Raw genomic sequence first — 124,200 nt, forward strand, 5'->3', positions numbered from 1 at the left:
ATACGTAAAGAATTTCGCAAAAACCATTCGGGACATAACGAAAAAAATATATTTCATTGTTTGTTTATTATTAAATTACTGTAAACTTATCTAAAATATATTTAGTTGGATAAGATTAAATTAAATTGCGCTTGTTATAATAAGGTTAGGTAAGTTTCCTAAGGTTCTTTTGGTACAAAATTATTAATTTTTACATTAACATAAAGGAAAAAATACAGATCTTTAAACATACAGGAGAAAATTTTAGAAAGAACTAATTTCAAATGAGTTCTTGCTAAATGACCAGTTTTACCTATTCGGCACGCGCGCGCGTACACACATTATATATATATAATATATATAAATATATAAATATATATAAATATAAATATATATATATATATATATATAAATATATATAAATATAAATATATATATATATATATAATGTCTATTCAAATTTGATGAATCGATAGTCTGGCCTGGCAGTGATCGTCTCGCAATCCGTCCTTGTAACTAGGTCACATCTTTACATAGGGTTTGCAGCCCATTTCTAAATTAGGCTCGGTTAGATTGGGTTGGGTTAGGTTACAACGAAAAAACTATAAATATAAAATAAAAAAAGACAAAATAGTCTGCCGCGCGAACATAAAACGAGAAATCACTGCGCACGGCTCAGTAACTATGTCACATTTCAACTGTTCAAGGTTCTGTCAACAGTCACCCGTCCGACTATTTTTACAACAGTGCCATGTTGTCTTTGGTTAAGAGGGTTGGTTGCGCATTGAGGTTCTGGGTGTCTCCTTGTAGTATCCATGTGTGAGTCACTGGTATCTTGCGAGCGAGGTTTCCCACACTTGACAACAATTGCCAGGAACCCAACTACGGTTTAATGGAAAACATTTTGCTATATTCTAACTCGGACCATCGCTGTTGCCAGCAACTTTAGAGTTGCTGAGAGAGAACTGGAAAGGGATCAAGTGGTTGAGTTAGCATTTCTATTGCCCTCAGCATCGGTGTGTCTAGGGACGAAGGAAAAAAAAGTCTTCCTTATGTTTGCTAAAAATGCAACAGAACCATTGTTCTATACGAAATACAATGGGATGTGTGGAGTAGAATTTCTGGGAGCCCGAAACAACGAACACAGAGGTAGACAAAGAGTATTTGTGATATGATGAGAAAGACATGTTAAACAGTTGGGTATTTTTATTATTGAAAAGTTTCTCCTATACAGTACGTTTCTTCAGTCAAATACAGAGGCAGCAGGTGTAGTAGCGAAGTAAAAATGATGTAATCTGTCCATCAACCTTGGAGAAATAGTATTTGAGGTGGTCATTCCCTCACTCTGGCGAAGAATTCAGCTCCATGGTCTGGAACGATATAAAGCTGAAGCATCAGGTTCAGGTCCATGTAGGTTTGCCAGGACGGGTCCTGGCCCGGGTTTTCTCCATGTGGTGACCCGGCAGTGGCTCCCGAAGGAGTGTCGGAGTTTGTACAAGTGATGTACCGTTTACAGCCCTATGGCAGGGGCACGGTGAGCATTCGTGTTAAGTGAAGTACCACTTACAGCCCTATGACAAGGGCACGGTGAGTCTTCTTCAGCACAAGTGATACAGCAGTTAGCTACAATCGTTCTCAAGTATTGTCAGGGCCGGTGTTCTTGCTGGTATGAGGCTTTCAACTCTCAGAAGCTCTGCTCAATTTGAGCCATTCATGGCACTCAGGCCGCAGCCCGAGTGTCAGAGCGACTCAGGAGATTCTCTGGAGGTGTGTTGAACACCTGACGTCTGAGAGAAGCGTGAGAATGGTGTTTCAAATACTGTCGAAGGTGAGATGGACGGGACAGGATTCACTAGTAGAACCAAGAAAGTAAAATTTTTGGAGCACTGCAGCAAGCCTACTGCCCCATGCTAATCAAGTCCCTCCGGAATCAAACTCTTTTCACTTTTAACTAGTAGTTAAGCGATGAAGTTGTGAAAGATGTCCTCTGTACCAATATACTGTTACCGCTTCCCCCGCCCCAGTGGTTGCTGCTTCTGCTGCCGTTGTTGCTGCTTACACTGCTGTTCCCGTTTCTTCTGCCTCTCTTATTGATGCTGCAGCTCCTGCCCCTGCCGCTACTGTTGTTATTGCTGCCACTCCAGCCGCTGCTCCTGCTGCCGCTGCCACCACTGCTCCAGCTGTTGTCACTTATGCTGTCTCTGACACTGACAATACTGCAGTTTTTGCTGCACCCGCTGCTGCTACCACTCCTGCTGTTGCTGCTGCTACTGCTGCTGCAACTTCTGCTGTCGTTGCTGCTGTTGTCTGTACAGCTGCTGCTGCTCCCGACGCCACTGCCACAGCTGCTGCTGCTCCCGACGCCACTGCACAGCTGCCGCTGCTGCTTTTGTTGCCAACACACCACCGCTGCTACTGTTGCCGCTATTACCAGTACTGCTGTCACTGTTGCTGCAATTATTGTTGCTGCCGCAGGTGTTGCTGTCACTACTAGTGTTGGTGCTAGCACGGGGTGCAGCCACGGGGTGCTAGCACGGGGTGCAGCCACGGGGTGCAGCCACGGGGTGCAGCCACGGGGTGCAGCCACGGGGTGCAGCCACGGGGTGCAGCCACGGGGTGCAGCCACGGGGTCTCTAGCTAGGTTCAAGTCTTTCCCAGACACAAATATGTTTTATTATTAATCTTTTCACTTAATAACTAATTTTCAGCACTTTATCATTATGAAACCTTCCCTTCTGAAAGCCTGGCTTAAGCCCGAAGACCGAAGTCTTGTCTTAAGCCCCAAGGCTGAAATCCTGCTACTGTCACTGTTGCTGCTGTTCTGTCGCTGCTGCCATTGCTGCTGTTGCTGCTGCTTCCGCTGCTTGTGTTGTTCCTGCTGCTTGTGCTATTTCTGTTGCTGCAACTGCTTGTTCTGCTGCTCCTGCTCCAGTTGTTGCTACCACTATTGCTGCTGCTCCTGCTGTCCTTCAGGCTATTACCAGTACATTTCTTGCTGCTGCTGTATGGGGTGGGCAGTGAGGGCGAGGTGGGTTATAAGGAAGATTGGCTGGGCTATAGGAAGGTAGGGTGGGCTGTAAGGAAGGTTGGGTGGGTTGTAAGAAAGGCAGGGTGGATTGTAAGGCAGGTAAAGTGGGTTGTAAGGCAGGTAGGGTGAGCTGTAAGGAAGGTTGGGTGGGTTGTAAGGAAGGCAGGGTGGGTTGTAAGGAAGGCAGGGTGGGTTGTAAGGAAGGCAGGGTGGGTCGTAAGGCAGGCAGGGTGGGTTGTAAGGCAGGTAGGGTGGGTTGTAAGGTAGGTAGGGTGGGTTGTAAGGAAGGTTGGGTGGGCTGTAAGGAAGGTTGGGTAGGTTGTAAGGAAGGCAGGTAGGGTGGGTTGTAAGGAAGGTTGCGTGGGTTGTAAGGAATGTAGGGTGGGTTGTAAGGTAGGGTGGGTTGTAAGGAGGGTTGGGTGGGTTGTAAGGAAGGTAGGGTGGGCTGTAAGGAAGGTTGGGTGGGTTGTAAGAAAGGGAGGGTGGGTTATAAGGCAGGTAGGGTGGGCTGTAAGGAAGGTAGGGTGGGCTGTAAGGAAAATTGGGTGGGCTGTAAGGAAGGTTGTGTGGGTTGTAAGAAAGGCAGGGTGGGTTGTAAGGCAGGTAGGGTCGGTTGTAAGGAAGGTAGGGTGGGTTGTAAGGAAGGTTGGGTGGGTTGTAAGGAAGGCAGGGTGGGTTGTAAGGAAGGCAGGGTGGGTTGTAAGGAAGGTAGGGTGGGTTGTAAGGAAGGTTGGGTGGGCTGTAAGGAAGGTTGGGTAGGTTGTAAGGAAGGCAGGTAGGGTGGGTTGTAAGGAAGGTTGGGTGGGTTGTAAGGAAGGTAGGGTGGGTTGTAAGGCACGTAGGGTGGGTTGTAAGGAAGGTAGGGTGGGCTGTAAGGAAGGTTGGGTAGGTTGTAAGGAAAGAAGGGTGGGCTGTAAGGAGGGTATCTGCAGACATGGGAAATCTGGAAAAACAGACGGGACGTGCAACTATGACCACCCTAGAAAATGCCATGCCCATATGACAACAGGAAAATGCAAACTCCCTTCCTGTAAGCTTTTTCACCCTGAACTGTGTACCTCATCAGTACAGGAAAGACTGTGCTATAACTTAAATTGCCAGGCACACCATCTAAAGGGGACAAAAAGATACAAAACATCCAGGCCATGGGAAAACCTGGGTAGCCACAGCCACTCAAGAGGGAGAGGTTTTTTTAGTGCCAGGAAGGAAAAAAAACTGGCAGGAAATGGCAGAAATCGTACACCAAATCCAGTCATTTCTGGAGTGGAACCACAGTCGATGGCCTCCACTCCAAACCAACAGATACAGATACTAATGCCGGAAAAAAATCCCCCCCCCAGTACCAACAATACCACCAGTCCGATGACATTCTTCTTTGCAAATATACAGGGTCTAAAGCCAGCAACAAACAACAAAATACCTTTCATCCGTGGACTGCTTGCAGAGGCAAAGGCAATGTTCGCGGCTTTCACTGAGACCCACATAAAGGATCACTTGGACAACGAAATATGGATCCCAGGTTACAACCTATACAGATGTGACAGAGTGAACAGGCAAAAGGGGGGGGGGGTTGGCCTGTACATTGCAGCGTCACTTGTTTGCACAGAACTGCTTAATGCCTCAAATGATGTAGTGGAAGTTTTAGCAGTAAAGGTCGAGAACCAAAACCTAGTCATTGTGGTAGTCTACAAGCCTCCGCATGCAACATCCCAGCAATTCCAGGAACAGCTGTTAAAAATTGACCACTGTCTGGAAAATCTTCCAGCTCCTGCACTCAACATCTTGCTCCTGGGGGATTTCAACTTAAGGCACCTAAAATGGAGGAATATAGCAAATAATATTGTTGCAGTAATAGCACCAGGAGGCAGCTCTGATGAAAGCTCACACTCACACGAGCTTTTAAATCTCTGCACAAAATTCAATTTAAACCAGCAAATAATAGAGCCTACTAGACTGGAGAATACACTAGACCTCATCTTCACTAACAATGATGATCTGATAAGAAATGTCACCATATCAAAAACAATATACTCAGATCACAACATAATTAAGGTTCAGACATGTATGCGTGGAGCCCCAGACCGACATAATGAGACTAGTCACGAGGGAGCATTCACCAAATTCAACTTCAATAACAAAAACATAAAGTGGGACCAAGTAAACCAAGTCCTAACCGATATAAGCTGGGAAGATATACTAAGCAACACAGACCCCAACTTATGCCTAGAACAGATTAACTTGGTTGCACTCGATGTATGCACAAGGCTTATTCCTCTAAGAAAAAGGAGTAGATGTAAAATAGAAAGAGACAGGCGCTCCCTTTACAGGCGACGGAAAAGAATAACAGAGTGGCTAAAAGAGGTCAATATATCTGAAATGCGTAGGGAGACACTGGTCAGAGAAATAGCAAGCATCGAACTTAAGCTAAAGGAATCTTATAGGAGTCAGGAATCGCGGGAAGAACTAAAAGCCATAAATGAAATCGAAAGAAACCCAAAGTATTTCTTCTCCTATGCCAAATCAAAATCGAGAACAACGTCCAGTATTGGGCCCCTACTTAAACAAGATGGGTCCTACACAGATGACAGCAAGGAAATGAGTGAGCTACTCAAGTCCCAATATGACTCAGTTTTTAGCAAGCCGCTAACCAGACTGAGAGTCGAAGATCAAAATGAATTTTTTATGAGAGAGCCACAAAATTTGGTTAACACAAGCCTATCCGATGTTATCCTGACGCCAAATGACTTCGAACAGGCGATAAATGACATGCCCATGCACTCTGCCTCAGGGCCAGACTCATGGAACTCCGTGTTCATCAAGAACTGCAAGAAGCCCCTATCACGAGCCTTTTCCATCCTATGGAGAGGGAGCATGGACACGGGGGTCGTCCCACAGTTAATAAAAACAACAGACATAGCCCCACTCCACAAAGGGGGCAGTAAAGCAACAGCAAAGAACTACAGACCGATAGCACTAACATCCCATATCATAAAAATCTTTGAAAGGGCCCTAAGAAGCAAGATCACCACCCATCTAGAAACCCATAAGTTACACAACCCAGGGCAACATGGGTTTAGAACAGGTCGCTCCTGTCTGTCTCAACTATTGGATCACTACGACAAGGTCCTAAATGCACTAGAAGACAAAAAGAATGCAGATGTATTATATACAGACTTTGCAAAAGCCTTCGACAAGTGTGACCATGGCGTAATAGCGCACAAAATGCGTGCTAAAGGAATAACAGGAAAAGTCGGTCGATGGATCTATAATTTCCTCACTAACAGAACACAGAGTAGTCGTCAACAGAGTAAAGTCCGAGGCAGCTACGGTGAAAAGCTGTTCCACAAGGCACAGTACTCGCTCCCATCTTGTTCCTCATCCTCATATCCGACATAGACAACGATGTCAGCCACAGCACCGTGTCTTCCTTTGCAGATGACACCCGAATCTGCATGACAGTGTCTTCCATTGCAGACACTTCAAGGCTCCAGGCGGACATCAACCAAATCTTTCAGTGGGCTGCAGAAAACAATATGAAGTTCAACGATGAGAAATTTCAATTACTCAGATATGGTAAACACGAGGAAATTAAATCTTCATCAGAGTACAAAACAAATTCTGGCCACAAAATAGAGCGAAACACCAACGTCAAAGACCTGGGAGTGATCATATCGGAGGATCTCACCTTCAAGGACCATAACATTGTATCAATCGCATCTGCTAGAAAAATGACAGGATGGATAATGAGAACCTTCAAAACTAGGGAGGCCAAGCCCATGATGACACTCTTCAGGTCACTTGTTCTATCTAGGCTGGAATATTGCTGCACACTAACAGCACCTTTCAAGGCAGGTGAAATTGCTGACCTAGAAAATGTACAGAGAACCTTCACGGCGCGCATAACGGAGATAAAACGCTTCAATTACTGGGAGCGCTTGAGGTTCCTGAACCTGTATTCCCTGGAACGCAGGCGGGAGAGATACATGATTATATACACCTGGAAAATCCTAGAGGGACTAGTACCGAACTTGCACACGAAAATCACTCACTACGAAAGCAAAAGACTTGGCAGACGATGCAACATCCCTCCAATGAAAAGCAGGGGTGTCACTAGCACGTTAAGAGACCATACAATAAGTGTCAGGGGCCCCGAGACTGTTCAACTGCCTCCCAGCATACATAAGGTGGATTACCAACAGACCCCTGGCAGTCTTCAAGCTGGCACTGGACAAGCACCTAAAGCCGGTTCCTGACCAGCCGGCTGTGGCTCGTACGTTGGTTTGCGTGCAGCCAGCAGCAACAGCCTGGTTGATCAGGCTCTGATCCACCAGGAGGCCTGGTCACAGACCGGGCCGCGGGGGCGTTGACCCCCGGAACTCTCTCCAGATAAACTTCAGGGTTGGGGTAAGGGGTAGGGTGGGTTGTAAGGAAGGTAGGGTGGGCTGTAAGGAGGGTTGGGTGGGTTGTAAGGAAGGTAGGGTGGGCTATAAGGAAGGTAGGGTGGGCTGTAAGGAAGGTAGAGTGGGCTGTAAGGAAGGTTGAGTGGGTTGTAAGGAAGGCAGGGTGGGCTGTACGGAAGGTAGGGTGGGCTGTAAGGATGGTTGGGTGGGCTATAAGGAAGGTTAGGTGGGTTGTAAGGAAGGTAGGGTGGGTTGTAAGGAAGGTTGGGTGGGCCGTAAGGAAGGTTGGGTGGGTTGTAAGGAAGGTTGGGTGGGCTGTAAGGAAGGTTGGGTGGGTTGTAAGAAAGGTTGGGTGGGCTGTAAGGAAGGTAGGGTGGATTGTAAGGAAAGTGGGGTATGATATGAAAAAGGGTGGAGTGGGCGGTGATTAATAGACAGGAGTGTGGGGTGGGCTATGAGGAGAATGGGGTGGGCTGTGAACAGAGCGGGATGGGCTGAAGATAGAGTGGTGGGCTGTGAAGAAAGCGGGGTGGGCTATGAGAAGGGCAGGGTGGGCTGTAATTCATGGAGAGGGCTTGGTGGGTTGTCATTGGTGGAGAGGTGAGCGGAGTGGGCTGAGATGTCAGGAAACCTGTTATAAAGGGAGAGGGGGATTTGCCCCCCCTCTTCGTGGGGGAGGTGAGGAGGGAGGGAGGCAGGCCAACTGTTTTGTCTTCCAAAACAGAGGCTTACTCCAGCAGGAGGAACATTTACTGCCCAAAAGGATGCCAGTTCTTTGGCATGGTGCCAGTTCTGTGGCATGGCGCCAGTTATCTGTGGCATGGCGCCAGTTATCTGTGGCATGGTGCCAGTCCTCTGTGGCATGGTGCCAGTCCTCTGTGGCATGGCGCATCTTCTGTGGCATGGTGCCAGTTCTCTGTGGCATGGTGCCAATTCTCTCTGGCCTGGTGCCAATCCTCTGTGGCATGGTGCCAGTCCTCTGTGGCATGGTGCCAGTCCTCTGTGGCATGGTGCCAGTCCTCTGTGGCATGGCGCGTTTTCTGTGGCATGGTGCCAGTTCTCTGTGGCATGGCGCCAGTTCTTTGTGGCATGGCACCAATTTTCTGTGGCATGGCACCAGTTTTCCGTTGCATGGCACCACTTTTCTGTGGCATGGTGCTAGTCCTATGTGGCATGGCGCCAGTTTTCTGTGGCATGGCGCCAGTTTTCTGTGGCATGGCACCAGTTTTCTGTGGCATGGTTCTCTTTAATAATACACAGTACGATAAACACTTAATGCCAGGCTGGTGGATCTTAAATCACTAATAATAATGATGTTATTACCTACTGTCACTGAGCAATGTAAAAATGTCCATTGTAATGGCTGTTAGTTGTGGTCTAGCCCTACAGGCTGGTAGGACGTTGAAGATTGAGACACTTATGCAGCATATGGGAATCTTTATTCAGGAAACGTTTCGCCACACAGTGGCTTCATCAGTCCATTACAAAGAGGAAGGCGTAAGGAGAGGAGGAGTATGAGGTAATCAGTCCCTCAGCCTTTAGTCGATGTGTTCAGTCCATCAATCTGAACACATCGACTCCAGGCTGAGGGACTGATTACCTCATACTCCTCCTCTCCTTACGCCTTCCTCTTTGTAATGGACTGATGAAGCCACTGTGTGGCGAAACGTTTCCTGAATAAAGATTCCCATATGCTGCATAAGTGTCTCAATCTTCAACTTGTCGGTTTTTCAAACCATTCATCACAACTGGTAGGACGTGTTTAAAAATGCTCTGGGGAATCAGTGCGCTTAGAAACCCGGTAACGTGAACCTCGGCTGTTCTTACCTACCTTGGTTACCTGCAGTGTTGCGGGGGTCAATGCCCCTACGGCCCGGTCAATGACCAGGCCTCCTGGTGGATCAGGGACTGATCAGGTAGGCTGTTACTGCTGGTCACATGCAGTCTAACGTACAAACCACAGCCCAGTTGATATTCTTGTTGTTATAACGACTGAAATTTGGTGAAAGTGTTCTCTTATACTTGCTAAACAATTGTTTAGCTAAGACGCTGCAGAAAACTTTCCCCATGTACCAAGATACTGGACCAGTGTGTGTTGTTGTGTCAGCCAAGTATTCAGTAACCACAACTTGATAAATAAGACACACCGTAGGTATTGAATACCTTAATTAATATATGATACTTGCATGACACTACAACACAATGGTATCTTGGTACAGGGGAAGTCTTCTGCGACTTTGCTAAACAATTTAGTCTGACCTACTGTACGTCCACTCGTGGGCGATGCTGACATGTGACGTTAACCCCGGCGGCTTCAGCTCGCCTCTAATATATTATATAAGGTCTGCCCGCTTGCCTATACTTTAGGGACTAACCACCTCCCACCGAGGGTGACGGACTGATCACGTCAATAATAATAATAATAATAATAATAATAATAATAATAATAATAATAATAATAATAATAATAATAATAATAATAATAAATAATAATAATAATAATTTTTTTTATTCTAGAAGTACATGTACAAGGTATACAGTCCTAGATGACATCAATGACATACTAATATATAGAAAGCCTTTTGTTATGCAGAGCATTTCGGACAAATTAGGTCAGTTTTGTCCCCAGGATGCGACCCACACCAATCGACTAACACACAGGTGCCTATTTTACTGATACATGAACAGGGACAGCAGGTGTCTTAAGGAAACACGTCCTAACGTTTCTACCCGTACCGGGGATCGAACCACTGACCGATGTGTGAGCAGTGCGTGCTAGCGATCGAACTTCCAGCGTTGCATTCACCAGTATCCGACTGAGGAAACCTGTTGTATAGACGAAACATGTCGACAATATGATAACAAGTGTTGCAAATATGTCTTATTTATCAAATGTAAAATTTACGGATTGATAATTATTAATACAGTAATGTGGCATATGTCAGTATAGATCACAATTATAAATCAGATAAACCATAATTAGTTGATTTTGCTAACTGTTGGATTGACGGTCATTAGCATGCAGCTAATTAAGCCATTGGTTTTTCATTTCTCTTTTCCCGGCCAGGGATTTCATTCTCGGACCTCTGCAATGAGAGCCGGGACTCGAACCACAAGGCTATGACAGATGGTGTAATTAAGCTTTTAGAATGAATTGTGTAATGCTATCAATCACTCGATAGTTCAGTCCGTGAGCATGACTGTCAGTTATTAATAACCACCTATTAATTAATCGATCCTATCCTTTGTGGCATTGTGATTTATGATTAGTGTTTAAGCTATATTGATCACTCATCATTTTTAAATAAATATAATCCTTGAGCATAAATGTGAATTCCAGTTAGTCAATAAAATAGTAGTATAAATTGTGAACTATTACTTACCTAAGTGATCAAGTCTTCAACACAGGTGTGCCTATAGTGACTACTTAATTATTATTATTATTATAATCAAGGGGGAAGCGCTAAACCCGGAGGATTATACAGCGCCTGGGGGAGGGGATGTGGAAGGCATTCAGGCTTAATTCGGGGAACTGGAGCACAGATCCAATTCCCTAAATCAAGAGCCCCTCACGAACATCAAGGAACCTTCCTTGAGGGGAGTAAATACATCAGAGCATGGCTGCTTTGAATAAAGATAAGCCTTCACTGTTAACGCCTAGGGGCCCAGGGGCGGCGCCAGAATTTCTATACTAGGGCAGGAGAGGGTTAAGAGGAGTTGCTCTCAGGTTGAGAGCGGGAGATAGGAAACTTGTTTTGAAGCAGCGTTATTGCTATTTTTATTTGGGTGACAAAGGGAATTTTAGAGGGCTTGAGCGTCCCGCCCCTTTGGCGCCGCCACTTGTAGAGGTCATATGACTTGCGGTGTTCCATACCCATTACAATAATCCAGGGAGCATTTGGACGTGTTTCCTTACACCGGTTGTCTTTGTTCACCCATCAGTAAAATGGGTACCTGGGTGTTAGTCAACTGGTGTGGGTAGCATCCTGGGACAAAACTGACCTAATGTACCCGAAATGCTCTGCATAACAAGCGGCTTTCTATATAGTAGTGTCATTGATGTTAGCTAGCCTTGTGTACCTTGTACATGTACTTGTAGTAAATAAAGATATGCTGACAATTATAAGATGTTTGCTAACTGGAACCATCACCAGTAATACTTCACAACAGAAACCACTTGTAGTGGAAGGACTGAACCTACCAGTAGACAGGTTGTTAAACCTAGATTATACAGCGCAACTTTCGGCCGCACAAACCATTTGTTCCAGCCTTGTCCTTTCCTTCACGGAGTGTCAGGAAATCCCTCTGTAACGGGAGAGGGGTTTTTATTCTGCCTCCTCTTATTGGGAGAGGTGAGTAGGGAAGGAAGCCAACGGTTTTGTCTTCCAAAATGCCAATTCGATCAGGAAACCGAGCGCTAAAATGCCTACTCGAGCCAAACAAATCCTGGAGGGATTAGTACCAAACTTACACACGAAGATCACTCCCTATGAAAGCAAAATATTCGGCAGACGATACAACATCCCCCCAATGAAAAGCAGGGGTGCCACTAGCACGGAAGTGAGAACAGAGAGGGACGAGTGAACTACATTTTCTTAGACTGCAAGAAGGCATTTGCTACTGTGCCCACAACAGGCTGGAACAAAACTTTAGGTGCAGGTAGGAATAACAGGGAAGATACTCCGGCAGATTAATGACTGCCTTAGTGGAAGGAAGCAAACTGATTGTCGGGAAGCGCTGTCACGCTGAAGAAGAGTAACAAGCAGGGTTTGGTATTAGGACCAGTATTATTTCTGGTTTATGTGAATGACATACGATGTAAAATTAACAAGATTACAAACCGATGAGTATGGGGAAATGTTGCAAATGGACCTAGACAAAGAAATCAGATAAGTGGTTGCTTGAATTCAACCCCCAGCAATGTAAAGTTATGAAGTTTGAGGAAGGGGCCAGAAGATTGGGCATAGAGTATAGCCTCGGGCCAGAGGCTCACATGAACCGATGCTTACCAAGCAAATCTAAAAGTGGCCTTTAGGAATCTCAAGAAATTGGAGAAACTGTAGAAGTATGCAACATGACTAGTTCCAGAATTAAGGCGTATGAGGCATCAGGAAAGGCTAATGGAATTGAATCTAAAAAGACAGGAGACAAAAGAATCAGGGAAAACATAACATACAAAATACTAAAAGATGAATTGATTAGGTTAACAGAGACAGGCTGTCTCAGAGGCGGTAAATAGGTACTCGAGGGCACAACTGGAAGTTAAAGACAGACGAGCCACAGAAATGCCACAAAATATATTTCTTCAGGGGGTATAAGAAATGGATGACTTCTACGAAGTGGAGGCAGATTCCATACATTATTTTAAGAGCAAGTATGACAAGGCATGCAGGGCTAAGGAGTAAGTCTGGCAGGTGGCATAAGAACATAAGAAAGAAGGAACACTGCAGAAGGCCTACTGGCCCATGCGGGGCAGGTCCATGTCAACCCCCAGCTTAGACCAATGGCCCACCCAGTCAGGTCACCTTCACTTAAGGAAGGAGCACAGCTTCTGACCCAATAGCACCAGCTAGTCAGGTCCATCTCACACCTACCCACACTCACTCGTGTGTTTATCTAACCTATTTTTAAAACTACACAACGTCTTAGCTTCTATGACGGTACTCGGGAGTTTGTTCCACTCATCCACAACTCTATTACCAAACCAGTGCTTTCCTATATCCTTCCTGAATCTGAATTTTTCCAGCTTAAAACCATTGCTGCGAGTCCTGTCTAGGCTAGATATTTTTAGCACGCTATTTACATCCCCTTTATTTATTCCCGTTTTCCATTTATACACCTCAATCATATCCCCCCTAATTCTACACCTCTCGAGTGTGCAGATTCAGGGCCCTCAGCCTATCCTCATAGGGAAGATTTCTGATACATGGGATCAACTTTGTCATCCTCCTCTGTACGTTTTCCAGGGCATTTATATCCATTTATATCCATTCTGTAATACAGTGACCAGAACTGTGCAGCATAATGTAAATGAGGCCTAACCAAGGATATACAGAGTTGAAGAACAACCTGAGGATTTCTATTATTTATGCTACTTGATATGAAACCAAGGATTCTGTCAGCTTTATTGCGAACACTTATGCACTGTTGTCTTGGTTTCAGGTTACTGCTAACCAGAACTCCTAAATCTTTTTTGCCATCAGTAATATTAAGATCTACATTATTTAGTTTATATGTGAAATGGTTATTATCCTTTCCAACATTTAGAACTTTGCATTTGTCTATAATAAACTGCATATGCCACTTCTCTGACCATTGCATGTCTATTCAAATCATCCTGGAGTGCTCTAATGTCCTCATTAGAATGAATTTGACGGCCTATTTTGGCGTCATCAGCAAATTTGCTTGTCGCTATTTATTCCCACATCTATGTCGTTTATGTAAATTGTGAACAAGGGGCCCAATACTGATCCCTGTGGAACACCTCTTGTGATGTGCCCCCACTCTGATTTCTCCCCATTTATGTAAACTCTCTGCTGCCTATTTGCCAACCATGCCTCCACCCAGGAAAAAATTTCTCCTATTCCGTGTGCTTAAGTTTCCTCAATAGCTTCTGATGCGGAACTCTATCGAAAGCCTTACTGAGGCGCATATACACAGTATCATATTCAATACCACGATCTACCTCCTCAAATACCTTAGTGAAACAAGTTAGCAAATTTGTAAAATTAGCCAATGGTTTGCTAAGTTCTTCTTTACATTCCTTCAAAACTCTTACAAACAATTCATAAGGGCCTGGGGATTTGTTAGGTTTTAATTTCTCTATTTGTCTGAGGACCATGTCACTAGTTACTCCAATCGCAATTGCAGACACTGCAAGGCTCCAGGCGGACATCAACCAAATCTTTCAGTGGGCTGCAGAAAACAATATGAAGTTCAACGATGAGAAATTTCAATTACTCAGATATGGTAAACATGAGGAAATTAAATCTTCATCAGAGTACAAAACAAATTCTGGCCACGAAATAGAGCGAAACACCAACGTCAAAGACCTGGGAGTGATTATGTCGGAGGATCTCACCTTCAAGGACCATAACATTGTATCAATCGCATCTGCTAGAAAAATGACAGGATGGATAATGAGAACCTTCAAAACTAGGGAGGCCAAGCCCATGATGACACTCTTCAGGTCACTTGTTCTATCTAGGCTGGAATATTGCTGCACTCTAACAGCACCTTTCAAGGCAGGTGAAATTGCCGACCTAGAAAATGTACAGAGAACTTTCACGGCGCGCATAACGGAGATAAAACACCTCAATTACTGGGAGCGCTTGAGGTTTCTAAACCTGTATTCCCTGGAACGCAGGAGGGAGAGATACATGATTATATACACCTGGAAAATCCTAGAGGGACTAGTACCGAACTTGCACACGAAAATCACTCACTACGAAAGCAAAAGACTTGGCAGACGATGCACCATCCCCCCAATGAAAAGCAGGGGTGTCACTAGCACGTTAAGAGACCATACAATAAGTGTCAGGGGCCCGAGACTGTTCAACTGCCTCCCAGCACACATAAGGGGGATTACCAACAGACCCCTGGCAGTCTTCAAGCAGGCACTGGACAAGCACCTAAAGTCAGTTCCTGATCAGCCGGGCTGTGGCTCGTACGTTGGTTTGCGTGCAGCCAGCAGCAACAGCCTGGTTGATCAGGCGCTGATCCACCAGGAGGCCTGGTCACAGACCGGGCCGCGGGGGCGTTGACCCCCGAAACTCTCTCCAGGTAAACTCCAGGTAATCGTGCATAGTTTACTATCGTCCTGGTCTACATAATTTATCATTTCTGGAATTTCACTAGTATCTTCCTGGGTAAAAACTGAGAGGAAGTAAGTATTGAAAATTTCACACACATCCTTATCAGTCAGTGATCTGACCAGAGTTACTCTTAAGTGGGCCTATCTTGTCTCTAATCTTACTTCTGTATACCTGAAAGAACCCTTTTGGGTTAGTCTTAGAGTCCCTTGCGACCTTAGCCTCATAATCCCATTTAGCTTTTCTCATTCCTTTTTTTTCTTTAATTGAATATATTGATTTCTTAACTGCCCATCCCCTCTGTTGATGCACCTATATATGCCTCTCTTTTGACCAATGAGATGTGTTAATCTATTGTTCATCCATTTGGTATCATTTCTGGGCAGTTAGAACTATGCTCTGAAAAACGTCATATTGGCAACCACCACCACCAACCTGACCCATGGTCAGGTCATCCCAAATTAGCCCACCCAGGTAATTTCTAAATGCCATGAAATCGGCCAAGCGGAAGTCTGGGACAGACTTGATTGCAGTTACCTGGGTAATTCCATGATATATTGAAACTAGGTGATTTGTGATTGCTTTCTCCAAGCTCATCATTAACCTCAAGATTATTAATTAGTGATTCTTTGATGGCAAGAACCAAGTCGAGCAGGTTGTTTTCTCTAGTTGGTTCTGTCACAAACTGTTTTAAAAAGCAATCCTGAACTGTATCAAGAAAGTCACTAGACTCGAGATTCCATGTCACAATGTTCCAATCAATTTGTCTAAAGTTAAAAACCTCCCATTAACACAACATTTTCATACCAAGATGCCTTATGAATTTCGTCCCATAGCAGCTTACTGCACTCTCTGTCAAGGTTTGGGGGGCCTATAAATTACACCCAAAATTAACTTTTCAAGATCCTCGAGAAACTGTAGCCAAACAGATTGTGTCCGATGTTTCTAATCTTATATCTTGTCTAACACAACAATTTAAATAATCTCTGACATACATCGCCACTCCACAACCCTTCTTGTTGACCCTATCAGTATGGAATAGTTTATAACCCTGTATGTTGCTTTCAGAAGGCATTTCTCTACCTTTCAAATTGAACCAGGTCTCTGTTATAGCAATATCATCTATATTACCTGCACTTGCAAGTAATCTTAGCTCATCTATCTTATTTCTTAGACTCCTACTATTTGTATAGTAAACCTTAAGGGAGCTAGTCACTTGTTGCCCTCTACTGTCTTTGTTTGATCAATTGCTTTGCCTTTATTAGCAACTTTATTTTGAATATTGATGACACTCTTTAGGTCACTTGTTCTATCTAGGCTGGAATATTGCTGCACTCTAACAGCACCTTTCAAGGCAGGTGAAATTGCCGACCTAGAAAATGTACAGAGAACTTTCACGGCGCGCATAACGGAGATAAAACACCTCAATTACTGGGAGCACTTGAGGTTTCTAAACCTGTATTCCCTGGAACGCAGGAGGGAGAGATACATGATTATATACACCTGGAAAATCCTAGAGGGACTAGTACCGAACTTGCACACGAAAATCACTCACTACGAAAGCAAAAGACTTGGCAGACGATGCACCATCCCCCCAATGAAAAGCAGGGGTGTCACTAGCACACATAAGGGGGATTACCAACAGACCCCTGGCAGTCTTCAAGCTGGCACTGGACAAGCACCTAAAGTCAGTTCCTGATCAGCCGGGCTGTGGCTCGTACGTTGGTTTGCGTGCAGCCAGCAGCAACAGCCTGGTTGATCAGGGGCTGATCCACCAGGAGGCCTGGTCACAGACCGGGCCACGGGGGTGTTGACCCCCGAAACTCTCTCCAGGTAAACTCCAGGTTAAACATATCCCTGAGGTATCCTGGTTATATCTGCTGTTTTCAACCCTGGTACTGCAGCCTGATTGTTTCCCACAAACACCCATACAATTACAATCTATCAGTTTAAAGTCCTAGACAAGTCACCAATAACCCTCTCAATTGAATTGGTTAATGCAACCACTCCAGCCCAAGAGAGATGAACCCCATCCCTTGCATACATATCATGTTTGCCATAGAATATGTCCCAGTTATCAATGAATGGGATTACAAGTTCCTTGCAGTACCTGTCTAGCCAGCAATTTATACCAATTGCCCTAGACATCCATTCATTGCCCACTCCCTCTCTAGGCAAGATGCTACATACGATTGGGATCCTTCCCTTAGACCTGACTACATCTATGGCTGACCTATATTTATCCAGCAGCTCCTGTCTCCTGCCATTCCTGATGACATTTCCACCAGCACTAAGACAGATAATGGGCTTGTTCCCATTGCCTGACATATTATCATTCAACCATCTATGTCACCAACACCAGCTCCTGGGAGGCACACCCTCTGTCTGACCTTTCTATCTGTTACAAAAAGCACGGTCCATATATCTTACCTGAGAATCTCCCACAATTATAATATTCTTACCTTGATAAGCAGGGGAGTCAGTGGTACCTTTAATCTCAGTAATCACCGAAGTACAATGGTCCTGGAGAACAGAGAATCGATTTCCTACCATCACATCTTCTCTATTAACCTTCCTTATCATCCTTCTTCCTGAATTCTGAACCACTTGCCACTAAAGGCGGCAGCCACTCTCCAAATCACTGCTGGTAACTTTTCCTCCTCACCAGTTACAACTATTTCGCACTCATTCCCAAACCCATCTAGATGAAGCTTCAGCCTCCTATTTTCCTCCTGAAGAAGTAGAATCATTATCTTCAACAATTTAACGTGAGATTCTAAAACACTACAACAAGCCATGGTGCTAGGCAACACCTCACACTAATCCCAGACAGCTTAGGGCAGTATGACCACATGTGACCACCGACCTCAGTAAGATGTGGGGGTCAGGAGCTAAGCCCCAATTTCTGCAGCTAATATAGGCGAGTACATGGCAGCATTTACAGTGCTCGTCATGGCATTATGCTGGGTGAGTGCCGCGGCATAATGCCGTGATGAAAACCAAAGGCCTCCCATACAGAGGGGTCTTTTTTCTTCAGTGCATTCTGCTGGGTAGCAGCCATTAACATGACGCCACGGCTTTCCACCACACTTCACAGTGACTTCTCATTGCTCACGTGGCTGCCATGGTGAGAGGAAGTGTTGCACTTCTGTCTCTCATCCGTCCCATCTTTTGCAAAGTCATAGGGCTTCACAAAGCTGGGCACCAGATGAAAAAAATAGTGGAGAATGTTAGTGTGTGTGAACGTTCATCGAGGAACTAGGTGCAGCGTTTCAAGGCTGGTGGCGGTGCCGAGTTACCGTCTGCCAAACCTTGGCCTAGCCCCTCGAAGAAGACATCTGTTTGTACCTCAACTATGTTAAAGAAGAAGCTACTCTCTAACTGCTTCTTTAACACAGTTAAGGTATGAACAGATGTCTTGTTGGAGGGGCCAGGCCGAGGTTTGGCAGACGATAACTCGACACTGCCACCAGCCTTGAAATGCTGCACCAAGTTCCTCAATGAATGCTCACACACACTAACATTCGCCGCTATTCCTTTCGTCTGGTGCCCAGCTTTGTGAAGCCCTATGACTTGAGCTTTGTGAAGCCCTATGACTTGATTTGTTGTGGATCAACAATTTTGCCACTGGTTGTGAAGTTATTGAGAGATCACTAGAAAAGCAATCTGATTAAGGAATACCCCTGTGAGAAACTGGGAGGTCACGAACAGCTGAGTCTACTTGGTTATTGCCCCAAACATGAACATGTCCAGGGACGTAGCATAAACTGACATCTTGACTTTTTTACTAGAAATGCGGCATAACCAAAGTTGAATGCAAAGGGATGAGGGGCGCCTGCAAAGATTGACCTTCCAAATTGTCAAAAAAATTCTAGGGAAGTCATGTAAAGTACAGAGCATCTCTCATGTGCTTAGATGGCCAGAGGCTCCAGCTGTTAACTACTTGTGCCAAGCAACCCATATAGGTTTTTCCCTTCATGTAATTATATTAAATGAACTGTCACTCAAAGGAAATCAAAGACTTGGTTAAACCAAAATAATTTTTATTTAAATAAATACAGCCTCTCCTCACTTAGTGATGAACTTGTTTACCGATGACTTGGACTTACGACGGGCTCTCTGACCAGTATGCATACCTAAATAATGTATATTAAAGCTGATTTCCTCTATTCTGTTTATTACAATATACAGTACACTACTGTATAAACATTTAAAAGTACAGGGGTACCTCGAGATATGAATTTATTTCGTTCCAGAAGGCCGTTCGAATGCTGATACCGAACGAACTTGTTCCCATGAGGAATAATGTAAATTAGATTAACCCGTTTCAAACCCCCCAAAATACACTTACAAAAGCACTTACATAAATACACTTACATAACTGTTCGAGTTTTGAGCTATTTGTATCCCCAGGTACCACTGTATACCAGAAATGTTATAAACGAATATATATATAAAAAAAAAAAAAAAGATGCAAAGGTAAAGGCAATATTAAAACATTATCAAATGATGGTTGACACAAACCCACTACCATTATAGTATGCTCTTCACTTAGCAACAAATTCATTTACCGATATGGTCTTAGGAACGAAACTCCTTCATGAAGCGAGGAGAGGCTGTAATTGAAACCAGGAAAATTCCTTACAGGAACTCCCATCACAATATTAGACCATAGCATGAAACATCCTTGAAGAACTCTCATTCTATTTTCTCCTTATGCTGTATTACATATTATAGTATACAAAGTTTGGTGTACTTGCATTTTTGGTGCTATTTGAAGTTGTCTATGTCAGATCAATAAGCTTTAATAGGACAGTTACAGGCAACGTACCACGCCCTTATTCAATTTCCCAGACCTTCTTAATATAAATGCCATTCATACTACTGTTCACTTCACATCATTAGAACACTGCAATGTAAAGCTAATATTGGCCTAAGACACACTCAGGAAAATTGTATCACACAAGCATAACATTAGAAGCAAATACTGCCGATGTTCTTTGTGTGCACTTGAACCTTTACAGACCCAAGAAAAATAAGGAGCCAAAAATGTGGAATAACTAGACGTCTTTCAGAAAGATGGCAAAATGCCAACAGTATGGTAGAGCACTCGAGTGCAGAGAATTTTTTATTGTACAATGTTTCACCACAAATTGGCTTTGTCAAGTACATAAAGCATAACAGAAAATTTCAAATTATATAGCACTACATCAGTGAAGTCAGGTGCTGAGAGTGTATGGTCTGTCATGTCAGGTGTTGAGTGGATGAGATAAAAACAGCAGAGAAGCATTAAAGCAGGAGTCACTAGAACCAAGAGATCACATTACCTCACTGAGTCTGCTATCTCCTAGGCTGTCAGCATCATTATCATGGCACACCATGTGCATATTCACCTGCTTTGTGGTACCACCTCAGACATAATGAGAGACTGGCATCAATCCTGATGACCACCCAGCAGGTGAAATTGCCCAACCTCCTTAGTATCAGTGTAGTGTCCAATCTCCTCAATACCAGTTTGCATGTGGCCAGCAATAACAGCCTGGTTGATCAGGTCCATGAGGCCTGATCATGGACTGGGCTGCAGGGGTATTGATCCCCAGACCACCCTCCAAGTATATGCTGCAATCACTGGACTTTAAACTGACACATGAAGAATTCACCAAGCTACCCAACAGTCTCTACTACCAACTTTATTCCAACACTCCCAGATGATGTCCACATGATAAATGCCACCTTCCCTGGAACCTTCAACTCTAAAATAAATGAACTCTTCTGCTTCAATAATCTTCCCAGCTTCAATTATCCTGACACTGTACCATCAGTAGATATACTGAAAATCTCCAGCATAGAAGGCATCACTACCCCATCAGATCTTCCAATCACAGCTGCCTAAGTCACCCTGCATGCCCAGCCTACCATCATCTTCACACCCACTGCAACTCCACAAGAATATCAAGACTCTCACACCTCTGAAGAAGAAGAAACTGAAATAAACAACCATACCTTGCCCTCATCTTGAAAAACCTATGATTCTTCACCACATCCTCAAACAAGAACACAATGTCTGCCAAAGAAATCCACCCTCGACTCTGCAATGGAACTGTCAAATACACCTCCGCTGACTCGTACAATTTCACAAGACAAGTCCAAAACTTTGAGAAACTATTCACTGGAGGCTCTGACAATTATGCACAACTCGTGTACCTTCCAAAAGAAGTGTTCAAATTTTTTTTAAAGTAGGCCATTCCAAGTAGAACAGTAAACTCAACACTATGAACTTTGGTTGGAAATAGCTGGTAGATGCAAGTTCATGCCATAAAATGCTCAGCTGCTGGGTTAAATCCTACCTCTGGCACTACTCTGCCTGTCCTAACTTTCCCCCTCTCTTCTTACCTGAGAGTTAGTCATCATCATCAGCAGGCCACTTCCTGGTTCATGCTAAGGTTTTGTTTGTTCTAACAGCTATGATCTGGGCTATGGGCACAGATAAATAGTGGAATGTTTATTTTATCCATGCCTATAGTTCACATAACATTAGAATAAACCTAGCATGAGCTGACAGGCCTACTGCAGTGCATCCCTACTGCTTTTAGGTCACCCACTCAACACCTGGCACCTAGAACCTCATACACTCAAGACCTGGCACCTTGAACCTCACACACTCAAGACCTGGCACCTTGAACCTCACACACTCAACACTTGACTTCCATATTTATTATGTAAGTTGTGATTTTCTTTTAGGAACTTTATAATGACAATTTGTGGTAAAACTGTACAACAGTCCTCTGCTATCATTGTCTTACTCACCAACTTACCAGATGAATTAAAAAATTATATCACTAAAAAAATTTAAACTGAGGCTTAAAAAAATACTGTACTGTGTGCTAAAATAGCTAAAGCATGTAATTCAATTAAAATAAAATTGCTTTAATTACTATAAAATTATGTTTACTGTTATCTTATTAATTTCATTCCACTGCATCATGATTTTAATCCTACTTACACAATTTTTATTTGTACATACTGAATGCATTTCTTACAATTCACCCAGAGTTGACTGTTCATGTATCAGAGTTCAATTTTTCCATAGAACCCCGTATTACAATCGGAGAATTTTTCTTGAGCCATAATATTCCATATCTAATCAAGTTTAATTTTTTACTACCAAATACTGTAGTACTTTAACCATTGCTTAATATCACAATATTTGATAATTAAACAGACCAGAGTTACAGTACAATATAAACTACAGTGAAGAACACCACATGTGAAGGGGCAAACAGCAGCAAAACTATATCCTGCTTTTGGCTTCTCTGTACTTTTCACTTCCACCCTCTCCAGTGCTAAATCTAATAATATTTCTCTTTACATATGCTCACTACCGTGGCTGAGTGTGTGGTGTGGGAGGAATGAAGTTTTGCATAGATGTGGGTAGCAGTTGGGGTGCCTCCCTCTCTTTCTCACTATTCACTCCATGAGCCTCATTATACCCATAAAAACTCTTCACTGCTTTTAGTAACCTACTACCTTTTCCATACATTTAAATATGCCACACTGCTTCCCTAGCCACCCTTTCACATGAATTTTTTTAAATACATAAATTCAACAAAAAGTTCCTTACCCTTAAGTATTTTTCACTTGTCCTTCAATATAAAATACATGAGGAAATGGTATGGTGATACTGACAAGATGTGGAAAAAGACACTGAACTGTACATAAGTGTCTTTTTCCACATAAAATACATGGTCTACACATCTTGAAACTTCCTAAATCCTCCATGCTCCAGTATAATCCTTGTCTTATTATTAACTCTTTCAATAATAATTCTATCACACCCTTTACCTGTTATACTTAAGCTTATTCCCTTAACTTTTACTCTCTCTCTCTCTCTCTTTCTCTCATCCCTTTCCTTTATACAAAGGAAATATCCATGCCCTCTGCCTATCCTTCTTTCATGCACATATTGAACAAATGCACCAACCACTCCAAAACTACATCCCCATTTACTTTTAACATCTCTGTCTTAATCCCAGCTCTCTCAGCTGCTTTACCCCATTTCATTCTACCCACTGCCTCATGCACTTTTTCCTCACTCAAACCTGGTTCTTCCTTACTTTTCCAAGAAGTTATACTTCCCTGCCCAATGCATGAAATGGCTGCCTCTCTTTCTTCAACATTTAATAGCTCCTCAAAATCTTCCCAGAACCTAACATCACCCCTCTTTTGCTTTTAACAGCCAACTTCATTTGTTCTTTAGGCTTTCTTAACTTTTTAATCTAAGATTTTTTTCTTGTTCTCAACAAAATTTGTTGATAAAACTTCACCCATTCTTGCACTCCCGTAACATTCTTTCTCTCCATTTACTCTACTCCCATATACAATTTCTGTGCTGTAAGACTCTCATATGCTAACTATTTCTACATTATCACCCTCTAAATTACTACACCATCCTACCAATCGTTCCTCTTCCCATCCTCCTATACTTACAAACTTATGTTGAACACAACAACACTGCATTCTTCAATCTACCCCACATCTATCTGACCACCTCATTACTTGTACCCTCTCTAACCCACCTTTCTTTTTATAGTTACTTGTATATATTATTACCTTAATTTTTTTTTCAACAAACCGGCCGTATCCCACCAAGGCAGGGTGGCCCAAAAACTTTAGTTTTTCTTTTTAAATTTAGTAATCTGTACAGGAGAAGGGGTTACTAGCCCCTTGCTCCCGGCATTTAGTCGCCTCTTACAACACGCATAGCTGACGGAGGAAGAATTCTGTTCCACTTCCCAATGGAGATAAGAGGAAATAAACAAGAACAAGAACTAGAAAGAAAATAGAAGAAAACCCAGAGGGGTGTGTATATACATTCATCTTCTTCTTTTAACGTACCAGCCGTATCCCACCAAGGTGGGGTGGCCCAAAAGGAAAAACGAAAGTTTCTCCTTTCAAATTTAGTAATATATACAGGTAGTAGGTTGGTAGACAACAACCACCCAGGGAGGTACTACCGTCCTGCCAAGTGAGTGTAAAACGAAAGCCTGTAATTGTTTTACATGATGGTAGGATTGCTGATGTCTTTTGTCTGTCTCATAAATATGCAAGATTACAGGCATGTTTTGCTACTTCTACTTACACTTAAGTCACACTACACATACATGTACACATTTATTTATACACACTCATCTGAGTTTTCTTTGATTTTATCTTAATAGTTCTTGGTCTTATTACTTTTCCTTTTATATCCATGGGGAAGTGGAATAAGAATCTTTCCTCCATAAGCCATGCGTGTTGTAAAAGTCAACTAAAATGCCGGGAACAATGGGCTAGTAACCCCTTTTCCTGTAAAGATTACTAAAAAGAATAAGAAGAAGAAGTAAATTGTCAAAGTGGGAAGTCTGAATGTGCGTGGATGTTGTGCAGATGATAAGAGAGAGATGATTGTGGATGTTATGAATGAGAAGAAGCTGGATGTCCTGGCTTTAAGTGAAACAAAGCTGAAGGGGGTGGGAGAGTTTCAGTGGAGAGGAATAAATGGGATTAGGTCAGGGGTTTCAAATAGAGTTAGAGCTAAAGAAGGAGTAGCAATAATGTTGAAGGATAAGCTATGGCAGGAAAAGAGGGACTATAAATGTATAAATTCAAGGATTATGTGGAGTAAAATAAAGATTGGATGTGAAAAGTGGGTTATAATAAGCGTGTATGCACCTGGAGAAGAGAGAAGTGTAGAGGAGAGAGAGAGATTTTGGGAAATGTTGAGTGAATGCGTGGGGAGTTTTGAATCAAGTGTGAGAGTAATGGTGGTTGGGGATTTCAATGCTAAAGTGGGAAAAAATGTTATGGAGGGAGTAGTAGGTAAATTTGGGGTGCCAGGGGTAAATGTAAATGGGGAGCCTTTAATTGAGCTATGTGTAGAAAGAAATTTGGTAATAAGTAATACATATTTTATGAAAAAGAGGATAAATAAATATACAAGGTATGATGTAGCACGTAATGAAAGTAGTTTATTAGATTATGTATTGGTGGATAAAAGGTTGATGGGTAGGCTCCAGGATGTACATGTTTATAGAGGGGCAACTGATATATCGGATCATTATTTAGTTGTAGCTACAGTTAGAGTAAGAGGTAGATGGGAAAAGAGGAAGGTGGCAACAACAAGTAAGAGGGAGGTGAAAGTGTATAAACTAAGGGAGGAGGAAGTTCGGGTGAGATATAAGCGACTATTGGCAGAAAGGTGGGCTAGTGCAAAGATGAGTAGTGGGGGGGTTGAAGAGGGTTGGAATAGTTTTAAAAATGCAGTATTAGAATGTGGGGCAGAAGTTTGTGGTTATAGGAGGGTGGGGGCAGGAGGAAAGAGGAGTGATTGGTGGAATGATGAAGTAAAGGGTGTGATAAAAGAGAAAAAGGTAGCTTATGAGAGGTTTTTACAAAGCAGAAGTGTTATAAGAAGAGCAGAGTATATGGAGAGTAAAAGAAAGGTAAAGAGAGTGGTGAGAGAGTGCAAAAGGAGAGCAGATGATAGAGTGGGAGAGGCACTGTCAAGAAATTTCAATGAAAATAAGAAAAAATTTTGGAGTGAGTTAAACAAGTTAAGAAAGCCTAGGGAAAATATGGATTTGTCAGTTAAAAACAGTAGGGGAGTTAGTAGATGGGGAGATGGAGGTATTGGGTAGATGGCGAGAATATTTTGAGGAACTTTTAAATGTTAAGGAAGAAACAGAGGCGGTAATTTCATGCACTGGTCAGGGAGGTATACCATCTTTTAGGAGTGAAGAAGAGCAGAATGTAAGTGTGGGGGAGGTACGTGAGGCATTACGTAAAATGAAAGGGGGTAAAGCAGCTGGAACTGATGGGATCATGACAGAAATGTTAAAAGCAGGGGGGGATATAGTGTTGGAGTGGTTGGTACTTTTGTTTAATAAATGTTTGAAAGAGGGGAAGGTACCTAGGGATTGGCGGAGAGCATGTATAGTCCCTTTATATAAAGGGAAAGGGGACAAAAGAGACTGTAAAAATTATAGAGGAATAAGCTTACTGAGTATACCAGGAAAAGTGTACGGTAGGGTTATAATTGAAAGAATTAGAGGTAAGACAGAATGTAGGATTGCGGATGAGCAAGGAGGTTTCAGAGTGGGTAGGGGATGTGTAGATCAAGTGTTTACATTGAAGCATATATGTGAACAGTATTTAGATAAAGGTAGGGAAGTTTTTATTGCATTTATGGATTTAGAAAAGGCATATGATAGAGTGGATAGAGGAGCAATGTGGCAGATGTTGCAAGTATATGGAATAGGTGGTAAGTTATTAAATGCTGTAAAGAGTTTTTATGAGGATAGTGAGGCTCAGGTTAGGGTGTGTAGAAGAGAGGGAGACTACTTCCCGGTAAAAGTAGGTCTTAGACAGGGATGTGTAATGTCACCATGGTTGTTTAATATATTTATAGATGGGGTTGTAAAGGAAGTAAATGCTAGGGTGTTTGGGAGAGGGGTGGGATTAAATTTTGGGGAATCAAATTCAAAATGGGAATTGACACAGTTACGTTTTGCTGATGATACTGTGCTTATGGGAGATTCTAAAGAAAAATTGCAAAGGTTAGTGGATGAGTTTGGGAATGTGTGTAAAGGTAGAAAGTTGAAAGTGAACATAGAAAAGAGTAAGGTGATGAGGGTGTCAAATGATTTAGATAAAGAAAAATTGGATATCAAATTGGGGAGGAGGAGTATGGAAGAAGTGAATGTTTTCAGATACTTGGGAGTTGACGTGTCGGCGGATGGATTTATGAAGGATGAGGTTAATCATAGAATTGATGAGGGAAAAAAGGTGAGTGGTGCGTTGAGGTATATGTGGAGTCAAAAAACGTTATCTATGGAGGCAAAGAAGGGAATGTATGAAAGTATAGTAGTACCAACACTCCTATATGGGTGTGAAGCTTGGGTGGTAAATGCAGCAGCGAGGAGACGGTTGGAGGCAGTGGAGATGTCCTGTTTAAGGGCAATGTGTGGTGTAAATATTATGCAGAAAATTCGGAGTGTGGAAATTAGGAGAAGGTGTGGAGTTAATAAAAGTATTAGTCAGAGGGCTGAAGAGGGTTTGTTGAGGTGGTTTGGTCATTTAGAGAGAATGGATCAAAGTAGAATGACATGGAAAGCATATAAATCTATAGGGGAAGGAAGGCGGGGTAGGGGTCGTCCTCGAAAGGGTTGGAAAGAGGGGGTAAAGGAGGTTTTGTGGGCAAGGGGCTTGGACTTCCAGCAAGCGTGCGTGAGCGTGTTAGATAGGAGTGAATGGAGACGAATGGTACTTGGGACCTGACGATCTGTTGAAGTGTGAGCAGGGTAATATTTAGTGAAGGGATTCAGGGAAACCGGTTATTTTCATATAGTCGGACTTGAGTCCTGGAAATGGGAAGTACAATGCCTGCACTTTAAAGGAGGGGTTTGGGATATTGGCAGTTTGGAGGGATATGTTGTGTATCTTTATGTGTGTATGCTTCTAGACTGTTGTATTCTGAGCACCTCTGCAAAAACAGTGATAATGTGCGAGTGTGGTGAAAGTGTTGAATGATGATGAAAGTATTTTCTTTTTGGGGATTTTCTTTCTTTTTTGGGTCACCCTGCCTCGGTGGGAGACGGCCGACTTGTTGAAAAAAAAAAAAAAAAAATACAGAAGGGGTTACTAGCCCCTTGCTCCCGGCATTTTAGTCGCCTCTTACAACACGCATGGCTTACGGAGGAAGAATTCTGTTCCACTTCCCCATGGAGATAAGAGGAAATAAACAAGAACAAGAACTATAAAGAAAATAGAAGAAAACCCAGAGGGGTATGTACATATATCCTTGTACATGTATGTGTAGTGTGACCTAAGTGTAAGAAGAAGTAGCAAGACGTACCTGAAATCTTGCATGTTTATGAGATAGACAAAAGACAGCAGCAATCCTACCATCATGTAAAACAATTACAGGCTTTTGTTTTACACTCACTTGGCAGGACAGTAGTACCTCCCTGGGTAGTTGCTGTCTACCAACCTACTACCATAACCTTAATAAATTACAGTACTAATTTAAGTTGCAGCTTTATTTGCCCTTCCATAAGCATAACATTATTACCACTAATACACATTTTGTGAATGCCAGAATTCAGAGACCTTCTGACAGCAGCCATACTTTCTGACTGCTGGTTGGGTGACTTAGGCAGAATACTTTGTTCCACTCATAGCCAACCAAACCTATGTCACAGACTGTCAACACATGCATGCTAGTGGCTTTCTTTTGTGCTTAACAATATTTTATTATATGTAAACTACATTTTTTATACTGCACAAGGAAATAAATTGTTTGATTTGTTTATGATCTGATAATCATTGTAGGTTTTACATTAAATATAGCATACTCTTAAAATTACTTTATATTTTATGCTAACACTAACAGGCTAATTGCACTTTTTTTTTTGTGGAAGACATTGACATTGAGAACTTGCTAGAAATACATGTTAACAATTACTTTGTATTAACTATTCAACAGTTTCATGTGTAAACAGTTAAAACTTCAATGGGGCTCCATTTCCTCTACTGATATGGGTTAGATTAATCAAAACTAAGCACTAAACCCACAAATGTCACAGGATACAGGTTAGAATATCCAAGAATAGCTTGCTAGTCAAAGTAGTTGATATAATAACTACATACTGTATACTTCATCTAAAGTTGGAAGCATTACCTTATTTCAATATGAATATTTATATTACCCAAAGCCCAAGAGCTGCATGATATGTCATTCATTCCCAACACTCACAAGTTTCTAAAGATTTCTACACTATCTTTTCCTCCTCACTCTCTCGATAAAGCCCTCTAACTCCATTTCTTAACTCTCTCTTCATCCATATACTCTACAGTAACTACCAACTACATGTAACAGCTTTAGATATCAACCCAAGAAGTAAGCCCTTACTGCTGTGTCCTGGGTCATGTGATCTCTTTACTAAGTCATGTTCATTCCACATTTGTAGGCCATTGGTTTCTAACTGATACTTCTTATTAAATTTAAATTTTAATGGAAAAGAACTGTACATTTTTTTTTCTTGGAAAACATCTCTAATTTTAAACTAGGCAAAAGGTGGCTAAAAATCTGCCAATATGGCTAGCAATAATCACTGGAGAGAAAAGGGATGCCAGTGCCAGGTGTTGTCACTAGTCAGCTGGTAGTTATATTAAAGTAACAGTCACAAAAGTTTCTTAATCATGATTCAAGATCATATAATGCTATAAAATTATGATATTTTTAAACAACAGCAATATACTTTAGTTAAAGTAAGCAATCATTCTGTTTTGTTGCTAGAAATGCCTGACCCAATTTATCAGAATATTTACTGATCAGCTGTCAAGTTTTTTCAAGATACGCATGAGACTTCAGTGCCCTTCCTCTTGGTATTCTGAGCCTTTCATGGTATGGTATGGGGTACAAGTCAAAGACCCAATAAGGCAATGAAAGAAATGAGCCAGGACTTAACACAGCTGCTGAGAGGACGAGGGCACAGTGAGTACTAGCAGACAGGCAAATGAACTGCAGGCATGTACAGGAGTTCAGTATAATGTTGTCTTGATAAGCTGTCTCTTTATGGTGAGTTCATGGTGGATGATCCAATCCTGAATGTTCTAAACACATCTGCAGGCAAGAAGTCTAGTGTGATGAAGTTGTCTTCCTTGTGGATAAAGTGTTTCATACATTCTTGGACTTGGTTTAGTATGAAGAGTTATGGGAGTCAAAGGCATAGTTCACAGAATTATTGCAGATTCTGGTGTGGACTTTCTTATGGAAAACAGAACTTTTATTGTTGATTATTATTATAATCAAAAAGAAGCGCTAAGCCACAAGGGCTATACAGCGCTGCAGGGTAGGGAAGGAAGCAAGGGAATTGGATGGCAGAAGGGAGGGGGGATGATCAGCAGGTTACAGAAAACAGCGGGGCAGGGGATAGTACGGGGGTAGAGGGTAGCAAGAGATACAAGTAGAAAGGGCTGAAAGTATCAGAATTTGTGAAGTAAGTCAGTCGTTGTCAAAAAGTCAATGAGAGAGTCCGGATGAAAGGTGGGTCCATCAGCGAGAAGGGAAGGTAAAGAGAGAGCAGCGGGGCGAAGACGACGACAGAGGTAAATTCTGCGTGCTCGTTGATAAAGTGGGCAGTCCAACAGAATGTGGCTGACTGATAATGGAGCTTGGCAATTCTCACAGAGAGGAGCAAGACGCCTCTCCATGAGATATCCATGAGTAAGACGAGTATGGCCAATGCGAAGACGGGAGAGAGTAGTCTCCCAACCTCGACACTGGTGATAAGAAGACGGCCAGTAACCTATACTCGGTTTAATAGACTGAAGTTTGTTGCCGAGCATAGTAGACCAACGTTGTTGCCAACGGGTGTGAAGGTGGGAAGATATTACAGCAAAATAGTCCGTACATGGAATACCTCTATAAGAAACTGGTAGGTCATGTACTGCTGACCGCGCAGCAGTGTCTGCCTGTTCATTGCCCTGTACGTCAACATGACCAGGGACCCAACAAAAAACAATATCTTTATGCTTAGTAAAGATGCGGCGTAGCCAAAGTTGGATACGGAGGACTAAGGGGTGAGGTGTATCAAATTTTTGTATAGCCTGTAAAGCACTAAGGGAGTCTGAGACAACCACAAATGATGACACAGGCATAGATGCAATACGGATAAGTGCTGTAAGGATGGCATATAATTCAGCAGTAAAAATACTAGCTGAAGATAGTAAATGCCCTTGTACGACGCTGTCCGGAAACACTGCTGCGAATCCTACGCCGTCAGAAGACTTAGAGCCATCTGTGTACACAGCAATGGCATGAGAATGAGAGTGAAAGTGGTCAAGAAAAAGAGAGCGGGAAGCGACCGTAGACAGTTGGGCTTTCGAGCAAGGGAGGGAGAAAGAACAGACTCGAACAGCTGGAACTTCCCAGGGGGGTAGGGAAAAGTGAGATGCTACATGTACATAGAAAGGTGGTAGTTGAAGAGAAGACAAGAGCGAATGAAGGCGAAGAGAGAAGGGACGGAGTAAGCAGGGGCGGCGAACAAATAAAGAATGTCTACTAATATCAGTGACCATTCTATAAATGGAAGGATTGCGGAGATCATGAGAGCGTACATAGTAGCGCAGGCAATGGGCATCACGGCGATCGGATAAGGATGGAACGTTCGCTTCTGCATAGAGGCTTTCGACAGGGGAAGAGCGAAAAGCACCAAGGCATAAACATAATCCTTGGTGATGAATGGGGTTAAGGCTAGAGAGAGTAGCAGGAGATGCCGCTGAATAGATCTGGTCACCATAATCAAGTTTCGATAAAATAAGGGTGGAATGTAGGTGAAGGAGGGTTCGACGATCAGCTCCCCACGAAAGATGAGCAAGGGTTTTAAGAAGGTTCAGCCGGCTGTGACAAGTTGCCTTCAGAGAGGTAATGTGAGGTTTCCAGGATAACCTACGATCAAAGAGGAGGCCCAGAAACTTGACTGTATCACGTTCAGGGATACGTGAGCCATAGAGGTACAAAGGATGATCAGAGATGACAGAGCGTCTAGTGAAAGTGATTTGGTGGGTTTTAGTGCTGGAAAATTTAAACCCATGTGTGGTGGCCCAATTGGAAACACGGTCGACTGCATGCTGGAGAGAAACTGTAAGGAGGTGACAGTCAGCGCCTGCACAGGCAATAGCGAAGTCATCAACATAGAGTGATGACCAAATATTTGATGGAAGACTAGAGGCCAAATCATTAATAGCAAGGAGAAAAAGTGTTGTGCTCAGAACACATCCCTGGGGGACACCTTCAGCTTGGACAAAGTCCGGGGAGAGCACATTATTAACCCGAACACGGAAATGCCTGTCAGTTAAAAAGTTCTTAAGGAAGGATGGTAGATTGCCTCGAAGGCCTAAGGAGTGGGCTTGGGCTAAAATATTATACCTCCAAGTTGTGTCATATGCCTTCTCAAGGTCAAAAAATATGGCAATAACTGAGTGGTTATTCGCAAAGGCATTACGAACATACGTATCCAAGCGCAGTAAGGGGTCTATGGTAGAACGTCCCTTACGAAAGCCATATTGACGAGTGGAGAGACTGTTGTGTGTCTCTAAATACCACACTAAACGTCTATTTACTAGACGTTCCATTACTTTGCAAACTGCACTGGTAAGAGCAATGGGACGATAGTGGGAGGTTTCATGTCCCGTAGTGCCTGGTTTGCGGAAAGGGAGAACAATGGCGGATTTCCACAGCTGTGGAAGAACTCCTTGTGACCAAATAAGATTGTAAAGGCGTAATAGGACTGCAAGGGCTGACTGATGTAAATGTTGTAGCATACGAATATGAATGTCGTCGGGCCCAGCTGCCGATGATCGACAAGCTGAGAGTGTTGCCTCCAGTTCTTGAAGTGTAAAAGGCACATTATACTGTTCTTCTCTGAGAGAAGAAAAGTCCAAGGGTGCTAACTCTCTGGCAGACTTTGAGGAAAGAAATGAGGGGCATAGATGGAGTCCCTGAGAAATACGGACCAGATGATTGCCAATTTCATTGGCAACATCTAGTGGGTTTGCTATATCAACACCGGCAACCCGCAGAACAGGAGCCGGGTCAGGAGAATATTTACCACTCAGTTTTCGTACTTTTTTCCAGACTGCACTCATAGAGGAAGCAGAGGTGATGGTGGAGACATAATCTCGCCAGCAAGTGCGTTTAGCGTCACGGATGACACGGCGAGCGATCGCACGCTTCTGTTTAAAATCAAGGAGTCGCTCTGTGGTTCTATTGTACCGGTACCTGCCCCATGCAGCGCGCTTCAAACGTACTGCACGAGCACAAGCAGGAGACCACCAAGGCACGCATTTCTGAGAATGCCTGCCCGAAGTTTGGGGTATAGAATGAGAAGCTGCGGTGAAAACGGAGGACGAGAAGAGGTGTAAAAGCTCATCGATGGAGGACGAAGAAGGAACCTCTTTAAAAACAGTCAGGTGTGAGTAAAGGTTCCAATTTGCCCGATTAAATTGCCAGCGTGGGGTGCGAAGAGGTGGCGAATATGAAGGGGAAGTAAGAATGATTGGGAAATGATCACTGTCATGTAAGTCCGGGAGAACAGACCAAGTAAAGTCCAATGCGGCGGAGGAAGAGCAAACTGAGAGATCGATGCAAGAGAGAGTATGAGTCCGAGGATCAAAATGGGTGTGAGTACCTGTATTTAAAACATGGAGGGGGTGGGTGGCAAGAAAAGCCTCTAACTGAATTCCACGGGAATCACAGTGAGACCCTCCCCAGAGGAAATGGTGGGCATTAAAATCACCAAGTAACAGAATCGGTGGCGGTAATGACGAAACAAGGAAGGCAAAATCCGGAATAGATAATGCCCGAGAAGGAGAGAGATATAAAGAACAGAGCGTATACCACCTATGTAAGTGGATACGGGCTGCTGTGTAATGCAGCGAAGTATGAATAAATAGCTGATGGTACGGAATATCAGTGCGGAGAAGAAGGGCACTTTCATTAAAGGTCCCATCAGGAAAAGGATCTGAAGAATACAATAAATTATAGCCTGAGATGTGAGAAATAACAGCAGAGTGTAATTTTGGTTCCTGTAAGCAAACACCAACAGGGGCAAACTGGGAGAGTAACATCTGAAGCTCACCCCGATTACCCCTGAGGCCGCGTATATTCCACTGTAAAAAGGCCATGATTGGCAATGATAAAGATACTTGAAATCCGCAGGTAAGGGTTCCTACGGACTAGAAGGGTTAGAAAAGTCCACATGCGGAGGCAGTGGAAAATGTTCAAGCAGCGAAGGAACGGTGCGCTGTGAAGAAAGGAGTTGCGCAGATGGAGCAGAGGAGAGAGAAAGAGCGGAAGGTGGATCAGTGTCCATTGATGGTTTGGTCTCTGCAATATATTCAGAGATTGCTTCAAGTGTTTCGGAATTCAGAGATGTCGTATGGGAGACAATATTGGGAATGGTAGGGGGAGGATGAGTAAAGATTGGAACTGTATTGGACTGTACCAAGGTAGGGGGGGGCGAAAGGGTGGAGGGAACTGGAGAAGCGTGGCAGGGGACAGAAGAGACAGGAACCTGGGAGGTGGCAGAAGAGGAAGAAACTTGGGAGGGAACAGGGGAGGAAGGTACATTACGAGGAGGAGGGTGAACCTCTGCACTTGTAACTGAGCCAGTGAGAGGGGAAGAACTAGGGACAGAGACAGGGAGGGTAAAATGAGGAGGTGGAAGATGGGTAGGAGGTGTTACCGGACCTTTTTTTGACTTTTGAGAAGTAGAGGGACGATTGGGAAGAGGTGTCGTACGAGGTCTCGTCGATACTGAGGCTTGTAAGAGAGAACTCGAAGAAGCGAGATTAGACTGAGGCGTTGAAGTAGGGACGTCTGAGCCGAGGACAGCAAAAGGATTAGATACAGGAGTGATTATGGGAGAGGTAACCACAGAGGTGGGTGTAGAAGATGGGATACCAGAAGTGGGGGGACGTTTTGAAACACGGGAATAAGAAACACGTGGGAGTCTCCCTTGGAGGCGGAGATGAGAAACTGCCATGGCATAAGGGAGACCTTCTGTCTCTTTGAGGTAACGGATTTCCCGCTCGTTTAAATAGACCTGACAACGGCGAGAGTACGAAGGGTGAGCCTCATGACAGTTAAGGCAAGAGGGAGATCGATTGCAAGACGTATTAGAATGGTCATCGGCACCACAGACTGGGCATTCGGCGATAGATCTGCAATATTTCGCTGGATGGCCAAATCGCCAGCAATTTCTACACTGTTGTGGTGTAGGGATCACCTTTCGAACTTGTAACCGATGTCCTGCTATATAAACGGAGGATGGGAGTTCTCGGCTGTCAAAAGTTAAACGAGCCACATTGCTAGGGTATCGTCTCCGCCCACGGGCAGGAAGAACGTAAGTGTCTACCTTGAGGATTGGGAGATCTTGGAGTTCCAGCTGTTCTAGAATGTCGGTGCCACATGTCTGGAAATTTTGTTGAACTATGGTATGGGGCAGAATAACGGTACCACTACAAGAATTGAGGGAATGATGTTTTTCAAGGGTGACAGGAACAGTATCTATATGGGAAAGACGAGAGAGCTCACGAGCCTGGGTAGCATTCTGTACGGTAATGATGCGCGTACCGCTCTTAAGAGCATGAAAAGAAATATCTTTACCAACATGGCGTAGGAGTGCCTTGCCAATACTATGGTCAGAAAGATAGGCAGTAGAGGAAGTTGGTCGTAAAGTGAAGAATTTAGTCCACTGTTCAGTCTGAAACTGAGCGTGGAAAGGTAGTGAAGGACGTGTCGATCGTTTCTGAGAAGAACGAGAAGGTGAAGGTGGAGAAGTATCATCAGCAGGTAATTGTCGTTGACGTTTAGGCGTGGGACCAGAGTTGGTCCGACGTGGAACGGGTCGGCGATTTGAAAATTGCCGCACCGTAGAGGGAGAGGCCGGAAGCATAGTCAGAGGAGAGCGAAGGTCTGATAAATCGAAGGAGTCAGTCGAGACCTCAGTACCTGAAGCGGGTGAGGAAACAGCACCGGCAATAGGTACAGAGGCATGAGGAATGTCTGAAGAGTGGTCCAAAGACGAGGCGGGGTCAGAACGGGGTGCGGTATCAAGAAGGGGCCCGGGGGTACCAGGTTCATGGACTAGGGCTGCCATGGTTAGGTTACTTCTTTCTTTTTGTTTTTAAGAAAAAAAAAGAAAGAAGAAAAGAAAATAAAAATAAAAAAAAGAAAAAAAAAAGGGGGGACCGGGGAGGGATAGTTCCTAGGAGGAATGAAAGGGCCAGAAATCTCCCTCCGCGCCCAAGAGGACTCGACACCGCTAGTAGCGCAGATGCAGCATGGAACCCGTGCCATACCCTACCCTTCATGCCAGTAAACCAGCAATCTGGGATAGCAACCTCACATCTGCCGAGCTACCTCGGTGGACAAAAGAGAGGGCGGCCGGATATCCGCCACAAAGCATACCTCCTTCAGCCACCACCCCCGGAATCCGAAAGGTGGCTTCCAGAGATACACCCGTCGCCCAAAAGACACCCAAAGCTACTCCGGGATACCGGAGAGGGATCGGGACATCCCTAGGCAATCCAGATTCCACGGCAAACTACGCCACCGCCAAGAAACCTCAACGGAATGGGATGGACCCCGGTGTCCTTTCCCCTACCCAGGAACTAGCGCGCCTGTGGGAGAAATCACGAAGGCCAAAAAGAGGAAGGGCAAAAGGGAGGGGTGAGGAGGAGGAGGAGGAGGAATGGAAAAAGGGGAGGATGGGGAGGATGGGATAGGGGAGGGGAGAATGGGGGGTAATTAGGTTATTTCCTTTCTGAGAGTGCATGGAGCTGCAAGGGAACAGTAGCTTGCCTTGCAGTTAAGGACTTTTGGCTGGCTGACTGATTAGCATTTCCTGAAGGTGTGGCACTCACAGGTTGTGCCTGCATAGCGTGTCTTTAATAGAATGCTATTCATAGTTACTATATACATTCCAAAAATATTAAAACATAGTTTTGCTGAGATTACATGGCATAAAAAAAAAAAAAAAAAAAAAAAAAAAAAAAAAAAAAAAAAAAAAAAAAAAAAAGACTCAGGCATGAAAACCTTTATGTTCAGAGATTTATATGACCATGGGGAGCTGGTTGAACTCAGGCTCAATATGGCATATACTGTATTGGCTCTCTAAATTTCTATAGACACCTGACCCATAGCTGTCAGCTGATTAACCCTTTCAGGATTTCGGCCGTAATAGTACGACTTACGCACCAGTGTCCATGACGTACTAGTACGCCTAAATTCTAGCGCCCTCAAATCTAGTGAGAGAAAGCTGGTAGGCCTACATATGAAAGAATGGGTCTATGTGGTCAGTGTGCGCAGTATAAAAAAAAATCCTGCAGCACACAGTGCGTAATGAGAAAAAAAAACTTTGACCGTGTTTTTGGATTAAAACAGCGACTTTGTACTGTATTTTCGTATGGTATTTATTGTTGTATTCTAGTTTTCCTGGTCTCATTTTATAGAATGGAAGATATATTACAGAAATTGAGATGATTCTGACTGGTTTTACAATGAAAAGTACCTTGAAATTGAGCTCGAAGTAGCAGAAATGTTCGATTTTTATCAAAGTTCAAAAGTAAACAAATCATGCATATCAACCAGCAATAAAACAAGGTATTGAGAGTATGATAAAATTCTTCTTTGTCACTATATGTAATTAAAGTCTGACAACCATGTAGGGTTATACAACCACTGACAACCATGTAGGGTTATACAAACATTTATTGCTTAGTACTTGAGGTGCAATAAAATTTGTATAATAAATTGGCCAAATGAGTATATACATTTCTTTTCCAAAGATAGACAGCACAAGTTAAGTGTATGTACGGTGGAACCATGATTTACGAGTTTAATCCATTCTGTGACCTAGTTCGTAACTCAATTTGCTCGTATATCAAATCAATTTTCCTCATTTAAATTAACTGAAATGCCATTAATCTGTCCCAGCGGAAGGACAAAATATTTCAATATAATGCTATCAACTCTATGGCTTATTTATCACAATTCATCTAATATGACATAATAAACAATATAATTAACCCTTTCAGGGTCGACAGGCCCTCTCAGAGACTTGTTCTCAGGGTTGGCCAAATTAAAAAAAAAAAAAAAAATTATTTTTTCTTATGAAAAGATAGAGAATCTTTTCCCAATCATACTGGCACCAAAAGTATGAAATTTGATGGAAAACTTGCGGAATTATGCTCTCGCGAAGTTAGCGGTCTCGACGATGTTTACACATCGGCGATTTTGCCCACTTTGAGCCCTATTTTCGGCCAATTCCAGTGTACTTGTCAATAAAAATCATAACTATTTCGCTAGAACTCCTTTTTTTCTATCGAATGAGTACAAGAAACCACCCATTTATCGATTTCAACTATCCAATACAGTGGTCAGAATTTAGCAATTTTGCCAATTTCACACAAATTTCAAAAGATGCCAATTTCCGAATAGGGTCCAGAATAAACAAGAAAGACATCCCTGGCACTAAAATAACATTTCCTCTGTTCATTAGTCACGTCCCCATGCCCCTCTTACATTCTTTTGCTTTCCACTTTGAATATTTCTTCTCACAAAAAAATAGAAGATTTACTGTTATGCAGACTACTGCATTAGTGTAGAAATGGCATAAATATTATCAGCGCACTTGTGAAAGAATATTAGACTCACTAGACGCATAGCATGATTTGTTTACTTTTTAACTTTGGTAAAAATCGAACATTTCTGCTACTTTGAGCGCAATTTCAAGGTAGTTTTCTTTGTAAAACCAATCAAAATCATCTAAATTTTTGTAATATGTCTTCCATTCTATAAAATGAGACCAGGAAAATTAGAATACAACAATAAATACCATACGAAAATATAGTGCAAAGTCGCTGTTTTAACCCAAAAAGTGTGTCAAAGTTTTTTTTTTCTCATTACGCACTGTGTGCTGCAGGATTTTTTTTTATACTGCGCACACTGACCACATAGACCCATTCTTTCATATGTAGGCCTACCAGCTTTCTCTCACTAGATTTGAGGGTGCTAGAATTTAAGCGTACTAGTATGTCAAAAACCCTGGTGCGTAAGCCGTACTAGTATGGCTTACACACCAGGGTTGGTGATGTAGTACTCAAATTCTAGCACCTTCAAATCTAGCGAGATAAAGCTGGTAGGCCTGCATATGAAAGAATGGGTCTTTGTGGTCAGTGTGCGCAGTATAAAAAAAAATCCTGCCGCACACAGTGCATAATGAGAAAAAAACTCCGACCATGTTTTTTTGGTTTAAAACAGCACTTTGCAGTGTATTTTTGTATGCTATTTATGGTTGTATTCTAGTTTTCCTGGTCTCATTTTATAGAATGGAAGACATATTATGGAAATTGAGATGATTTTTATTGGTTTCGCAATGAAAAGTACCTTGAAATTGAGCTTAAAGTAGCAGAAATGTTCGATTTTTGCCAAAGTTCAAAAGTAAATAAATCAACCCATGTGTCCAATACACGTCAACTGGTGAGTCTAATATTCTTTCACAAGTGCACTGATATTATTTACACCATTTCTAAACTAATGCAGTACTTTGCATAACAGTAAATCTATTTTTTGTGAGAATAAAAATTCAAAGTGGAAAATAAAAGAAATGTAACAGAGGCCTGGAGACGTGACTAATGAACAGAGGAAATGTTATTTTAGTGCCAGGAATGTCTGTCTTGTTTATTCTGGACCCTATTTGGAAATTGGCATCTTTTGAAATTTGTGTGAAATTGACCAAATGCCAATTTTGGACCACTTTACTGGATAGTTGAAATAGGAAAATTGGTGGTTTCCTGTACTCATTCAATAGAAAAAATGGAGTTCTAGCGAAATAGTTATGATTTTTGTCGACTGGTACATTGGAATTGGCAAAAAGTAGGGCTCAAAGTGGGCGAAATCGCCGATGCATAAACATTGTAGAGACAGCTAACTTCATGAGAGCATAATTCCGTAAGTTTTCCATCAAATTTCGCACTTTTGATGTCATTATGATAGGGAAAAGATTCTCTATCATCTCATAAGAAAAAATAATTTTTTTTTTTTCGAAAAATTTCTGACTCTCAGAACAAGTTTAGGAGAGGGCCTGCTGACCCTGAAAGGGTTAACAGAGAAACATGATATATACTCTAGAATAAATAAAATAGGCCATAATATGATGAGTAATGAGGGAGGTGGAAGCGGCAGCAGTGTCTGCGTTTCGTCCTTTTTCTATCGCTTAATCGCTTAACTAACTTGCTACACTATCACTGAACTTAACTGATACAATTTGTTTTAATTTCATGGAAAGCATCCTCTTTTTCTTCTCAGCATTGTCTTTTGCACTTATTTTCTTACGACCTGTGGTTAGAAAAAAACTTGGCCAAATGTCTGTAAAAAAATGCAAGCAAGCATGAGAGATCTGCTCCCACAGCGATGTAAACATGTGGACTCCTCACCGGATGTTTTGCTATCAGCTGCACCAACTAGTGGCAGCATTCTGAATTATTATTATATATGTATGTATTATTATTATTATTATTACGTACTATTATAATTATTATTAATTTAGAGAACTGAAGCTCACTCATTATATTAATATAATAATAATACATATGTAATAATAATAATACATATGTAATAATAATAATAATAATAATAATAATACTAATGAGAGCTTCAGACTGCCACCAACTTGGTGCACTGTTTACCTCGGTGCGGGAGTATTTCTCTCATGCTTTGCTTACATTTTTCACAGTCATTTGGCCAAATTTTGTTTTTCTAAGCATGGGTCCTAAGGACGTAAATGTAAAGGACAGTGTTGAGAAGAAAAAGAGGATGATTTCCATGGAATTAAGCATGAAATCATAGATACACAAGCAAAGTGTGCAGGTTTTGGGTTGAGGGGGAAGAGGGGGGGAGCTGGCTCGTAACTTGGATGTTGGCTCGTAACCCAGAGCAAAATATTGACAGAGTAACGGCTCGTATCTCAAAAAACTCGTACGTTGGGATACTCAAAAGTCAAAATTCCACTGTATTCATCTCCTTAAGATGTATACAGACACTTCCATACTGACAAACAGGTTTGGTCCTGAGCAGCCGTTTGTAAGTCCAACATATGTACATATACAGTAAGGTATAGTATGAACATCGAGTAACCGAGAAGTGTACATAGTTTAAACATATACATGAACACAGGGAAAATACATACTGTACACTAGTAAACAAAACATGTGTTATAAATGAAATAAAGTTTACAACATTTTTTATAAATTTTCAACTTCAGGGCAAATTGTTTGCATTATCAAGAGCTCACAACTCAAATGTTCGTATGTAGGGGAGTCACTGTAGTTGACTGTATATCAATACCAGCTGGTAGTAGTCCACCACATTTAGCATATTCCTTGTTTTGTGAGCAACGTCATCAAACCTTAAATATTAATGTATTCCATACGCTTTGTGTTAGTGGACACTCCAGTGTGCGGTAAATGGATAAAACTTTGTTACTGTATCAATACTTAACACTCCTTAATTGTAAAGACTGTCAATATAATTTATTGTCTCCATGTCAATGGGGGGGGGGGAAGAGAGAGAGAGAGAGAGAGAGAGAGAGAGAGAGAGAGAGAGAGAAAATGAGAGAGAAAATGCGAGAGAAAATGCGAGAGAAAATGAGAGAGAGAGAAAATGAGAGAGAGAGAAAATGAGAGAGAGAGAAAATGAGAGAGAGAGAGAAAATGAGAGAGAGAAAATGAGAGAGAGAAAATGAGAGAGAGAGAGAAAATGAGAGAGAGAGAGAAAATGAGAGAGAGAGAAAATGAGAGAGAGAGAAAATGAGAGAGAGAGAAAATGAGAGAGAGAGAAAATGAGAGAGAGAGAAAATGAGAGAGAGAGAAAATGAGAGAGAGAGAAAATGAGAGAGAAAATGAGAGAGAAAATGAGAGAGAAAATGAGAGAGAGAGAAAATGAGAGAGAAAATGAGAGAGAAAATGAGAGAGAAAATGAGAGAGAAAATGAGAGAAAATGAGAGAGAAAATGAGAGAAAATGAGAGGGAGAGAAAATGAGAGAGAGAGAAAATGAGAGAGAGAGAAAATGAGAGAGAGAGAAAATGAGAGAGAGAGAAAATGAGAGAGAGAGAAAATGAGAGAGAGAGAAAATGAGAGAGAGAAAATGAGAGAGAAAATGAGAGAGAAAATGAGAGAGAGAGAAAATGAGAGAGAGAAAATGAGAGAAAATGAGAGAGAGAGAGAATGAGAGAATGTTGACAACCAAGTGAAAGCCTTCACTGGACATATACTTAATCTACAACAAGAACACTTTCCTCACCGGCAATATGTGACGAAGCCTTCGGATCAGCCTTGGTTTGGCTTTCATTGTAGAGAGGCTGCTACTGCTAAGTACAAAGCATGGCGAAGGTATGAGAGACATTCTACCACCTATAACAGGAACTTGCACAGGCAAGCCTGTAGACATATGGGTGACATTCAAAAGTGGGCCATTGCTAAATGGGAGGTGGACACTAAAAGAAAGCTAGCATCAGGTAGGGTAGGCTCCAAAACCTGGTGGTCCCTGGTCAAGGACAGACAAGGTTATCTGCCTGATGAACTCATTCCACCTCTAAATCGACAGGATGGGACCACCTCTACTAGTAGTCAAGAGAAGGCGGACCTCTTTGCTGAACACTTTGCTACCAAAATGCAAGTTCCTGATCCAGCAAGGGACCCTCCTTGGCTAGCTGCAAGAACTGTGTCAAAACTGTCAGTGGTGACAATAAGGCAGGAGGAGGTGCATTTCCTTCTTAAATCGCTTGACCAAGAAAAGGCTGTGGGCCCAGACAAGTTGAGCCCAAGATTGCTGAGAAGATGTGCAGACCAGCTAGCAGCACCTCTAACTCGCATCTTTCAGCACTGCCTAGTACAGTGTAAATGGCCCTCTCTGTGGAAAGAGGCAAATGTAGTCCCTATTCACAAAAAGAAGAGCAGAGCAGAAATCAGCAACTACAGACCAATGTCACTCCTGTCAATCACTGGTAAGATCCTTGAGACAATAATCTCAAGACAAATGACAGAGTTTTTTGACTACCACTCACTACTTTGTGATCGTCAATATGGCTTCAGGAAAGGTTACTCTGCTGCTAATCTGTTGTTAAACCTCTCCACTAAGTGGCACCAGTCACTGGATGAATCCAAAGTCAGCTGTGTGGTAGCACTGGACATTGCTGGTGCTTTCGACCGGGTGTGGCACCAGGGCCTCTTAGCAAAACTTCAAGCACTGGGAATTGCAGGCTCTACGCTATGTCTCCTCAGTGATTACCTTCATGGTAGATCTCTAAGTGTAGTTCTCAATGGAACGGAATCAGCAAGACATCCTATTGGGGCAAGTGTTCCACAAGGAAGTGTGCTGGGACCATTGTTATGGAATGTCTACTTCAACGACCTTCATCTCATCCCAGAATCCCATGCATATGCAGATGACTGTACACTGACATTCACTTATCCAAGAGAAGAAATGCCAGCTGCTCTAAGCTACATCAATCACCAGCTAAGAGCTATATCAGCTTGGGGAAATAGATGGCAAGTAACATTTGCACCTGAGAAAATGCAAATGATGATGGTCTCTGGGCACCATGATGGTAATGCTGGTGCAGTAGTAAGGATGAATGGGAATTTGTTGGCGCCTGGAGAAGTTGATATCCTTGGGGTGAAATTTGACTCCAAACTAACCATGAAGAACCATGTTGTAAATCTCGCAAACAAGGTAGCCAGGAAGCTTACAGCACTTCGCCATATCTCGCATCTGCTTGACAGGGGTTGCAAGATTTTGTACGAGGCACAAGTACGCTCGCACCTTGAGTATGCTCCACTTTCTTGGTTTGCCTGCCCCCCCTCTCATCTGCGACTGCTTGACAGAGTAGAGAACAGAGCAAGACATCTCATCTCTCGCTTGGACCCATCCTGGATAGATCTATCATTTCAGCAGAGCCTTCAATGCAGGAGGGATGTGGGTGGCCTTACTGTTATGTACAAGGCCAATATTGTCAAAGTGCCATACTTGGATCCACTTTGAGGACAGCGTGAAACAAGCTTTTATGCCACAAGACGGGCAGAAAGCAGCAACTTCACTCTGGCTATACCCTTCTCCAGAACATCACTCCATCTGAGATCATATATACCTAGGATGACTTGAGTATGGAACACATTCGTACAGCATAATGATGTCAACGACAAAGTCAGTTGATCAAATGAAAATGCTGGCCCACAGATGGCTCCAATTTCATCCTGTTCCCTACTTGTATGTCTCATAACAATAAAAATGCTTTCAAATGAGCTGATGTAGGTAACAGCTCTTAGCTTGCCAAAAAAGTTAGGAATCCTTAACCTGTAAATAGCTTGTCAATAAAGCTAGGGATCCTTAACCTTGTCAAACCCTGTGTAAAAAAAAAAAAAAAAAAAAAAAAAAAAAAAAAAAAAAAAAAAAAAAAAGACAGATAGACATAGAGAGAGACTGCTGATCCATCTCTGCTTCCCCCTCCTTGGCTCACCCTTTCATTGACTGTCCTTGATTTAAGGTGAAGTGGCACTTCCTACCTTATGTGAATGTCTCTTAAGAGTGCGCTTATATTTATTCGGGAACATTGCTTTCTTGTTTGTTATTAGTAATCAACAGATATTCAGGATGTATATGAATACTGTTTATACCTTTGATATTTGTATCTCGTCAAGCACAGCCTAGTCATGTTTGCATTATATTGAACTTTGAGCAATTCCTCTTGATCTATTCTCTAAGTTAGTGATGAAGGCTAAGCCCTCACTACCTTTTAAATAAAAAATAACACCATCTTGGAGAGGCATGTCTGAGAGTGCACCTTATACAGGCTTACCATGACCTAAGCTATATATACTTGTAACAATGTCATCTAAGATAACAGTGGTGACTATCACAATCCTAAGACATGGTAAGAGTTCATAATATTTTCTTTTATGATGGAATGGGCAACATGCTTCACTCATGCCAGTATCAAACTTTGACTGCCCATAGAGTCACTCTCTCCTTATACATACACCAACATACACACCAGTGTGAAGTTTCATTCAAATGATTATCACATGTATTATTTTCACATGATATTTGTGGAATATTTACACACCTAAAATTGAAACTTCTTCAGACTATGAATGCATAATTATACTAACTAGAAAATAAAGCCGAGACAATACCAATCCAAATTTGATGGACAGACAGAAGAGAGCAAACCAGTCTAATTTTCAACATACAGTGTACTTTTTTATACTGTACATTATTTTCAATATTAAAAGATATATTGCAAATATATATATATTGTCAAATATATTGTCAAATGATTTAGATAAAGAAAAATTGGATATCAAATTGGGGAGGAGGAGTATGGAAGAAGTGAATGTTTTCAGATACTTGGGAGTTGACGTGTCGGCGGATGGATTTATGAAGGATGAGGTTAATCATAGAATTGATGAGGGAAAAAAGGTGAGTGGTGCGTTGAGGTATATGTGGAGTCAAAAAACGTTATCTATGGAGGCAAAGAAGGGAATGTATGAAAGTATAGTAGTACCAACACTCTTATATGGGTGTGAAGCTTGGGTGGTAAATGCAGCAGCAAGGAGACGGTTGGAGGCAGCGGAGATGTCCTGTCTAAGGGCAATGTGTGGTGTAAATATTATGCAAAAAATTCGGAGTGTGGAAATTAGGAGAAGGTGTGGAGTTAATAAAAGTATTAGTCAGAGGGCAGAAGAGGGGTTGTTGAGGTGGTTTGGTCATTTAGAGAGAATGGATCACAGTAGAATGACATGGAAAGCATATAAATCTATAGGGGAAGGAAGGCGGGGTAGGGGTCGTCCTCGAAAGGGTTGGAGAGAGGGGGTAAAGGAGGTTTTGTGGGTAAGGGGCTTGGATTTCCAGCAAGCGTGCGTGAGCGTGTTAGATAGGAGTGAATGGAGACGAATGGTACTTGGGACCTGACGATCTGTTGGAGTGTGAGCAGGGTAATATTTAGTGAAGGGATTCAGGGAAACCGGTTATTTTCATATAGTCGGACTTGAGTCCTGGAAATGGGAAGTACAATGCCTGCACTTTAAAGGGGGGGTTTGGGATATTGGCAGTTTGGAGGGATATGTTGTGTATCTTTATATGTGTATGCTTCTAGACTGTTGTATTCTGAGCACCTCTGCAAAAACAGTGATAATGTGCGAGTGTGGTGAAAGTGTTGAATGATGATGAAAGTATTTTCTTTTTGGGGATTTTCTTTCTTTTTTGGGTCACCCTGCCTCGGTGGGAGACGGCCGACTTGTTGAAAAAAAAAAAAAAAAAAAAAAAAATATTGCAATTAAGAAGAATAATTTGATAAAATGACAGTGATGGAGTGAATGATGGTGAAAGTTTTTCTTTTTCGGGCCACCCTGCCTTGGTGGGAATCGGCCAGTGTGATAATAAAAAAAAAAATTTGATAAAAAGTGACAGTAGGCACTACCAGCAGTGACATGTCACCAGATTTTATTAAACACACTTACAATAAACATCAACAGAAATGGGTTAAAAAAAAATAACACTGGTTCAAGTTCAATAAACAGTTTTACACTTCTTTATTCAGTGTGTAAATTTGAAAACTATCCATGTGTTGATAAATGCTGGGACATATTGCACTGCACTATAATTTATAAATCTAAATTGCACTGTGTACATGAATAAATTAATTATATAACCTCAAAGCTCTTTAAGACAATGATCTTTCTCTCTCTTCCATCTTTAACATTACTTTTTCTTGTACATGCAGTCTTATCCAAAACAACCACAGGTGGAGTTGTTTTGCATTCTGTGTTGCTTGTTCATGATTCTTGCATATAATGCAGTACTGTATATTCTACTAGATCATAATCACTTCCACTTCTTTACCTTATCTTTCACTTTTTTTTTATACTGTTAATTCTAAAAATCAAAGCCCAGTTCTATCTAAATTACACCACATATCATCCCAGGATATGGCTCACAACAATTAGCTACACCCAGTAACCTATTTATAATTAGATAAACAGGGACAACAAGATTTAAACTTTCCAACTTATCTTCATCTGCATGGGACTGAACCAAAGCCTTTCCTTCATTTACAAGTCAAAGGGTTACAAAAACAGTCACGAGCTTTTGATATCAAATCGTATTAAAAATGGGTCACCTCCCCAGCTGCAGGATTTAGTTTGGTTGAGGAAGAGACTGGTTCAAATTCTGCATTGTTCATAAGGTCAGGCTGTGGAAAAAATGAAAAAAGTATAAATAGTTTTATGTGACGATATGATTCATTCAATAAATACTTTAAAGTACATGGCATAAAGCAAAAAGAACCTGCATAGTTTTAATTTACCTGTAAGGGTCTTTGACTAACAATGGCTTCCACAGTTTTTTTCAATTCACTTTCATCTTACAAATAGAGATGCTCTCACTTCACTCTGGCTTCACTCATACCATCCCTACCATTCACTCAGTATCCTTCTCATTTGATCATACCATCCTTCTTATTCACTCACTCCATCCTTCCCATTCAATGAACCCATCTTCTCACTCCAATTAGTTCATCCTCTCACCCTTCCTCACCCTCTCACTCCACTTACTACAGCCTCTCCTCACTTAGCGTCGTACTCGTTTACCAATGCCTCGGACTTATGACAGGCTCTCTGACCAGTATACATACCTAAATAATGTATATTAGAGCAGATTTCCTCTATTCTGTTGATTACAACATACAGTACATTACTGTATAAGCATTTAAGAATATATTAGAAATGTTATAAATGGTGCAAAGGTGACATTAAAACAATATCAAAGATGGTTGATACAAACCCACTACCATTATAGTTTGCTCCTCACTCAGCAGCAAATTCGTTTACCAATGTGATCTTAGGAATGAAACTCCGGTGTTAAGTGAGGAGAGGCTGCATATCGTTTCACTCTACTCATATTTTCTTCCTTACCTTCTCCAAACCACATACACCAATTTGTTCTTTTCAACTACACGTGACCTTGGCTTTATGGAGTAGATATATCTGATTTTTAGATTATGCCATTGAAGTGGCTAGTTTACTGTGCACTCCATATCCATCCTGTGGACGGTAGCACAAGAGCATATGGATACACAAAACAGGTGTACATTTGGATTTATATCTACAGTTCACTTATCTGTTGCAAGCAAATTTAGGAAATTTGCTTAGTATATCTGGTATCTTATTTTCATTAATAAGATGTCTTGACATGTTACATAGGTTATTATACTGCCTATACCTATATTCCTCAATAAGTGGACATTTAAACACACAGTGTTCAAGAGTAACCATATGCCTGACCACATAATTTGTATTGGGTCTGATCATCTCTCTCTCCCAAACTGCCAGAAGTACTTGTAACCAAGCCTAAGCCATGACAACTCGACTAAGCTCAATACACTTCAAAAATATTATTGCTAAAATGAGTAAAATGTATATCACATACAATACTGCTGATAAAAATGGGAAAATGAGAAATAGGAATCAGCATAAAAGATACTAAAGAACATGCATACTCCTCTCACTCTTTTATACCCTGCCTATAAATAATACAAGCGAGTCCTGCTCATACAGGTTCTGGGTTACTGCTGTAAAACGAAAATTGCCGTTTTTCACTTTCAAATGCATATAACAGCCTGATAACATGTTTACACTATCATAAATTAAGTGAGCAATAAAGCTAGGCCTAAAATAATGCATATACAGTACACACATTACTTTAAAATAAACCTTAAAGTAAACTCTTGTTTTCTACACAAACTCGTTTGCAAGTTAAAAAAGGGCATGTATTTGTAAGTTAGGGATCCTTTCTATTGTCTATCCATATATTTCAATCCAACAAAAGATAAACAAACTACTTTTCTTACCTTTTCTTCACAACTCTCTGCTGTTGCACTAGTTCTCTGGGGACATACCCAAGGGGCATACAAGTCAGGTTCTAACATATCATTTCCTCCTGTGGCTCGACTGACTACCAAACCCACTAGGAGAGTTACAAGGAATCCAATTGTTGCTACCCACATGTAGGATATAGCATACAGCTCGTGCAGGAATGGTGTACTGCAAAAATAAGGATATAAATTTCAACAATATAGGTACTGTAATCGAATAGTCACACACAGCAGCTGTCATGAATGATTAAACTCTATTCTAATGTTATGCTAATTTCTTTATATCGATCTAAAAGAATAAAACCTATAAAATAAATTTTCACATCATAATGAAATTAGCATGGTAACTGTGAACCAGAAATAGTAATACAATGAGGCTGAACTGACAATTATGACCTGATAATTCTCAAAGGTGCTGGATGCCTCACAATGAGATGACCATGTGTGACTACACTGCAGTTGTGAGAGTGCTACTTCCACAGCCATCATAAGTTGGCATTTAGCAAATGAATAAACAAAGTAAAAATGCAATAAATTCCTCTGTTTATCCAGAAATTTGCAAACAGAGCTAACAAAATCAATTGGTCAATTATGAAAGAGGTCATACTCTGATGTACCAGGTTTCTGAATAGGGAAGACTACTGCAGTTTTCCACTATGTAAAATACCATCTGACTACATCTGACTGAAGAGCAGCAATAGGAAAGCAAACGCAAAGTATACCAGCGTTGCAGCACGATTTGTACCTCTTCTGATCCAGTCACCATAGACAGACATCTGAGTGATTTCTATGTACCAGACAAGTTCAAGAAGTTTTGAAAGGTATATTATCAGGCTCATCATTAAGAAATGTCCAGTAAAATCTGAACCTGAAGAGTCGAAAACAGATGAAGTCCCTGGAAAACCTAAGGAAAAATGACCCCTTGAAGCTTCTGCCACATCGCTGGAGTTTTCTTAATTCCATAAAAACAACATCTAGAATAAGAGCCAAGTCATATAACTGCTGGTACATGAATTTATGCACCTAATTCATAATGCACCCCACAGAGGATTGCAAGTGACTGACATTCTTTAACCCTTTGACTTTTTTAGTCGTATATACACCTACCATCCGACTTACGACCAAGTTTGGTACCGACCAACCGGTCGCAAGTCAAAATGGATGCAAGTCGAACCTTTGAAAATTGCCGACATACTGGGTAGGGCATAATGTCAAACTTTTCCTATATAAACTACCTACATAGTACTGTAATGTAATGTACAATCATTATTTCATTTTTTTTTACCATAATTTACTTCTATTGTTATATTTTAATTATTTATTTACTGTATATAATGTATACATGGTAGTGAACTGTATTGTAAATTTTACATCGCATACAGTATCATATGTTACTGTTATCTTCATGTATTGTTGACACTGGTATGGGAGAATACCACTGGTAGTGTCATCCTGCCAGAATGTAGTATAACCTATACCCTAAGTAAAGAGAAACAAATCTGTAACACGTGTAATACGTAGCTGGCTGCCTGGCCGGATGGGTGATTGGCTGACTGAATGTGGCTCTCTCTCTCTCTCTCTCACAGGTACACATAAGTAAAGTTATCATACATAGTATAAATTACCTAGGATAACCCAAATAATCCAGACAAAGTGCTATACAGTGGATCTGTGCTCCAGTGCCCTAAATTAATAATAATAATAATAATAATAATTATTATTACAATACTACATATGTACTAATATTAATAATAATATTATTATTAAACTATAATATAATAATCGTGTCCACTCATTACTTACCTTAAAATATCTGTAGTCTTAATGTAGAGTGAGAGGCGAGTAAACAAGATTAAATGAATAAACGAATGAGTGTGTAGAAGGCTGGCGAGTTATGTAAACAAACGTTGTTGTTGTTACCAGCCCGGACACGAATGATTCCTGTTCACTCTGTCAAGCCGACCAGAAAAACATCTCATATTTGTTAATTTATATGTTTATATGTTATGTAGCATGTTTATTATATAATTTTGAAAAAGAAATCATAGATGGATTAAGCAAAATGTCTATATCAACATTTTATACACATTTAATGCACCTCAGTGATTATTATTGTTATTATCATTATTAATATGGCATCTTCAAGACCAATTACACTCTTAATGAGCGGCTCTGAGACAGACAAGCAGACAGAAAGATAGACACAGGTAGACAGACAGACACACAGGTAGACAGAGACACACAGGTAGACAGACACACAGACAAACACACAGGTAGACAGAAAGACACACAGGTAGACATAAAGACACACAAGTAGACAGATACACAGGTAGACAGAAAGACAGACACACAGGTAGACAGAAAGACAGACACACAGGTAGACAGATAAACAGACACAGAGATACACAGATATATAGGCAGACAGATACAAACAGGTTTATGTGCAACAGTGAAAACAAATAGAGAGTTCGAGAGTAAGAGCCTTTCTTGCCACAGACTTCATTTTAGGGGCCATGGTGAAATTTACTGTCCAGCTAATACAGTATGATGCTGCTGATAGGACAGGGTTACTCAAACTGATGCTGCCTGCATGACGCATTGGCGCCGCGAGTATTGTCAAATATTGTACAGTGGTGTGCATCAGCCGGCCCAGCCCAGCTGCCAGATGCACGGTCGTAAGTCGAGTGGACGTATGTCGAGCAGGTCGTAAGTCGGATGGTAGGTGTATACGTCTTACGAGCCACCGTTTTTCACGTATATATACTCAAATTCTAGCGGCTTCAAATCAAGCAGGAGAAAGCTGGTAGGCCCACATGTGAGAGAATGGGTCTGTGTGGTCAGTGTGCACCATGTAAAAAATCCTACAGCACGCAGTGCATAATGAGAAAAAAAAAACTCTGACCGTTTTTTTTTTAATTAAAATGCCAAATTTGTGGTCTATTTTTGTATAGTATTTATGGTTGTATTCTCCTTTTATTGGTCTCATTTGATAGAATGGAAAACATGTTATAGAAATAGAGGTGATTTTGATTGATTTTACTATGAAAAGAACCTTGAAATGGAGCTCAAAGTACGGGAAATGTTTGATTTTTGCCGATGTTCAAAAGTAAACAAATGATGTCATTTTCCAATAAATGTCCAAGTAGCCATTCTAATATGCAGTCATGAATGGGTTGACATTATTTATACAATTATTACAATATTGCAGTAGTCTGCATAACAGTAAATCTTCTATTTTTTGTTTGAATAAAAATTCAAAATAGAAAGCAAGAGTAATATCAGAATGGCCTGGAAACGTGACTGATGAACAAAGAAAATGTTATTTTAGAGCCAGGAATGTCTACATTGTTCATTCTCGATCCTATTTTGAAATAGTCATATTTTTTAATTTTCATGAAATTCGCCAAATTGCAAACTTCTGACCACGTTATTGGGTAGTTGAAATCAGTAAATGGGCAGTTTCTTGTACTCAATTGATAGAAAAAATGGAGTTCTAAAGAAATAGCTATTAGTTTGGTCGACTGGAACAATGGAATTAGCCGAAAATAGGGCTCAAATTGGGCGAAATCGCTGATTCATAAATATCGCCAAGGTCGCTAACTTTGCGAGAGCGTAATTCTGTCAGTTTTCAATCAAATTTCATTCATTTGGTGTCATTACAATTTGGAAAAGATTCTCTTATAATTTCATAAGAAAAAATAATTTTTTTTTTTTTTAAATTTTTCGACACCAGGAGACACCTCAGGATTTGGGGTTGCTACAGTCAAGGGGTTAATTTCCATTAGTATTTTATGGGTTAACCCCTTGACTGTCACAACCCCCAATCCTGAAGTGTCTCCTGGTGTCGCAAAAAAAAAAAATCTTATGAAATGATAGAGAATCTTTTCCCGATTGTAATGACACCAAAAACACAAAATTTGATGGAAAACTGACGGAATTATGCTCTCACAAAGTTAGCGACCTTGGCGATATTTACAAATCGGCGATTTCGCCCACTTTGACCCCTATTTTCGGCTAATTACATTGTTCCAGTCGACCAAACTCATAGCTATTTCTTTAGAACTCCATTTTATCTATCGTTTGAGTACAAGAAACTGCCCATTTACTGATTTCAACTACCCAATAACTTTGTCAGAAATGTGCAATTTGGCCAATTTCATGAAAATTAAAAAAATGACAATTTCAAAATACGGTCCAGAATGAACAATGCAGACATTCCTGGCTCTAAAATAACATTTTCTTTGTTCATCAGTCATGTCTCCAAGCCCCTCTGATATTACTCTTGCTTTCTATTTTGAATTTTTATTCAAACAAAAAATAGAAGATTTACTGTTATGCAAATTACTGCAATACTGTAATAATTGTATAAATAACATCAACCCATTCATGACTGCATATTAGAATGGCTAGTTTGACATTTATTGGATAATGACATCATTTGTTTACTTTTGAACATCGGCAAAAATCAAACATTTCCTCTATTTTGAGCTCCATTTCCAGGTTCTTTTTATAGTAAAATCAATCAAAATCACCTCTATTTCTATAGTATGTTTTCCATTCTATCAATTGAGACCAAGAAAACGAGAATACAACCATAAATACTATACGAAAGTAGACCACAAAGTCGGCATTTTAATTAAAAAAACGGTCGGAGTTTTTTTTTTCTCATTATGCACTGCATGCTCCAAGATTTTTTTTATATGGTGCACACTGACCACACAGACCCATTCTCTCAAATGTGGGCCTACCAGCTTTCTCCTGCTTGATTTGAAGCCGCTAGAATTTATGAGTATATATACGTCAAACACTGTACCTCGTAAGACGTATATATACGACCTCGACAGTCAAAGGGTTAACTGTGAAGAACTAAGTATCTTAAAGACAAGTTATTACTGTATAGGATAAACCTGTTATTAAATATTTATGCTCTCCCTGATTATCCCAGCACTCTGATTCCACTGAATGATAGGCACTGAAAAAACAGTGAAAATCTCTATTCATGGTACAGGTCGGCCATCACTAATCTGGCAATCAGTAATCTGGCACTAATTTGGGCTAGCAGAATTTCAAATTTCCGGGGTCACCACACCAACCTGCCACTACTGTTTGGTGGTGCTAATTGCTACACAAGTCATTCCTATTTCTTTTACTCCATTTATTGTTATAACCCGCTCACTTTAAGCCCTAGCCATGGTTCCAATGAATAAAAGAAATGCTTCTCATTGTGTAAAGCACATACATTGAACACTGTCCATAAAATATAAGGTGGCTTTGAAGCCACTGTTGGTCACCATAAGCTCAGCTCAGCTCAGATAAGCTGTGACCGGTAAATTTGGGCCTACATATGAGATAACAGATCTGTGTGGTATGTGTGCAGTATATAAAAAAAAAATTGTGTAGCACACAGTGCATAATGAGGAAAAACTGCGACAGTGTTTTTGGTGTAAAAAAGCAACTTTGCGGAGTATTTTCATACGGCTTTAATGGTTGTATTCTCCTTTTTTTTGGTGTCAGTTGATAGAATGGAAGATATATTACAGAAATAAATATGATTTTGATTGGTTTCACTTTGGAAAGTACAGTGGACCCCCGCTTAACGATCACCTCCAAATGCGACCAATTATGTAAGTGTATTTATGTAAGTGCGTTTGTACGTGTATGTTTGGGGGTCTGAAATGGACTAATCTACTTCACAATATTCCTTATGGGAAAAAATTCGGTCAGTACTGGCACTTGAACATACTACTGGAATGACCTTCAAAAAAATGTGTTCAGGGGTGAGTTTTTATAATTTAAGTTGGCCACCAACCAGGGGGGGTCAAAACACTGTATGTCTTGAAATTGAGCTATGCAGTGTGTAGATCGTTGTTTTGAAAATGTGAGGCTGTAATTGTATATTCTGTACATATCTATTGAGAATACAGTTATATTTTTATAGTAGTAGTTTACATAACCTGTGAAGAGGGCTGGTGAAAGGGTATCAGAGACACTCAGGATGATCAGCCATGATGTAAGTATTACCCCTAGACAAATAAGACCATTAAGTAAAAGCTACCCCACACTAGAACATGTAGTGAGAACCTTACTATCAAAGTAATAAGGGACAAACCAACGTAACAATGTTCAAGAGTAAACAAATGTAACTGTCCAATACAAGTCCTACTGGCTGGTCTAAAATATAGTCATGAATGGGTTGACATTATTTATACAATTATTACAATAATGCAGTAGTGTGCATAACAGTAAATCTTCTATTGTTTTGTGTGAATAAAAATTCAAAGTGGAAAGTAAGAATAATATAAGAAGGCCCTGGAGACATGACTAATGAACAGAGAAAATGTTATTTTAGTGCCAGGAATGTCTGCATTATTCTGGACCGTTTTGAAAATGGCATCTCATGAAATTTTTGTGAAATTGGCCAAATTACTGATTTCTGACCACTTTATTAGGTAATTCAAATAGGTAAATGGGTGGTTTCTTGTCCTCTATTGACAGAATAGAAGGAATATTAGCGAAATACTATGAGTTTGGTGGACTGGAACAATGTACTGGGCCGAAAATAGGGTGTATAAAGTAGGTGAAATCACCAATCAATTCATACGTATTACTGTTGGGTTAAGTGTATACACTAACCTAACCACTCCGTAATCCGGCAAAATCACTACTCTGGCATCCTACAAGTCCCGATGATGCCGGATTAGTGATGGCCAACCCATAGAAGAATTCTCTGTGGCTCACCTAAGTCATTAAGGGATGATCATCCAGGGGTTGTTGGTAAGAATGACATCCTCTTTGTATTTTTAGCCTATTAAGGTGTTTATTTAGTAACAAATTAAGCATCATGGCAAGACAATATCCTTTAACAAAAGGGAACCTATGTGCTGTGTACAGTAGTAATCCAGGCAGCACCGACAGTATTATCAGTGGCGAAATGTGCAACATATGGTTGGAAGTCATTGATAAATAAAATGTGTAAAATGAGAAAAAAACATATCTGGGATCTACTGGGATATGTAATAAATTTATCATTATGGTGAGACAGTCCTAAGAGCAATGTGTGGTGTAAATATTGTGCAGAAAACTCTGAGTGTGGAAATTAGGAGAAGGTGTGGAGTTAATAAAAGTATTAGTCAGAGGGCTGAAGAGGGGTTGTTGAGGTGGTTTGGTCATTTAGAGAGAATGGATCAAAGCAGAATGACATGGAGAGCGTATAAATCTGTAGGGGAAGGAAGGCGGGGTAGGGGTCGTCCTCGAAAAGGTTGGAGGGAGGGGGTAAAGGTGGTGTTGTGGGCGAGGGGTTTGGACTTCCAGCAAGCATGCGTGAGTGTGTTAGATAGGAGTGAATGGAGACAAATGGTATTTGGGACCTGACAATCTGTTGGAGTGTGAGCAGGGTAATATTTAGTGAAGGGATTCAGGGAAACCGGTAATTTTATATAACCAGACTTGAGTCCTGAAAATGGGAAGTACAATGCCTGCACTTTAAAAGAGGGGTTTGGGATATTATCAGTTTTTAGAGATATATTGTGTATTTTTATACGTATATACTTCTAAGCTGTTGTATTCTGGGCACCTCTGCAAAAACAGTGATTATGTGTGAGTGAGGTGAAAGTGATTAATGATGATGAAAGTATTTTCTTTTTGGGGATTTTCTTTCTCTTTGGGTCACCCTGCCTAGGTGGGAGACTGCTGACTTGTTGAAAATAAATAAATAAATAAATAAATAAATAAATAAATAAATAATATATATATATATATATATATATATATATACTATATATATATATAAATATATAATACTGTATATATATATATATACAGTGGTCCCTCAATTATCGTCCTTAATCCGTTCCTGGAAGTGGGACTATTATCGAAATGGACGACTTTCTAATCAATTTTCCCCATAAGAAATAATGTAAATGCAATTAATCTGTTCCTGACACCCAAGAAGTATTAACCCTTTGACTGTTTCAGGCCCCTCTCTGAAACTGTCATTCTATGTCGCCAAATATTCAAAAAAAAAAAAATTATTTTTTCTTATGAAAATGTTAAGATTATTTTTCTGAGTGTTTTAGTCCAAAAAAAATTTTTGCCATCGGTACTTACCGAGATATAGAGCTGTGAAGTTTGCAGAAAATGAGCCGCGTATGGCAACAGCGGCGACTGCCGCTCAACCGGTAAACTTTAGTTTACTTGTAATTGAAGGTTTTTTGTTTTTTTCACTATTTTATTTTTTCACATAACTTATGTGGCCTATGAGACCAAAGTAAGGTGCAATGTATATATATACACTTGTTGTATACAACACAATAAGCACACAAACATAATTATCAATATATTGTTTACAAAACTTGTTTACAAAAACAAACAAACAATCATCCTCCTCCTCCTCCTTCTCATCTTCCTTCTCCTCCTCCTCCTTCTCCTTCTCCTTCTCCTCCTCCTCCTTCTCCTTCTCCTTCTCCTCCTCCTCCTTCTCCTCCTCCTTCTCCTCCTCCTCCTGCTTCTAGTTCTCCTCCTCCTTCTCATCCTCCTTCTCCTCCTCCTCCTCCTCCTTCTCCTTCTCCTCCTCCTCCTACTCCTTCTCCTCCTCCTCCTCCTCCTCCTCCTCCTTCTCCTCCTCCTCCTTATCCTCCTCCTTCTCCTCCTCCTCCTCCTCCTTGTCTTGTGTGCGAGTGTGTGGCTTATAATTGTTTTGAGTCAGAAGTCGGCAGCTGTCAAAGTGACATATTGTCTCATTAGTCACTCCCCCTACCTCCTGTCAAAACAATGGGGTCAGATGCTGCTTCCCCTCCATTCTATCTAATTATCTTTCTCCCTCATTCTATATCTTTCAATCTGTCTCTCTTTCTATCTGTCTGCCTATCTCTGTCTCACAGGTACACATAAATACAAGTATACATAATGTAAATTACCTAGGATAACCCAAGAAATCCAGACAAAGTGCTATACTCTGCTTGAAGATGTGAGTAAACGTGATGACAGTCTTGTGGCTCTCTCTGAGACAGAGAGCTAGATGGACAGACAGGGAGCTTGACAGACAGACAAATAGACAGACAGAAATGTTTGTGTACCAGCAAAAACAAAGGGAGGGCGATGGTCATGTAATATTACCCTCCTTTAAGCTCATCAAAGTCAGCTCTTATCAGATGTTATCTCCCCTTATCTTGTCACTGTCATGGGGTGGACTTTTTTTTTTCTTGCTTCAAGGGAACAATATTATTACATCTTCTTCTTCCTCCTCCTCCTCCTCCTCCTCTTCTCCTCCTCCTCCTCCTCCTCCTCCTCCTCCTCCTCCTCCTCTTCCTTCCCTCCTCCTCCTCCTCCTCCTCTTCCTCCCCTCCTCCTCCTCCATTGCTTTTGGTCTCAAACTCCTCCAAATCATGAAATTGATCTTCACTGACACTTCCATCTGTGTTAGAGCATCACTTGGGAAGAGAAGAGTCCCAGATTTGCTGGGGAATCACATATTTCTTACCGCTAGACATGCTGAAAAAGGACAACTGAAATGGCATTCCCACAATGCACCACTGGCTCCCCGATTTTTTTTATATGGTGCACACTGACCATGGAGACCCATTCTCTCACATGTGGGCCTACCAGCTTTCTCCTGCTTGATTTGAAGCTGCTAGAATTTATGCGTATAAATACGTCAGAAACATTGGCTCGTAAGACGTATTTATACGTCGGAAACAGTCAAAGGGTTAAAACAAAAAAATTTTTTACATGAAATATAGATGCAGTACAAAAACAATACAATGGCACATGATGAATTAAACATTAACAGAATAACACTTACCTTTATTGGCAATTCTTCTTTGTGTATGGAAGACTGGAGAAGGAGACAGATTGAATTATTTACTGTTTGGAAGGGGAATCCCCTTCCATCAACACCTCGGGTACCAATTGCTTTTCTGGGGTTACTTCTCTTCTCTGCTTCTTAATGCCACTAGGACCACCTTGAGAGTCACTGGAGTCCTGTCTCGCAAAAAAACTGTCCAGAGAGCTCTGTTTCTGGCATTCCTTTAACCCTTAAACGGTCCAAACGTATATATACGTTCACTCGCGTAGCGCCCCAAATTTTTTGAGAGAGAAAAAATTATCTGGTACCCAGGCGTCCCCAATTATTTTAATATGGCGCACAGTGAGTGCGCACACCCATTCTCTCATGTCTAGGTGACTCAGGCTTATCGTGGCAATGTTGAATGAATGACAAAGAAAACGCATATATACGTTTGGGGCGCTACGCATGTGAACGTATATATACGTTTGGACTGTTTAAGGGTTAAAACTTCCCTAAAATGGGCCAAGACTCTGTCACTGTACAAGTTGCCAATATGGCTTGCAACATCCTTCTCTGGGTGATGTTTCTCCATAAATCTTTCCATCCAACCCCACATTTAAAAAATCTCCTTAATTTCTGAAGAAGGCACCTTCTTCCATCTCTCTTCCTCCTCCTCTGCAGCAAGATTCTGAGCTGCGATCAGTTGCTCTTCCTGCTGAAGCTCTTGCAGCTCTTCAGTGGTTAGCTCTTCGTTGTGGTCCTCCACCAACTCTTCCACATCCTCCAAACTCACATCCAACCCCATAGAAATCCCCAGTGCAACAATAGAGTTCACAACTGACATAGGCTCATCATGGGCTGCCTCAAACCCTTCAAAATCCCTCTTGTGGACACAATCTGGCCACAATTTTCTCCAAGCAGAGTTCAAAGTCCTGGTAGTCACTCCCTCCCAAGCCTTACCTATAAGGCTTACGCAATGGAGAATACTGAAGTGTTCTTTCCAAAAATCTCGTAGGGTCAAGTGAGTGTCTGAGGTCACATTCAAGCACCTTTCAAACATTGCTTTGGTGTAGAGTTTTTTAAAGTTTGAAATGACTTGCTGGTCCATGGGCTGGAGGAGAGGAGTGGTATTCGGGGGCAAGAACTTTACTGTGATGAACCCAAACTCCTTCAGAATTAGGTCATCCAAGTTTGGAGGATGAGCAGGTGCATTGTCCATTACTAGGAGGCACTTGAGATCCAATTTCTTTTCCAGGAGGTAATTCTTCACACTAGGGCCAAACACTTCATTGAACCACTCAACGAAAATGTCCCTCGTGACCCATGCCTTACTATTAGATCTCCAAAACACACACAATTTACTCTTCATAACATTGTTTTTCTTGAACACTCTGGGATTTTCAGAATGGTACATGAGTAACGGCTTCACTCTGAAATCCCCACTAACATTAGCACAGAACATTAGCGTCAGCCTGTCTTTCATAGGCTTGTGTCCTGGCAGTGCCTTTTCTTCCTGAGTAATGTAGGTCCTCTTTGGCATTTTCTTCCAAAAGAGGCCTGTTTCATCACAATTGAACACTTGTTCAGGTTTCAGTCCTTCACTGTTTATGTACTCCTTGAATTCATGCACATATTTTTCAGCCGCTTTGTTGTCAGAACTGGCAGCCTCACCATGCCTTACCACACTGTGTATGCCAGTATGCTTCTTAAATCTCTCAAACCAGCCTTTGCTGGCCTTAAATTCACTCACATCACCACTAGTTGCAGGCAATTTCTTTACCAAATCGTCATGCAACTGCCTAGCCTTTTCACAAATAAGCAAAGTCATAAGACTATCTCCTGCTAATTGTTTCTCGTTTATCCACACCAATAATAACTTCTCAACATCTTCGAGTACTGGTGATCTCATTTTTGTCAGCATATTTACCCCCTTTGCAACAACAGCATCCTTGATTTTCTTTTTCTTGGCTATGATGGAAGATATGGTTGTACGGGATTTGTTATACATCCTGGCCAGTTCGCCCACACGCACGCCACTATCATATTGTTCAATGATGTTTTTCTTAAATTCAATCGTATTTCTCACCTTCTTTACCAAAGGCTTGGCACTAGGAGCTTTCTTTGGAGCCATGGTAGCTTATTTAGCACTTGTAAGCATTAAAATCAATGGAATATTATGAAATATTTCACTGGAACAAGTGAGGGGACCGTCGCTCACTGGTAAACAATGGCACACTGGCTGGGAAGGGAGGCCGAGACGGCTCAGAGCGTGAGTACGAGTCCCGGACGAAGGACTATTAGCGAGTTAGCGGACCATTTGTGAGCCAATGTTTAGACGAAATAACAGGACTATGTATTTCCGAAATGGACGACTTTCAGGCCGGATGATTATTGAGGGACCACTGTATATATCTTTCTTTCAACACACCGGCCATATCCCACTGAGGTGGGGTGGCCCAAAAGGAAAAACGAAAGTTTCTCCTTTTACATTTAGTAATACAGTGGTCCCTCATTTTTCGTAATTAATCCGTTCCTGGAGGAGCTACTGTAAACGAAATTTACGATTTGCGAATCAATTTTCCCCATAAGAAATAATGTAAATACAATTAATCTGTTCCTGACACCCAGAAGTATTAAAACAAAAATTTTTTTTACATGAAATATACATATAGTGCATAAACAATACAATGGGAAATGATGAATGAAACATTAACAGCATAACACTTACCTTTATTGGAGATTCTTCTTAGTGTATGGGAGACTGGAGGAGGAGAGAGATTGGACTGTTTACAGTTTGGAAGGGGAATCCCCTTCCAGCAACACCTCAGGTACCAATTGCTTCTCTTCTCTGTTTCTTAATGCCACTAGGACCACCTTGAGAGTCACTCTAGTCCTGTCTCACAAAGTAACTGTGGAGAGAGCTCTGTTTCTGGCGTCTCTTTAACACTTCCCTAAAATGGCCCAAGACTTTGTCACTGTACATATTTCTCACCTTCTTTACCACAGGCTTGGCACTAAGAGCTTTCTTTGGAGCCATGGTAGCTTATTTAGTAATTGCAAGCACTAAAATGAGTGGAATATTATGAAATATTTCGTAGGAGGACTTGAGGGGACCTTCACTCACTGGTAAACAATGCCAGACTGGCTGGGTAGGGAGGCCGCCCCGGCTCACACCGTGCGTACGCGTCCCGGACGAACTACTATTAGCGAGTCAACCTATGAAAAGCGAGTCCATGTTTATACGAAAATACCCCTATGATTGGCGAAATTTACGATTGCCGAGAACTACGAAAAGCGAGGGACCACTGTATATACAGGAGAAAGGGTTACTAGCCCCTTGCTCCCGGCATTTTAGTTGCCTCTTACAACACGCATGGCTTAAGGAGGAAGAATTCTGTTCCACTTCCTTCCCCATGGAGGTAAGAGGAAATAAACAAAAACAAGAACTAGAAAGAAAATAGAAGAAAACCCAGAGGGGTGTGTATATATATGCTTGTACAGTAAGGCCCCGCTTTACGGCGTTTTGCCTTTCAGCGTTCCGCTAATATGGCAATGTCAAATTATGACCAAAATTTGCTATACAGCAAGCGGTCTTTCAAATACGGCACCCCCCACCCGGTTTGTCTACATTTTCCGTGACCTCATCTATTATGTCAGGAAACTTTCCAAAATTTCAAGTGTTTTAAAGTTACTGCATATTTTATATGTACAGTGGACCCTCAACCAGCGATGGCATCGATTAACGATAAATCTGACTAGCGATACATTTTAACGCAAAAATTTTGCCTCGACTAGCGCTTAAAAACCCAACCAGCGCTATTCGTTCCATACAAGACGCATCCACTTTGGCATGAGCGCGCCTCACTTGTCCCGTGGGTGCCAGTGTTTACAAGCCAGCCACCGCGGCCACTTCCAAACATACATCTAGAACATTTCATATCACAGCCTTTGTAGTGATTGCACCTGCAAATTAAGTCACCATGGGCCCCAAGAAAGCTTCTAGTGCCAACCCTACAGCAAAAAGGGTGAGAATTACTATGGAGATGAAGAAAGAGATCATTGCTAAGTATGAAAGTGGAGTGCGTGTCTCTGAGCTGGTCAGGTTGTATAATAAACCCCAATCAACCATCGCTACTATTGTGGGCAAGAAAATGGCAATCAAGGAAGCTGTTCTTGCCGAAGGTGCAACTATGTTTTCGAAACTGAGATCGCAAGCAGTAGAAGATGTTGAGAGACTCTTATTGGTGTGGATAAACGAGAAACAGATAGCAGGAGATAGCATCTCTCAAGCGATCATATGTGAAAAGGCTAGGAAGCTGCATGACGATTTAATTAAAAAAATGCCAGCAACTAGTGATGTGAGTGAATTTAAAGCCAGCAAAGGTTGGTTTGAGAGATTTAAGAAGCGTAGTGGCATTCATAGTGTGATAAGGCATGGTGAGGCTGCCAGTTTGGACCACAAAGCGGCTGAAAAGTATGTGCAGAAATTCAAGTACATAGACAGTGAAGGACTGAAACCTGAACAAGTGTTTAATTGTGACGAAACAGGCCTGTTTTGGAAGAAAATGCCAAGTAGGACGTACATTACTCAGGAGGAAAAGGCACTCCCAGGACATAAGCCTATGAAAGACAGGCTTACTCTGTTGATGTGTGCCAATGCTAGTGGTGATTGCAAAGTGAAGCCTTTATTGGTGTATCACTCTGAAACTCCCAGAGTGTTCAGGAAAAACAATGTCGTCAAGGCTAATTTGTGTGTGCTGTGGAGGGCAAACAGTAAGGCATGGGTCACTAGGGACTTTTTCTATGACAGGTTACACCATGCATTTGCCCCCAATGTGAAAAATTACCTAATTGAAAAGAAATTAGACCTTAAGTGCCTCCTGGTATTAGACAATGCTCCTGCTCATCCTTCAGACTTGGCAGAGCGACTTTCTAGGGACATGAGCTTCATTAAGGTGAAGTTTTTGCCTCCTAATACCACTCCTCTCCTGCAGCCCATGGACCAGCAGGTCATTTCCAACTTCAAGAAACTGTACACAAAAGCTATGTTTGAAAGGTGCTTTGTAGTGACCTTAGAAACTCAACTCACTCTAAGAGAGTTTTGGAAAGATCATTTTACCATCCTCAATTGTGTAAGCATTATAGGTAAGGCTTGGGAGGAAGTGACTAAGAGGACCTTGAACTCTGCTTGGAAAAAACTGTGGCCAGAATGTGTAGACAAAAGGGGTTTTGAAGGGTTTGAGGCTAACCCTGAAAATCCTATGCCAGTTGAGGAATCCATTGTGGCATTGGGGAAGTCCTTGGGGTTGGAGGTTAGTGGGGAGGATGTGGAAGAGCTGGTGGAGGAGGACAATGAAGAACTAACCACTGATGAGCTGCTAGATCATCTTGAACAGCAAGAGGGCAGACCTGAGGAAACTGCTTCGGAGGAGGGGATAGAGAAATTGAAGAAGTTGCCTACTTCTAAGATTAAGGAAATATGTGCAAAGTGGCTTGAAGTGCAAACCATTTTTGATGAGAATCACCCTGACACAGCTACTGCAAGCCGTGTTGGCAACCTGTACACTGACAATGTTGTGAACCATTTTAGGAAAGTCATAAAGGAACGAGAGGTACAGGTATCTATGGACAGATATGTTGTGCGACAGAAGTCCAGTGACTCTGAAGCTGGTCCTAGTGGCATTAAAAGAACAAGGGAAGTAACCCCAGAAAAAGACTTGCTACCTCAAGTGCTAATGGAAAGGGATTCTTTGACCCTTCTAAACTCTATTTTTTATATCGATTGAGCACAAGAAACTAATGGTCAGAAATTTGCAATTTGGATTCCACACTCTTGCTTTTTATTTTGAAATTTTATTCAAACTCTGTTATGCAGACTCCCCTCCTCCCATCCCATGGGGAAAATTAACTTGACTAACGATTATTTCGATTAATGATGAGCTCTCAGGAACGGATTAATATCGCTGGTTGAGGGTCCACTGTACTCTGATAATTATACTTAAGTGTACCTGTACTTAAATATACTTACACACTGTGCTGGTGTGCAGGTACACATTAAAATCGCTAAGTCTCTCTCTACTCATGAGGCCAATACATACTATGTAATAATAACCACTCTTTGGCACACTAAATGTCTTATTTTACATCAATATAGGCATTTTCATTAATCCATCTATGATATTTTCCTCAAAATTATATATGAAACCCATTATATAGCATATAAACATGATACATACACTCACAGAATAAAAATTGACGAAAATATGAGATTTGTTTACCAAGCAGCTGTGTAGGTATTGTCGGAAGAATTACGTTTTCTCTAGTCAAACTGGGGGATAACTGTAGAAAAATATTCTTTTTGTATGCCTTTACTCTATATATAGCAATTCACGACCCTTGTGGGTTTAGTGTTTTTTATAATAATAATAATGTAGGTAGTAGGTTGGTAGACAGCAACCGCCCAGGGAGGTACTACCGTCCTGCCAAGTGAGTGTAAAACGAAAGCCTGTAATCGTTTTACATGATGGTAGGACTGCTGGTGTCTTTTGTCTGTCTCATAAATATGCAAGATTACAGGTAAGTCTTGCTACTTCTACTTACACTTAGGTCACACTACACATACATGTACAAGCATATATATACACACCCCTCTGGGTTTTCTTCTATTTTCTTTCTAATTCTTGTTCTTGTTTATTTCCTCTTATCTCCATGGGGAAGTGGAACAGAATTCTTCCTCTGTAAGCCATGCGTGTTGTAAGAGGCGACTAAAATGCCGGGAGCAAGGGGCTAGTAACCCCTTCTCCTGTATATATTACTAAATTTAAAAGGAGAAACTTCAGTTTTTTCTTTTGGGCCACCCCACCTCAGTGGGATACGGCTGGTACGTTGAAAGAATAATAATAATAATAATAATATTATTATTATTCACTCTAAAAATGGTGTGTTGCTGTTTGTTTATTCTGAACTAGCTTGTACAACTTGCACACAATGTAAGAGTATTTGTATTGTGAAGTAATTATTATTATAATAAAAAAAATATTGAGGTAAATGTTTTACAAAGTCTTACAAATGGATGTGAATGAACTAAAAGTAGACACACATTAATACGCATTTACTTTGCCTGACCAAGTGATCGTCCACTACCTGCTCAGTTTGTGTTCTTACATTGTCTCAACTCAGTATCTCGTTCTCTCTCTCGTTTACTCTTTCGTTAACTAGTTGGCTCTCATTGACGATGGCGTCTAAGGTTAGCTGTGATAAAAAGGGAAGTCATAAGCCTCTTGCTTTAAGTGCCAAGTTAGAGGATGATGGTGTGCCATTTTGATTTTATTTAATAAACACCCTGCCACTTACCTCTCACACATTAATATTAATATTTTAAGGTAAGTAATAAGAGTACTCTGTGTGTATCTTACCTTTTATTGTGTTTTTAATGCCTATTTCTATTGCTAACATAATATAAGTTAGTGTAAACTTGTTGTCTGGCATTTATTGCATGTTTTATATGCTCTGATAATAATACTTGTGGTGCTGTGTGGTAGCCGGGTGGAGGGACAACATTACGTTTTCTCTGCTCAGCCATCAGAGAAAACGTATGAATCTGCGTTTGGCCCAGCCACTCCCTCACTCCACTTTTGTTTACAATTTTCGGCATGAATTATTAATTTCTTCTACCTTCGTTTATGATGGCATCTAAAGGTAGTTGTTAGAAATGATTAAATTCAGTGAACAAGGCATGTCGATGTTAATAATATGGCTCTGGGCCACAGTGTAGGTAGCCGGTAGGTGTAGCCCAGGCTGGCTACACCTGCCGGCTACCTACACTGACTTCCTACAAATAAATACTACTCACCTCTCTTCCTATATTAAGACTACACACATTTTAAGGTAAATAATGAGTGTACTGTATGTGCATTTTACCTCTCTGGGATGTTTTAAATATCGTATATTAAGTATGAGACGGGGAGCCAGGGCTACTTACACCTGGGATACCTGCACCTGACTTCCTACAAGTACTACTCACCTCTCTCCCTACATTAAGATTACAAATACTTTAAGATAAGTAATGAATTTACTGTGAATGTATTTTATTTTGTGTGTTTTTAATGCCTGGTTCTATTACTAACTTAATATAATTTAGTGTATACTTGTTGTCTGGCATTTATATGCATTTATAAATGGAAAAAAATAGCGTTCTGCCTTCCGGCGATGTCTGCTTTCCGGCGACAGCCTAACCCGCCGTGTAAGTGGGGCCCTACTGTACATGTATGTGTAGTGTGACCTAAGTGTAAGTAGAAGTAGCAAGACTTACCTGAAAATCTTGCATGTTTATGAGACAGAAAAAAGGACACCAGCAATCCTACCATCATGTAAAACAATTACAGGCTTTCGTTTTACATTCACTTGGCAGGATGGTAGTACCTCCCTGGGCAGTTGCTGTCTACCAACCTACTACCTAGAATATTATATATATATTTTTTTTTTTTTTCAACAAGTCGGCCGTCTCCCACCGAGGCAGGGTGACCCAAAAAAAGAAAGAAAATCCCCAAAAAGAAAATACTTTCATCATCATTCAACACTTTCACCACACTCGCACATTATCACTGTTTTTGCAGAGGTGCTCAGAATACAACAGTCTAGAAGCATACACATATACACATATTATATATATATATATATATATATATATATATATATATATATATATATATATTTTTTTTTTTTTTTTTTTTTTTTTTTTTTTTTTTTTTTCCAACAAGTCGGCCGTCTCCCACCGAGGCAGGGTGACCCAAAAAAGAAAGAAAATCCCCAAAAAGAAAATACTTTCATCATCATTCAACACTTTCACCACACTCGCACATTATCACTGTTTTTGCAGAGGTGCTCAGAATACAACAGTCTAGAAGCATACACATATGAAGATACACAACATATCCCTCCAAACTGCCAATATCCCAAAACCCCTCCTTTAAAGTGCAGGCATTGTACTTCCCATTTCCAGGACTCAAGTCCGACTATATGAAAATAACCGGTTTCCCTGAATCCCTTCACTAAATATTACCCTGCTCACACTCCAACAGATCGTCAGGTCCCAAGTACCATTCGTCTCCATTCACTCCTATCTAACACGCTCATGCACGCTTGCTGGAAGTCCAAGCCCCTTGCCCACAAAACCTCCTTTACCCCCTCTCTCCAACCCTTTCGAGGACGACCCCTACCCCGCCTTCCTTCCCCTATAGATTTATATGCTTTCCATGTCATTCTACTTTGATCCATTCTCTCTAAATGACCAAACCACCTCAACAACCCCTCTTCTGCCCTCTGACTAATACTTTTATTAACTCCACACCTTCTCCTAATTTCCACACTCCGAATTTTCTGTAAAATATTTACACCACACATTGCCCTTAAACAGGACATCTCCACTGCCTCCAACCGTCTCCTCGCTACTGCATTTACCACCCAAGCTTCACACCCATATAAGAGTGTTGGTACTACTATACTTTCATACATTCCCTTCTTTGCCTCCATAGATAACGTTTTTTGACTCCACATATACCTCAAAGCACCACTCACCTTTTTTCCCTCATCAATTCTATGATTAACCTCATCCTTCATAAATCCATCCGCCGACACGTCAACTCCCAAGTATCTGAAAACATTCACTTCTTCCATACTCCTCCTCCCCAATTTGATATCCAATTTTTCTTTATCTAAATCATTTGACACCCTCATCACCTTACTCTTTTCTATGTTCACTTTCAACTTTCTACCTTTACACACATTCCCAAACTCTTCCACTAACCTTTGCAATTTTTCTTTAGAATCTCCCATAAGCACAGTATCATCAGCAAAAAGTAACTGTGTCAATTCCCATTTTGAATTTGATTCCCCAAAATTTAATCCCACCCCTCTCCCGAACACCCTAGCATTTACTTCCTTTACAACCCCATCTATAAATATATTAAACAACCATGGTGACATTACACATCCCTGTCTAAGACCTACTTTTACCGGGAAGTAGTCTCCCTCTCTTCTACACACCCTAACCTGAGCCTCACTATCCTCATAAAAACTCTTTACAGCATTTAATAACTTACCACCTATTCCATATACTTGCAACATCTGCCACATTGCTCCTCTATCCACTCTATCATATGCCTTTTCTAAATCCATAAATGCAATAAAAACTTCCCTACCTTTATCTAAATACTGTTCACATATATGCTTCAATGTAAACACTTGATCTACACATCCCCTACCCACTCTGAAACCTCCTTGCTCATCCGCAATCCTACATTCTGTCTTACCTCTAATTCTTTCAATTATAACCCTACCATACACTTTTCCTGGTATACTCAATAAGCTTATTCCTCTATAATTTTTACAGTCTCTTTTGTCCCCTTTCCCTTTATATAAAGGGACTATACATGCTCTCCGCCAATCCCTAGGTACCTTCCCCTCTTTCATACATTTATTAAACAAAAGTACCAACCACTCCAACACTATATCCCCCCCTGCTTTTAACATTTCTGTCATGATCCCATCAGTTCCAGCTGCTTTACCCCCTTTCATTTTACGTAATGCCTCACGTACCTCCCCCACACTTACATTCTGCTCTTCTTCACTCCTAAAAGATGGTATACCTCCCTGACCAGTGCATGAAATTACTGCCTCTGTTTCTTCCTTAACATTTAAAAGTTCCTCAAAATATTCTCGCCATCTACCCAATACCTCCATCTCCCCATCTACTAACTCCCCTACTCTGTTTTTAACTGACAAATCCATATTTTCCCTAGGCTTTCTTAACTTGTTTAACTCACTCCAAAATTTTTTCTTATTTTCATTAAAATTTCTTGACAGTGCCTCTCCCACTCTTATAGGTAGTAGGTTGGTAGACAGCAACCACCCAGGGAGGTACTACCGTCCTGCCAAGTGAGTGTAAAACGAAAGCCTGTGATTGTTTTACATGATGGTAGGATTGCTGGTGTCTTTTGTCTGTCTCATAAATATGCAAGATTACAGGCATGTCTTGCTACTTCTACTTACACTTAGGTCACACTATACATACATGTACACATTTATTTATACACACTCATCTGAGTTTTCTTTGATTTTTATCTTAATAGTTCTTGGTCTTATTAATTTTCCTTTTATATCCATGGGGAAGTGGAATAAGAATCTTTCCTCCGTAAGCCATGCGTGTTGTAAAAGTCAACTAAAATGCCGGGAACAATGGGCTAGTAACCCCTTTTCCTGTAAAGATTACTAAAAAGAATATATATATATATATATTATATATATATATATATATTTTTTTTTTTTTTTTTCAACAAGTCGGTCGTCTCCCACCGAGGCAGGGTGACCCACAAAAAAGAAAGAAAATCCCCAAAAAGAAAATACTTTCATCATCATTCAACACTTTCACCACACTCACACATTATCACTGCTTTTGCAGAGGTGCTCAGAATATAACAGTTTAGAAGCATATACGTATAGAGATACACAACATATCCCTCCAAACTGCCAATATCCCAAACCCCTCCTTTAAAGTGCAGGCATTGTACTTCCCATTTCCAGGACTCAAGTCCGACTATATGAAAATAACCGGTTTCCCTGAATCCCTTCACTAAATATTACCCTGCTCACACTCCAACAGATCGTCAGGTCCCAAGTATCATTCGTCTCCATTCACTCCTATCTAACACGCTCATGCACGCTTGCTGGAAGTCCAAGCCCCTCACCCACAAAACCTCCTTTACCCCCTCTTTCCAACCCTTTCGAGGACGACCCCTACCCCTCTTTCCTTCCCCTATAGATTTATATGCTTTCCATGTCATTCTACTTTGATTCATTCTCTCTAAATGACCAAACCACCTCAACAACCCCTCTTCTGCCCTCTGACTAATGCTTTTATTAACTCCACACCTTCTCCTAATTTCCACACTCCGAATTTTCTGCATAATATTTACACCGCACATTGCCCTTAGACAGGACATCTCCACTGCCTCCAACCGTCTCCTCGCTGCTGCATTTACCACCCAAGCTTCACATCCATATAAGAGTGTTGGTACTACTATACTTTCATACATTCCCTTCTTTGCCTCCATAGATAACGTTTTTTGACTCCACATATACCTCAACGCACCACTCACCTTTTTTCCCTCATCAATTCTATGATTCACCTCATCCTTCATAAATCCATCCGCTGACACGTCAACTCCCAAGTATCTGAAAACATTCACTTCTTCCATACTCCTCCTCCCCAATTTGATATCCAATTTTTCTTTATCTAAATCATTTGATACCCTCATCACCTTACTCTTTTCTATGTTCACTTTCAACTTTCTACCTTTACACACATTCTCAAACTCATCCACTAACCTTTGCAATTTTTCTTTAGAATCTCCCATAAGCACAGTATCATCAGCAAAAAGTAACTGTGTCAATTCCCATTTTGAATTTGATTCCCCATAATTTAATCCCACCCCTCTCCCGAACACCCTAGCATTTACTTCTTTTATAACCCCATCTATAAATATATTAAACAACCATGGTGACATTACACATCCCTGTCTAAGACCTACTTTTACCGGGAAGTATTCTCCCTCTCTTCTACACACCCTAACCTGGGCCTCACTATCCTCATAAAAGCTCTTTACAGCATTTAGTAACTTACCACCTATTCCATAAACTTGCAACATCTGCCACATTGCTCCTCTATCCACTCTATCATATGCCTTTTCTAAATCCATAAATGCAATAAAAACTTCCCTACCTTTATCTAAATACTGTTCACATATATGCTTCAATGTAAACACTTGATCTACACATCCCCTACCCACTCTGAAACCTCCTTGTTCGTCCGCAATTCTACATTCTGTCTTACCTCTAATTCTTTCAATTATAACCCTACCGTATACTTTTCCTGGTATACTCAGTAAACTTATTCCTCTATAATTTTTACAATCTCTTTTGTCCCCTTTCCCTTTATATAAAGGGACTATACATGCTCTCCGCCAATCCCTAGGTACCTTCCCCTCTTTCATACATTTGTTAAACAAAAGTACCAACCACTCCAACACTATATCCCCCCCTGCTTTTAACATTTCTGTCATGATCCCATCAGTTCCAGCTGCTTTACCCCCTTTCATTCTACGTAATGCCTCACGTACCTCCACCACACTTACAGTCTGCTCTTCTTCACTCCTAAAAGATGGTATACCTCCCTGGCCAGTGCATGAAATTACCGCCTCCCTTTCTTCCTTAACATTTAAAAGTTCCTCAAAATATTCTCGCCATCTACCTAATACCTCCCTCTCCCCATCTACTAACTCCCCTACTCTGTTTTTAACTGACAAATCCATACTTTCCCTAGGCTTTCTTAACTTGTTTAACTCACTCCAAAATTTTTTCTTATTTTCATTAAAATTTCTTGACAGTGCCTCTCCCACTCTTTCATCTGCTCTCCTTTTGCACTCTCTCACCACTCTCTTCACCTTTCTTTTACTCTCCATATACTCTGCTCTTCTTATAACACTTCTGCTTTGTAAAAACCTCTCGTAAGCTACCTTTTTCTCTTTTATCACACCCTTTACTTCATCATTCCACCAATCACTCCTCTTTCCTCCTGCCCCCACCCTCCTATAACCACAAACTTCTGCCCCACATTCTAATACTGCATTTTTAAAACTATTCCAACACTTACATTCTGCTCTTCTTCACTCCTAAAAGATGGTATACCTCCCTGACCAGTGCATGAAATTACTGCCTCTGTTTCTTCCTTAACATATATATATACATATATACATATATATATATATATATATATATATATATATATATATATATATATATATATTTATTTATATATTTTCAACAAGTTGGCCATCTCCCACCGAGGCAGGGTGACCCAAAAAAGAAAAAATAGCCAAACAGAAAATACTTTCATCATCATTCAACACTTTCACCTCACTCACACATAATCACTGTTTTTGTAGAGGTGCTCAGAACACAACAGTTTAGAAGCATATACGTATAAAGATACACAACATATCCCTCCAAACTGCTAATATCCTGAAACCCCTCCTTTAGAGTGCAGGCACTGTACTTCCCATTTCCAAACTCAAGTCCGGCTATATAAAAATAACCGGTTTCCCTGAATCCCTTCACTAAATATTACCCTGCTCACACTCCAACAGATCGTCAGGTCCCAAATACCATTCGTCTCCATTCACTCCTATCAAACACGCTCATGCACACCTGCTGGAAGTCAAAGCCCCTAGCCCACAAAACCTCCCTTATCCATTCCTTCCAACCTTCACGAGGACGACCTCTACCCCACCTTCCTTCTCCTACAGATTTAAATGCCCTCCATATTCTACTTTGATCCATTCTCTCAAAATGACCAAACCACCTCAACAACCCCTCTTCAGCCCTCTGACTAATACTTTTATTAACTCCACACCTTCTCCTAATTTCCACACTCCGAATTTTCTGCATAATATTTACACCGCACATTGCCATTAGACAGGACATCACTGCCTCCAACCACCGCCTCCTCGCTGCTGCATTCACAACCCAAGCTTCACACCCATATAAGAGTGTTGGTACTACTATACTTTCATACATTCCTTTCTTTGCCTCCATAGATAACGTTTTTTGACTCCATATACACCTCAACGCACCACTCACCTTTTTTCCCTCATCAATTCTATGATTAACCTCATCCTTTATAAATCCATCTGCTGACATGTCAACTCCCAAATATCTGAAAACATTCACTTCTTCCATACTCCTCCTCTCCAATTTGATATCCAATTTTTCTTTATCTAAATCATTTGATACCCTCATCACCTTACTCTTTTGTATGCTCACTTTCAACTTTCTACCTTTACACACTCTCCCAAACTTGTCCACTAAGCTTTGCAACTTATATTTAGAATCTCCCATAAGCACAGTATCATCAGCAAAAAGTAACTGTGTCAATTCCCATTTTGTATTTGATTCCCCATAATTTAATCCCACCCCTCTCCTGAACACCCTAGCAGTTACTTCTTTTACAGCCTTATCTATAAATATCTTAACCCTTAAACAGTCCAAATAGATTGACGTTTAAATCTGTAGTGCTAGAAAAGTAGATCTATGTTTTTTTTACATATTTTCAATTTTTTTTTTTTTTCAACAAGTCGGCCGTTTCCCACCGAGGCAGGGTGACCCAAAAAAAAAGAAAATCCCAAAAAAGAAAATACTTTCATCATCATTCAACACTTTCACCACACTCACACATTATCACTGTTTTTGCAGAGGTGCTCAGAATACAACAGTTTAGAAGTACAGCAGGGCCCCGCTTTACGGCGTTTCACTTTACGGCGTTCCGCTAATACGGTCATTTCAAATTATGACCAAAACTCGCTCTACGGCTCCCCCCACCTGACTTTCTAATACGGTCACCGCGCCCCACCCTGTTTGTTTACATTCTTCGTGAGCTCAGTAAGCACTAAGTCTCTCCATTTTGTCTGTAAACTCCAAAATTTCAAATGTTTTTAAAAGTTATTTCATATTTTATATATACTCTGATAATTATACTTATGTATACCTGTACTTAAATAAACTTACATACTGTGCTGGCATGCAGGTACACATTAAAATCAGTAAGAGTGTCTTATGTCTCCAGACGTCATATTAGTAATGATAATAATAATTATCGAGTCTCATTTAAATGTCGTATATTACGTTAAATACACATTTTCATTAATCCATCTATGATATTTTTTCAAAATTATATAATAAACACGACACATAACATAAAAAGATGATAAATACACCCCACAATAGAATAAACATAAATATGAGATGTGGTAGCAGACGACTTGCACAAGTGACGCCATATTAGAAATGATAATAATAATAATAATCACCGAGTCTCATTAAATGTTGTATATTACGTTAATATACACATTTTCATTAATCCATCTATGATATTTTTTTCAAAATTATATAATAAACACGATACATAACATAAAAAGATGATAAATACACCCCACAATAGAATAAATAAACATAAATAGGTATGGTGTAGGAGGTAGGTTACTGAAAGCAGTGAAGAGTTTTTATGAGGATAGTGAGGCTCAAGTTAGAGTATGTAGGAAAGAGGGAATTTTTTTTTTTTTTTTTTTTTTTTTTTTTCCAACAAGTCGGTCGTCTCCCACCGAGGCAGGGTGACCCAAAAAAAGAAAGAAAATCCCCAAAAAGAAAATACAGTGGACCCCCGGTTAACGATATTTTTTCACTCCACAAGTATGTTCAGGTGCCAGTACTGACCGAATTTATTCCCATAAGGAATATTGTGAAGTAGATTAGTCCATTTCAGACCCCCAAACATACACGTACAAACGCACTTACATAAATACACTAACATAATTGGTCGCATTCGGAGGTAATCGTTATGCGGGGGTCCACTGTACTTTCATCATCATTCAACACTTTCACCACACTCACACATTATCACTGCTTTTGCAGAGGTGCTCAGAATATAACAGTTTAGAAGCATATACGTATAGAGATACACAACATATCCCTCCAAACTGCCAATATCCCAAACCCCTCCTTTAAAGTGCAGGCATTGTACTTCCCATTTCCAGGACTCAAGTCCGAATATATGAAAATAACCGGTTTCCCTGAATCCCTTCATTAAATATTACCCTGCTCACACTCCAACAGATCGTCAGGTCCCAAGTATCATTCGTCTCCATTCACTCCTATCTAACACGCTCATGCACGCTTGCTGGAAGTCCAAGCCCCTCACCCACAAAACCTCCTTTACCCCCTCTTTCCAACCCTTTCGAGGACGACCCCTACCCCTCTTTCCTTCCCCTATAGATTTATATGCTTTCCATGTCATTCTACTTTCATCCATTCCCTCTAAATGACCAAACCACCTCAACAACCCCTCTTCTGCCCTCTGACTAATGCTTTTATTAACTCCACACCTTCTCCTAATTTCCACACTCCGAATTTTCTGCATAATATTTACACCACACATTGCCCTTAGACAGGACATCTCCACTGCCTCCAACCGTCTCCTCGCTGCTGCATTTACCACCCAAGCTTCACATCCATATAAGAGTGTTGGTACTACTATACTTTCATACATTCCCTTCTTTGCCTCCATAGATAATGTTTTTTGACTCCACATATACCTCAACGCACCACTCACCTTTTTTCCCCTCATCAATTCTATGATTAACCTCATCCTTCATAAATCCATCTGCCGACACGTCAACTCCCAAGTATCTGAAAACATTCACTTCTTCCATACTCCTCCTCCCCAATTTGATATCCAATTTTTCTTTATCTAAATCATTTGATACCCTCATCACCTTATTCTTTTCTATGTTCACTTTCAACTTTCTACCTTTACACACATTCTCAAACTCATCCACTAACCTTAGCAATTTTTCTTTAGAATCTCCCATAAGCACAGTATCATCAGCAAAAAGTAACTGTGTCAATTCCCATTTTGAATTTGATTCCCCATAATTTAATCCCACCTCCCTCCCGAACACCCTAGCATTTACTTCTTTTACAACCCCATCTATAAATATATTAAACAACCATGGTGACATTACACATCCCTGTCTAAGACCTACTTTTACCGGGAAGTATTCTCCCTCTCTTCTACACACCCTAACCTGAGCCTCACTATCCTCATAAAAAGTCTTTACAGCATTTAGTAACTTACCTATTCCATATACTTGCAACATCTGCCACATTGCTCCCCTATCCACTATCATATGCCTTTTCTAAATCCATAAATGCAATAAAAACTTCCCTACCTTTATCTAAATACTGTTCACATATATGCTTCAATGTAAACACTTGATCTACACATCCCCTACCCATTCTGAAACCTCCTTGCTCGTCCGCAATTCTACATTCTGTCTTACCTCTAATTCTTTCAATTATAACCCTACTGTATACTTTTCCTGGTATACTCAGTAAACTTATTCCTCTATAATTTTTACAATCTCTTTTGTCCCCTTTCCCTTTATATAAAGGGACTATACATGCTCTCCGCCAATCCCTAGGTACCTTCCCCTCTTTCATACATTTATTAAACAAAAGTACCAACCACTCCAACACTATATCCCCCCCTGCTTTTAACATTTCTGTCATGATCCCATCAGTTCCAGCTGCTTTACCCCCTTTCATTCTATGTAATGCCTCACGTACCTCCACCACACTTACATTCTGCTCTTCTTCACTCCTAAAAGATGGTATACCTCCCTGGCCAGTGCATGAAATTACCGCCTCCCTTTCTTCCTTAACATTTAAAAGTTCCTCAAAATATTCTCGCCATCTACCTAATACCTCCCTCTCCCCATCTACTAACTCCCCTACTCTGTTTTTAACTGACAAATCCATACTTTCCCTAGGCTTTCTTAACTTGTTTAACTCAGTCCAAAATTTTTTCTTATTTTCATTAAAATTTCTTGACAGTGCCTCTCCCACTCTTTCATCTGCTCTCCTTTTGCACTCTCTCACCACTCTCTTCACCTTTCTTTTACTCAACCCCCCCACTACTCATCTTTGCACTAGCCCACCTTTCTGCCAATAGTCGCTTATATCTCGCCCGAACTTCCTCCTCCCTTAGTTTATACACTTTCACCTCCCTCTTACTTGTTGTTGCCACCTTCCTCTTTTCCCATCTACCTCTTACTCTAACTGTAGCTACAACTAAATAATGATCCGATATATCAGTTGCCCCTCTATAAACATGTACATCCTGGAGCCTACCCATCAACCTTTTATCCACCAATACATAATCTAACAAACTACTTTCATTACGTGCTACATCATACCTTGTATATTTATTTATCCTCTTTTTCATAAAATATGTATTACTTATTACCAAATTTCTTTCTACACATAGCTCAATTAAAGGCTCCCCATTTACATTTACCCCTGGCACCCCAAATTTACCTACTACTCCCTCCATAACATTTTTACCCACTTTAGCATTGAAATCCCCAACCACCATTACTCTCACACTTGATTCAAAACTCCCCACGCATTCACTCAACATTTCCCAGAATCTCTCTCTCTCCTCTACACTTCTCTCTTCTCCAGGTGCATACACGCTTACTATAACCCACTTTTCACATCCAATCTTTATTTTACTCCACATAATCCTTGAATTTATACATTTGTAGTCCCTCTTTTCCTGCCATAGCTTATCCTTCAACATTATTGCTACTCCTTCTTTAGCTCTAACTCTATTTGAAACCCCTGACCTAATCCCATTTATTCCTCTCCATTGAAACTCTCCCACCCCCTTCAGCTTTGTTTCACTTAAAGCCAGGACATCCAGTTTCTTCTCATTCATAACATCCACAATCATCTCTTTCTTATCATTTGCACAGCATCCACGCACATTCAGACTTCAAATTATTTCCCAGTAAAAGTAGGCCTCAGACAAGGATGTGTGATGTCACCGTGGTTGTTTAATATATTTATAGATGGGGTTGTAAGAGAAGTAAATGCGAGGGTATTGGCAAGAGGCGTGGAGTTAAAAGATAAAGAATCACACATAAAGTGGGAGTTGTCACAGTTGCTCTTTGCTGATGACACTGTGCTCTTGGGAGATTCTGAAGAGAAGTTGCAGAGATTGGTGGATGAATTTTGTAGGGTATGCAAAAGAAGAAAATTAAAAGTGAATACAGGAAAGAGTAAGGTTATGAGGATAACAAAAAGATTAGGTGATGAAAGATTGGATATCAGATTGGAGGGAGAGAGTATGGAGGAGGTGAATGTATTCAGATATTTGAGAGTGGACGTGTCAGCGGATGGGTCTATGAAAGATGAGGTAAATCATAGAATTGATGAGGGGAAAAGGGTGATCGGTGCACTTAGGAGTCTGTGGAGACAAAGAACTTTGTCCTTGGAGGCAAAGAGGGGAATGTATGAGAGTATAGTTTTACCAACGCTCTTATATGGGTGTGAAGCATGGGTGATGAATGTTGCAGCGAGGAGAAGGCTGGAGGCAGTGGAGATGTCATGTCTGAGGGCAATGTGTGGTGTGAATATAATGCAGAGAATTCGTAGTTTGGAAGTTAGGAGGAGGTGCGGGATTACCAAAACTGTTGTCCAGAGGGCTGAGGAAGGGTTGTTGAGGTGGTTCGGACATGTAGAGAGAATGGAGCGAGACAGAATGACTTCAAGAGTGTATCAGTCTGTAGTGGAAGGAAGGCGGGGTAGGGGTCGGCCTAGGAAAGGTTGGAGGGAGGGGGTAAAGGAGGTTTTGTGTGTGAGGGGATTGGACTTCCAGCAGGCATGCGTGAGCGTATTTGATAGGAGTGAATGGAAACATATGGTTTTTAATACTTGACGTGCTGTTGGAGTGTGAGCAAAGTAACATTTATGAAGGGATTCAGGGAAACCGGCAGGCCGGACTTGAGTCCTGGAGATGGGAAGTACAGTGCCTGCACTCTGAAGGAGGGGTGTTAAGGTTGCAGTTTTAAAAATTAGTTTAAAGCACCCTTCTGGCAAGACAGTGATGGAGTGAATGATGGTGAAAGCTTTTCTTTTTCGGGCCACCCTGCCTTGGTGGGAATCGGCCAGTGTGTTAATAAAAAAAAAAGGGGGGGAAGGAGACTGGAAACAGATCCACAAAAAGTTAGCTAAGTAGGATATACTGTATGAAAAGTGGGAAAAGGTGCACTGACATACGTAGATACAAATTTAAATAAAAACGGTGAAAAACTGACCTCTGTGCATTTGAAGCATCAGACACAATGTGGACTGGTGATGATGTTGTTGAGTCCATTTTGTCCACAGCTGGTAGCACAGTTGTCAGAGCCAATACACTGGGGTCGGAGAGATCAGATGACAAATTTACCATACTTTCCGTGGAACTAACGTTATCATTATTTGTCGAAGATACTGATGAAAGCGGAACCACTTCAAGTACACCTATAGTAGTATTTAATGATGCACACCCTTCAGTTGAAACTGGCTTAAATGGAGGTACTGGTTTTGGATGCCCAAAGCCAATCCACAGAGTAATGATGAGTCCTGCAAAAAGTCCAGTCATAGCACCCTGTAGGAGAAAGAATTTTCCATTAAAAGAATTTAATATCAGTTTCATCTTCATCAGTGAAGGCATACTCGACAAACAATTAGTGCATCACAATGCACAAAATTAAACTTTCAAAATCAAATCTGAAGAATTTTTTTTCAAATGTTTTCAAGTTAAAATGAAAAAAAGTGCCATTTAACCTTTTGATTAACACACTTGCAGAGCATTCCCATCGTGAAGAGGGAAAGCAGAGGTCCCCCAACAGCACCAAAGATTGTGAGAGAGGCCTGAAGGACTCCTGTTCCAACCAGCTGAGTTAAAAATGCTACAGCCATGCAGATGATGCCATACAGAATTACCAATACCTTGCTGATTTTTGTTGCTTGCTTCTCCCTTAGTCCGTAGTGACTAGGAACAAAAGGCTGTAAAATAAAGTAACTAAATAAAATAGTGAACAAATATGCTTTATAGTATTTTTACTTTTAAATTCTTGAGCATATTTAGAATGATTATAGGTAATAGGCTGGTAAACAGCAACTGCCCAGGGAGGTACTACTGTTCTGCTAAGTGAATGTACAACGGAAGCCTGTAATTGTTTTACATGATGGTAGGATTTCTGGTGTCCTTTTCTCTGTCTCATAAACATGCAAGATTTTCAGTTAAGTCTTGCTACTTCTGCTTACACTTAGGTCACACTACACATACATGTACAAACATTTATATACACACCCTCTGGGTTTTCTTCTATTATCTTTCTAGTTCTTGTTCTTGTTTATTTTCTCGTCTCCATGGGGAAGTGGAACAGAATTCTTCCTCCGTAAGCTATGCGTGTTGTAAGAGGTGACTAAAATGCCGGGAGCAAGGGGCTAGTAACCCCTTCTCCTGTATATATTACTAAATGTAAAAGGAGAAACTCGTTTTTTCTTTTGGGCCACCCTGCCTCTGTGGGATACGGCAGGTTTGCTGAAAGAAGAAGAAGTAACATGCAAAATTTCAGGTACATCTTGCTACTTCTACTTACACTTAGGTCACACTACACATACATGTACAAGCATATATATACACACCCCTCTGAGTTTCTTCTATTTTCTTTCTAGTTCTTGTTCTTGTTTATTTCCTCTTATCTCCATTGGGAAGTGGAACAGAATTCTTCCTCCGTAAGCCATGCGTGTTGTAAGAGGCGACTAAAATGGTGGGAGCAAGGGCCTAGTAACCCCTTCTCCTGCATAAATTACTAAATTTAAAAAGAGAAACTTTTGTTTTTCTTTTTGGGCCATCCTGTCTTGGTGGGATACGGCTGGTTAAAAAGAGAAACTTTCGTTTTTCTTCTTGGGTCACCCTGCCTTGGTGGGATACGGCTGGTTAAAAAAAAAAAATTCGAATGATGAAAGAGACCTCAAGAGAATTTTTAATTTCTCACATACTTTGAAGACAAGATTTTAAAAATGCTTTAATTCTACTATTCCACTTACAGTAGGGCCCCACTTATACGGCGGGTTAGGCTGTCGCCAGAAAGCAGACATCGCCGGAAGGCAGAACGCCATTTTTTTCCATTTATAAATGCATATAAATGCCAGACAACAAGTTTACACTAAATTATATTAGGTTAGTAATAGAACTAGGCATTACAAACACACAAAGTAAAATACATTCACAGTAAATTCATTACTTATCTTAAAGTATTTGTAATCTTAATGTAGGGAGAGAGGTGAGTAATACTTGTTTGTAGGAAGTCAGGTGTGGGTAGCCCTGGCTCCCTGTCTCATGCTTAATATACGATACTTAAAACATCCCAGAGAGGTAAAATACACATACAGTACACTCATTATTTACCTTAAAATATGTGTAGTCTTAATATAGGAAGAGAAGTGAGTAGTATTTATTTGTAGGAAGTCAGTGTAGGTAGCCGGTAGGTGTAGCCCCCCTGGGCTACACCTACTGGCTACCTACACTGTGGCCCAGAGCCATATTATTAACATCGACATACCGTGTTCACTGAATTTAATCGTTTCTAACAACTACCTTTAGAAGCCATCATAAATGAAGGTAGAATTAATGAATAATTCATGCCAAAAATTGTAAACAAAAGCGGAGTGAGGGAGTGGCTGGGCCAAATGCAGATTCATACACGTTTTCTCTGTGGCTGAGCAGAGAAAACATAATGTTGTCCCTCCATCCTGCTACCACACAGCTCCACAATTATTTTTAACAGAGCACATAAAATATGCAATAAATGCCAGACAACAAGTTTACACTAACTTATATTAGGTTAGCAATAGAAATAGGCATTAAAAACACAATAAAAGGTAAGATACACACAGAGAACACTTATTACTTACCTTAAAATATTAATATTAATGTGTGAGAGGTGAGTGGCAGGGTGTTTATTGAATAAAATCAGAATGGCACACCATCATCCTCTAAGTTGGCATTTAAAGCAAAAGGCTTACGACTTCCCTTTTTATCACAGCTAACCTTAGACGCCATCATCAATGAGAGCCAACTAGTTAACGAAAGAGTAAACGAGAGAGAGAACAAGATACAGAGTTAAGACAATGTAAGAACACAAACTGAACAGGTAGTGGACGATCACTTGGTCAGGCGAAATAAATGCGTATTAATATGTGTCTACTTTTAGTTCATTCACGTACGTTTGTAAGAGTTTGTAAAACATTTACCTCAATATTTTTTTATTATAATAATAATTACCTCACAATACAAATACTCTTACATTGTGTACAAGTTGTACAAGTTAGTTCAGAATAAACAAACAGCAACACACCATTTTTAGAGTGAATGAACATAATATTATTAATAATAATAATAATATTATTATTAATAATAATAATATTATTATTAATAATAATATTATTATTAATAATAATATTAATATTTTATTATTATTATTATTAATAATAAAATATTATTATTATTATTATAAAAAGCACTAAACCCACAAGGGTCATGAATTGCTATATATAAAGGCATACGAAAAGAATATTTTTCTACAGTTATCCCCCAGTGTGACTAGAGAAAACGTAATTCTTCCGACACTATCTACACAGCTGCTTTGTAAACAAATCTCATATTTACATCAATTTTTATTCTGAGTGTATGTATCATGTTTATATGCTATGTAATGGGTTTCATATATAATTTTGAGGAAAATATCATAGATGGATTAATGAAAATGCCTATATTGATGTAAAATAAGACATTTAGTGTGCCCAAGAGTGATTATTATTACGTAGTATTGGCGTCATGAGTAGAGAGAGACTTAGCAATTTTAATGTGTACCTGCACACCAGCACAGTATGTAAGTATATTTAGGTACAGGTACACATAAGTATAATTATCAGAGTACATATAAAATATGCAGTAACTTTAAAACACTTGAAATTTTGGAAAGTTTCCTGATGTAATAGATGTGGTCACAGAAAATGTAAACAAACCAGGTGGGGGGCGCCATATTTGAAAGACCGCTTGCCGTATAGCAAAATTTGGTCATAATTTGACATCGCCGTATTAGCGGAATGCCGTAAAGCGGGGCCTTGCTGTATATGAAGAAGTCAGCTCTCAATTATTTGATGGACTATGCAATGAAAACTTTGTATTAAGTGTTAAAGTTCACTGGCTTCTACTAGTTCCAGCTACTTTTTCCAGTCACTTCAAATGACTGACATTCTCATAGCTCGTGCACCTACACTTGACTTGGAATCATTGTTTACCATCAACAGGTAATGAGCCAGTCAGTGGCAACATGCATTGCACTGCAATTATGGAGTAATGTCTGACTAGTCAATTCTAAATCTCATTTTCATATTGGTAATTTTGATGAAAGATATTGTAGCAGCATATAACATGCTAAAACGACATTAAGTGATGAAAACCATACAAGTGTTTGAAAAATCAAGTGGTTCTGTAAAAAGGAAGAATGTGATGAAAAAATAAGATCACAGAGAAGGAGTTGGTGTTTGACAAATATAATATTACTAAGTACTACGTACTTAGTAGTAGGTTGGTAGACAGCAACCACCCAGGGAGGTACTACCGTCCTGCCAAGTGAGTGTAAAACGAAAGCCTGTGATTGTTTTACATGATGGTAGGATTGCTGATGTCTTTTGTCTGTCTCATAAATATGCAAGATTACAGGCATGTCTTGCTACTTCTACTTACACTTAGGTCACACTACACATACATGTACACATTTATTTATACACACTCATCTGAGTTTTCTTTGATTTTATCTTAATAGTTCTTGGTCTTATTAATTTTCCTTTTATATCCATGGGGAAGTGGAATAAGAATCTTTCCTCCGTAAGCCATGCGTGTTGTAAAAGTCAACTAAAATGCTGGGAACAATGGGCTAGTAACCCCTTTTCCTGTAAAGATTACTAAAAAGAATAAGAAGAAGAAAATTGTCAAAGTGGGAAGTCTGAATGTGCGTGGATGTTGTGCAGATGATAAGAAAGAGATGATTGTGGATGTTATTAGAAGAAGCTGGATGTTCTGGCTTTAAGTGAAACAAAGCTGAAGGGGGTGGAAAAGTTTCAGTGGAGAGGAATAAAAGGGATTATGTTAGGGGTTTCAAACAGAGTTAGAGCTAAAGAAGAAGTAGCAATAATGTTGAAGGATAAGTTATGGCAGGAAAAGAGGGACTATAAATGTATTAACTCAAGGATTATGTAAAGTGAAATAAAGGATGGATGTGAAAAGTGGGTTATAGTAAGCGTATATGCACCTGGAGAAGAGAGAAGTGTAGAGGAGAGAGCGAGATTTTGGGAAATGTTGAGTGAATGTGTGGGGAGTTTTGAACCAAGTGTGAGAGTAATGGTGGTTGGGGGATTTCAATGCTAAAGTGGGCAAAAATGTTGTGGAGGGAGTAGTAGGTAAATTTGGGGTGCCAGGGGTAAATGAAAATGGGGAACCTTTAATTGAGCTATGTGTAGAAAGAGGTTTGGTAATAAGTAATACATATTTTATGAAGAAGAGGATAAATAAATATACAAGGTATGATATAGAACGTAATGAAAGTAGTTTGTTAAATTATGTATTGGTGGATAAAAGGTTGATGGGTAGGCTCCAGGATGTACACATTTATAGAGGGGCAACTGATAAATCGGATCATTATTTAGTTGTAGCTACAGTTAGAGTAAGAGGTAGAAGGGAAAAAGAGGAAAATGGCAACAACAAGCAAGACAGAGGTGAAAGTGGATAAACAAAGGGAGGAGGAAGTTCAGGTGAGATATAAGCAACTACTGTATTGGCAGAAAGGTGGGCTGGTGCAAGTATGAGTAGTGGGAGGGTTGAAGAGGGGTGGAATAGTTTTAAAAATGCAGTATTAGAATGTGCAGCAGAAGTTTGTGGTTATAGGAGGGTAGGTGCAGGAGGAAAGAGGAGTGATTGGTGAAATGATGAAGTAAAGGGTGTGATAAAAGAGAAAAAGTTAACTTATGAGAGGTTTTTACAAAGCAAAAGTGTTATAAGAAGAGTAGAGTATATGGAGAGTAAAAGAAAGGTGAAGAGAGTGGTGAGAGAGTGCAAAAGGAGACCAGATGATAGAGTGAGAGAGGCACTGTTAAGAAATTTTAATGAAAAGAAAAAAATTTGGAGTTAAACAAGTTAAAAAAGCCTAGAGAATGAATGGATTTGTCAGTTAAAAACAGAGTAGGGGAGTTAGTACATGGAGAGATGGAGGTTTTGGGTAGATGGCGAGAATATTTTGAGGAACTTTTAAATGTCGATGAAGAAACAGGAGCGGTAATTTCGTGCACTGGCCAGGGAGGTATACCATCTTTTAGGAGTGAAGAAGAACAGGATGCGAGTGTGAGGGAGGTGCGTGAGGCATTACGTAGTACGAAAGGGGGTAAAGCAGCTGGAACTGACGGGATCATGACAGAAATGTTAAAAGCAGGGGGTTATGTAGTGTTGGAGTGGTTGGTATTTTTGTTTAATAAATGTATGAAAGAGTGGAAGGTACCTAGGGATTGGCAGAGAGCATGTATAGTCCCTTTATATAAAGGGAAGGGGGACACGAGAGATTGTAAAAATTATAAAGGAATAAGTTTACCGAGTATACCAGGAAAAGCATGCCAGGAGCAAGGGGCTAGTAACCCCTTCTCCTGTATATATTAATAAATGCAAAAGGAGAAACTTTCGTTTTTCCTTTTGGGCCACCCCGCCTCGGTGGGATATGGCGAATGTGTTGAAAGACCAGGAAAAGTGTACGGTAGGGTTATAATTGAAAGAATTAGAGGCAAGACAGAATGTAGGATTGCGGATAAGCAAGGAGGTTTCAGAATGGGTAGGGGATGTGTAGATCAAGTGTTTACATTGAAGCATATATGTGAACAGCATTTAGATAAAGGTAGGGAAGTTTTTATTGCATTTATGGATTTAGAAAAGGCATATGATAGAGTGGATAGGGGAGCAATGTGGCAGATGTTGCAAGTACATGGAATAGGTGGTAAGTTACTAAATGCTGTAAAGAGCTTTTATGAGGATAGTGAGGCTCAGGTTAGGGTGTGTAGAAGAGAGGGAGACTACTTCCCAGTAAAAGTAGGTCTTAGACAGGGATGTGTAATGTCACCATGGTTGTTTATATATATTTATAGATGGGGTTGTAAAGGAAGTAAATGCTAGGGTGTTCGGGAGAGGGGTGGGATTAAATTTTGGGTAATCAAATTCAAAATGGGAATTGACACAGTTACTTTTTGCTGATGATACTGTGCTCATGGGAGATTCTAAAGAAAAATTGCAAAGGTTAGTGGATGAGTTTGGGAATGTGTGTAAAGGTAGAAAGTTGAAAGTGAACATAGAAAAGAGTAAGGTGATGAGGGTATCAAATGATTTAGATAAAAAAAAAATTGGATATCAAATTGGGGAGGAGTAGTATGGAAGAAGTGAATGTTTTCAAATACTTACGAGATGACGTGTTGGTGGATGGATTTATGAAGGATGAGGTTAATCATAGAATTGATGAGGGAAAAAATGCGAGTGGTGCATTGAGATATATGTGGAGACAAAAAAACGTTATCTATGGAGGCAAAGAAGGGAGTGTATGAAAGTATAGTAGTACCAACATTCTTATATGGGTGTGAAGCTTGGGTGGTAAATGCAGCAGCAAGGAGACGGTTGGAGGCAGTGGAGATGTCCTGTTTAAGGGCAATGTGTGGTGTAAATATTATGCAGAAAATTCGGAGTGTGGAAATTAGAAAAAGGTGTGGAGTTAATAAAAGTATTAGTCAGAGGGCAGAAGAGGGGTTGTTGAGGTGGTTTGGTCATTTAGAGAGAATGGATCAAAGTAGAATGACATGGAAAGCATATAAATCTATAGGGGAAGGAAGGCGGGGTAGTGGTCGTCCTCCAAAGGGTTGGAGAGAGGGGGTAAAGGAGGTTTTGTGGGAAAGGGGCTTGGACTTCCAGCAAGCGTGCATGAGCGTGTTAGATAGGAGTGAATGGAGATGAATGGTACTTGGGACCTGACGATCTGTTGGAGTGTGAGCAGGGTAATATTTAGTGAAGGGATTCAGGGAAACCGGTTATTTTCATATAGTCGGACTTGAGTCCTGGAAATGGGAAGTACAATGCCTGCACTTTAAAGGAGGGGTTTGGGATATTGGCAGTTTGGAGGGATATGTTGTGTATCTTTATATGTGTATGCTTCTAAACTGTTGTATTCTGAGCACCTCTGCAAAAACAGTGATAATGTGTGAGTGTGGTGAAAGTGTTGAATGATGATGAAAGCATTTTCTTTTTGGGGATTTTCTTTCTTTTTTTTTGGGTCACCCTGCCTCGGTGGGAGACGGCCGACTTGTTGAAAAAAAAAAAGATGGGATTGTAAAAGAAGTAAATGCTAGGGTGTTTGAGAGAGGGTGGGACTAAATTATGGGGAATCAAATACACAATGGGAATTGACACAGTTGTTTTTTGCTGATGATACTGTGCTCATGGGAGATTCTAAAGAAAAATTGCAAAGGTTAGTGGATGAGTTTGGGAGTGTGTGTAAAGGTAGAAAGTTGAAAGTGAACATAGAAAAGAGTAAGGTGATGAGGGTATCAAATGATTTAGATAAAAAAAAATGGATATCAAATTGGGGAGGAGTAGTATGGAAGAAGTGAATGTTTTCAAATACTTACGAGTTGACGTGTTGGTGGATGGATTTATGAAGGATGAGGTTAATCATAGAATTGATGAGGGAAAAAATGCGAGTGGTGCATTGAGGTATATGTGGAGACAAAAAAACATTGTCTATGGAGGCAAAGAAGGGATTGTATGAAAGTATAGTAGTACCAACACTCTTATATGGGTGTGAAGCTTGGGTTGTGAATGCAGCAGTGAGGAGGCAGTTGGAGGCAGTGGAGATGTCCTGTGTGGTGTAAATATTATTCAGAAAATTTGGAGTGTGGCAATTAGGAGAAGGTGTGGAGTTAATAAAAGAATTAGTCATAGGGCTGAAGAGGGGTTGTTGAGGTGGTTTGGTCATTTAGAGAGAATGGATCAAAGTAGAATGACATGGAGAGCATATAAATCTGTAGGGGAAGGAAGGCAGGGTAGGGGTCGTCCTCAAAAAGATTGGAAGGAAGGGATAAGGGAGGTTTCGTGGGCAAGGGGCTTGGACTTCCAGCAGGCATGCATGAGTGTGTTCAATAGGAGCGAATGAAGACGAATGGTATTTGGGACCTGACGATATGTTGGAGTGTGAGCAGGGTAATATTTAGTGAAGGGATTCAGGGAAACTGGTTATTTTTATATAGCCGGATTTGAGTCCCGGAACTGGGAAGTACAATACCTGCACTCTAAAGGATGGGTTCGGGATATTAGCAGTTTGGAGGGATATGCTGTGTATCTTTATACGTATATGCTTCTAGGCTGTTGTGTTCTGAGCACCTCTGCAGAAACAGTGATTATGTGTGAGTGAGGTGAAAGTGTTGATTGATGATGAAAGTATTTTCTTTTTGGGGATTTTCTTTCTTTTTTGGGTCACCCTGCCTCGGTGGGAGACGGCCGACTTGTTAATAAAAAAAAAAAAAAAAAAAAAAAATGGACACAGACATACACAAACGGATAGACAGATAATGTTTACATGTATATGTAACAGTGAAAATAAACAAACCCAAGGCAGTGCATGATCATCAAGTGTCAATCCAGCGTGTCTAAAACATTGCTGGGATGTATAAGTACTTTGTGGATACCACCGACCCTAAGGCTTATTATCCTTTCTTTCATCACTCTAATGAGAGAAAATGGATCTAGCATGAGGGCAAACTGTAATAGACACTCATAGCTTACATAAACACACACACACACAAAAAAAGGGGATTTTTTTCAGGAAAAAAATATTTCCCGAGTACTTAGGTATGTGCATGCTTTCGGCTATTATCTCGGAAGTAAGTTATTCACCTATTTTGTGAAAAATCAATCAATAATAATGAATGGATTTAAGCAATTTCCACAACAAACATGAAAGAATGATTACCTTACAAGACTAAGATTTAATTTTTGAAGTATCCCTATCAGAAATTTTCTAAGATTTGACTTGCAGTACGTCCACTTTGACTTATGACCAGTTGGTTGGAACCAAGCTCTTTCGTAAATCGGATGGTACCTGTATCTGGCAGCTTACTGCATTTATTGTTGCACAAAGCAGAAACAAATATCTTGTGTTCTGTGCTCCAGCACTATGTATTAATCATGCAACAATGATGTTTAGGTTACAAGTTTCCTCTTTCTTTCCAACATATTGGCAGCCTGGAGTTTACCTGGAGAGAGTTCCGGGGGTCAACGCCCCCGCGGCCCGGTCTGTGACCAGGCCTCATGGTGAATCAGAGCCTGATCAACCAGGCTGTTACTGCTGGCTGCACGCAATCCAACGTACGAGCCACAGCCCGGCTGGTCAGGTACCGACTTTAGGTGCTTCTCCAGTGCCTGCTTGAAGACAGCCAGGGGTCTATTGGTAATCCCCCTTATGTATGCTGGGAGGCAGTTGAACAGTCTCGGGCCCCTGACACTTATTGTATTGTCTCTTAACATGCTAGTGACACCCCTGCTTTTCATTCGGGGGATGTTGCATTGTCTGCCGAGTCTTTTGCTTTCGTTGCGAGTGATTTTTATGTGCAAGTTCGGTACTGGTCCCTCTAGGATTTTCCAGGTGTATATAATCATGTATCTCTCCTGCCTGCATTCCAGGGAGTACAGATTCAGGAACTTCAAGTGCTTCCAGTAATTAAGGTGTTTCATCTCCGTTATGCGTGCTGTGAAGGTTCTCTGTACATTTTCTAGGTCAGCAATTTCACCTGCCTTGAAAAGTGCTGTTAGTGTGCAGCAATATTCCAGCCTAGATAGAACAAGTGACCTGAAGAGTGTCATCATGGGCTTGGCATCCCTAGTTTTGAAGGTTCTCATTATCCAACCTGTCATTTTTCTAGCAGATGTGATTGATACAATGTTATGGTTCTTGAAGGCGAGATCCTCCGACATGATCACTCCCAGGTCTTTGACGTTGGTTTTTCGCTCTATTTTGTGGAAGGAATTTGTTTTGTACTCTGATCAAGTTTTAATTTCCTTATGTTTGCCATATCGGAGTAATTGAAATTTCTCATCGTTGAACTTCATATTGTTTTCTGCAGCCCACTGAAAGATTTGGCTGATGTCCGCCTGAAGCCGTGCAGCGTCTGCAATGGAAGACACTGTCATGCAGATTCGGGTGTCATCTGCAAAGGAAGACACGGTGCTGTGGCTGACATCCTTGTCTATGTCAGATATGAGGATGAGAAACGAGATGAGAGCGAGTACTGTGCCTTGTGGAACAGAGCTTTTCATCGTAGCTGCCTCAGACTTTACTCTGTTGACTACTACTCTTTGTGTTCTGTTTGTGATCCATCTACCAACTTTTCCTGTTATTCCTTTAGCATGCATTTTGTGCGCTATTACGCCATGGTCACACTTGTCGAAGGCTTTTGCAAAGTCTGTATATATTACATCTGCATTCTTTTTGTCTTCTAGTGCATCTAGGACCTTGTCGTATTGATCCAGTAGCTGAGACAGACAGGAGCGACCTGCTCTAAACCTATGTTGCCCTGGGTTGTGTAATTGATGGGTATCTAGATGGGTGGTGATCTTGCTTCTTAGGACCCTTTCAAAGATTTTTATGATATGGGATGTTAGTGCTATCGGTCTGTAGTTCTTTGCTATTGCTTTACTGCCCCCTTTGTGGAGTGGGGCTATGTTTTGTTTTTAGTAACTGTGGGACGACCCCCGTGTCCATGCTCCCTCTCCATAGGATGGTAAAAGCTCGTGATAGGGGCTTCTTGCAGTTCTTGATGAACACGGAGTTCCACGAGTCTGGCCCTGGGGCAGAGTGCATGGGCACGTCATTTATCGCCTGTTCGAAGTCATTTGGCGTCAGGATAATATCAGATAGGCTTGTGTTAACCAAATTCTGTGGCTCTTATAAAAAATTCATTTTGATCTTCAACTCTCAGTCTGGGTAGCGGCTTGCTAAAAACTGAGTCATATTGGGACTTAAGTAGCTCACTCATTTCCTTGCTGTCATCTGTCATTTTGAAAAAAAAAAAACATTAAAATATAACAAGAGCAAAGTACAGTACTGTGAACTAATTTAACACATTTTAATAACCATAACCTGTATCTTTTACAGTACAGGAGAGCCCCATTTGTATGGCTCTTAGATTCCTGACCCCTTACAGTAAGTGAAAATCACCAGTGAGTGAAAAAGAGCATTTTTTCATTACTGAATGTATACATCTAAAATGCCTGATAATGTGTGTACACTATCATATATTAAGTGCTCAATACAACTAGGCACAAAAAAAGATGAAAATGTAAATTAAGTGCACAGTACATACAATACTTACCTTAAAATATGATGCCAATTGCCTTTCCCTTACACAACTGTATGAAAATGGCGAAAACAGAGGAAAAGCGATAAAAGCACCAAACATAATAAACAATGGCTCAACTTAAAGCCAATAAAAATGTGGAACACTGAAAAGAGGGTGCTGTATATGCAGGGCCCTCCTGTATTATAACAGATAAAAATACTATAATATACAATATAGTATTTTATTCCATTACAGGTCTGTAATATTTTTTACATATCTGCCCACCTGCATCTTACTATTAAACCAAATATCACATCTTTGCTGTTTTTCCATATTTTATGTTGTAATTATGCAGTACTGGTAACTTAGAATACTTATTATACACCTCTAAATACTGGTGATTGATAAAGAAAAGTCTTTCCATTACTGAATGTAATGGTGGGATTTAAATAAGTTTCAACAGGCATCAGTGTTAAGAGAAAATTATTAGTTTATTTGTCTAAATATAAAGTTGTTAGGTTACCTTAACTCTACCTAGTCAACTCACCAAAATATAGTCCTGGACAGTGACAGCAGCCAGAGAATTTAGGGAGGACGACACAGTTGACAACGACCCACTAAATATTCCAGACACAAAGAGTCCTGAGAGCCCTGGCACCATTCCCATCGTCTCCACCACATAGAGCGGTAGCAACTGGCAAATATGAAAGATAATAATATATACAAACTATTATTACCTTATTATCTTACAATGTTGTTTATTCACGAACTTTTTGTGCTGGCTAGCTAAGAGCACCTTATAAATTATAATGAGCGACTTAACATAATATGCCAGCATGATGAGGTATCATGAGTATCTAGAAATAAATACTGCATTCAAGCTTGCCTCATAAAAAGGCAATTATATTACTGCACTGTGAGTGGAAGCATAGACTTTTAACACCCTCCATCTTATGTTCTAGATCAGTGTTCTTCAATTTTTTCTCACACTGCCAAGTGCAATACCATCATGTATTCTTAACCCAATTCCCATGTTCAGTCTTAAAAATATGATGGAATCTAAAACAGATAAGCGAATGTAAAGCTTATGGCTTGGAGTAAAACAATACTTTATTGATTAAAAATACAACAGATAAAAACAAACACCAATTTGCTCAGTGTGACTGGTGGGCCCATGACCCTGTGAAAAGCATCTCAAGTCTCACGACCCCCACTTTGAAGAACCCTGTTCTAGATATCAAATTGCTGTATTTATTATAGGTTTAATGTCAAAATATTTTTAGATATCTATTTTCTTGAAGTATCAAGAAAAATTAGTGCTAAAGAGGCAGTGTAAACATAAATGTCTTGAGAAAAACACCTGGTCGGAGTCAGTGATGCGGCCATTCTTCATTGGGTCACATGTGTGGTACTGAGCATAAAGCACAAGCCCAGCAAATGATGTAGAAAGACTCAAGAGAGTCAGAATGGGCCACTGGATCCAAAGTGATGACTGAGCACGGCGAAGATCTCTGAGAAATAATAAATTTAATTTTTATTACAACATCTGGATGTAAATTAAAGAAAATTAATTTCTATGTTACACTATGGAGGTGAGAAAGGCAGTGCCTGTACTCTGAAGGAGGGGTGGGGATGTTGCACTAGGAGGGGTAATCTAATTGTGATAACAGCATACTTCTGCAAAGACAGCAAGTGAACGAATAATGGCGAAAGCATAAAAAAAAAAAAAAAATATCAGGAATAGATTTAGTGCATTACTGCATCACTATCATTTATATTTTCTCCCACAGAGAATGGTGTATGAGTGTGCATGTATGTACTCGCCTAGATGTGGCTACAGGGGTCAAGTCACAGCTTCTGGCCCCTGGTGTGTGTATGTGTACATATAAACACAATACTGTACTGTATATACAAAAGTACTTCACATGGTAATACTAAACCTAATGAACATACTACATTTATATACAATATATAACACAACAGATATAGCCAAATAAAGAGTACACATGGTAACATTAAAGTTAATGAATAAATTAATCAATCAGTAAAAATCACTAACACAATAAACTAATGCTGTATTGAAGATTTACTTTTTTGTATTTTTATAGGTATGATAACAGTTACCACAGAAAATAATAAACTTTGCAAACATACATAACACATGCTAGATATGAAATAAGACTTGACATTATAGTAATAAACCTCATGAATGCCCAGGTATAATGAGTACCACAGCTAAATGAAAACATGAACATGCTAACAAATTAGTACAATAGGGCCCCACTTATACGGCAGGTTAGGTTCCAAGCTACCGTCATAAAGCGGAAATTGCTGTAAAGTGGAACACCCTTTTTTTCCCACTTATAAATGCTAGATAACAGGTTTACACTAACATATATTAAGTTAGCAACAGAACTAGGCATTAAAAAACACAATAAAAAGAAAATTACACACACAGTACACTTGTTACTTACCATAAAATATTAATATGAATGTGCGAGAGTTGAGTGGCAGTGTAAAAGTTTTTCCATGTCAGCAATAAGTCACTGACTTTTTTGGGTTATCCTAGGTTCTCTACACATATGCTGCTATAAGTAACTATTTGGTGACTATCTCAGCCATCGACATACCTTGTTAGTAAGTTTATTCAGGTATATGTACACAAATACAGTGATGTACATAGATTATCAAACATGTGTGTAGAGAACCTAGGATAACCCAAAAAAGTCAGTTCACTAAGTTTAATAATTTCTAATTTGGCATTTAACCCTTAAATGGTCCAAACGTATATATACGTTTTTTCAACATCTGAAAGTATGTAAAACAATGTAGATCTTTTTTTTTGTTTTACATGTGAAAACGTGTAAAAAAAACTTTTATCTACATTTTTTTTGTTATATTTGAAAATATGTAAAAATAAGTAGATCTACTTTTGTAGCACTACGCATTTGAACGTCGATCTGTTTGGACCGTTTAAGGGTTAAAGTAAGAGGCTTACAACTCTTCTTTTCATCAAAACTAAGCTTCGACGCTATCGTCAACGAGAGCCAACTAGCCAACGAAATAGTAAACGAGAGAGAACGCGATACACGGAATTCAGACAATGTAAACAAACAAACCGACCACTCGGTCAGGTGAAATAAACTCATATTAATACACGTCCAATTTTAGTTCATTCACGTATGTTTGTAAGAGTTTGCGAAATTTTTACCTCATTTGTTTTTTGATTATAATAATCATTACCTCAAAATAATTTTTTTTTTTTTTAACAAGTCGGCTGTTTCCCACTGAGGCAGGGTGACCCAAAAAAGAAAGAAAATCCCCAAAAAGAAAATACTTTCATTATCATTCAACACTTTCACCTCACTCACACATAATCACTGTTTTTGCAGAGGTTTAGAAGCATATACGTATAAAGATGCACAATATATCCCTCCAAATTACCAATATCCCAAACCCCTCCTTTAAAGTGCAATCATTGTACTTCCCATTTCCAGAACTCAAGTCCGGCTATATAAAAATAAATGGTTTCCCTGAATCCCTTCACTAAATATTACCCTGCTCACACTTCAACAGCTCGTCAGGTCCCAAATACCATTAGTCTCCATTCACTCCTATCAAACACGCTCATGCACGCTTGCTGGAAGTCCAAGCCCCTTGCCCACAAAACCTCCTTTACCCCCTCCCTCCAACCTTTTTGAGGACGACCCCTATCCCGCCTTCCTTCCTCTACTGATTTATACGCTCTCCATGTCATTCTACTTTGATCCATTCTCTCTAAATGACCAAACCACCTCAACAAACCCTCTTCAGACCTCTTGACTAATACTTTTATTAACTCCACACCTTCTCCTAATTTCCACACTCTGAATTCTCTGCATGATATTTACACCACACATTGTCCTTAGACAGGACATCTCCACTACCTCTAACCATCTCCTCGTTGCTGCATTTACAACCCAAGCTTCACACCCATATAAGAGTGTTGGTACCACTATACTTTCATACATTCCCTTCTTTGCCTCCATAGATAACGTTTTTTTGCCTCCACATATACCTCAATGCACCACTCACCTTTTTTCCTTCATTAATTCTATGATTAACCTCATCCTTCATAAATCCATCTACTGATATGTCAACTCCCAAATATCTGAAAACATTCACTTCTTCCATACTCTTCCTCCCCAATTTGATATCCAATTTTTCTTTATCTAAATCATTTGATACCCTCATCACCTTACTCTTTTCTATGTTCACTTTCAACTTTCTACCTATACACACACACTCCCAAACTCATCCACTAACCTTCGCAATTTTTCTTTAGAATCTCCCATAAGCACAGTATCATCAGCAAGAAGTAACTGTGTCAATTCCCATTTTGTATTTGATTCCCCATAATTTAATCCCACCCCTCTCCCAAACACCCTAGTATTTACTTCTTTTACAACCCCATCTATAAATATATTAAACAACCATGGTGACATTACACATCCTTGTCTAAGACCTACTTCTACCGGGAAGTAGTCATCCTCTCTTCTACACACCCTAACCTGAGCCTCACTATCCTCATAAAAACTCTTTACAGCATTTAGTAACTTACCACCTATTCCATATTCTTGCAACATCTGCCACAGTGCTCCCCTATCCACTTTATCATATACCTTTTCTAAATCCATAGATGCAATAAAAACTTCCCTACTTTTATCTAAATACTGTTCACGTATATGCTTCAATGTAAACGCTTGATCTACAGATCCCCTACCCACTCTAAAACCTCCTTGATCATCTGCACTCCTACATTCTGTCTAACCTCTAATTCTTTCAATAATAACCCTACCATACACTTTTCCTGGTATACTCAGTAAACTAATTCTTCTAAAATTTTTACAATCTCTTTTGTCCCCCTTCCCTTTACATAAAGGTACCTTCCCCTCTCTCATACATTTATTAAACAGTTCCATCAGTGCCAGCTGCTTTACCCCCTTTCACACTCGCATCCTGCTCTTCTTCACTCCCAAGAGATGGTATACCTCCCTGCCCAATGCATGAAATTACCGCCTCCTTTTCTTTGTCGACATTTAAAAGTTCCTCAAAATATTCCCGCCATCTACTAACTCCCCTACTCTGTTTTTTACTGACAAATCCATTCGTTTCCTAGGCTTTCTTAACTTGTTTAACTCACTCCAAATTTTTTTCTTATTTTCATTAAAATTTCTTAACAGTGCCTCTCCCACCCTATTATAAGCTCTCCTTTTGCACTCTCACCACTCTCTTCACCTTTCTTTTACTCTCCATGTACTCTGCTTTTCTTATAACTTTTTCTCTTTGATCACACCCTTTACTTCATCATTCCACCAATCACTCCTCTTTCCTCCTGCACCCACCCTCCTATAACCACAAACTTCTGCCCCACATTCTAATACTGCATTTTTAAAACTATTCCAAACCTCTTCAACCCTCCCACTACACATACTTGCACTAGCCCACCTTTCTGCCAATACTTGCTTATATCTCACCCAAACTTCCTCCTCCCATAGTTTATACACTTTCACCTTTCTTTTACTTGTTGTTGCCATTTTCCTCTTGTCCCATCTACCTCTCGCTCTAACTGTAGCTACAACTAAATAATGATATGATATATAAGTTGCCCCTCTATAAACATGTACATCCTGGAGCCTACTCATCAACCTTTTATCCACCAATACATACTCTAACAAACAAATACTTTCATTACGTGCTATACAAATACAAATACTCTTATACTATGTACAAGTTAATACATAAAAATAAATAAACAACAACACTCCCATTCTCATGCAACACACCATTTTGAGTGATATTATTATTAATCATAATAAAAAAGATAAATATAGATAGAGTGAAGGCATATGAAAGGAATATTTTTCTACAGTTATCCCCCAGTAAATGGTGTTGAACTAGAGAAAACATAATTCTTCCGACACTCCTAGAAGCCGCTTGGTGGGTGTATGTATCATGTTTGTTTGTTATGTAACTTGTTTCTTATATAATTTTTAAAAAAATATCAAAGATGGATTAATGGAAATGTCTATATTAATTTAATATATGACATTTAATGTGCCCAAGACATTATTATTATGGAGTCTTCAAGAGTAGAGAGACTTAGTGATTTTAATGCATGCCTGTATGCCAGCACAGTGTGTAAGTATATTTAGGTACAAGTACACATAAGTATATCAGAGTACATATAAAATATGCAGTAACTTAAAAACACTTGAAATTTTAGGAAGTTTCCAGACATAATATAAAGATGTGCTCATGGTGAATGTAAACAAACCGGATGGGACAGTGACCGTATTAGAAAGACAGGTGGGGGAGCCGTATAGTGAGTTTTGGTCGTAATATGAAATGTCCATATTAGTGGAACACTGTAAAGCAAAATGCTGCAAACCAGGGCCCTACTGTACTAATGAAAAATTATTAAAAGTGTGATAATTATAGTACATCAGACATGGAATATGAAAGCCAAGATACAGGTTAGGTTAGGTAAGGTTCATCACGAAGAGGACAAGTGCTTCGTGACACGGGTCTTAGTCAGATGATGACCTGCCATTGGAGCTTTTGGTCATCTCACCAAGGCCTTTCACTGGCTTATTGGTCCACCCCTTCAACCTTTTTAGAGACTTGTTCTCAGGGTCGGCCAAATTTAAAAAAAATTATTTTTTTCTTGTGAAAAGATAGAGAATCTTTTCCCAATCATAATGACACCAAAAGTATGACATTTGATGGAAAACTTACGCAATTATGCTCTCACGAAGTTAGCGGTCTTGACGATGTTTATGCATCGGCGATTTTGCCTACTTTGAGCCCTATATTCGGCCAATTCCAGTGTACTTGTCGACAAAAATCATAACTATTTCGCTAGAACTCCATTTTTTCTATTGAATGAGTACAAGAAACCACCCATTTACCAATTTCAACTATCCAATAAAGTGGTCAGAATTTAGCAATTTTGCTAATTTCACACAAATTTCAAAAGATGCCCATTTCTGAATAGGGTCCAGAATAAACAAGAAAGACATTCCTGGCACTAAAATAACATTTCCTCTGTTCATTAGTCATGTCCCCATGCCCCTCTTACATTCTTTTGCTTTCCACTTTGAATTTTTATTCTCACAAAAAAATAGAAAGATATACATGTACTGTTATGCAGACTACTGCATTAGTGTAGAAATGGTATAAATAATATCAGCGCATTTGTGAAAGAATATTAGACTCACCAGTTGACGTGTATTGGATGCATAGCATGATTTGTTTACTTTTGAACTTTGGTAAAAATCGAACATTTCTGCTACTTTGAGCTCAATTTCAAGGTACTTTTCTTTCCAAAACCAGTCAAAATCATCTCAATTTCTGTAATATGTCTTCCATTCTATAAAATGAGACCAGGAAAACTAGAATACAACAATAAACACCATACGAAAACACAGTGCAAAGTCGCTGTTTTAATTCAAAAACACGGTCAAAGTTTTTTTTTCTCATTATGCACTGTGTGCTGCAGGATTTTTTTTTATACCATGCACACTGACCACATAGACCCATTCTTTCATATGTAGGCCTACCAGCTTTCTCTCACTAGATTTGAGGGTGCGTAAGCCGTACTAGTACGGCCGAAACCCTGAAAGGGTTAAAAATTATGATCGCTTATAACCATTTAGTTCTAGCAAATATACAAATGAAATTTAGTTTAACTTATCGAGAGAAAAATAGTGAAGAATAAAACCTCGGAGTTCAGACAATGTTTTTGGGTTGCATTTTGAATTTATTCACAATTACATAGTTTTTGGTTTCTTCTAGTAGACCATACCAAACTCTGCACCCCTTTATTTGCATAATCTATTTACATAGATTCAGATGTACACGTGGAATATTAAATGGAAATTCATTTCTTGTTTGATGCCCATGGATTTTGTTGAAGCCCTTTAAAAAGAATCCTAATTCTATGTTGGTATTATGATTTATTGTCTTGAACAGAAGAATGTAAGAGTTACACAAATTACTGTATAGATGCAATAATAGGGTAAACTGCTGTATATTATTTGTGTTATTAGTATACTAATGAGAAGTGTCAAAACCACAGGAGCCATACAACACCTAAGAAATGTCCTGAGGCAATCAGGTTTGAGCTAAGCAAAGGGAGGGAAGGTCTATTTCTTGAGATTAAAAGCCTTTCAGCATCAAGGGACCCTCCTCAACTTATGAACTAAGTTTTTATTTAGGTGTTATGTACTCTACATATCACAACTCTTTTTACAATTGCTTCAAAGGATCATTCTTTGCCAAAAAAAAAAAAGTCTATACATGTATAAAATAAATATGTATGCATGATTCTCTAAGTTACTAATCATTGTTCCAGTCAACACAATTAATTAACTTGTCTCCAACCTCCAAGATAATGTAATTATGACTTACTTAATAGTAAGAAGCCTCTGGACCTGAGCCTGGTTAACCCCATAGAGTGAGCAGTATGTGAAGCACCCACCGATACCCAAACTCCATATTGTGTGTCTTGTACGTGGGTCAGGTGACACACTGTAAGCACATCACAATGAAGATCAATAAACAAAGTGCACTTTATTGCTAAGCAAATTAAAAAAAAAAGCCTAAACATTTTGAATAGAAAAATAAATATACCTCCTCTATACTATATTAAGAATACAGTTAATTTGCCAAATGTCAAATTCACAACTTGTTAGGACCATACACACTTTGAAATCCAATATCACACCAAGAATAAAAATTTATACATAAAACAAAAGTTTATTTCTTTGCAAAGGTTACAATGTGTGTTTACATTTCATAATCTGATTGGTACAAAGAAAGCCACTATGGTATACAGTAGACTGCTATATTACACTGTTTTATTTGACATGTCTTGGTTACTGCGCTTCATAAAATTAACTTAACACGGTTTGGTTTGTGGGAGGGGAAAAAATTTGGAGCATCGCTCTAACAATACTCGTCCTTTGAAAGGTGTAGATAAAAACACCTTACCAGTAATTTGGAGGTCAAACCTGTCAAGATGGATGGCAGAAGAAATATTTATTGCCTGGTTTTGGCATCACTATTCCTGAAGTCAAGTTCTACCTGCATAGCAAGAACCTTGCATTCAAGGCTCTCTTCATTCTTGATAATTCCTGTACTCATCCACATGCTTTGCTGGATGTGACCCTACATGTAAAAGTTGTATTTTTACCTCCAAATACAACATCTTTAATACAACCATTGGATTGGGGAGTTATTAAGTCATTCAAGTGTAACTACACAAAAAAAGTTATGAAAAAAACTAGTTGCATCAATGGACCGACTCCAACCTGGCAGTACGAAGTTTCTGGAATAAATTTAGAATTGCAGATGCCATCAGCTATGCCAGAAGTGCATGGAATGAAGTGCCCCAATCAACATTAAATGCAGGCTGGGGAAAGTTATGGCCTTCTATAGTTAGTTCTTTCACTGGTTTTCCCTTGCCTGAGTCAAGTTCTGGAAATTGTTCAGCTGGCAAGGAGAGTACCAGGTGATAGTTTTGAAGATATGAATGAAGATGTGAATGAGCTCTTAGAAGATGATGATGATGAAGACAGGAGTCCAGAGAATATAGTGGCAGAGCTCAATGCACAGATACAAGGGAGCCACATAACAGAAGATGAAGAAGAACCTGAAGAAAAACAGTTAACATTGCAGTAGTTACGTTAGCAGTTCCATGTTGCTGCTAAACTAGCAGACTTTCACTGAAGAGGACCCTGACAAATCTAGAAGCAGTGCTTTGAAATGGGATCTACACCAGATGATGCCTTACCATCGCTGTATAATGTACTGCAGGGTAAAAGAGCCCTGAGATTCATTACAGAATTTATGCACACTCCAATACAACCACTGACTTTAGTACCAGAACCTCTACCATCCACCATTTGGCTTCTAGTTATCGGCCGTTATTTCGCTTATCAGCCGTATGGTACGTGTCGTACGTGTCAACCCGCTGCCGCAAGCCGCTCGTGCATCAGTCTGGCTTTGTCTCTGGGTGAGTGAGGAAGCTTCTGCTCATTCATCCAAACATTTTGCTATAATCCATTGTTTTTCATGTTTATTGATTAGTGCAACTGAGAAATAAGTAACCATAGCCCCATAGAAATTTCCTATTAAAGCTACTTTGGTAAAGAAAGTGAGAAACACAATGAAATTTAAGAAACAAGTTGTTAAAAAGTTTGAGAGTAGTTTTCGAGTGCTAGAATTGCCAGGATGTATGGGAAAAACAAATCAACAATCACTTCTATCCTGGCAAAGAAAGAACAAATCAAGGAAGCTGATGTGGCGAAAGGAGTAAATGTACTAACCAAACAAAGGCCAACGATAATGGAAGACATGGAGAAGTTGTTGGTTTTGTGGATCACCGAAAAACAATTGGTGGGAGACAGTGTTGCGGAATCGATGATTTGTGAGAAGGCAAGGCAGTTAGTTGCATGCGGATCTTGTAAAGAAAATGCCTGGAACAAGTGCTGCTGTTAGTGAATTTAGGGCCAGCAAAGGCTGGTTTGAGAGATTTAATAAACATAGTGGCATACACAGTGTGGTAAGGCATGGGGAGGTTGTAAGTTCTGACAAATGTGCAGCTGAAAAATTTTGTGTAGGAATTCAAGGGGTACATAAAGGCTGAAGGATTCCTCTCCCAACAAGTGTTCAATTGTGACAAAACATTGCCAAAGAGGACCTACATTACACAAGAGAAAAAAGCACTGCCAGGACACAAGCCTATGAAAGACAGGCTTACTCTTATGTTCTGTGGTAATTCTAGTCGGGATTTCAAAGTGAAGCCTTTACTGGTGTATCACTGAAAATCCCAGTGTGTTCAAGAAAAACAATGTCATCAAGAATAGTGTGTGTGTGATGTGGAAAGCTAATAATAAGGCATGGGTCACAAGGCACATTTTCGAAGAGTGGGTCTATGATGTGTTTGGCCCCAGTGTGAAAAAAGAAACTGCCTCTCAAGTGCCTCCTGGTACTGGACAATGCTCCTGCTCATCCTCCAGACTTGGACGACCAATTCTTTAGGGACTTCCGTTTTATAGCAGTGAAGTTCTTGCCTCCTAACATCACTCCTCTCATCCAGCCCATGGACCAGCAGGTCATTTCAAACTTCAAAAAACTTACACAAAAGCAGTGTTTCAAAGGTGCTTTGAAGTGACCTCGGACACTGACTTGACCCTAAGAGAGTTCTGGAGGAATCACTTCAATATCCTCCACTGCTTGGGAGGGAATGACTTCCAGGACTTTGAACTCTGCTTGGAGAAAATTGTGGCCAGATTGTGTCCAAGAGGGATTTTGAAGGGTTTGGGGCTGACTCTGAGGAACCTAGTTCTGTTGTGCAATCTACTGTGGCACTCGGGAAGTCCATGGAGTTGGATGTGAGTGGCAAGGCTGTGGAAGAGTTGGCGGAGGACCACGGGGAAGAGTTAACAACTGAATAGCTACAAGATCTTCAACTGGAACAGCAACACACTGCAACTGAGGAAATTGCTTCAGAGGAGGAGGAAGAGAAAGGGGAGAAGGTGCATTCTTCAGTGATTAGGGACGTGTGTGCAAAGTGGAATGAGTTGCAAAGTTTTGTTGGAAAGTATCACCCTGACCAAGCTGAAACAAGCCATATCTGCAACATGTTCAGTGACAAAACTTTGTCCCACTTCAGGGAGATAAAGAAACAGACCTCTGTGGACAGATTTTTTTGTGCGACAGGGGTCCAGTGACTCTCAAGCTGGTCCTAGTGGCATTAAAAGACGAAGAAGGGAAGTAACCCCATAGAGGGGCTTGTTACCTGAAGTCATTATGGAGGGGGATCCCTCTTCCAAACAATAACCTCCAACTTCCTCTCTCCTCCTCCCTATCTTCCGTTAGTCAAGAAGAGTCTTCAATAAAGGTATGTAATATTGCCCGTCTCCTACTTCAACAGCTCATTCTCTCTACTAGTCTCAGGTTGAAGATGCCTTCTTTACTCTCCATCAATGTCAATGTGCTCTCTTTGCATCTCTTCTACAAGAGCTCTGTAACCTCCTCTCTACCATTGCTTTTGACACCGCTCGCCTGAATTCACAAATTTATTTTTCTAAACTACAGAATAAGCTTCAACATCTCATCTCAGATAGCCCTTGGTCTAAATTCTCCCTTACTGTGTTACTAACCTGTCTTCTGTCTCGCTCTCTCAATATAAGCTTGAACCCCTTGTGCTGGTACTGCCCTGATCAGCTCTTATGATTCTTTTTGTCAGTCTCACTCTCGTAATCTTCTTGACTTGTCCACTTTTTATGGCGCCCTCCTTCCTGCTCTTGATAGTCTGTTTACTAAGAACCACCACCTTCTGCGCCATTACCAACTTCCCCTTTCTTCTCTTAAATCCAACACTAACATTTTCATGCTATCTTCTGACAAAGGTAATTTGGCAGTTATCCTTGATCGCGAGGATTACCTCCGTAAAGCTGTCGTCTTGCTCTCTGACTCACGTACCTACACTCCTCTTGTTTCCAACCCTCTTGATCTCAAGAGAACTTTCAACAAGAAACTAAGGACAATCTCCGACCTCTGTCCTCCTGACTTTGACCTTGTTCAACGTTTTTGTGTCATCTGCCCCTCTCTGCCTTATTTCTATGGCCTTCCCAAAACTCTGTCTCTTATTCTCTTGCTTCTTGGTTGGCCAAAACCCTCACTCCCTTTCTTGGTACCTTTTATCTTGCCTACCTCCGTCATTCTCAAGACTTCACTGAACAGGTTCGCTCTCTCCCGGCCTATAAGATGCTTAGTCTTGATGCTGAGTCCCTCATCACCAATGTCCCACTTGATGATGTCCTTGATTTTCTTAGAAGGCAGCCAATGAAGGGTTTCTTCGTCTCCCAATACCTACTGATATCTTTCTTATCTTATCCACCTGTGTGGACTAATTCCTTTTCTTTCCAAGGGAGATATTATTCTCAAACCTTCGGAGTCACTATGGGCTCCCCTCTTTCTTATATCCTTGCTAATCTTTACATGTAATACTTAGAGACTGTTCTTCTTCCTACACTCCACTATGTTGATGACATCTTTGCTCTGTGACCTCAAGACTAGTCCCTTCCAACCATTTCTTGATGCTCTTAATAATCTTGCCCCTTTTATTAAGTTTAAAGCTGAATGGGAGTCTAATTCCTTACTTCCTTTCCTTGATGATCATGTCCACTGCTCAGGTACAGGTTTTGCCTTTTCCATTTACCACAAGCCTATGCACAGTGGCATGTACATGCACTACTTTTCTTATCATGCTTCCTCTGTCAAGCAAAGTGTTATCTCCCTTTTCTCCATGCCCTCCGCATCTGTGATCGTCAGTTCCTTCAATCAGAAAGTTCCACTCTTCATAATTCAATTTCCCGTCTTGGCTACCCTTCCCATTTCGTAGACTCTGCCTTCTCCCGTGCTAAACATAATTTCTTGTCTCCCAAACTCTCTACTCCTGGGAACTCTTCTATCCTCTGCCTTCCCTACATTTCCAATCTTTCTAATCTCAACAACTCTCTCCGTTCCTTAGACATCAAACTTACTTTCCGCCAGACTAACAGTCCTCGCACTAATCTCGTTCATACCTCTCCTCCCTCTACAGATGCTCCTGGTGTCTACTCTATTTCTTGATCCTCCTGTCCTCTTCAATACTTTAGAGAAACTGGCCGATCTCTTTCTGACAGACTCAGGGAGCACAAAAGTAGTGTTAGGCTTGCCGACACTAACAATGCTCTTTTCTATCACGTCAGACATCATAGCCATCCTATTGACTGGCCTTCTGCTAAAACTGTCTTCCCTACTTCCAACTTCAACAGTTGCCATCTGGTTGAATCCTCCCTAATACACAACTTTCCTTGTATGAATCTTAGTCCTGGCTTCATCTCTGTAGGTGCCTTCTTTTCCCACTACATTGTAAAATGCTCCAAACTTCAGAACACCTGTGACTTAACCTGATTCATCCTTTTTCTTCTTCTCCCTCTTCTCCTTTCCTTTTTCTCCTTTGGGTTGTCTTTCTTTGGCCTTGTGTATTTGTTCCTTCTTTATTTATTCTACATTGGTTTTCTGTAAAATATATTTGGACACTACTGGTAAAAGAAACAAACTTTAAAAAGAGAGTATCAAGCTTTGCTTGGTATTTATTTCTACAGAAAAAGTCCTCAATACAGAAAGCAAGCTTGGAGACTATTTTTACAAATTTTCTTATAAATTACAGTACAATACAACTATATACAGCCTCTCCTCACTTAACGACAGAGTTCATTCCTAAGACCACATCGGTAAACAAATTCATTGCTAAGTGAGGCGCAAACTATAATGGTAGTGGGTTTGTGTTAACCATCTCTGATATTGTTTTTATGTCACCTTTGCACCATTTATAACATTTCTGGTATATTTTTAAATATTTACACAGTAGTGTACTGTACATTGTAGTAAACAGAATAGAGGAAATCAGCTCTATTATACATTATTGAGGTATGCATACTGGTCAGAGAGCCCATCGCAAGTTCGAATTGTTGGTAAACGAGTGCGTTGCTAAGTGAGGAGAGGCTGTATTGCATATTGCAGGTGTATAGTACTATATAATAAATGTGTGATGTAACTCATGATTTATCTTATAATCAAAACTCACTTGAAAAATTCCAGTCTGTTGCCTTCACCAGCAATCTTGAAAATATCTCTAACACCAAAGTCTCTCACACCCTGTGTGATCACTGCAAATACTGCAGCGAACATGAGCAATGATTGGAAGACATCAGTTATTAGGACAGCCTTCATTCCTCCAAGAGTGGAGTAGAAAGTACACACCACCCCAATGCTGATGATTGACCAGTTGATAGAAATTCCTGTAGATAAGAAATATACATAGAAATATATAGGTATAGGGTGTGTAAAGGTAGAAAGCTGACAGTGAACATAGATAAGAGTAAGGTGATGAGGGTATCAAATGATTTAGATAAAGAAAAATTGGATATCACACTGGAGGGAGGGAGTATGGAAGAAGTGAATGTTTTCAGATATTTGGGAGTTGACTTGTCAGTGGATGGGTTTATGAAGGATGAGGTTAACTATAGAATTGATGAAGCAAAAAAGGTGAGTGATGCATTGAGGTATCTGTGGAGACAAAAACATTATCTATGGAGGCAAAGAAGGAAATGTATGAGAGTATAGTGGTACCAACACTCTTAGTAGGTAGGTTTGTAAATGCTGCAGCGAGGAGGCGGCTGGAGGCAGTGGATATGTCCTGTCTAAGGGCAATGTGTGGTGTAAATATCATGCAGAGAATTCATACTGTGGAAATTAGGAGGTGTGGAGTTACTAAAAGTATTAGTCAGAGGGCTGAAAAGGGGTTGTTGAGGTGGTTTGATCATTTAGAGAGAATGGAACAAAGTAGAATGATTTGGAGAGTGTATAAATCTGTTGGGTAAGGAAGGCTGAGTAGGGGTTGTCCTTGAAAAGGTTGGAGGGAGGGAGTAAAGGAGGTTTTGTGGGCAAAGAGCTTGAACTTCCATCAAGCATGTACGAGTGTGTTAGAGAGGAGTGAATGGAGACTAATAGATTTTGGGACCTGATGAGGTGGTGGAATGTCAGCAAGGTAATATTTTGTGAAGGGAGTCAGGGAAACTGGTTAGCCGGACTTGAGTCCTGGAAATGGGAAATACAATGCCTGCACTTTAAAGGAGGGGTTTGGGATCTTCACAGTTTAGAGGGACGTCTAAGTTATTGTATGAGTGCCTCTGCAAAGACTGCGATTATGCATGAGTGATGGTGAAAGTATTGAATGATGATGAAAGTTTTTTTTATTTTATTTATTTAGAAATTTTAGCATACAAACAGAGGTACAAAAAATACAGGTAAGAGCAGCATGCCAAAGCCACTTATATGCATAGCATTACGGGCTGGCTTAAAATTAACTTAAGATTAACTAAGCAATGATGAAATCAGTGATAAGACATTATTGTAAACAGATAACTATAAAATACAAATGAGTATTACAAAGACAGGTCCTATGGTTGCATGCATTGCTGTTCATTCAGTAGAATGGAGTATTCTGTTAGGTAGTGTATTTAAAAAAATAACAAAGTTAGGTTTAACATTTGTGTGATATAATTGTGAGTAACATTTAGGATATACAATTTATAACAATTTAGGATATACAATTTATATGGTTCAGTTATTCAGTATTTATTTGGTTTTGAGTGAGTAAGTGAACTTTGAGAAGAGACTTGAATTTATAAAGAGGTTGTGTTTCTTTTATATTTACAGGTAATGAATTCCAGATTTTAGGGCCTTTTATGTGCATTGAGTTTTTGCATAGCGTGAGATGGACACGAGGAACATCAAAGAGTGATCTGTGCCTTGTATTATGGTCATGTGTTCTGTTGAGGTTGGCAAGGAGATGTTTGAGGGGAGGGTTAATATCAGAGTTAAGTGTTCTATGTATGTAAATAAATAAATAAATAACAAAAAGGGGACTGGGATACACAAATAACCCGCACATATACGACGACGTTTCGGTCCGACTTGGACCATTGACAAAGTCACAAAGTGTGTGTTTCTATGTATGTAATAAGTGCAATAATAAGTATGGATGTTTTGTATGGTGAGTAGGTTGAGTGTTTTGAATATTGGTGGAGTGTGCTGCCTGTAGCGAGAATTTATCATCATTCTAACTGCAGCCTTTTGTTGGGTAATTAGTGGTCTGAGATGGTTAGTTGTTGTTGAGCCCCATGCACAAATTCCATAGGTGAGATAGGGGTAAATAAGAGAGTGATAAAGGGCCAGGAGGGCTGACTGTGGAACATAGTACCGTATCTTCGATAGTATGCCTACAGTCTTGGAAATTTTCTTAGAAATTTGATGTATATGTGTATGAAATTTGAGTCTATTATCGAGGTGGATTCCTAAGAATTTTCCCTCTGTTAGCTTTGTGATAGGTGATCCGTTTATCGTTATGTTAAGAGGTACATCTGTAGCTCTGCTACCAAACTGAATGAAGTAGGTTTTGTCAATGTTTAGTGTAAGTTTGTTAGTCCTCATCCAGGTAGATATTTTCTGTAATTCGGTGTTTACAGTATTGGCTAGCGTGACTGGGCTCGGGTGAGAGAAGACGTATGTGGTGTCATCTGCAAAAAGTGTGGGTTTGAGTAATTGCGAAGCATTTGGTAGGTCATTTATGTATAGGAGAAAGAGAAGAGGGCCAAGGACACTTCCCTGTGGGACACCAACTGTAATTGGTTGTGCGGAAGAGCTTGCCCCCATTTGCGTACACATATTGGCTTCTGTTGCTGAGGTAAGACTTGAGGTAGTTGAGGGAGTGCCCTCTAATACCATAGTGTGACAATTTTACATGGAGCAAGTCATGGTCAACTGTATCAAAAGCTTTACGTAAGTCAATGAAGATCCCCAGTGGGACTTCTTTTTTCTCTATTGCAGTGTATATATGTTCTAGCATGTGTATAATAGCATCATTAGTATTTGTATTAGGCCTGAATCCAAATTGGCAGGGGTTGAGAATGTTATGGGAGATGAGGTAGGAGTGGATTCGTTTATGAATTAATTTTTCGAAGATTTTTGAGAGAGGGTGTAAATTGGATATTGGCCTATAGTTATTCAACTCTGTTTGGTCTCCTCCTTTATGGATCGGGGTGACCCTTGCTATTTTGAGAACTGTAGGGAAGGTGGAGGATTCAATGGATTTGTTAAAGAGTGTTGCAATGATTGGTGATAGTACTTGTGACGCTTTTTTGTATATAAAGGGTGGTAAGGTATTTAAATCTCCTGCCTTGTTTTTCAGTGCGTTGATAATAAGGGAGACTTCGTATGGGTTAGTCGGAGCTAGGAACAGTGTGTTCGGGTAGTTGCCAGTGAGGTAGTCATTTGGTGGGGTATCTGAGCTTGGGATATTATTGGCAAGGTTTTGACCTATAGTGGAGAAGAAATCATCGAGTCTGTTTGCTGTTTCTGTTGGTGGGAGTTGGGGTTCATCTGATTTTGCTAATTTTATTTCGCTATGTCGTGATATCTTTTTTGTTCCCAGAATTTCTGATAGGGTCTTCCAGGTCTTTTTTATATCACCTCGTAAGTTGGATAATCTGTTCTCATAATACAATTTTTTTGCCCTTCTTATAAGGGTGGTTAGGATTGACGAGTAACGTTTTGTTTGGTCTCTGGTTATGTGACCCATTCTGTACTGTTTTTCATATCAGTGTTTTGTATTTATGGATTTGAGAATGCTGGGTGTTAGCCAGGGACTGTTCAGTCTCTTAGCTGTCATCTGTTTAGTTTTTTTAGGGCAGTGCTTGTTATAAAGGTATTGGGTCTTTTTTAGAAAATTATTAAAACATTCGTCAATATCTGTATAGATTTCTAGCTCAGTGTGCCAGTCAATGTTTGTTACTGCTGTTGTGAAGTTATTAATGGCTGCCTCATTGTGAAGTCTGAAGGTGACTTTAGTAGTGTCTTGGGGTATTTTACCAAGAGTTGTTATGAGGAAAGTAGGGTAGTGGTCTGTGGTATTATCTGTAATTATGCCTGATTTTAAAGGGGATATGGTGTTGGTCCAGATGTGGTCAAGTAGGGAAACACTAGTCTCTGTAACTCTTGTAGGTTTTGTTACTGTTGGTAGCAACATGCAGTTACTCATTGTGTTTGTGAATTCAGTAACGTGTGGGTCCTGGTCTTGCAGGAGATTTATATTGAAGTCACCTGAGAGTAGTAAGTGATCTTTGTTCATGCGTGCATCAGTTATCATACTTCCTAGGTTTTGACTAAATTGGCTAATGTTTGATTGTGGAATTCTGTAGATGTTTATCACTGTGAGAGGTTTTTGTAGGTATTTGGATTTGAATTTAGCTATTATATATTCCCCATGTTCATCCCTTGTGCAAGTATTAGTGATACATTCTAGTTGGTCTGAGTAGTATATAGCTGTGCCACCCCCTTGTTGGTCTGGCCTACAGTTGTGTATGGCTGTGTAACCAGGAATGGCATAGACATCTGTAGTATCAGGCTTTAGCCAGGTTTCAGTTAGTGTAATAATGGACATATTGGCATGCAAGGAATTTAGTAATGCTAGGAGGTCATCATAATGCTTGCTTAAAGATCTGATATTGTAGTTAAAGATAGTTATGTTGTTGTTGGCTCTGAGAAGTGCCTTTGATTGTTCTGCTGTGTAGTAATTACAGTAACTGTTTGAATCATTTAAGTCATTAAATAAGAGGTTGGTATCAGGATCAATGCTTGTAATCATAAGATTTGTAGTGAATCTATAGTTAGAATTAAGTAAAAAATAAAGTAAATATTCTAAAGCTAAAAAAAATAGCACCTGAATTATTTAACAAATGTAAAAAATAATGAGCTAAGGTAGTTTTTTAAAGCTAAAATAAAGGAGACAATATAAAAGGGACTAAAATCATTTGTGGTGAACAAATAAAGTGATGATCAAATAATGGAGCTTGGGAATATGATAGTAGGTAGTACTTTAAAGGTAATTCTTTAAAGTTAGAATTATAATATAAAATTATAATATAAAAGGGACTAATATAAGTTGTGGTGAACAATAAAGTGGTAATCAAATAAATGAGCTTTGGAGTATAATGGCAAAATAGTGAACTTATTAACTTTAGCACCTGAGAATAGCACCTTGATTAGTTTAACAATTGTGAATATATGATCTAAGGTAGTTATATAGAGCTAAAATAAAGGACAAAAAATATATAAGGGACTACAATTGAGTAATGGTAAACAAGTTAAATGGACAGATAGTCACTATGAAATAATATTGGTTTAGGAGTAAGATCTGATTTGTAATATTAAATAAGTTGAGCAGTTTATTGCACAATAAAAAGTAAAAAAAAAAAAAAAAATGAGGTAGTTGGTACTAGCTAGCAAAAGATAGTATTGGTACTTGCAAAAAAGTAATTGGAATATACACTAATTGCACACACAATAAAAAGTGACTAAAAAAACAAGTAGTGGTAAACAAAATTAAATGGACAGGTAAGAACAATGAATAATGGTAATGTCTTGGTTATAATATGATAGTAAGATGGTAAGATGGTAGACAGGTACAAAGGATAATATAAAGGTTGGAGTTGAATATGCAAACTTGAAAATTTGGCAACAAAATGTTATGGGAAGTAAAAAATAATGTTTAATGTACAAAAGTAAAATTGACTGGTAGTAAATATGGTGTTTAATAAAATTTTAGTAAGTAATAATGATTACAAAAAAAGTGAAAAAGTAATGTTTATTTCATTCAATATTGCACTGGTAGTTATACTAGAGGCTATATGGCAGTACAAGGTAATTAAGAGTACTCTAAGATAGTAAATGTGGTATAAAACAGGTAAAGGTAATTAGACAAGTAGTGGTTATTAAATGTCAAAAATGTTAAGAGTAAATTGAAATTATAGTAAAAATGATAATTATTAATTTTAGTAGGTAATATCAATTGATAGTATTTAAAAAAAAATATGAGGTAGTAATATGGACAGAGAAAGTATCAATTCAGCTAATGTTTAAGCAAACAATAGTAAATAAGAAAATTACATAAGGTGACTTATGCTTACTAGTAAAATCACAAAAAGAGGTAGTTGATTATTTAAATACTAAGAGATTATACAATGAAATTTGAACAATAATGGAGCAAAACATACACTACGCTACGTAGGCTTTTAAGTTGGACATTGTTTAGTTATTCTCTGTAAGATTAATATCCCTGAGAAATCGTGATAGATCATTCTCGTTCGTGATTGTGTACAGTTGACCTACATTTGTTTTCCTAACAAGAATTTTCCCATCCCGTGTGAAGCATTGGTGTATTGTGTCGTTATTCTCCCGCTTAAGTTTTCTTACTCTATACAGGAGGTTCTGACGTTTTTTGGTAAGACACTCGTTTATGTGTACCTCTTTCTTTACTTTAATAGATGCAATAATTAAGTCTTTTTTCCTGTCATGTGAGTGGAATCTAAGCATAACACTTTTTCTACCATGGGATCAACACTTTTTCTACCATGGGATCCTAGTAACCTGGCTTCTTTTATTTCAGACTCAGATACAATAACACTTGTTTGGTCCTTTATGATCTGCAGAGTAATTTCTTTACTGTTTGTTTGGTTCATATCACTGGGAAAAAGTGGACTGTTAACTATTACTGCGTCCGATAGGTTATCTTGTTCAGTTTTATCTTCTTGGAGAGCAAAGTAGTCACTGAACTGGTTATCTAAGTTGTTCTTCCATTCTTTTACTGCTTCTTCAACCTTTGTATTAAGAGATATTATTTGTTGGGTATGGCTATCTATGACTGTCTGAATGGTCTTGTCACAGTTTGTCATTCCTGGTGTTGATAACTTTTGTTCAAGACTGAGGATTTTGTTCTCGAGTTGTGTTATCCTGGTGTCTTGTTTTGTTAGTGTCTCTCGAAGATTCATATTTTCAATAACTAAGTTGGAGATGCATGACTTAAGGGTATGTTAGGTAAAATTACATGAGTGCAACTAATGCGACATTTTATTGTGGCAATGTTTCGTTCTCCAGGAATTTTGTCAGGGGCTTGACAAAGCTCCTGGAGAGCAAAACATTCCTACAAATGTCGCATTAGTTGCACTTATGTCATTTTATCTAATGTTGGTAATTCTATCAACTGTATTACTTATTCAAAGCCTATCTTCTATCAATGACCAGTTTACCTTTTATTCATTATCTTCCCTTTCCTTACGAAAATTATGCAATAAATTCATGTCATCTGCATAAAAAAGATAGGATATTGAATTGAAAACCAATCATCATTTATTTATCCCCAAAAAATGCCTCCATGTCTCTTCAAACTGGAAAACAGGATAATGAGATTAATGACTTTTCCAGATCCATACCAAGATAGGAAATAAATATCACTAAGCCCAAGCCAAAACAGAAGTAAGTTTTGTTGAGATTCATACCAACAAAGCTAAATACCAAGGGATTACTTCAGGAGCAACTTACAGACTTGTGAAAAAATTAAAAGCTCACATGAAGAGGTAGAAATCATGATACAATACCATGATTATAAAACACAACTGGTCATAATAATGTCAATGATATATGTAAGTTAAATAATTAAGGGGTATTATACAAGGTAAACAATAGTAGCAAAATTAAAAACAATAGTACCACTGAGAAAAATGATGCCTATTACACTTTTTTTTTTTTTAAACAAGTTGGCCGTCTCCCACCAAAGCAAGCTGACCCAAAAAGAAAGAAATTCTCCCAAAAGAAAATACTTTCATCATCATTCAACACTTTCACCTCACTCACACACAATCACTGCTTTTGCAGAGGTGCTCAGAATACAACAGTTTAGAAGCATATATGTATAAAGATACATAACATATCCCTCCAAACTGCCAATATCCCAAACCCCTCCTTTAAAGTGCAGGCATTGTACTTCCCATTTCCAGGACTCAAGTCCAGCTATATAAAAATAACCGGTTTCCCTGAATCCCTTCACTAAATATTACCCTGCTCACACTCCAACAGCTTGTCAGGTCCCAAAAACCATTCGTCTCCATTCACTCCCAACATGCTCTCACATGCTTGCTGGAAGTCCAAGCCCCTTGCCCACAAAACCTCCTTTACCCCCTCCCTCCAACCATTTCGAGGACGACCCCTACCCCGCCTTCCTTCCCCTACAGATTTATATGCTCTCCATGTCATTCTACTTTGATCCATTCTCTCTAAACGACCAAACCACCTCAACAACCCCTCTTCAGCCCTCTGACTAATACTTTTATTAACTCCACACCTTCTCCTAATTTCCACACTCCAAATTTCCTGGACCATATTTACACCACACATTGCTCTTAGACAGGATATCTCCACTGCCTCCAACCGTCTCCTTGCTGCAGCATTTACAATCCAAGCTTCACACCCATATAAGAGTGTTGGTACCACTATACTTTCATACATTCCCTTCTTTGCCTCCATAGATAATGCACCTCAGCGCACCACTCACATTTTTTCCTTCATCAATTCTATGATTAACCTCATCCTATTACACTTGTATTACAGTTATACAGTAAAGGCAGACATATCAGTCAACTATATACAGTATACACTAACCTGTGACAGCTGATAAAGCAAGTGCTGGAGCATATAACACTATTCCCATATAGAGTGTCATCTGGAGAGAGAATGCTAAAGAAGCACACAGTCGACACAGCATCCCAAATCTTCTTTCCAAGTACTGCAGGATTGATAAGAGAAATTTAGTAATAAGCATTATATATATATATATATATATATATATATATATATTTCCTAGGTAGTAGGTTGGTAGACAGCAAGCGCCCAGGGAGGTACTACCGTCCTGCCAAGCGAGTGTAAAATGAAAGCCTGTAATTGTTTTACATGATGGTAGGAATGCTGGTGTCCTTTTTTTCTGTCTCATAAACATGCAAGATTTCAGGTACGTCTTGCTACTTCTACTTACACTTAGGTCACACTACACATACATGTACAAACATGTATATACACACACCCCTCTGGGTTTTCTGCTATTTTCTTTCTAGTTCTTGTTCTTGTTTATTTCCTCTTATCTCCATGGGGAAGTGGAACAGAATTCTTCCTCCGTAAGCCATGCGTGTTGTAAGAGGCAACTAAAATGCCAGGAGCAAGGGCCTAGTAACCCCTTCTCCTGTATATATTACTAAATTTAAAAGGAGAAACTTTCGTTTTTCCTTTTGGGCCACCCCGCCTTGGTGGGATATGGCCGGGGTGTTGAAAGAAGATATATATATACAGTGGACCCCCGGTTTACGATATTATTTCATTCCAGAAGTATGTTCAGGTGCCAGTACTGAACGAATTTGTTCCCATAAGGAATATTGTGAATTAGATTAGCCCATTTCAGACCCCCAAACATACACGTACAAATGCACTTACATAAATACACTTACATAATTGGTCTCATTGGGAACTGATCGTAAAGTGGGGGTCCACTGTATTTAATTAACATCAAAAATAAAATATAATTACATATTTCTATTTTTTGTATGTAATCACTTCAAATCCAAAGCTTTAAATGAAACAGTATTGCAATGGTATACTATACAGTAGAACCCTGCTTTACAGCATTTTGCCTTACGGCGTTCCGGTAATACAGCGGTGTCAAATTATGACCAAAATTTGCTGTACGGCAAGTGGTCCATCAAATATGGCGCGCCCCACCCGGTTTGTTTAGATTCTCCGTGACCACATATATTATGTCAGGAAACTTTCCAAAATTTCAAGTGTTTTATAGGTATTGCGTATTTTATATGTACTCTGATAATTATACTTGTGTACCTGTAGCTAAATATACTTACACACTGTGCTGGTGTGCAGGTACACATTAAAATCGCTAAATCTCTCTCTACTCATGACGCCACTAGTACGTAATAATCATCACTCTTGGGTGCATTAAATGTCTTAATTTACACTAATATAGACATTTTCATTAATCCATCTATGATATTTTCCTCAAAATTATATAAGAAACACATTACATAGCATATAAACATGATATTTACACTCACAGAATAAAAATGATGTAAATATGAGATTTGTTTACAAAGCAGCTGTGTAGGTAGTGTCAGAAGAATTACGTTTTCTCTAGTCAAGCACTGGGGGATACCTGTATAAAAATATTCCTTTCGTATGCCATCACTCTATATATAGCAATTCACGACTCTTGTGGGTTTAGCGCTTTTTTATTATGATGATAATATCATCATCTTCACTCTAAAAATGGTGCGTTGCATGAGAATGGGAGTGTTGCTGTTTGTTTATTCTTTACTAACTTGTACACAAAGTCAGAGTAATTGTATTGCGAGGTAATTATTATAATAAAAAAAATATTGTGAGGTAAAAGTTTTACAAACTATTACAAACATACGTGAATGAACTAAAAGCAGACACATATTAATACACATTTATTTTGCCTGACAAAGTGATCGCCCACTACCTGTTCAGTTTGTGTTCTTAAATTATCTGAACTCTGTATCTCGTTCTCTCTCTCATTTACTCTTTCGTTAACTATTTGGCTCTCATTGACGATGGCGTCTAAGCTTAGCTATGATAAAAAGACGAGCCGTAAGCCTCTAGCTTTAAGTGCCAAGTTAGAGGATGATGGCATGCCATTCTGATTTTATTCAATAAACACCCTGCCACTTACCTCTCACACATTAACTCTTTGACTGTCGCAAGCCCCGTTCTGAAACTCATTCTATGTCGCAAAATTTTTGGAAAAAAAAAAAAAAAAAAAAATAAAAAAAAAAAAAAAAAAAAAAAAAAAAAAAAAAAAAAAAAAAAAATGTATGAAAACTCGAAAACTCACGGAATTACACTCCCGCGAAGTTAGCAGTCTCGGCAACATATACGCATTGGCAATTTCGCCGACTTTGAGCCCTGTTTTTGGCCAATTCCATTGTTCCAATTGACCTAACTCATAGCTATTTCTTTAGAACTCCATTTTTTCTATCAACTGAGTATGCAAGAAACTGCTCATTTACCGATTTGAACTAAAGCAATATAGACGGCTTAATACACAAAGATATTCTTAAACACTATTCATCAGTTCTCACCAAAGTAATAAAGAAAGCCAAACAACTATACTACTCCAGTAGATTCACAGACACTAGAGGAGATATAAAAAAGACCTGGAGAACACTCTCAGATTCTAGGGACCCACAAACTGAAAAAAAACAAGAATATTGTCCTAACTAAACCTAATGAAACACCACTACATCCCACTGACACAGCTAACAAGATAAACGACTTCTTCTCAACCACAGGATCTAATCTCGCCAATAAAATCCCACATACTAATGCCCATGCCGGGGACTACCTAGATGGGATTTCCCAAATTCCTTCTATCTTGCACCAACTGAGCCCTCGGAAGTCACCGAGATTATAAAGTCACTTAAAAACAACTCAGGGAATCTGTCTAATGTCCCACCATTACTGTACAAGTGAGCGGCCCATATCCTTTCGCATGCTATTTCATTACTTTTTAACAAGTCACTAGAAACTAGCACCTTCCCGAAACTACTCAAGATGGCAAGGGTTACACCAATACATAAAGGTGGTGACCCTACAGACTTAAACAACTATAGGCCAATATCAAACTTACCATTGCTATTCAAAATCTTTGAGAAACTCGTGCACAGGAGACTATATTCATTTATAACAGCACAAAACATACTCAACCCCTGCCAATTTGGATTTAGGAAAAATAAAAGCACTAATGATGCAATCATAAAAATGCTAGATCTGCTTTACACAGCATTGGAAAATAAGGAATATCCACTAGGAATTTTTATTGACCTAAGAAAAGCTTTTGACACAGTAGACCATGACATCCTACTCCACAAACTTGACCATTACAGTATAAGAGGCCATGCACTTGCTTATTTCAAATCTTACCTTACTAATAGGTATCAGTATGTTACCATTAAAGACACAGCATCAACAACACGGCCACTTGATACTGGAGTTCCGCAGGTAAGTGTCCTTGGTCCCCTGCTCTTCCTCATATACATCAATGATCTTCCAAACGTATCCTAACACCTGAAACCCATTCTCTTTGCTGACGACATGACTTATGTCATCTCTCACCCTAATCTTGCCACCCTCAACACCATTGTTAACGAGGAGCTGATCAAAATATCGACTTGGATGACAGCCAATAAACTTACGCTTAACACTGACAAAACCTACTATATTATGTTTGGTAGCAGAGCAGGAGATGCACAAATTAACATTAAGATTGACAACACTCTAATTACCAGACATAATGAGGGCAAATTCCTAGGCCTATACCTTGACAACCTAAATTTCAGCACCCATATCCAACACAACCAAAAAAGTATCCAAAACAGTTGGGATCCTCTCCAAAATACGATACTACGTGCCGCAAAATGCCCTTCTCACACTATACCACTCATTTATCCATACCTCACCTATGCTATTTGTGCTTGGGGATCAACTGCAGCAACACACCTAAAGCCAATAATAAACCAACAAAAAGCTGCAGTAAGAATAATCACTAAATCCCATCCCTGGCAACACCCCCCCCCCACTCTTCATAGATCTAAACTTACTCCCTGTTCAGTACATCCACACTTACTACTGTGCAATCTACATCTACAGGACCTTAACCCTTTCAGGGTCCAAGGCCAAAATCTGAAGTCACGCACCAGTGTCCAAGAAATTTTGAAAAAAAAAAAAAAAAAATATTTTTTCTTACAGAATTAAAGAGCATATTTTTGTGAAGGTAATAAAACAAAAAAAATTAGAATCTGATCAATACTTACCGAGATACAGTGCCAAGAAGTTTATAGAAAATGATGTGGTGGCGGCAACATCGACGAATTCCACATACGCGTATTATATTATTTTGTTGTTTTAGTTGTTTTTTCTTTTCTTTTCCAATTTTTTTCTATTCCTACTAACATTTGGGGCCTGAGAGACCAATACTGCATATAATTGATATATATATACTCACTGTATTGAACACAATAACCGCACTAAAGTTATTATCATATTATTGTTTACCACTGTTGTTTATTACAATAAACATGCACAAATATTGTATAATACTAATGTTCTATCATATATTTACATATTTACAATCACTGGACATGGTTTTAGAACTGCTGGAGCTTGTGGAACTCCTTGAAACAAGGCACCATGCACAGAGGCACCTTACATTCCTCACACATAAACCGAGTGTCTTTGCGTCTTTGTTGCCGTCGTTTTGTTTGTGCACAGACAATGCATCTCTTCTGAGTAAATTTCTTTTGAGTTGAAGGAAGCTGTATTATGAAATGATCACCTTCTCTCCTCAAACGCTTGGGTATATTGTGATGAATTCGAGGACCATGTTGTATTGCAGGTGTTGTTACCTGGTACTTCATTATGAGTTGTCTGACAACAGACAAACAAAATTCACCATACGGTGGTCTGTTACCAGTCTTTACTTGGTACATATTATATGCATTCAGCATTGAAATGTCCATGAGATGGAAGAAAAGTTTCATGTACCACTTGTAACTCTTACGAACACAGTCAACAAAACCAATCTGCATGTCACACTTGTCAACCAAGCGCATGTTTTGTGTATAATCAATCACTGACACTGGTTTTCGAATACGTTCATTAGTCACTCGATCAACTTTGCCACTGTCTTGCATTTCATTACGGTGAATGGTTGTCAACAATGTGACATCTCGTTTGTCATGCCACCGTAATGCCACGATGTCATTGGCAGTAAACACCTGCACGTCATCACCACGAACACCTGCGTTGAGCCTGGGCATATGTTTACGATTAGAACGCACTGTGCCACACACATCTGTCTTGTTCACTCGCATGAAATCACTGAGTAATGGGCTTGTGTACCAGTTATCGGTATATAATGTATGGCCCTTACCAAGATAAGGTGCCATCATGTTTCTCACTACGTCACCTGAGATACCCAATAACATCTTGGTATCTTTCAATGTTTTACTACCCGTGTATACAACAATATCCAACACCAGGCCACTGTCACAATCACAGAGTACAAACAATTTTATACCAAAGCGGTTCCTCTTGCTCGGTATATACTGCTTGAATGACAGTCTACCTTTGAACAAAATCAAAGACTCGTCAATTACAAGATTCTTGAATGGATAAAAGTATATCCTGAACTTTTGTTTGAGATACATGAAAACATTTCTAATCTTGTATAACCTGTCACTTCTGTCAGGCCTGGTTTTGTCAGAGAAGTGCAACATACGTAACAGTAAGATAAACCTGTTCACTGGTATTATTTCACTGAAGGATGGGGTACAAATTAGCCGATCTGTGGACCAGTATGCTTTTATATTATGCTTATAGATGTGAGGCATAAGCATTATTGTTGCAAAAAGCAAATACATTTCTGCAACAGTCGTCTCTTTCCACCTGTGTAGTCTTGACTGTGGTGATAAGATCGTATTTGCCATGGTGTACTGAAAATACTTATTACTTTCCCTGGCAATAATTTCCATCAATGGCTGGTCAAAGAATAATTCAAAGAATTCCAGTTCATTGGCCATGGTTCCAAGGGGACAGGTAGGTAGAATTCCACTTTGAGAGTCATCAAAGTGGTGAGGGCTGGGAACAAAATTGGGATTTTGCTGCCAATCCCAGATACGGTTTGCTGGTGGATACTGGACATCATAGGCTGGTTGTACGGGTGGTTGTGGTTGTGGCGGGCTGGTGGCTGATGCTCCGCTTTGTCCTTGAACTGACGAGTCAGCAGCGTGGGTCCCAGCCTGGGCTAGTGAGTCATGCATGGCGGTGCCACTACCACCACCAGCACCACTAACACCATCCACTGATGCCTGTGGCCCATCCATGCCAAGTGTAGCCACATCATCCTCACTATCACTACCTAAAACGGGTGTAGGGCCACGGGATGTACTCCGTCCCCTGGGCACAGCATAGGGTACACTACCCGAGCGCATGCGGCGGCGAACATACCGACGCTTCACTGGTGAATATGTTTCCTCACTATCACTACTCGAATGATCGTCGAGCGCAATAAAATCACAATCCACGTCAGAATCATCGTCATTACTGAAGTCAGAGGCCTGGCCACGGGAAAGTATTAGTTTTCTCTTACGTTTAGGAACACCCGACCGTGAGTCACGAGTGCCCACACCAGAGGTAGAAGGTCGAGGATCGTCGGGGTTTTCTGCACTATTATCGATATCCTGGTCATTATTTTCGGTCACTAACTTATCAAAGCAGTAGAATTCGTCTTCATTTCCACTTCCATCAGTGTCAGAACTATCAGACAGGAAGAGGAGAGTCCCAGTTTTCCGGGGAGTGAGAGCTGACTTGCGACGAGGCATGGTGAACAAGGGTGAATGAGCCGGCGTTCCCACAATGCTATGCAGGCGCCTAGATTTTTTGTTTATGGCGCACACCCACGGCGCAGACCCATTCTCTCACATGTAGGCCTATGAGCGCTTTCGCGCTAAATTTGATGGCGCTAGAATTTTGGCGTATATCTACGGTTTGGACACTCACCGAAAAGCCGTAGATCTACGGAACGGACCCTGAAAGGGTTAAACTCCAATATCAACCTTGACCTAAAATGCTTTCTTGATAGTTGTGACAGAACCCACAGGCATAACACCAGACACAAACATCTCTACGACATTCCCCATGTCCGACTAAACCTTTACAAAAATTCAATGTATGTCAAAGGCCCTAAAATCTGGAACACCCTACCTGAGAACTCTAGAACTGCAGACACATTCATCACCTTCAAAACTACCATTAGAAAACATCTTATCTCCCTGATAAACCCCATCAACTAACTACACGAATACCACCTGGTGGTTCACACTTACACTCACTCACCCATTTGACCATAAACAGAAATATTAATCTCAATCTTAAAATAATGAATCCTATGATACTCCAATACTGAAACTATGTACTGTGCCAAAACAAAAGCATTCACATTGCTGAACTCACAAACTAGTATTTAGTCACTTAGCCATAATACCAACTTACCTCATAATTTGTAATATTTTAAAATAAAGAATTAAACTAAGTCTGCCCGAAATGCCTAGCCATGTTAGGCGTTCTAGTGGTACACTCTGTAATCATTATTTAACTACATGTAAACCACACAACAACCAAATTCTGTAAATTCAACATTGTAATCTTTATAGAGAATAAACTTGGAATTTGAATTGAATTAAACTTTGAACTCAATAAAGTGGTCAGAAATTGGCAATTTGGCCAATTTCACACAAATTAAAAAAGATGCCAATTTCAAAATAGGGTCCAGAATAAACAATTTAGACATTCTTGGCTCTAAAATAACATATCCTCTATTCATTAGTCACGTCTCTAGGCCCCTCTTATATTACTATTGCTTTCTATTTTTATTTTTTATTCATACAAAAAATACAAAAATTACTATTATGCAGACTACTGTAAAAATGGTATAAATAATATCAGTGCACTAGTGAAAGAATATTAGACTCCCCAGTTGACGTGTATTAGACGTGTGGTGTGATTTGCTTACTCTTCAACACTGGAAAATATTAAACATTTTCCGCTATTTTGAGCTCAATTTCAGGGTTGTTTTCATCGTGAAACTAATCAAAATCATCTCTATTTCTGCAATTTGTTTTCCATTTTATCAAGTGCGACCATGAAAACGAGAAAACAACGATAAATACTACATGAAAATACACCACAAATTCGGCGTTTTAATCCAAAAAAAAAAAAGTCAGTTTTTTTTTCTCATTATGCACTGTGTGCTGCAGGATTTTTTTTATGTGGTGCACACTGACCACACAGACCCATTCTCTCACATGTGGGCCTACCAGCTTTCTCCTGCTTGATTTGAAGCTGCTAGAATTATTGAATATATATACGTCCGTAACACTGGCTCGTAGGACATATATATATGACCAAAACAGTCAAAGGTAAGTAATAAGTGTACTCTGTGTGTATCTTGCCTTTTATTGTGTTTTTTTTTTTACCTATTTCTATTACTAACTTAATAAAAGTTAGTGTAAACCTGTTGTCTGACATTCATTGCATATTTAATATGTGCTCTGATAATAATACGATTAAATTCAGTGAACAAGGTATGTCGATGGTAATAATATAGCTCTGGGCCACAGTGTAGGTAGCCAGTAGGTGTAGCCCAGGCAGGCTACACCTACCAGCTACCTACACTGACTTCCTACAAATAAATACTACTCGCCACTCTTTCTACATTAAGACTATACATATGTTAAGGTAAATAGTGAGTGTACTGTATGTGTATTTTAACTCTCTGGGATGTTTTAAATATCACATATTAAGCATGAGACAGGGAGCCAGGGCTACCTACACCTGACTTCCTACAAATAAGTAGTATTCACCTCTCTCCCTACATTAAGATTACAAATACTTTAAGATAAGTAATGAATGTATTATGAATGTGTTTTACTTTGTGTGTTTTTAATGCCTAGTTCTAATACTAACTTAATATAATTTAGTGTAAACTTGTCGTCTGGCATTTGTATGCATTTATAAATGGAAAAAATGGCGTTCTGCTTTCCGGCGATGTCTGCTTTCTGGCGACAGCCTGGAACCTAACCCGCCGTGTAAGTGGGGCCCTACTGTATGATATGAAATTCCCTTACTAAGAAGTCTGAAAATGATGTAGCTAAAGCTTAACAGCAACCATAACATTATTATATGGACCAATATACTAGTCCCCCTTAAATCAGGGATAATCACAGACAGCACTACTGACCACTACCCCACCTTCCTCTTAACAAACATTAGTAAACCACCACTGGAATGCAACAAAGTTTCATTTAGACTCCATGACGAGGTCATAACAAGTAACTTCACACCAGAGCTAGAGACGGTTGACTGGCCTACAGAATTCTCCAATATCAATGGTATCGATGATTGGACAGACATATTTCTTCATAAATTACTTAGACTATACAAAATGTCTCATAAAAATGAAACGGATTACGAATAAATGGCAAGGTTGCCCATGGCTAACTAACAGCATACTACCATCCATTGATAAGAAAAAAACTATGGATATTGTCCTAATGCCACTACAGTGTATTGATACAGTTAACAAGATAAATGACTTCATCTCAACCATAGGAT

The 124,200-nt window shown here is 39.9% G+C and overlaps 1 protein-coding gene and 1 long non-coding RNA gene across 2 annotated transcripts; both read right to left on the reverse strand.

Moving 5' to 3' along the window:
• Window positions 1-19,244: 19,244 nt before the first annotated feature.
• On the reverse strand, window positions 19,245-25,081 carry LOC128690844 (uncharacterized). The gene is made up of 2 exons (XR_011392374.1): window positions 21,888-25,081; window positions 19,245-21,827 (listed from the first exon to the last, which is right to left on the reverse strand). It is a non-coding gene; the product is annotated as an uncharacterized lncRNA (long non-coding RNA).
• A 21,192-nt stretch (window positions 25,082-46,273) lies between these two features.
• On the reverse strand, window positions 46,274-114,733 carry LOC128690730 (putative sodium-dependent multivitamin transporter; the record flags this gene model as incomplete). The annotated part of the gene is given in 9 exon segments (XM_070088224.1): window positions 46,274-47,072; window positions 48,729-48,921; window positions 79,305-79,636; window positions 79,816-80,037; window positions 92,006-92,152; window positions 92,819-92,969; window positions 99,910-100,029; window positions 106,142-106,355; window positions 114,610-114,733. Coding segments are annotated over 9 exon segments (1,590 nt in total), but the record flags the coding sequence as incomplete, so codon positions are not given.
• Window positions 114,734-124,200: the final 9,467 nt, after the last annotated feature.

The sequence above is a fragment of the Cherax quadricarinatus genome, chromosome 24 (genome assembly GCF_038502225.1).
Source record: "Cherax quadricarinatus isolate ZL_2023a chromosome 24, ASM3850222v1, whole genome shotgun sequence".
NCBI classification, from domain to species: Eukaryota; Metazoa; Arthropoda; class Malacostraca; order Decapoda; family Parastacidae; genus Cherax; species Cherax quadricarinatus.